The sequence below is a fragment of the Oryza brachyantha genome, chromosome 3 (assembly GCF_000231095.2).
Source record: "Oryza brachyantha chromosome 3, ObraRS2, whole genome shotgun sequence".
Classification (NCBI taxonomy): domain Eukaryota; kingdom Viridiplantae; phylum Streptophyta; class Magnoliopsida; order Poales; family Poaceae; genus Oryza; species Oryza brachyantha.
The window spans coordinates 24,670,523-24,789,689 of NC_023165.2; the positions used below are offsets into that span (position 1 = coordinate 24,670,523).

Here is a 119,167-nt window from a genome sequence, read left to right on the forward strand (position 1 = left end):
TGTTTAAATCCTTCTAGAATATTTATTTTGTATGGAAGTATTGTGTTTGACAAGGACCAATATCTATATCAGTTTTTTTTCTCGAATGCGCAAAAGATTTGCACGCCAATATCTATATCCGTCAATTGCATTTTAATATTATTTTTTATTCTCTTGAAAATTTTCTATTGTAGAATGTTTGTGATATGTATTATAATTAATGATATTAACTTGTTTTCGTTTTTTTTTGGTATCCGGAAAACTAGAATGCAATAATTGTTAGGCCAAATTTTTACTTTTTCTTGTCACATACACGCATGCATAGGCCCCATTCCACATGTGCACCACACGTGAGTACATTTTCTTATCACACACTCAAATAGATAAAGTTCAGTGGTAAATCCTCGATCTTACTAAAAACATCATTTAAGATACACCTACGTATATATATATAATTGTGGGCTTTACGAATCAACCCTGGTCAGTTGCACCACTTGTTGGATAACTGGCTTGCGAGGGAGTCAGCATGGGGAGTGATCAAGAAAGAAACATATAAATTAGGTAGAGCATTAATAATTAAATATGTATATATATAACAAGAAATAAACATATAATTAGATATCATTAATAATTATAAGTGTATATATATATATATATATAATATAGATGGTTGATAGTACTATATTGCATTAATGTAGCAATTGTCGTTTTGTCTCAGAAGAAGTTGGGTTGTCGTATAATTTGTGGCCCAGCTGGAACATCCGTACACATCAATAATGAATTATCCACACAGCTTAATTGATTCCTCCAAGAGAAAGGTTAATTAATTAATCGTAATTAGCTCCTCAAGGACAAAGGATTATTTAACCAGCTCTAACCCGCACATGTTTGTATACAAGCACTAATTAAAATTAATCTGAGTGGCACCCAGTCACCCACACATGCTAGCTTGCAGGAGTGTACCAAAAGTGCTTCTGATCATTTGTGATAGAACAGCGCGCGCCCGATTTTTAAAGAAAAATGGACGTCTGGTTGCCGGTTTGTAGGTGATTTGTTCCGAACTTTATCTTTTTGTTTCCGTTTATATTTATAAGCTAAAATTTGAATTTTGAACCTTAAAGTTAATTACAATTAATTTTGTAACTTTTTTCATCATAGTTTTTTTTTCAAACTTTTGCTATTCTATCGGCAATGAAGAACATATATAAAAGTTTCACTAATAAATTACTCCCTCCATCCCTAAATATTTGACACCGTTGACTTTTTTATACATGTTTGACCGTTCGTCTTATTTAAAAAATTACATAATTATTAATTATCTTTATATCATTTCGTGTATTGTTAAATATATTTTTATGCATATATATGGTTTGACATATTTGACAATTTTTTTAATAAGACGAATAGTCAAACACGTATAAAAAAGTCAACGACGTTAAACATTTAGAGACAGAGATAGTACCTTTTACTTATAAATACGTCGTTTCGCTCATGGAGATTTCTCCAAACCGCCAAGAGATGGCCGGGGTGCGCGCAAGCGTGGTCGTCGAGGCGGGTGATCGAGCCGTATCAATGCGGTGCTCGAAATTGTGGTTGGTGGATCGATCCATCGATCGGCGTACGGCTGGGCGCCGCGGCCGCCGGGACAGTGGCGCATGTAGATTCTGATGGCCGGCGGCCGGCGCGGACGACGATCGAATCAATGCGCGCAAACGCAGCAGCAGGCAAGTGCCAACCACGCAACGAACGCCCCCCTTTTCCTTCTCTGTCCAGAGTCTCTCTCTCGATCGATCGTCGACCTTGCGATTGGGGCTAGCTAGCCAGCCATGGATGGACCACCACGCACGTACGTACCTTGTTGCCTGCCTGCCCTTCTACTTCGGCCTGGACCGACGGACCGACAGCACTAGCTCTATACTGCTAGCAGATAACTCAATGATGGCATTGGGCATTTGGCCGCCTAGCCGGCTGGCTGATCGATCATCATGGGGAAAGCGCTAGGTAGATCTATATGATCTCAGGTGATCAGTGGATGCCTAGTCGTTGTTGGTTACTCGCTCCGTTGTAAAATAAGTTTATTTTCTATCTCTCGGGTACCGATAAAAAATATTTAAAAAATGTTCTACGTTTATTATAAAACCTTAGCACATACATATCTGCCATCGCCTCTCTTAGTAGACCACTGGGCTACCATTCGTAAGGGGCCCTTGGTAGACGATTTGCAATGCCACACCATCTCTGGCCACATCCTGAGGTCCGCGCCTATAATTTTTATGTTTTATAAATTCTGGATTTACCTTCTGAATTGTGGTGTTTGAATTTGTGAATTTAAATATGGTTGAATTCTATTTCTACTCCTTCAATTGCAAAATATAGCAGCATAGTACTACGATTATACATGACCTAGTGCTATAAATCTGGACGGGTATGGTGAAAATATATCCAGATTCATAGCACTATGTGTTGTTTAATTATAGTACTAGGTATGGACATATTAGTAGTACTAGGTGATGTCTAATTATATTACTAAGTTGTTATATTTTGAGACCAAGATAGTATGCATTTGAAATATTCATATTTTGATTATTGTAGGGTTAAACTAGGTATTAACATGCAGTGTGTGTGTTAAAAATAGAAGAGAAAAAATAAATGGAAGTTGTTGCTGGAGTTGAAGGTATTTTTGAAGGTCCTCGGTAGCCAGGTAGCGCTCTAAAATTGAGACTGTTGCACGAGATGCCCTTAGTCTTTAGAGCAAGTATAATAGCAGGCTGTAAGCCGGCTAAATGCTAAGATGGAATAAAGATAAGAGGAGGGAGGGGAGAAGCGGGTCGTAAGTTTACAACCGGCTCAGGTACAAAAACTAATATATTCTGTGAGAGAGACAAGTGTGTTTCGCTGTATGAGTGATCTAAGAGAATGCTACAAAGAATATTAAAACCAGCTTGTTAGCTATATTATTGGCCTCGCTCCTAAAGGGTGTGTTCAGTGTGAGTGCTTGCGGAGAGAATCTACAGAGGACGTACCGTGCATACAAAGACAGCACAAGTCGATTTATTAATTCTCTGGAGCCAAACTGACGGATGACGATCAGATCAACTAAATATAAGCACAGTGCCATGCAAGCAGCAGGCCGTAGTAGAAAGTAAAAATGCTCCTGTTGAGACCTTCCATTTCAGATTCCTTGGCACCACCTGCACACAGTCATCAACCGGTCAAGTCTCCGGCCTGGCGAGCTCTGAATGGGTGAATAACCGGGCACAATTTCCTCAGATTTGCTGTTCCAACCGCTCAACACTGTGCCGTGATCAACAGCAAGGCTATCTAATGGGGTCTCGTCCTTCACCGATCACATCACCCGTCCTAGCATGCAAACCCTTTTCCGGGTCACCAACATGGCATGATGATTGCAATCCTAACTACACCACCAACCAAGTGAAAAATGGACACACTGGCTTATGCTACCCGTGATACACACTGTCAGAAATAACTCTCTTTTGGAGCACAGAAATTAATTTGAAGTTTCCTGCTGATTTGTTCAAAAAAGGATTTAATTACCACAAGAATCACACTAACCCCGGCCCGTTGTTCCAAAAAGACAGACATATTTCAGGACGGTTCTTGCAGAGAGGTTGTAGTACGTGGTGGTATGAAATTCAGGTTGGTTTTCAGGAATAGTTAGCTCAGGTAACGGCAGGTGGTACTGCTGCATGCGGCAACCAATTTGCTGGACATCATGCATGGGACATTGTGTTTTTTTCTTCAGCCTGCAACAGAACCTTCGGGTACAGTTGCAGCTCACTTCTCCACCAATCAATGGACCATCCATTTGCCTTTATCATCATCGATCGATTGCACAGATGACAGATGAGACGTCGACCCACCATCTGGGGCTTCGGCCAGTACGTACTAGACGCACACACTGATCACTGCACCAAACGCCCCAGCAGGCAACAACTCGCATTGCAGTGCAGTATCCTACCTCTTTAGAGTTTAGAAAGAACAAAGTGTGTGACAGTACGACACACCGATCATCTCCTATATATGTTGTGAACCAAACACAGTAGCTAGCAGGCCAGCTCTTTCTAGTGGTGGACTCTCATTCTCGCACGAATTTTATAGGGTTCATACAAGACTTGTTAGTTAGAGCTTCTTCAGAACAGTAAGAATTTTACAAAATCTCATATGATTTAGTTTAGTTCCCTCACAATTAATCCCTCTAATTTTTATTCAATCTGAAGAAGCCATTAACACATGGATTTTATAGGATTTTCACACGAATTAATTCAAACCAAACAGACAATTTCCTGAAATATTAAACAAACCAGAAGATTTCATTTCTCATTATATTTGGACCCCCATATTCTGACTCCAATTCTCCCTCCGATTCTAAAAACATCCCGTCACCCACTCACCCCTCGAATCCTTAGAAATATTACTTTAAATTAAACACACTCAAGAATAGCAGCAGCAAGCAAGAAAGTTAAACATGGGATCTAGGGTTATGAGTGGCCTACTTGGATGTACCGGAGGCGACAGAGATCGACGTCCCGTCCTCCTCCTCGATCCGTCAATCCAATGCCTCGTCTCACGCGTCGTGGTGCGGAAGAAGGGCTCCGGTCTTCCGCATCGACGCCGGTGGCGAAGACGACGGCGCCGCCGCCACCGCCGCGACGACGAACGTGGGAGCCACCTTTTCAGAATTCAGGAATAGTTTTGTCCTCCATATGTAACTGGGCTGTGCGAATTTGTGGAGCCTGACCGGGCTAAAAGGATGGGCTTCAGCCTAATCAGCACGGGCCTCAAGGACGTCACGAGCCCCTTTCCGGCCCATGTAAAACGGGCCGAACGGACGTTGTAATCCGGTTCCGGCCCTTATACTGTGGGCCTCACGATCCCGTTCTGGCCCAGATATAGTACGGCCCCACACGAGCTCCGAGTTGCTCAGTGGCAGCGTGGCTATGGCTTCTTGATGATTCCTGGCGATGCGATTGCAGACGTGTTCCTTCACACACTGCACTGCACCAAAGCAATTAAGCAAAGTTGGAATATTTCAAGACCATTAGGTCCATTTCCCCTTTTTTTTAACTCACCTCAATAAGTTACCAGTTTGATTTTGATTGAGATTTGGAGCTAGGTTGGCAACTCTCTAGTCTCTACAGCCTAAACGGCTAGCATTTTGTCCTCAGATTTGCTGTCAAACAAGAAAAAAAGGGCTATCCTGCTGCCCTCATACAGCTATGAACTGCGGTTGAATCAAACGAGCTGACTGTTTCAAGGTGAGGAGAAAGCTCATCGTATCATACACAAGAAATGGGGTACACAATATGCATCCTTAATGCAGCATGCTGCAAACCATTTTCATTTCACTTCACTGTCCATAATCCGCACTGGAATTTTATTTCACTTCAGACCCTTTTGCGTCAGTTGAAACTGACGAATTGGTGGGTTGTCTGTTTTTTGTGATAGCTATTAGCTATAAACAAATAAATTAACTCCTACAAAGTTGAACAGTTAAAGAAAAGTATTACAACAAAATTTTTGTATGAAGCACATTGATTAAGAGCTTGGGAAACATTCAAATGAAAATCCAAGATCCAGAATCAGGGCCAAACACTGGTTATACTTATACGTCAAAATGATTTTTTGTTTCTCCAAAGAGATGTTTCAGCGGATGACACTGGAACTTCATTTCACTTAAGGTGCTTACTACGGTTGATGAAAACAGAAGTTGTAATATGTAAAGTATGCAACTCAAACTATGTCAAATCCACTCCTCTGAAGAAGGAAACAATCATGTCTGCTGCACTGGATAAAATATACAGCTGTCCACACATTAACTACCTCCCTTATATTTTGGGATGGCGGTAGTATTAGAGTGCACCTTATTTTACGAGCTTTAGATCTTAAGGTCCTCAAGAAGAAAAGAAACGCCAATTAGTTGCTACATTCATTTTCTACATCTACACATCGCCAAAACATTTCAGTGCCCATCTTCCTTTGGCTTCTCCTTTGGAATCTCCCCGTTCAGTTTCTTGGGAGGCGCGTCTTTTGCTGACCTGCAACAAAATCAATTTTCATAAGGATTTGCAGCATGCATAAAACATTCTGGTCAAACAAATCAATAGCATCAGGTGCTATGCATTTGAAGATTTCAACCATTATTCAGTAAAATCATATTGCCTTGACAGTCAGATGAAGATGTTTTCATTCAGAACCCAGAATATGCTAGATAAAAACCTAAGGAAGTTTTCGCTGCATCTTTCTACAAACCGAACAGTTTGTTTTGAGGAAATAAGAGCTCCTGCATCACGAGCTACATGACGATACACTCAGATAAACTTTTACAAACTGCGGAACAAACAATTAAAAATTGTAATTTTCTGTTCAGACTAATTTATATGAATTCTAGCCCATAAATTAAATATGCAGCTAGAGTGCACACAAATATAAACATAGCGTATTGTACAGTTGAAATTTGCACAGACGGTGCTTCAAAAAAAAAAAAGATGTGCATACATTTTTAGCGCAGAACAGCTGCACAATTAACTTTCTCTTGTTAAGAACTGTCATTCCCACCGTGGTATGACAATTCATCTCTTACAGACACATTGTCATATTCTGCTGCGTCTATTCTACTATTCCGCTCAAACCGTTAACTACACAACTCTGACCATGCTGCGCTGATTCAGTGGGAAATCTTCAAATAGCATACTCCGTAGTAATCTGCTATAGAACGTACACGCGCCACCCAATGAAAAAGGGCTGCAATAGACACCTCAAGGGCAAACTATTATAGGCAGAATCCTAACCCTATGTTTTTCTGAATCAGAATCCTAACCCTAAACTACTATAACCATGAATCCATGATCAAATTATGAGTCCATGACTCTGTATCCAAGCAAACATCGATACTTCGAAGGGATCAACTGAAATCAAACTTAATTCGCCTTGGGCCCTAGCCCCATCACAGTTCAAATTCACCAACCAAATACTCCTCCTATGAACCAGCGATTGCCTCAGGAAATAATTAAAAAAAGTCACCGCGAGGCATCGAGATCGTCTGCCACCCCCCAGCAAGTCACCCCTCATTTCATCCCATCAGCGCCTACGGCAAACAGGCGGATTTACCTGGAGGCGGCGGAGGCGGATTCCTCCTCGAGCCAGGCCCGAATCTGGCGGGCGTTGCGGCGGAACGTGGCGCCGGACTTGCGGATGTCGGTGGTGAAGAGGAGCGCCGCCGCCCCCAGCGCCGCCACCGTCAGCACGAAGTTGGTCAGCGCCATCTCTCTCTCTCTCTCTCTCTCTCTCTCTCTCGCCCCTCGCTTGCCGGCGGCGTGCGGCGGCTGGACTGGACCGCCGAATATTACCCCCCTCGATTCCGGATTCGCCATGTCTCTGGGCCGGGATATGGGCCCATATTCTGCAGGCCCAATTTACGGGGCCCGCTATTTGCTAGGCTCTGAGGTCAAATCTGGCAAGATAAAACTGTACTTTTGCTTCCTGGTTATTGCCAAAGTTTGATCTTGATCGCTCAACCATAAAATCGGATACGAAAGCTCATCAACTACTAAAATTGATTTATTTAATACTTTTCTCTAAATGGTTTTATCCTATGCAGTATCTGTGTGACACATTAATATTCATTTTATATTATAAAACTTTTTAAATTTGTCTAGATTTATTTATATGTTAATGTATATGTCTTCTTAGGATGAGGAATTTTAGAGGACTTTCACGGTAACCAACCGGTGTTACGTGTGGCACTGATTTTCTTTCACTAACGCGTGGCTCCACCGGGAGTGTTCTCTAGTTCATCTGGTATGGTACTCCTACTTAGCTGACACAGCTCGACATGCCAACTTTATTTAATCATACATCATGTCGCATTCAACTTTCAAGTGCATAACGGAATGCACGTATTTGCACTCAACAAGACGGACATGAGCTGCTGTTGAGCTCGTGTAATGCATCGTTACCGATTGCTTCTATGGAGTAGAGGTTAAAGAAAGCCACACGACTCAGGGGCGGAGCTGCTTGTATCGACGAGATTCCTAGAAAAAACTTTAGCTAGAGTTTATCAATTTTCACTATATATGTATTTATTTTATTTAAATTCAGACACTCTACCAATTTAAATCTAGTTTAAAGCACTGAAAAAATAAATAAAGGGTGCATCTATATTTTTCTCTAGATTCGTCCCTAGCCACCCGTAGACAGACAGCTTGATGATCGGATGGCGTGTAAGGTACACACACCTGTTAAAGCGTTGCAACTGCACGCCTGCCTCACTGGATTATTCCTGTAATCTAATCCTACTGGTACGGCTAAATTTTTAGTAGAGAATAAAAATGTATATAATGTATCAACCTAGCATCTTATCGATCGACCGGTGTCCTTTTTATTGTTGGGATTCTGATGAGCCCATCTGCCCATGATTGATCATTCTTAAACATAGGGCATCAATAGAGTTGATCAAAGGCTGTCCTTTTTGTCTCTTGCCAAACAAGCCTCAGTAGCATCAATGGAGTTGATCAAAGGCTGCAAATCGACATTTAAGTTTCAATTTTTGGCTGATTTTGATGTCTGCACTTAGTGTACCTGCAGGCTCTTGATTACACTGCATGTTTGCCAAACTTTTACGTCCACATTGCCGGCACTGTTCCACATTAACTGTCGCCCCTGATTAACTTTGTCTTACACTCAAGATCCTGTGACATCATAAATACTTCTAGTGTGACCATCCTAAATATGAGTAGGGGTTCATCAGTGATGGCCGTAGGCTATAGGAACAAGGCATGTTAGTTCCAAATGACACTGTAGAAGAATCTGAAACAGGCAGCTGTACCTTGTGTGGATATGGTTCAGAATTTTCAGACACAGTGTGCTCAATGCTAGGCTAGGTATGGGGTTTGAGATCACAAGATCTTTGGCACCAATAGGACAGCGACTAAACATGGCAATTTCTGTGTAGACATTTCCACAGCTTGCTATAATACCATTACAGTATTTGAGAAAACCAAAGTGTACCTTGATCAAACCAAACCAGCCAATTGGCAGTTAGAAAATGCAGCATACTTTAAGCTATCTCCAGCTCTGAATATTGATACTTTTCAAGGTACAGGTCATCAGCAACCTTGTAGTCTTGTATGCATAGTCCTTCTGTCGCCTAACAGCTGAGCTTACCTGACAAACCACAACTTCACACGCAAAAGCAGCAAGTAATCAGTCACCTAAAACACACCCATTTTCATTTAGCTGCAGGCCGGCCTAGACCAAATCAAACATGGCAAGGTTTACATCGCCAAATCGTCGGCGACAACAATGTCAACTCGCCGTGCCGGCCAAGGTGAGAGAGTTCAGAGTTTCAGACTGAAAACCACCGTGGAATTAAGCAGAGGCAGTTCAGCTGAAAACATGGCTCCTGCTGCAGCTGCTGCTGGTCAGACAGATGACAAACGTGCAAACGCATGTATGATCAGTCGATCGAGCTGTTCGTCAGGCAGGCAGAGTGGTGGCTGCTAGGTCATCAACAACTACCAGAGGAAAGACGCATCGGCAAGCCATTGGCCCCATGCCTAACTTCTCCTCTTCCTCCTCACCTCATCTCATCTCCCGTTACGTATACCCTCTTGCAATTTGCATTTATAATTTTTCTTTTTCCTTTGGCCGTGTGATGCATGCTTTGCCTTTTTCTCCCTGCGAGAGAGCAAGGCAAGGCAAGGCGAGACATGGACGTCTCAACCATTTCTACCTATCATTTTCTTCTTCTTCTTCTCCTCCTCGGTTTGCTTGCGCCTCGCCGTGTCCTCGTCGCTGCTCAGGCTATTAATTCAGCTCGATGTCTGCATGTTTCCCTGTACATTTTTCAGCCATCTCTTGATGAGTTTGCGTTTGAGGGGTTCTTCTAGCAGCTGGCTACATATATGAGAGGATGGTTAATTTGCATTTGGGAAGCTATGCATGGATTTTTCTTTCGGCTGGGAGAGTGCGATGTTGGCATGGTTCAATCAAACCGAGCAAACTTATGCAGTAGCTAGTGCAGGGATGTTCAGTATGGTTTGTTTGGTCTGATTGAGCCGTGCCAATATCACAAGCTTGCCTAGCTTAATTACGTGAAGTAGTGTGAGGATATGTTATGTGATAATGGGATGATGCTCCCACAAGGTATGTGTGTCGTGTATTTGTGCCCATTATTTCGCTTCCTGCTTTTTATAGTTGAGTTTCTTTTATGTTATTTACACATAACTTTCAGAATTACGGTATTTCAAGATTTCAGATTTAAGTTTCACTTCTATTTTCAAAGAGGGAGTTCATGTATGGGGAGGTTTTAGCCAGTGATAGAGTGCCTCTCGTCGACTGGCTCGAAGCAAATTAACTAAATTAATTAGTGCAAGGTGGTCAACTGGAACTAAAATGTTTAGAGCCATGTGAAAAATCATGGCTTAAAATACATTAGTATCTGAGAAAGAAAACTTCATTTCTATTAAAAAAACTTAGATATTAGAAAAGGACCTAGTATCAATTAAATAGGTAAAATGAGACTTCGAATCCAGACCGGTTAGCCCACCATCTCGTGAAGCTAGCCGAAAGACCCTGGGGCGGCCCTAGCATTGAGAGGTATTCTATGTTGTTGGGTTTGTGCATCATCATTCTCTTTTTCACGCCCTTTTTTTTTCAGTTGAGCAGTTAGTATCTTTTTGTGCATGCTTTGCTGTGTATTGAGAGGTCCAACTTGATGTGTTGGTCCGGAAAAGACTAGCTAAGGTTTGATGCCTTCGATCAAATGACCCAGCATCTGTACCTAACCTACTAGATGATATGACCTAAAACCTGCAGAGAGTTGTCTGAATGTCTGATCAAGAAGCACACCGAAGCCTTCTGTTTTCAGATACTATAATGCCATTGACCTGACGCTTCATCTGTCAACAGCATCATCGGACTCTTCAGGCTGTGCTAAAAGGCATCCTCTCCTCTCAATGCCCATTAGGGAGGCCCAGTTAACACCAGCTTATAATGGGCCATTAATAGACTCAATGCAGATGATAAACAGTGATGATTACTGATGGTAAGAGTAGTCCTGCAGCAGAATTCTACAGAACAATAAAATCAAGCGCCTTTGCTGGTTGTTACTGTATCTTAACTAGTTGAGCTAGTTAGGCAATTTTACAGTACTTGACTAAATACGGGGAGATATCAAAATTACGGTACTTGAGTAAATACGGAGTGATATCAAAATTTTAGTGTAAAATTTGGTACCAACTCAAATACTGTAAAATTGATTTGCATAGTTACATTTGCTACGGCAACGTGCATTAGAGAATAGACAATGGTATCTCTAATACTTCTATTCTAGATCTTTATTCATTCACCTCCAGAATAGGCAATATAGGTAGAACTGTTCGAGTGTGAACATTTCAGTTTTATGTTTCGTACGAAAAGAAGCAGGAGAAGGAAAATCCACACAGATGTAACAGGAAAAAGAAAAACAGAGAGACAGCAGCTTGAGCATCCATACGCCATTGTTCTGTTCGCCCTCCTCCATCTTGGAGCTCCGTTCTGCCACCGCTGAGGCAAGCAACCAGCAAGCCGCGTGCCGAGCAAGGAGGGCGACGGTGGGTTAGTCCGTTGGCGCAGTAATAGCAGTTGTATGGTTGCTACGTGCATCGAGCCATCGATAAGGCAATGGCGACGGCGATGGCTGCCCATCATTCTCAGGCTGCGTTCGGTAAGTTCACTTACCGACCTCGTTTCCGCGCGCACGTTTTTTAAACTTTTAAAATAATGATATATTTTTTATAAAAATTTTTTATAGAAAATTTGTTTTTAAAAAACCATATTAATTTATTTTATATTTTTAATAATTAATTAATTATATACTAATCTATTATTGTGCATTTCGTATCAGTGCCTGAGTTAATTTATACCCACCACCAGCCGAACGCAGCCTCGGTGAGGCGACGAGGAGTCCGCTCAAGCCTCGCGGAATTAGGTCTGTGGCCACAAGGGCTAAAGGGCCGATCTATAATGCTATATAGGGCATGGGTTTCCAGTAACCCGATTTAGAAAATTTTTTAGTCACAGTTTATCTATTTTTATGTATAGGAATCACTCTTAAGTTTCAATCCAAACTAAAACAACTATAGCAACTTGAACTCAATTTTTACTAAAACTAGCTATATGCACGTGCGTTGTAACGGAACTATATTTGATAAAAAAAAATAGTTAGCGGTTGGTGCAGCTTACTAGGCTGAGGTAGCCGTCTGATATAGTTGACATGTCAAATATCTTCCTAAAATCAATGAGACTTTCTTCTTAAAAATGTAGCAATAACAATGTTATAAGAAAAATATTTTAGGGTATCTAGTGGTAGTATTATACTACCAGTATAATATATTTGGATCATTGATCTATAGGAGGATATAAGTGCTTTACTAACTCATCAATTACGGGTAGTTTTGGTATTTAGGATTCTATCCATTCTTTACATCATATAGCTTTCTGTCATATTCTACCTCCGTCCCGAAATAAGATCATTTTCGTTATTTGTTTTGACTATTCGTCTTTTTTGACTTTTTTGCGATTAATATTTTTATTCTTACTAGATAATTTACTAGATAATAAAACATGAATAATACTTTATGTGTGACTATTTTTTAAATATTTATACAAATTTTTCAAATAAGACAAATGGTCAAACGTTGGCATGAAAAAATAAAAAATAAAGTTATTATTGGACGGAGGTAGTACTTAACAACAAATCCATTTATGGGAAGAAATATACGATTTTACCCCTATGTCTTATTTTTTAGACCATTATGTCCCTTTATGTTTCTACTGCAAAGCGATGTGGCAGTAGAAATAGATATGAACTTTTTGATAAAAATAGATCAATAGTTCAAATTTATTTTTAGTACCCTACCATTAAGATGTCACCTTTGAAGGTGTTGATGCCATGTCCTATGGACATGGTGAGGTTCTCGTCGGATCATGCTTGATGGCAAGCTCGTGAATGGTTGATCTACACCTTAGTTACTTTTCGATATTATCTTTTGCTTTGTTTTAACTGCAGCCAGTGGTGATACAAGCAAAATCTAATTGATATACTACGAATCAGACATTGATGTCAGGACAAGGACTAGGTACACCATGTAAGCTGTTAGGACTTAGGACAAACATGGTTATTGTCAATCATAGATAAAAATCTGTAATTCATAGTCATCGTTCCGTAACCTTTGTAATGATTGGTTATGGTTCTTTTACAACAAAAGTATAAAATAAATTTCATTATCTAAATGTGTCCACGACAATCATGTATACGACATCTCGTAATCATATAGTCCTTCGATTTTATAATATTTGAAATTTTAACTCATATTTAGTCATCCGTTTTATTTCATGAATCTTTATATACAAATATTAAAAATGGTAAGTCATGATTAAATTGACTTTCTCGAAGACAGTACTTTACATTGCACACTGGATCGGCAAAGAACAGAAACAGAACAGATTATGGTTCCGAACTCTGAAGACTGAAGCATTCTTCATCAACGGCAAATTCAGCTAATAAGCTGTCCATGGAGGTCATGGAGTCCCAAATACTGTGTCGTTAGAAAGGTGAAAACGAAGGCGTCCGGGAATCGCGATGGTAATATGGAGCTAAAACGTAAAAGATAAAAGTTACTGATAGCAATGGCGCCTTCCCTGTTTGTGTACTGTAGATGACCCTGCATGAACATTTATACGCAGTTTGAAATATCACCGCATGGACATTTGAGTGGTCGAACTTTGAGGTAGTGCATTTTCTTTAATGAAACAATGAAAAACCCTCCATTTTTTTGTTTATGTTTACGAGCCAAAATTTAAATTTTCAAGTTTAAATTTCGAGTTGATTTTGATGTTTTCATTAAAGTTTTTTTCCTAGTATTTTTGATCGTTAAGGATACGTATATAAAATTTTTATATTCAAATTATTTTTTATTATAAATATATTATTTGGCACTCTAGCAATCGCCCAGAAACATTCGCATCGAACTGCATTGCATCACTGTCAAATCACATAGAGGTACAGTAACAAGTGGATTTTAAGTTGTTTGATCTTTCCAACCCTAGCTATGTCCGACCGTGATATGCATAGCACGCTAGATCTTGTTGCTGTATTTGACATGACAATTCGATGAGATTTCAAGACTCAGGTCACATCTCACATTATTGTCTGTAATCCCGTTCACTGTGTAGTCTTCAGCTAATCCATGCATATGCTGCTAACAAAATAATCTTGTCCAAGGTCGTGTTATTGGATACACGTACACTCTCGTTGGTGAGACTTTGTTGAGACCGTTCGTTTCAAAGGATTTTTCCAGAAAAACTGAAGGAATTGAACTGTTTTTTTAAAATTTCTGTAAAATTCCTGTGAAACGAAGAGACCCTGAGTATAATTCACTTTCAGAAGAATATAAACATTTCTACTTTCGTGTAAAGTGAATTCAAATTTCTGAAAGTGAATTCAAATTTCTACTTTCAGCAAATCTCTTGTAATTTTTATGTCTCACAAAGGCTTTATCTTTGTAGCAATTAATACATTAAAATTTGATGAGTTAGGGCCAGCTGTATTGGAGCTTGCTAATATAAAAAAATGCATTGGGATTTGCGGAATAAGAGGACACCTGGCGCTTGTTAAAATAAAGAACATTATGGTATTTTAATTTATATTGATATGTGTCAGATATGGAATTATGAAGTCTTTTTAAATGGTAGAAGCGATTGTTTAGTAGAGATTAAGATTGAAGAGAAAAAACTTTGTTGTCCCATTAATAAATGATAAATTAATAAGCATGGGGGAACAAGTGAGGGTAAGAGGTAAATTTTGAATAAGAAATGATCGGTGGAACAACATGTTGAACAATACTATAAATAGTGCTAAAAATACTTAATTGTAAAATATTTAAGACCAGTATTGTGAACAGTGTTAGAAATATTTTATATCATAAACAAAGCTTTAATCCTATATACTTTGAATGGAGTCACTACCATTTATCTCTAAAATAGATCCGGTCTCTTCTATATCCAAAATTTTAATTTGATCACTTCCATACTCTAGAATTAGGTTTCCTTTCACTATTAAGTTTGGTTGTAAATGTCAATAAAGCCCTTGAGGATGGTGTGTCTCCAGTCAACTTGAAGAAGATCGAAAAGTTTGGACTTTGTCTTTTCGCTTTTGCTTGTGCTTATAAGCTAAAATTTAAATTTTAAACTTTAAACTTAGAGTTGATTTTAGAGTTTTTTCATCGTAGTTTATTTTTCAGCCTCACATATCTGATGGAGATGTAGTGCTACGGACATGGACGTGATCAAATTAAAATTTTAAGGGTTGCAGAAGGAATCAGATAAGATTTACATGTATAAAATGGATAAGTTCTCATGGATACAAAGGAAATTTTCTTTTAAATAGACATGCATTGCGATTAGGAATTTTGAAGTAATATAGCCAATATTGGGTGCATGAATTATTTACAAATACTCTCTCTATTTCAAAATATAAGGTACTCATCTATTTCATTTTATAAGTCACATTAGCTTTGTCCAAAGTTAAACCTTCTAAAGTTTGGCTAAATTTATAAAAGTATATTAACATTTGTAACACAAAATAAATATAATAGAAAATATATTTCGTGTTACAGATGTTAGTAAACTCAATATGAAATAGATGGACTATTTTAGTTTTCTCCTAAATCATTTGTTAAGTATAACTTAATGTGTGGAAAAATAGCACATTTCGAACATCAAACAAGTATATATATAGTATAATAATATATCAACGTGGATTTAGTAAAATTAATTCGGTAGCATAGACGTTGCTATGTTAGTTTTATAGGAGAAACCAATATAGATTTTGGAAGAGAGTAATGGAGCAAATCGATAATCTCTCGATCGATAGATCAGATACAACTAAAAACTTAAACAAGAAACGAACTGATCATATCCTATGGAAGAAGATGCTGAGGCCGTCATTGCCGTTGAATCCCAGCCATCCGATGGGGTCAACGAGGTGAAACGACTCCGCATCCGACGACGCAACGGTTCTCTCGAACCTCCCGCGAAGGTACTCCACCCCGGCGCCGCCGGGAAGCCGCCCGGCTCCGGCGGTGACGGCCCACAGCTTCTCGAGGACCCACCCCTCCGCATCCGACGGCGCCTCCCGCCTCGCCGCGAACCCCACGCGCCGGCCGTTGCAGTACACCAGCCACTTCGGCGAGTCGAGGAGGGAGCCGGCTCCGCCGCCGCGGCAGTCGTCGACGGCGCCGCTCCATTGCCTCTGGCACTCGAGCACGATCCTCCCCGCCGCGGCAATGTCCGCGCCGGCGAGACCGGCGGGGAGGTCAAGGACGAGGATCGTCTGCGCGGGGCGCTCCGGCGAGGGCGAGGGCGCCGCCGAGTGCTCGTGCAGGAAGAGGCGGACGCGGCGGTCGCCGGCGGAGGGGAGGAAGAACGTGCCGCGGACGACGGCGGCGGGCGCACCACCGGCCGGCCGGGAGAGGCTGCCGAGCGCGGCGTGGCACTGGCACCGCAGCAGGAGCGTGGAGGCGACGAGGCACCGGACCTGTCGCTCCCACCACGCCAGCCACGCGACGTGGCAGCTCCGCCCCGCCGCCCTCTCCTCCGCTCCGCCTCCACCTCCTCCGTCGCCGCCGCCGCCGTGTTCGACGGGCACGACAGCCGGCGCCATGGCCGGCCGGGCCCTATATATATACGTGCACTTACGCGCGCGTGTACAAGAGTCAGGGTAGGAAAGATTTAGGGTTTGATCGAGTACGCTGCGTGCGTTCTCTTGGAGACGATGCGTTCGTTCCGCATGCACCGATGCGCGCGCAAATGGAAATGCATGCATGCAGTGATGCAGGCGCAACGAGTTATCTGAACGAACGTGTGCGCGCGACGCACTGGAGTGGGCCGTGGATGGATGGATGGGCCGCGTCATCGCGAGCTGCTCATATGGGCCATAGTGGGCCGGTCCAGTAGAGAACAGTTGGACATCACTTGACGATCCCGGTCAGCCTGATTTGGCCTATAGAATAGTGGAGTATGATTGTTTAAAAAGTACTACTAATAGCATCTCCAAGAGAATGATTATCTCACTTGCCATATTTAAATTTAGCAATTTTACATAAGAAATGTTCTTCAAGAGAATGACTATTTGACTTGTTATGCCATTTGAATGGCTAAACTTGAGCCCTCAATGGCTAACTCTAGCAACGCATTCTCCTACTAGCACAATTGCTATCTATGTGTCTCACGTTGATAGAACTCTCTTGTTATTCTCCCCTTGGCAGAATTTGAAAAGTGGGGATGGATAGTCTCTTGGAAATGCTCTATAAATTTGAGTTGCCAAAACTAAAATAAATGACTAAATTTTAATTTAGAGAGTTAAAATTTAACCATTCTCTTGGAGATGCTCTAAATACGTAATAAAGAGACCGTAGATATAGTAGGATTGATGGGAAGTAGCTTTGGCCTTTGGATTGCTCTCATAACATTACCTAACACAGAGCTAGGGGCATTTACATGTGCTAACTGACCAGGCAATCAACCGGGATTATTGAATGTTTAGAGCGAGCATAATAATTCACCTTTTGGCTTTTGCTTTTGCTTTTGCTTTTGCTTATAAGTAAAAAATTTGAATTTTAAATCTTAAATTTAGATTTTTTGAATTTTTAGACGTAGTTTATTTTTTAGCATTGAGTAATAAATCACTATGAACGCGTGCGTAAAAGATTTATTCCTATATTATTTTCTATTTGCAAATATGTCGTTTGGCATTTTCATTCGAAAAGCGAAAAGACGACCCAATATAGTTTGTTCGGGAAGTTTAACATTATGTGATACTGCTGGTTTTTTAGTTTCTGGCTTATTGTTCATTTTCTAGATACCATAACTCTAGATTTTTCATAAGTTGAGCGTTGTTTGGAAGACCTCGTGACTTTTGGAGATTCTTTAAGAAGTTGCTTCTGTCAAAAACTACCCAAAACAAAGCCTACGTAGTATAAGTAGACTATAAAAATTACCACATCAAATTTATGCTTACATGAAGAAGAGAAAATGAGATAAAAAGAAAAGCGGCTACGACCAATTTATAAAACAATGTGTATGAGAGGTGATCATATATTAATATAATATAGTATATGTTTATGATTACTATTATACAAGTTGATTTTATATTAACTCTTTATGACATGAAAAGATTTTGGAGCTGGTCACTGGCTCTTCTTCTTAAGTTGCAGCTAACTCTGGTAGGAAACTGAGAATTCTAAAAGTAAATAAAAATGATTTGTGAGTAAAACGTTTGTCACCGTGCTTTGATCGATGTAAAAGCAATAGCTATAAAATAAAACATGATAAAAAAAATCTTAAAATCTACTTCAAAATTAAGTTTTAAATTTATACCTTTGCTTATAAACCTAAGCGAAACGATGGCTCAACAAACCTGATGAGACAGCTCATAAAGTCTGCTGCACTCGTTTATCCATATCCTCATTCGTGCCATCCTAAAATGTTGCATAAGACAAACTGCATTGCCATCATAAGGTAGAAATACCCTTCAGCGGTTGTTGTAAAGTTCGGAAATTTGTTTCCATTCTATCAATGTCAATAAGACAAAATCCAAAACAACCATGCTTATTTTGTTCATGACTCATGAGTGGCTTACAAGTTCAACCTATTCTGTTGAACATTTAAAGCGGCAACTACCCTAGCTTGTGATCCGGTACAATTTCCTATTTGAAACCAGTGGTGACCAATAAGTATGAATGTTATTTGCATTTTAAATAATGACAATGACTAATACACATTCGCAGTTGTTTTAACTTGCGTGTTTTTCAGAAATTTGTTGTTTTGCTATTATCATTCTGAGAATGAAAAGAAAAGAAAAATCAAACAAAAGTTTAAAAGAGGAATATTTTTTGGGAAACTCTTTTAAACTCTTAAGTGAATATTCTTATTATTTGTATGTTATCTAAATAACTTAGAAATTAATAAGATAGCTATCCGTATGTGATATGTCACTGTGTAAATACGTGGGATCAAATTTAACTTACACAAGCCCCGCGAAAAAAATTTAACTTATACAGGTAAAAAAAAACTAATATGATTGTAAATATGTGTATACTTCTCATAGTTTAGTTCATTCTTCGTAGTACATTTTATATATTCAAGTGTAATAATACATCACATGCTAATCTAACTTATGATTTTTTTAAAAAAAATATTTTTTTAACCATTTAAGTGCTATGAAAAATGGCATTTCCTGGGATTAAAATCAATTATGGTTTTCTGTGTGTAACACGCAAACCAAAAGTGGCCGATCAAGAATCCCAAGAGTACTGTTGATCAAGAATCCCAAGACTGTTGATCAAGATGTATGTCGGCGCCGGAAGCTCGAGATTGACTAAGCAATTGTACCATCTTTAAAAATATTAAATAACACTATATTTTTTAATATAAATTCAGTATATTCAATTACTTTATATCTCAATATAACGGGGAGGTAAGATAAGGTAAAATTGTGTTTTCTTCATTGTTGCTGCTTGTGACTTTGTACTATACTACGAGCTCTCCTCCGCAACAGCAATTTTGACATTTTGTTCCTTTTAAAAATTTATTTTATAAATAGAAAAAAATTATTGCATGAACAAACAATTTTACCGAGCATTAGCAAAAACAAAAACAAGGTGATAGAACGTGACTATCCTCCAGATTACTTTGCACCCTAGATTATCATTCCCTTGTAGTTCTCATTACTTATTTTAGCAGGTTGCATGTTGTTTCTTGTGTTTTGTTTGTCATCCGGGGTGGGTTATTTCATATGACTTCTGACTTCTCCCTTTCAAAAAAAATCATATGACTTACTCATTACTTATTTTAAAAGTTGCACGCTGTTTCCTGCGTTTTGTTCGTCTTCCAGGCTGACTCTTGCCGCGTTCGTTGTCCCCTATAAGTTAACCAACTCTCTTGCGTTTCACGCGTACGTTTTCCGAACTGATAAATGACGTATCTTAAAAAAAATTCTATAGCAAAATTGTCTAAAAAATTATATTAATCTATTTTATATTTTTTAATAATTAACAAGTAATTTATCATGTCCTAACCTATTAATACGTTTTTCGTACCGAGTAAGTTAACTTACCCTCTCTCGGACGAACACGGCCTCTGTGTAGTGTCTATTGGTGTCTGTTTCTGTATCTTGCAAACAAAATTACAAAAGCTGTCATTGGGATCATTGCTGATCGATCAACCAAACATAATTAAACCCATTAATCCGTACACACTTGATACTTGTGTTTCTCTGTGTCCCTGTCCAAACCCTGCACTGCAGTGCATCTCACTTGGCAACCAGCAAGCTCACATGGACACCATACACAACCCCAAAAAACACGAAAAGAAAACATCAAGTTGATCTGGATCCTGAGGGAGAGACAAGCAAATCGCATCAGCGATATCTGCAGCAACCCGCGGTCACTGACACGGTGACCCCCAGTCGTTGCCGGCTCGCTCGCAGTACGTGCAAACTGGGGGTTGCTTGTATGTCATTTGGATAATCATCATAAAATATAAAAAGAATAATAAGATGGATAAATATGAACTATATCACTTCACAAACATATAAGTTTAAATTTAAATTTTACAAGTTATAATAAAAATAACAAAAATAATTATGAATATGCGTATACTTGTCTCAATTTTGTTTATTTTTTAAACTTGCATGATTATGGGTGATATAACTTATATTTATCCATCTTATCAATTTTTTTTAAAAAAATTTATATACAAGTACACGGGTGATGTCCACCCATGTGTTAAAAACTGTTTCCGCAGGCTTCTTTTAACTCACAAGAGACAATCGCGCGCTCACAGTTTCTCAGTTCAGGGCGGCCATTACTCAGCTCACCCACTCCAGATCTCATCGCGCTCGTGTCCATGTCCATGGCGTCGGCGTCGGCGTCTCAGCGGCAGCACCGCATGGCCACGGCGTGCTTCCTCGCCGTCGCCGTGCTCGCGCTGTGGGCGGCGCCGACTGCGCGCGGCGCGCGGCCGCCTCCTCGTGCCGGGGCGGCGGCGCGGGCGCAGGCGCAGCAGCAGGCGAACGCGTCGGCGTCGGCGGCGGACGAGTTCCTGGCGCCGCACAACCAGGCGCGGGCCGCGGTCGGGGTGGCGCCGCTGCGGTGGAGCGGCGACCTGGCGGCGGCGGCGGCGAGGACGGCGTCGCAGCAGCAGCAGCGGCAGGCGCGGTGCGGGTTCGCCGACATGGCCGGGAGCCCCTACGGCGCGAACCAGGGGTGGGCGAGCTACCCGGCGCGGCCGGCGGAGGTGGTGGCGTCGTGGGTGGCGGAGGGGAGGTTCTACACCCACGCCAACAACTCCTGCGCCGCGGGGCAGCAGTGCGGCACCTACACGCAGGTGGTGTGGCGGCGCACGGCGGAGCTCGGCTGCGCGCAGGCCAGCTGCACCGCCGGCACCACGCTCACCATCTGCCTCTACAACCCGCACGGCAACGTGCAGGGCCAGAGCCCCTACTGAGACAACCCAGCCGGCCGCCCGGCTACGTACGTCGCCGCCCCCTCGCCGTCGCCGCCATCGCCGGAGCATGGTTTACAGCACGACGACGACGACGACGCTTGTCTCACTTAATTAAGCTTAATTAATTAGTAGCACGTACGTGTGTCTTGTGAACTTGTGATGTTGTTATCTGTACTTTGTTTGTTCTACGTGGTGTTTAGCTAGAGCTGCGTGCGTGTGCTTAGTTAGGCTTTGGCCACAAATCAATGCCACGACGTGTGACTTGGTAGCACGTGCTTTGCTTGGACTGTAGCTTTGTGATCGCTCTTAGTTCCAATGCTAGCTTAGATCCACCCATAAATTACGGGGTTTAGCTGCGCCTGCGCTAAGCTATGCAAAAAAAATTGTCATGAGAGCAATGCGAAGCTAACTTTGATCAATCCGATCGATACCTGCAGCCTCTTTATTTCTTTATTTTTATCCCTATCTTTACCTTCCTTTTTAAAAAAGTATGAACTATTTCGAAACTTTTGGTCATAGGTTTTTTTATCATCTTTGAAAAGTATTTCAAGATACCACATATTTTATTTGTTAACTTGAGGTAATTTTTCAATGTGATAAAAAGCTCTTCGGTCATTCGTCCGTCGTCCTCACGTGGACTAGCCGCGGACTGCAGAGGGTGGAATTTTCTTTGAACAGGACGGCGTCAATATCATTGACTCTATCCTCCGATCGTTTGAGCATAATTAAATAGCGTGTATAGTGTTGGGAGGACGGCTCTAAAATATTAAAATTGGCGAAAAACATATATATATAAAATATATATTCACAAATTAGTTTTCATTTGCAAATATATCTTTTTTTTTTTTTGCTAAAACGATCACCCCCTATATTCTCGATCGACGACTACTCACACAGCCAAAACCACGAGCAAATTAAACACGACCTAAATGCAAACATTTGACTAAAACCAATAACTTAGGCGGCCGTCTTCACCTATTTCTATGCTTGGAACTTCAGGGACATCCGGTGACTACCGTAGCCAGTCCTTCGCACAGAAAAGAGCCTCCACAGTTTCAGGACGCAGGGAGCTTCGGTAGTCATCGAGCATCCGGCTTCCGGTTGCCGCCGCCGAAAAGATGGAGCTGCCGCCACCGCTCGCCATGGACACCGGGATGGCCAGTACATCACGAGCCATCTTGGAGAGCGTCGGAAACTTGAGCGTGTTGAGCCTCCACCACTCCAGGACGTCGAGCTCTTGGACGCGAGGCAGCAGGGCTTCTTCCAGGTACTGATCTAGCTCAGACTTCGACGGCCTGCTCACCGAAATCTCCGAGAGATACACGTCGAAGTCCAAGAGTTCGTCGCCGTTGGGTGGGGTTGACACAGCAGCAGTGTTCCTGCAGCTTACATGGGTGTCTCGATCGGCTTCTTCCCCTTGCACGGCGTACTCGCTGTAGACATCGTGGACGGCATCATCCACCGCCTTGACATGCTTTGCGGCCTCAACGCCATGGATTTTCGAGTAGCTGAACTCGACGAGCTTCATCTTGAATCGCGGGTCCATGACAACGGCGATGGCCAGCACGAGGTTGCAGTCCTTCCAGTACTTGTCGTGCCTCTCGTGCATGATTTTGGCAATGCTCCTGAGGGTTGGATCTTCGTGGGCGATGGCGTTACAGAGCTCTGACTGAAGCTTCCATGCCTCATGGAAAAATATATTTGAAGTTGGATTTGGTGCAGCCATGATGTTGTGTGCAGAATCATAGAGCAGATTCAGATAGCCGCATGCTGCCTCGACCTTCTTCCAGTCCTCTGCAGACGGTGCTTCATTGTAGTTAACATCACAAGTCTCTAATGCTTTGAATACCTGCTGATAATCCAATGCAGCCAGAAGCATAAGATAAGTTGTATTCCACTGGGTTGTCACATCCAGACAAAGGGTCTTTGCACTGGGGATCTCCAACAGCAGAGCAATCTCTGCAAACTTCTCCTCGTGGACAGAATCAGATTTTATGAACTTTATGCTTTCGCGGATATGATAAATCACACCCTGAATAGAAGCAACAACATCTTGAGCAACTGCATTCAGTGTATGTGCATAGCACCTGACAACAAACAACTGGCCCTTGATGATGAGGTTGCCCTTCTTGGATAGAGAGTCTACCAAGTTTGCACTGTAGATATCATGTGACGAATGATCATTATCCAATGTGATGGTGAATAGCCTGTCCTTCATGTTCCAGTCTGAGAGGCTTGTACTGATAGCTTCACTAAGTGCATTCTCTGAATGCGGCGAAGACACCATCGTGAAGTTAACCATTGTTCGACGCACTCTCCACTCGGTGTCAATAAACTGCGCTGCAAGTGAAACATAGCCAAGGGTCTGGGTGGTTGTCCACAGTCCTACAGTGAGGCTGACCCTTCCAGGCATAGTGCTGAACACCTGCATCAAGTTCTTCTTCTCTTTCTGATAAACAGCATGCACCTGTCCCTCAATTGTATCAACACCTACCACCCTGAAACGAGGCTGCAGGCTCCCAATCAACGCAGTGAAGCCTCGCTGCTCAGCAATGTGTAGTGGGTAGCCATGCAAGATCACCATCTTCGCCAGGTTCGAGCAAGTGCGATCCTGATCAAATGTGCCGGTGGTAGATCTGTAACGCCTCTTAGCAGGACGTTCTGCTGCAGCAGCACCCTCACCATCATTGTCAGTTACTGTCGCTAAGGGCAGTGCCAGTTTCCTGTCTTCATACTTCAACACCGGACATGAAGCCAGGGAGATGTGCCTCTTGAGATGGCTGGTCCCAGAAATTTTTGAGCCAGAGCTGTATGCAAAGGATTGCTTGCATAGATTGCAGGAAGCCCGTGAATCCCCCCCGGGCATTTCTTCAATCGTGAAGTGCTCCCAGACCACCGACTTCTTCCTCCGGCGTCTTGATGCGGTTGGCGGAATCGCCGCCTCCACGACGACCAATTCATTGCCATGGGCCATCTTATCACCATTGATCGCCTCGTTAACTGGTTGATTAACTCGAATGATTTCATTGCCATGGATCATGTTACTCCTTTGAACCATCTCAGCACTTCCATGGAACCCATTCTCCTGAGCCATCTCGTTACCATGGATCATCACACTGTCATGAACTACCATCTCGTTGCCATGGATCATCTCGTTACCAACTATCTCACTGCCATGCACCATTGCACTGTCATTGCCACTTGGTTCACACATTCTGAAAAAGACCAGCTGGTAAAACCCGAAATAACCTGTTAATGTTAGAACAAATAAAATCAATTCATGTCTAAATAGCTGAAATTCTTAAATCAATACTCACAAATATTAGTAAAGAGATTTGCTCCGGTCCAACAAAAATACCTCGAGGTACCGGTACTACACGGCACTAAATTGTTTCCTACCATTAGATAGCATGATAGATATTGTTAGATCCAACGATCATAAACGATTTGGTACCATGAAATACTGGTACCTTGAGATACTTTTTGTTGGACTGGAACAAATCTCATTAGTAAAACTAAGAACAAAAACTGTGCACAGTTATAACAGGGAGAGTGGGAGACATCATAGATCTTTACATGATCTTACACAATAAGATACAGTTTATTCACCAGACAACTGAAAAGAAAAAAACGACAATTTTCTGATTTCCAGCTGAGATTCAAAGCTTGAGACAGCATAAGTAAAGGTACACACCATAAATCTTCACATGTTCCCAGCAATTACCATGATAAGAAGACACGCATGCAGTTGTCCCAGCAAACAACTGAACGAAACAAAACGATAAATTTTGCAGACGGGATTCAGAAAACACTGCTTGAAATCTAACATCAACAGTCTAGCAGCAGAGCTTTCTGAAAGATAGATAACCGATTTTTCAACACAGTAATCGCACTGTCAAAAGGAGCTGGGAAGCTTACGCGGAGGTGGGAGCTCCAAACGATGGGCGCGGCCGCGGTGCAGGACCAAGGGCTCGCCCGGCCCAAGAAGGACGAAGGCCGACCAAACCCTAGATCTGCTTGCGCGAGGGTGACGAAGCCGGAGTTGGAATTGGGGGAGAGCAAAAACGATCCGCGATTTCGGTGGCTGCGCGCAACGGAAAGACAAGCCGGCGTGGGACTTAAATGGGCTCGCGGCCCACCTTGATTGGCCTGGACCCGTCATGCAATCTGGGCCCCGTTTTTTTTATTGTTTTATTCCTTCTGAACTCCAAGGCACAAACGCAGCAGTAAAATCGACACCATGCATTGACAGAGAATCAAAGGAACATCACAAGGTCACATAACAATCACACTCTACAATTGATAGTGAAAGGAAAGTACAGACATAAGGCAACAGCTGATACACATTGTGCAGCTAGCGCACACACTACATGCAACGTCAGATACTCCGATAGCATAGCATAGCATGCTACTGTATGATGGTACAGACAACAGGGTACATAACAACAACATGAACGAGTTAACAGAGTTCGATACAACATATTATACTCTAGGAGATAAAAATAAACTCAGATCACAATCAGTTCATAGTAATCCCTGCCTAAAATACGCCTACCAGTTAACTTCACACGTAGGTACCATTGATACGAGGCTCTCTTCACAAAAGGGGAAACCGCTGCGAGCCTATGGTGCTGCGTCCATCTTGACCAGTGCGGTACTTGGCGTCTCCGGTGTAGCTGGTGTGTACTGAAGCCAGTCTTTGGCACAGACAAGCGCCTCCACGATTTCTGGACGCAGTGAGCTCCTGTAGTCATCAAGCATGCGGCTTCCTGTCCCAGCAGAGAAGATAGAGCTGCCACTGCTCACCATCGACATAGGAATGGCCAATATATCCCGGGCCATCTTTGAGAGAGTTGGGAACTTCAGAGTGTTGAGCTTCCACCAGTTCAGAATGTCGAATTCCTGGATGCGTGGAGTGAGGGACTCATCCAGGTACTGTTCCAGCTCAGATTTTGTTGGCTGGCTTGTAGCTATCTCAGAAAGGTACATATCAAAGTCCACAAGCCCATCGCCTGTTGAAGGAGCAGCTGCTTGATTACTATCCTCATTAGCAGCTGCATTATTACCTTCCCCTTGCTCAACATAGGCCGGTGTCAAGGGGAGAGGCTGTGCAACATACTCCTTGTAAAGCTCATGGACAGCATCATCCACCACCTTAACATACTTCGCAGCTTCAACACCATAAATTTTCGAGTAACTGAACTCAACAAGCTTCATCTTGAAGCGTGGATCCATCACAACAGCAATAGCTAACACAAGGTTGCAGTCTTTCCAGTACTTGTCGAACCTCTCGTGCATATCCTTGGCGATACTGCTGAAAACAGGGTCTTCATGCCCGGTGGCATTTGCCAGCTCGAGCTGAAGTTTCCATGCCTCATGGAAAAAGATATTTGAAGTTGGATTTGCTGCAGCCATGATGCTATGTGCTGAGTCATACAATAACTTCAGGTAGTTGCAGGCAGCCTCAACCTTTTTCCAGTCCTCCGGGGATGGTGCCTCATTGTAGTTATCATCACTTGTCTCTAGAGTAGAAAAGGCCTGCTTATAATCCAATGCAGCCAGCAGCATGAGATAGGTAGTGTTCCACTGTGTCGTAACATCCAGACAAAGGGTCTTGGTACTTGGGATCTCTAGCTGCAAAGCAATCTCTGCAAACTTCTCCTCACGGCTAGGAGAAGCTTTTATGAACTTAATGCTTTCACGGATATTATAGATGACACCATGAATTGAAGCAATAATATCCTGAGCAACTGCATTCAGGATATGGGCATAACACCTAACAACAAACAGTTGGCCCTTAAGCATGAGATTGTTCTTGTTGGAGAGATGATCCCTCAGATTCGCACTGTATATATCATGTGAGGAGCAATCGTTGTCCAGTGTGATAGTGAATAACTTGTCCTTCATATTCCAGTCTGAAAGGCTTGTACTAATAGCTTCACTAAGTGCATTTTCTGAATGAGGAGAAGACACCATCATGAAGTTTAGCATCCTTCGATGTATCTTCCACTCAGAGTCAATAAACTGCCCAGCAAGTGAAACATAACCAAGAGTTTGGCTAGTTGTCCACAATCCAATAGTGAGGCTGATCCTTCCAGGCATAGTATTGAATGCTTGCATGAGATTTTCCATTTCTTTCTGGTAAACAGCATACACCTCCCCCTCCATTGTCTCAACATCTACAACTCTGAAACGAGGCTGCAGACTGTCAATAAAGGTAGTGAAGGCTTGCTGTTGAACAATGTGAAGCGGGTAGTCATGCAAAATGATCATCTTCGCCAGATATGAGCAACTGCGGTCTTGATCAAAAGCAGCATTTGCATAGCCAGTATATCTGTAACGCCTCTTAGATGGGCGCTCTGCAGTACCCTCACCATCATTGTCAGTCCCTCCTGCTGGAGTCAATGCTAGCTTGTGCTCTTGGTTTTTGATTTTAGGACATGAACCCAAGGTAATGTGCCTCTTGAGATGACTAGTCCCTGCAATCTTAGAACCAGAGCTGTAAGCAAAAGTTTGCTTGCACAGTTTGCAGCACGCCCGTGTAGCTCCTCCAGCGACATCTTCAATAGTGAAGTGCTCCCACACTAGAGACTTCTTCCTGCGGCGTCTCGTTCCTGTTGGAGGGGTACTCATCTCAGCACTGACCAATTGATTTCCTTGGACCTCGTCACCTTGAGTTAACTCCTCTGCAGGTACCAATTCATCACCGTGAACTTCGTCAGCTTGAGCTTCTTCATTGCTTGGAACAATCTCGTTGCCTTGAACTACCTGGTTGTCATTGCCAGTTTCCTCAGCCATGCTGCTTGTCTAATAGGCAGAACTCACAAAACCTGTCAAATATTAACATGGTAACAACAAATGTCAGTAAAATTGACTTACACACGGTTGTTTCAATGATAAAACAGTATAACTACAGTGGCCTGTTTAACAAAACTGGAAGATAAAAGAAACACGTGGTTTTTTTTATAACAAATTAGTAACTGGAGCACAGATGAAACAACAAAAATTTGCATGTTCTCCAGGAATATATGGAAATTTAGATAAAACAACATAACGTATTCAATGTAAATATGGAAATTCAGCAACTAGAAACAGAAAAAACATTTATATCACCTTATAGTGGGAAACATGTCGTCTCACTCCTCAGTGCAAATGCTTAAAGTGCAGAAATTAAATAAAAATTTATTTGCCCAGGAGAAAGTGCAAAATTCATGAGCAGAACCATCCACTCGTTGTTTCACTGACAAATTTGAGGGGAGAAAAATATTGGACCAGAATGCTCATGCAACTTAGTTGGCAGCTTTATTCCCTACAACTGATTGCAGCAACTCCAGAGAGGTTTAGCAGTACACAACTCAGATCTTGCTAATTAGTACTCATGCAAGTCAATCCTTCTTGTTCCTCGTAGACAAGATCTCAAATTCATAGGTGCAAAATTTTGTTTCTTGCTTGAGTTAGCGGGAATAAATCACACATGGCTTGAAATCACGCTTAGCTAGTTAGCTGCAGCAGCGAGAATCTTTAGGATGCTAAACGGCTAGTAAAAACTAATTACGTTTCTTTGGGCAACGAAAGATGAATTTCTGTCCATGAATTCGCATGCACAAAGCATTTCAACTATCTAAGCGCAGCAAGTCCAACATCACATGTCTCCCCAAACCGAACGAACCAAGCCGCTCTCTCCGGATCTCCCTGTCCACACAGCGAAAAATTCCTACCCAAAAAACTCGAGATCTCTGCGTGCTTGGAAGATTTCCAGCAGGCCGCGCTTTCTCCCCAATAAAGAAATCCCTAACCAAACCAAACGCAGCAGCAGCAAATCAGCTGTCGATTCGAGTGAGAGGATTCCCAACTCGGTAACAATATTGGGCCATGAATGAATGAATCGTTGATAATACAACCACCCCACGGGAAGGAAGGAGAGGAGAGGAGAGGAGAGGAGAGGAAAATCCCCTCGAAAATTCCGAAACAAATTCCCCGCAGGGCCCACCTTTGGCCCAATCCAAACGCGCAAACCCCCTCCCACTCCCAGATCCCGGTCAAAAAAACCCGCGCGAAAAGCCCAGAAATCCAAATCCCCGACCGCGACGACCCTCGCGAGGGAGGAAGAGAGATGGTGAGGAGAAGAGAGGAAGAGCTTACAGCAGGAGGAGGAAGAGGAAGGGGGAGGTGGAGGTGGTGGTAGATCCGGTGGTCCGGACTTGCTAGGGCTCGGCCCAAGAGGCTCCAAGGCCGGGCGGGCGGGCGGCGAGCAGATCTGGTTTTTTTGGGTGTGGCTGGCTGGAGAGGACGAGGTGGAAGGGAAGAAATGGTTGGAGGCTTGGAGCGGATATGGGTGATTCGATTTGATTTAGCCGGTGTATGTTGGTTTGGTGAGAGGGGGGGAACGATTCATTCCGCTCGGCTCGGCTCGGTTTTTGGTGGGGAGGCTGCTTTGCTCTTGCGCTTCCTCCTCGCGGGGTGGTGAATGGGTGGGTGACGCGATCGCGAGCCCACGGTCGCGGCCCAGCGTCGCGTCGCCGTCGTCGTGGTTGTGGTGGCCCCCCCGCTTGCCAGTTTCGGCCGTGCCGGGTGGCCCGGGCCGTTCGCGAGAGAAATTCCACTGCGTGGGTCGCGGTTTTCGGCTCGTTTTTGGTGCGGGTTTCGGTTTCCCGGCCGGGTGGGGGATCTCGATCGGCTGCGGCGATGGCGCGGGGGGCGGGGCGGCGAGCGTTTGGGCCGATCCGGTGGCGTGTAGGAGGAGAGGAGGAAGCGATAGGCGCGGGCGTGGGCGGTGGGCCAGAGATGATGCCCTAGCTGTGTCTGTGTGGTTGCTGGTGATGGCCATTCCTACCGGGGCCAGCTAGCTCGTTTACCCCTTTTTTTTCCCTCTTTTTATAGAGAGTTGACGGTTCGAGGATGATGGGAACGGTGCGCGGGCGGCCCAACCGAGGATGGACTGGACCTTGCCGGCTAGCGGCGGCGCGCCGTTTGTTCTCGTCGTTCGCGGTCGCGGCTGCGAATCGGATCGGCGCGTGCGGGTGCTTTCTTCTTTCTCCTGTTATCACAAAGAAAACCCCCGAAGGAGGATTGGGCTTTTTATTTGGGAGAACAGCGCAGGACCATGTGGTACATGTCGAGTTTTTATTATTATTTTCTAAACATTTTTATTTTTTAATTTTAAAATTAAAACTCCAGATATGAATATTTTCTCCATGTCGTCCCACCAAATAACATTGCCATTGCATCCACAGTTGGCGTGGAAATATTCTTCAACCACGCTAATGAGATTGCTGTGGGAGAAGAACGTTATCACACCGTCTAAACTAGCGTGACAATGTTATCTAATTATATTAGTAGGGATATGGTAGAAAAAGTGTTATATTTAAAAAATAACTTTAAACATAAAAAACACATGTCACAACCTTTTTTACGCACAACTAGACTACTAATCACACGCGCACACACATCTCTTCACTTGTACTTATACTTATATGCCAAAATTTTAAACTTTTAACCTAAATTTGGAGTTGATTTTTTATTTTTTCACCGAAGTTTATTTTCTAAGAATGGCTTTTAGATTGCTAAAATACATATATAAAAATTTTATTCACAAATTATTCTTCGTCTGTAAATATGCCGTTTGTTTTTCCATAAAAAAGTAAAACAATCACCCCCACAATGTTTTACCAGATACGGAAAATTGTTTATCATTTAATCAAATATTTTGGCTTGCTTGATGAAGTCTTCAAACAGACGCAACATTCAAGATATAATTGACTTCGACATCAACTATCTCTCCATAAAAAATTAAATACTAACGACTAAAACATAAAAATATTCACAAGCCAATACTTAAAAAAATGCAACAAGTAAAATCCATCCATCCGTCCGTCTATTATATTATAAATTATATTATAAAGACAACTTTAATAGCTCTACTCTAAAGCCTAAAAATTATCATATTGATCAAAGAAAAATGTCAGTTACAGTGTGGTTAGACTTTACCGTTGTGGATTGATATGGAGACAAAAGAGTCAGAATACAAAACTTCTATATATTGTTATCAATCTATTCTTTCCTAAAGGGCAAGTGCAAAGGCCTCTATTTGCGGGCTAGCATGGGTGCCAACATGGCAAAATCGATTATGTGGAAGAGAAAGATGAGAGGAAAGATCAGAAATGCCATTGTTCTATATGACATCAACTTGTCAGCGAGTCCTAGCGATTAAAACACGATTATTATTTTTAATCTAAATTTAGGATTTTTGGAAAATGTACGTGTACATAAACTTTGTTTCATGCTACTCCAGCTCCCAGTATATTGTTTTGAAAGCTTAGAGATTTCTGAGAGAAACTGCAGCTATCAAAAGCTAGCCAAACAGACCGGCCTAAAGCTCCCCTGTGATGTGAATTGTGACCACAGGATGACAAAGATGAAGACCATCGCGGAGCGTACTGCATCGGAGAGTCAAAGAACACCATCGTAGTAGCTTGCAGCCAGCAGGTGCAGGTCTCCTCAGCTTGGAACAGGAGATCAAAAATCAAATACTACTACGCAGTTGTAGCAGCAACACAGCGAGAATACGCAGATCGACCAACCATTGCAGCAACATCCCTTACTAATTAACACAACTTAATTAGGCGAACCTGCCATCCATTTCCAAAACAAGTGGCCACCTTGCATGACGCAGAGAAAGGCCACCACCACCCTCAGGTTCGATGGAGCTAGCTACCAAACCTAACCTTAGCCGCCGCCGCCGCCGTCGCCGTGGTGGCCGGCGCCGCCTAGCTACTACTGCTGCTACTACTACGGTGCTACCCTCCTCATGGGCTTAGCTAGCTATAGCTAGTTATACCCGCTAGCTGCTGCTGCTGCTGCTGCTGCTGCTGCTCAGTGCTGTCCTACCTAGCTGCCTTCCTCCTCGGTGCCCTTGAGGTACTCCCCGTCGCCGCTCTGGGCGCCGGAGTTGGCGCCCCGGACGTCGACGGACAGCGAGGTGGACCCCTCCTTGCCGCCGCTGCCACCCCCGCCGCCGCGTCCGAAGTCGGAGAAGACGCCGGCGTTCATCATGTTGTTCCCGGCGCCGCCGCTGCCCGGCCCGCCGCCGCCGCCCATGCTGGCCTCGCCGTGGAGGATGCTGAACCCGCTGGTGGTGCCCCCGGATCCCATGCCCAGCTGCCCGTGCGCCGCCGCCGCCTGCTGCTGCTGCTGGAGCGGCGACAGCGCCGGCTGCGCGTACATCATCGACGACCGCGCCGCCATCAGCGACTGCGGCGCCATCATCTGCGCCGACTGCTGCGGCATGTACCGCGGCCCGGACTGCATCATCAGGCTCGACGGATACTGCATCCACAACCAAATTTAGCCTCCAACTCCAAGCATCAAGAAACGCAACGCCCAAAATGTCGCGCTCACCCACCCACCGATCATCACGTACCTGCGACATGGCGGCCGTCTGCGGCGGCTGGCTGTCGGCGATGGCGGCGAGATACATGAGGTTGTGCTGGAGCTTAGCTTGGTTCCTGCATCGCAAACAGCCGCTTCACATCAGACACACGAGGATGGGTCAGCTTGTGGCCTTGTAGGGCAAAGCGGCAGCAACCGAAAACGTGGGGAGGATCGCTCAGTTGCTGGCTGGCTTTGCTGCAAACCTACAAACTATTGTGTTCTCCAGCACAAACCAAGATAGCAGCAATGAACACTGAACAGGAGGGCATATGCACATGATCATGCATGCTGTTACTACGTGACATGATGATTGAATAATGAAGCTTGGATCGAGCTGCAGCGGTGGAAAAAGTGCTGTAGAGGATGGCAGGGGACTGTTCCTGTGACATTGACACTACACGCAACAGAAATAGTGCACTGAACAAGGAACAGTATTTTTCTAGTACAGACCACTCACTAATAAACTATTTTTCAGGAGGGTGCTTGGATAGTCCTATTTTAAACAGGGCCATGAGTTAGCACTAATTCAACCATCATTTGCAGAATAACTTGTAACTCCAAACTGAACATTTCACCCAAAAACATTTTACTACCTGATTTATCCAGAAGAGATAGATTTATTTTAGCGGTGCCTGACTATACAAATTGAATATTTAACCAAAAAAACATGTGTGCTACTACTTGATTTATCCACCAAAGATAGTGTCTTGACTCTTTGAGGGCTGAGTGCCTGACTAAACAAAAGCTAGACATTCTTCTTGTTAACAATGCCTAGTATGTGAGTTCCTGGGTCAGGCATTTTGATAGAGCAAAACTGCAAAAGCTACAGAAAGTTGAGCAACTTCAGTGTTCTCACATCATTACTACATAATAGAGGGATAGCAAATATCAGACTCACCGTGCACAATCCTCCACCTTCCCATTGTTTTGGTTGTCAAGGATAGCCAGGATCAGCTGCTTATTCTCGTCCAGATACTGCACATTTCAAGGTTGAATCTTTGCATGTCAATACGTGTCGGTCTGTATCATTACAACTAACAAAACCTAGTAGTACGGCATGCATATCTTGAATATACTCCAGTTCAGTGCATCTTTATAGTACAGCTAGCAAGCCAATCAAACTCAAGATTTGATTGGGAGTATCAGTTTATCACCAATGACATGTGCGTGAATATACTGCAGTGCACCAATGACGTTCTCTCTACCAGACGGGAGATTGGTGTCCTGATTCTAAAGCACAACAACACACAAGATCTGATTGCCAGCCTATCATCTCAAACTCTCAGGACCAACCATGAACTGACGCGATAGCATGCAAGCAGGTTATCAAAGACTAGGCCAGGCAGACCTGGGCCCTGGTTGTTATATCGGCCTTTTAACCATAAAGTTCAAATCTTTGAGGGGTCTAACAGTCAAACTGGAACATGTGACCTCTAGTACAGCACAGGCCAACCTACATTCCCAGTTTCTCACCAACATGAACAAGGACCAGATCCTGTATGTCCTTCTGAAGGCAAAAAGAAATATTTGAATCAAAGATTGCACATTGCGGTGTTAAATGGAATGGAGAGATTTATGCAAATCTCACAGCATTTCTTGCTTCCTTTGTTGGAATATTGAACATGATACATTTTCATAGAAAGGGGGCCAAAATTTATTGGCGGCCTGCAATGGCAGATGCTGCGAACAGGTCTGCCATGTTTACTTAGTTGCCAAATACGAGATGTGGGGGAGACACGACCATGGGCACAAGTCACCAACCAAAACAAGCTAAAAATAGGATTTGGATGGAGAGGGGGATAAATGACATGTAAAATCACCTCATCATGTGACTATGTGAGCAGCTAAAGAGCAAAAGGAAAAAAAAAGGACCAAATGGACAGCAACAGTTTGAACTGCAGAGGAATCAGATGTGAGGGACCATGAGTGATTCAGTGCGAAGACATGAGAATACAGGGAGAAGACTAGAGGACGAGAAGATAAATCAACATCAAGAATATAAGATCATGCTCTTTCTATTTGACCAACATTTTTTTTTTTAAAAAAAACTGCCCTAGAACTATTTCGAATATCTTATACTGGAATAAGGAGATATAAAAATGTAGTTCGAAAAAAGAAACATGTTTAGAATGAACGGAGGAAGAGAAATACTAGATCAGATGAACAAGGCGTCAGGATTACGAACCAGGTTAAAAAAAGAGGACAAACTCTTCCCGGTTTCAGATTTTTCAGACGAGTTTCTTGCGAAACCATTCAATGGAGAGAAAGGAGGATCAACTACCAAGAAAAAACAAGAACAGACAGCATGAAGATAAATGCATAATGAAACAGAAAAAGGATACAAGGAAAATAAAACACAAAACCGCCCCCCGCCCCCCCCCCCCCCAAAAAAAAAAGATCAAACAGCTATCAGAAACACCCCAAACCAACGGACGGATCAAGAACAAAGAAAAAAAACGAGTATCTAAACGATTCAAGGGTAAAAGAAAAGGAGAGGAAACGCGAGAACAACAAGAAAGAAGCGAGATCACGCAACCAAAACCGAAAGGCAAAGCAAAGACAAACACAAAGACAAACAGATGAGAGAAAAAAAAAAGGAGACATTTTTTTTGGTGGGGGGAAAGATCATGACCTGCTGAATGAGATCAGTGGTGACAGTGGTAGGGGAAGCATAGCCCCCCATCATGCCCTGGTTCATCTGCATCAGGTGTTGCTGCTGCATTCCAATGAGAAAAGCTTGTGCCCTCTCCCCCTCCCTCCTCCCACTCTACTCACTCACAGCTGCTGCTGCTGCTGCAAATCCTCCTCTTTTTTCCCCTCTGCTTCTTCCTCTCTCCAGTCTCCCCTTCCCCCCTCTCTGATCTTTGCTTTGGAGCAGGTAAAGGGAGAGGAGCAGAAGAGGAGGTTTTCTTGGGGGTTTTGGCGGATAGGAGGAGGGTTTTGGTTGGTCGTCCTCGTCCCCTCTCCTTCGCTTTGCTCGTTGGTTTTGGAGTGGAGTTCTTTAAAAAGAGGGGAGAAGTAGAACCAGTTGCAGGGATTTTTTTTTTCCTCTCTTCAGATTTTATTTTTTTTCAATGCTTTTAAAGGTGATCGTTTTTTTACCGTGCAGCTTTTTACCACACCTACCATAAAGTGGAGTAACTTTCTACACTTGGATACCTGCACATTAAAGAATTGGGGGATTGAATCTTTAACCATGGCCACCACACAAGGGGGCAAAAATATTAAGGCCCCGTTTTAGTTCCAAAAATTCACCCAAAAACATCACATCAAATCTTTAGACATTTAAATAAAGTATTAAATATAGATAAATCAAAAAACTAATTACATAGTTTTGTGAGAAATCGTGAGACGAATCTTTTGAGCCTAATTAGTATATGATTAGTCATAAGTGTTACAGTAACCCACATGCGCAAATGGCGGATTAATTAGGCTCAAAAGATTTGTCTCGTGGTTTCTATGCCAGCCGTGAAATTCGTTTTTTCATTCTTATCCGAAAACATCTTCCAACATTCGGTCAAATGTCTGATGTGACACGCAAAAATTTTCATTTCACCAACTAAACACCCCCTAAGACAAGTTCAATAATATAGTCAACTACTGACTCTAATTTATCTAGTCAATTTAATAGTCAACTTATCATATAATACTTACCTATAAACATCAATATATGGTCTCACATGTCATACATATTTTATCTTAAAGTTCGTATATAGCTGGCTACAAATTAATAGTACAGCTCTCTTCTCTCCTCTCTCTTATATCTTTAAAATATATCAGCTATCGTACCTGCTCTAACGCCGTGTTGGAAAAACCACGGCACATATCTGTTCCTGTAGTACTGTTTATGCATTTGTTTCACAGCATTCAATGAAAAAATTTCCATAAACAGTCTATGCCAATCCTCCAAAAGATATTAATTTCACAATAAAAACATCAAGTTACATTTCTATGATATTATTATATTTTTTTATTATTGTGGTTTGAAAATCTTATCAACCGAAAGGCTCTAAATCTTGATTCGCCCAAATTTTTTTAATGGCTGCACGCTCGAAGAAGTTCTTTATGTCGCGGTTAGGGATTTAACAATGGTTGTCAACACGGTGATTTTAAAGTCCAGGGTCTGCATGATCTGATGAACTTGTGGGCAGCTAGATTTTTGGAGTACTAAAACAAGTGCAGATTCTGTGTCGAAGAACTCGTCGGTCACGAGTACATGCAGGAAAGAATTTCGCAGGGGACAGCGTGGCTTGTTTATCTTGCTATGCTATATGCACCACATAATTCATGAAGAACACAAAGGTCCCATAAAACATCGTATCGAATCTTTATACACCTAAATAAAACATTAAATATAATGAATATTAAAACTAATTACACAGTTATGTGGAAAATCGTGAGATGAATCTTTTAAGCCTAATTAGGATGTGATGAGCCATAAGTACTATAGTAACCAATATGTACTAATGACAGATTAATTAGACTCAAAAAATTCATCTCAAGGTTTCTAAACGGAATCTAAAATTTGTTTTGTAATTAGAGTACGTTTAATACTTTAAATGAGTGTCAAAAACTTGATTTGATATTTTTGCAAAAGCTTTTTGCAACCTAAACGGGGCCAAAATCCACCGGAGGAAACATTTATGATCAGAAATTGGTGTTGGCAGTGAACATCCATCAAGGCTACTGTAAACATTCATTGGCATCGTCTACTCCACGTCTCCAACCCTCCTCCGTACCAACCCTAGGACGCCCTTATCCTTATCCCGTTAGTTTTTGGGAAATTAGGCACACCATCTTCCAAAATATAAATATTTTTTGGTTTTTTTTGTCGATTAAGAGTAAGAAGAAATGGTAATACTCAATAAATATAATAAATGAGAGATAATAGGAAAGTAGGTGAGAATAAAATGAGAACATTCTTTTATGGAAATTGATTGATGTGAGAAATAACACTATAAATAGTCCTACAAATCCTTAAATTTTGACGCAAGATTCAAATCTCGGATGATGTTCATATGCTGACCTATAACATATATCCCATCATCTCAATTTAATTACAGAGATAAAATATATGTTAGTTGGTTATTGACACAATAAACAATAGGATTTTTTATTAATATATTTTCAAGCTTACTTTTGTCTTAATGTATACTAGCTAAATCCAGATTTTTAATAAAAGAATTTATTGGGCGTATATGAATTTGTTGAGTTAAAACTTGCGCAAAAAGTGACTTAAATTTTTTGATAATATAATTATGCATATGTGATTATAGTTATCACGTCCTTATAATCCTATACCCAAAGCATCATCGTGAAAGTAAAACGAAAGAGCGAATCACTGGTTGGCTAGTTATAGGTTCAAACCAATCTTTCGTTGAACATATCGCTAAGAAAAAAAGAAAAAGAGAAAGAATTATGCTGCCGGATTTTAATAACATATTAATGATATTTTTAAAATATAAAATGCGAGGAGGTTTGTTAGACTTTTAGATGTTGACCCAAAGAGCAAAAGCCTAATCAAATATCTAAACTAACCCCACCTCACCTGCCCTCTCTCCCTCACTCTCTACCCCACTCTCTCCCCCTCACACGCGGCGGAGGCGACCCGACAGCTAGGGCAGCGTGCTGTGGGGCTACAGGGCAGCAGCTGGGCGCGACGGCAGCGCGCCGCGAGCTCTGTTGCTGCAGTGGGGAGACGGGGAGGGGGCAGCAGCCGGGCGCAGCGGGGGTGCGCCATGGGGCTGCAGGGCAGAAGCCAGTAGCGACGGCGGGGTAGGTGCTGAGCGTGACGGTGGGGAGGTGCGAGCTGCGGCAGACGGCCATGACCTGCCCCGTTGCCAACCCTATCCTCGAGATTCGGGGTAACGCGGGTCGGGGTGGCAGATCGACGCGGTGGTCAGCGATGCGCCTCCCTCCATCGGCCCATCCTCCCTCTTTGCAACATTTTTGGGGCCCACATGTCATTGACTCTACTGGCAGTGGAGTTCATTGCCACCAGCACTATAGTCTTAGCATGGTATAGATTAATTTAATTTATGCAATAAGAATGGGTATCCTTTCTTGAAGTTTCGGTGCATGTAGCACACTCTTTCACCCTCTCTTCTTAATTATCTTCTCCACCTACGTATACAATTCTACGTGAAATGCTTATAAGTAGAATCCTCACCCTTAATTAGGCCATGCTCAATATACGGTGGTCTCATATCGCGGTTTTAGAAAAAAAAAGTGCCACCTAAAAGAAAATCGCTAGTTGGATTTTATCTCTACAACGTGGAGTGGCTTGATAGAGATCCATCAGCCCACATTTTCTTTGGTTTTAGTCCCTAAGTTAAAAAAAATATTTATAATAAACTAATATACAATACAACCCCTAAAATCATTTAAATAATTAAACCCCCAACCCTTTCGCACCTATCAACTACCAATATTGGAGTGTATATTCTCTCTTACTTTTCCAAATCCATCCACTATCTCACAACGACAACAAGCAAATCCAAATCAACGACACCCTCGCCCAACGCTCCGCCTCCGTCACCCAACTGTGCACGAAGGAGCCCGACGACCTCGCGGACGTACACGGCGAGCTAAACATCGGCGGCAGATTGAGGTGGCTCCTCTTATCACCCCTCACCGATCGACAAGCACAAAATTGAGTGATGACTTCAATGGCTAGTCGGCGATGTCATGGATGAGTTATGACCTTGACGACTATCGTTTTTCTCCCTAAAACTACTAATCTTGGGTTTAAATTTTATGTGATGTTGCTAATTGATATGTGAGCCCACCTGCAGACCTGCAATTGAATCAACGTGTTAGTAATGCGCTAAAAGTACCGCACAGAATCTGATTCACGCATTTTTCACTTCTCTTAATAGAGGAGAGAGACAAGGGACACAGAAGAGACGCGTAACCACCAAGGTGGAGTACCGAGACAATACAGATAGGGACATAGTCATCGATGTGGAGTACCGAGATGACATATAAGGGGACGCAGTTACCGAGGTGGAGGACTATCTATCAGAGATGAAGTTGATGATGAAGAAACGAAAAAAGAGAAGACGGTGAAACATAAGATTTCAAATCCAATCGAAACATTCACTTCACTCTCATTACAAATTAGAAAAAATGTTAGAGATATAGATATTTACGATTAGAGATAACAAAGTCCAATAGAAATTTTAAAGACAAAGATAAAAATCCTACAAAGATACTATAGAATATTTATTTTATAATATAAGTTTCTTATCTCCTACATACGTTACAAATACACCTACGATAATTAATACAATATACAACGGATCATAGGATTTACGATTTCTCCCTATTCAATTTTTTTCACACTCTTCTCCACGACAACTCACCAACTTGGATGGATGGAGCCACGCTATAGGGTGGAGCGTTGGGCACGACCCGGCCTATTGGGCATGTTCGCGGCTGCTTGTGACAACAAGTCTAATCGACGAATGTAAAACGAACAAATCCATTACCAATGTGATTAATTGAGTATTAACTTTTACAAACTTGAAAAATAGATTTAATCTGATCGGTTGAACAACTTATATATATATATATATATATTTTTTTTTTGTTTAACAGTTCGAGAAGCTCACACATGGAAAATAGCGAAAAGTTTGGCTCATGTTTCACTTGAGAACACGCCCATTATGCATGCTCTTAGGCCCTATTTTGTTTCAAAAATGTTTTGTGTTCACTCGTCACATTAAATCTTTGGATAAATGCATAGTCTTAAATATAACTAAAAAAATAACTAATTACACAGTTTGTAAGGAATCTGTGAGACGAATCTTTTGAACCCAATTAGTTCATGATTAGTCATAACTACTACAGTAACTCGCGTGTGTTAATAATGACAAATTATAAAATATTCGTCAAGTGGTTTCCTGACACCCTATATAATTATTTTTTTAGTTAGTAAACGAAATAGTCTCCCCACAGCTGATTAAACCTCCCATGTGTCACTTAACCCAAAATACTTTCACAACTAAGGGCTTCTTTGTTTCTTCAAGACTTTTTTTTAAAGACAATTTCGTTCATGCCCTCATTTTCAAGTCTAATATTGATTTTATCCATCCTTTTTAGGTTTCTTTGTTTTTCCCCTCTTTTTTGAACCGAAAAAACCGTTTGCCCCTATTTTGGATTAAAGTTATGTTGGCTGTTAATTGACCAATATATTTAGTTTAAAAAATAAAAGATTTAATTACTGAAATAATTAATGACGAAATTACCCCTGTTTAAAAAATTATAAGTTTTTAAACATGTCATTTGAATTAATAATATATTGCTTTTGTATATTTCCATGAAACTTATAATTTTTTTAAAAAATTGACATAGTTTTGAAACTCCGTCAAATACTTTGAAAAATCTACAAGTTTTTAAACATGTCATTTGAATTAATAATATATTGTTTTCGTATATTTCTATGATTTAGAACGGAGCGTAACAACACAAATGACTTAAAAAAAGATCAAAATGATATTCTTGTGCAGGGGTAAAATAGTCCTTTAACATGTCATTTACCACTGTTAGTTCTTCTATTCAAAAGAGGGGCAACTGGTTCGTTCAATTAAAAGTAAGGTCAAAAACGAAAACCCTAAAAAGAAGGGGCAAAATCAGTATTAGAACCTAAAACAGAGGCAAAAACGAAATAGCCCCATTTTTTAAGTCCCAGTCACATTGAAAGTTTGAAAACTAATTAGAAATATTAAATATAGACTATTAATAAAACCCACTACATATCTGGACTATTTCGCGAGACGAATCTATTGAGCCCAATTAGTCCATAATTATCGAATGTGATGCTACAGTAAACATTTGCTAATCGTGGCTTAATTAGACTTAAAAATTTTTACTAATGAAATAACTTTTATTTATGTAATTAGTTTTGTTATCCATTATATTTAATACTCCTAATTAACGTCCAAACATTCGATATAACAAGGAATGAATAAAGTTTCTGAATCCAAACAACCCACTAAAACATACCCTTAAAGCTACTTTGAGTATTAAACGTAGTCTAATTACAAAACAAATTTCAGATTCCGTTTCGAAACGCGAGATGAATCTTTTGAGTCTAATTAATCCGTCATTAGCACATGTTAGTTACTGTAGCACTTATGGCTAATCGTATCCTAATTAGGCTTAAAAGATTCGTCTTACGATTTTCCCCATAACGATTTTCTCAATGACTATGTAATTAGTTTTAACGTTTATGTATATTTAATATTTTATTTAGGTGTTTAGTGATTTAAAAATTTAGTAACTAAACAGAGTCTTATGAGACGATGACAACTCCGACGTTTACGACTTTGATTGGCTGAGCACGCTGCACGCAGTCACTGCAGACACATGCTGTTGCTGTTGACGTTGCCATCTCTCTCGCTCTCGCATGCAGCATGCCCTACCTACTAGTGTAGCTACTAGCTAGCCACTAGACTGACGACCTGCACGCAGAGTCCAATGGCCGGTGTTGCGTCATCTGACTCGGCGCCATCGCGTGGCCGCCCACACCACCCCCAGCCCTACAGTTACCACTTTACTGCGAGCTCTGGGTGTTATGTTTGGTGGTAAAAAAGTTTGAATGGGGGTCTTTGCCCCCCCCCCCCCCCCCCTGAAATGCCTGGTTTTGGTTGCATGTACTCAAATGTTGTGTTTTTGTTAAAGTAGTTTTTGTCCTTAATAAAAGTCTCATGAAAGTATATGAGTCCTATGATGATGCACTTGCTCTCTGGAGTATAATTGATCGGAAACAGATATGTTATTTATGTATAGGTCTGGTCGTAGCGTCGTAGTGATAGTTATATTTCTAGAATAGTAGCTTGATATTGATATTCGAAAAATGTGGTTCAAAAATAAGGCTATATTGACCTAATCGAGTAGTAACATCATAGGGGATTAATTCCGGCAAGATCGGATTGTGGTGGAATAGCCCATGGATTGATCTTCAAAACTCCTTCGTGGTTGAAAGGCTAATGCGACAAACTTTATATCACCGCAGGAGTATATGGCAAGGATTAAAGGATCCGTAGAAATAATGTCGAAAAGCTTTGTGGTAGTCATGGTCGATTCATGACCATGGATTGATCTTCAAACTCCTTTGTGGTTGAAAGGCTAATGCGACAAACTTTATATCACCGCAGGAGTATATGGCAAGGATTAAAGGATCCGTAGAAATAATATTGAAAAGCTTTGTGGTAGTCATGGTCGATTCACAACCATGTCAAAGCAGGCCTTGTATTCCACAATTGGTCGACTGAACTTCTATCCCTTGGCACGAGATTATCTTTTATGAGAATATAGGATTTTAGGTGTTGGGGTTTCCTGATATCATTACCTCCATGTCATCGTCCACCTCCAACCATCCCATTTTTTTCACCTCCTAAGCCTTTTCCAATCCATCTTCCAATCAAATGAACCCTCGTTCGTCATTCGAAAAGATCATCTTGCCATGTTTGCTCGCTAAGAATACAGCACATGGACTCAGCTCGTTGCCATGTTTGCCAGGAGTGGTGGCAGGCCGGAAGAGTCACGATATATATGGGTGTCTGGCGATTAATTTTCTGCCCTAGACATATGAGGCATGCGAGACATTCTTTTAATTTGACTGCCTTACTTCAACTATTGCAGCACCGGTGAAATCTCTAGGCTTTAAGCAAAGCTACATGGTATAATCTATTGTTCTTTCTTGAATTTCATTATTCATCTACTCTTACCGGAAGAAGCTGCACAATCCACTGATTACAACTATTGTCATTTTTTTTATCTTGAACCATACCGCGTCGTTTCAGGTTATTAGACTTTTTGGTTTTGGATAAATTCATCCATATATCTATGTATATGTTTTGTATATGTGTTTAGATTCATAAGCACATAAATAAATCTAGGCAAGATCAGAAAGTCTTATAATATGAAATAGAGGGAATAACTTTCTCTACAAACTAGTCTTTTATACTTGCATTAACCACGGATGCATTGGAAAAAAATGACATTCCTGGAAGGATCAATGAGTGTCATTTAGTATCAGTTCTTGCTCCACATATGCACTACTTCCCTAGTTAAAAACAAATATATTTTCAGCATACATCACATATACTCTCCTTCAGTCTGATAATTTCTACTCTCTTTTGTTCCATATTATAATATTTTCTACGTTTACCTAGATTCATCAATGTCAATATATATGTTTTGTATATGTGGCTAGATTCATTAGCACCAGAAAGTCTTATAATGTGGAAGGAATGGAATACCATTTTAGACCAGGTTGCAGTTAAAAATTTAAAACTTTTAACTATCATTAATTTAAAAAAATATCTAGTCACACTATAAGAATATGTGTAGATAAAGCATCAAAAGTAGTTAATGAAATAAAAAATGTATTATTTATTTTATATATCGTAACAAAAAAATTATGATCGAATATATCTTTTTAGAGATCATATCGTTGTCCAAACGATACTAAATATCAAATTTGAGGAAGTAGCTATGCAAAGCTAAAAAAATACGATGACATAACTTTTTCAAACTCCAATGTATTAGTTCCCATCTTTTTAAAATTTTTAATATATTTATCTAAACTTCAATACAATAATCGCTCAAAGATTAAATCTTTATGGATAGTAATAAATAACAAGAGATAAAAACCACAAACTCAACAGGAAACCACGATGAGCTGGGCGAGTTGACGGCAACTCCAAAATAAACAGCAGAGTCCCACTCCCAGCAGTCACGGGGTAAACATCTCGGACAACATAGCACAGCAGCAGCACACACTCAGCCTTTTTTTTTTCTTTTCCTCCTCCTACACGTTCAAATGGGCATTCATCAAATCACACCCACACAACATAAACCCCACGCGAGCCTTGGAGTCTGCTTAGTTCTAAAAATTTTTGGTAAAAAGGTCACGTTGAACATGTTGAAAGGGTTTTTAAGATAAGAATGAAAAAAATAAATTTTAGATTCCGCCTAAAAACTGCGAGACGAATATTTTTAGTCTAATTAATCCGTCATTAGCACATATTGGTTATTGTAGCACTTATGGTTGTTCTAATTAGGTTCAAAAGATTCGTCTCACGATTTTACTCGTAACTGTGTAATTAGTTTTAATGTTTATGTATATTTAATGATTCATTTAGGTATCTAGAAATTCAATATGATATTTTTTGAAAAGTCTTCGCGCGGCCAGGAATTTGGTACAACCAGGGGTTGTCAGATGAGGTGACGATCATCGAGTGAGAGGAGCCAGGCCCCGCCGGCTGGGCAGTCAGAAAATTTTCATTTCAATAGTCTCACGAATATTACAGATCAAATCTTTTAAGTATAGTAAATTATAAATACGAGTATAATTCTAATTTAAAAAGAATATAAATATATAAATAATACGTATGGTGTGTCCAAGTGAATCAAAACAGAGCAACACTATTAATTAATTATTAAGTATAAAAATTGCCATGAAAAACATAACAATATATTAACATGATTAATTAATTATTAGTTTTAAAAAAATTTTAAAATAGATTGATAAGATTTTTGAAATCAATTTTTCTATATAAAATTTTTATAAAATATACAGTAGTATTATTTAGTAGTCATTTCGATGGAAGAACACGCCATAGTCACCCGATCAACCGAACCAACCCGTATACCTATAGCACTGGGCACAAAACCCGAACCCGAAAAAACCGACCCTAAACCCGAAAGAATCGAAAACCCGATGCCCCAACTGTATTTGCGGGTTTTAATTTTGAAACCCGAATTATTTTGAGTAAATCGGGTTGATGTCTCCACTACTCGAAATACCCGAATACTCGAAATAATAGCAACAATTCTTTGCTCCGGTACTTCAACCTCCACACAAAAGACACATGTGATGCAAGCACAAAGCAACTTCAACTCTACTACCAACATGGCAACGTGTGAGCTGGTGACTTGAGATTAAGTATGTTTTTTCGGTGGTTTTATGTTCTGATTTGAGAATTGAGATAAATGTGTTTCATGGCTATGAACTTTAATGATTTAATGTGTGATTTGAGATAATATGTGCGGCTTTAGAACTAAAATGTTGCTGAAACAATATTGGTGTATTTTGTTATGAAAATGACACAGAATCACTATATTTTTTTTTGCAAAAAGATCTACCGAATATCTATTTTCAGTATGTTGAGTATTGTTCGGGTTATAACGGTAACCCGAGCCTGATTTTACGGGTACCCGAAATATCGGGTGTTAGAATGTTTTCACTAATTTTGGGTATTGATTTTGAAAACTTAAAATTTAAAAAACCTCAAAAATCCGATCCGAAATTTTTAGGTAAGCCGAACGCCCAGTGCTATATTCCTATTCCCCTACTGGCTGGCTAAAGGTAGGGTTTGAAAGCTGACATGAATTTGAAGCTCGGATGGACCCCTTGCCGGACTGGGGAGCACCGTGGCCCGTTTGACCGTCTGATCGACACCCAACAGGATTCATGAGTTGTTAACCGGTTCAATCGCTCATCGATCACCTTTTACACCCTAGCCTAGAGGCCACCGACACCCCGAAGGCTAAACCCACAAGGGTCTATAAAACCTTTCGATCACCAATTTTATGAACTTTTGCTGAAAATTGGAGTGTTGTGTTTTTATATAATGACGCCGATTTATCTAACAGTTTCTTGTTTGTCTCGACGAGATATATAAGCAAATGATTTATATTCGTATCTTTTTTGACCTTGATTGGTATTTCTATCGATTCCATTATCGTAATTCAGATACAACTCTCATGAAGGCTTCACAAACTGAACCAACTAATTTCACATGATTCATATTGACATCCTATTCTCTCTATATGTTTTAGACTATTTTTGCTAGCATATCTATCAATCAAATAAACAGTAGTATCCTCATATTTTCGTTTACAAATATATCATTTGACTTTCACACTAAGTTTGGTGTCATATTTTTCTAAACATAAGGGACTGTTTGGATCTAGAGATTTTTTTAAAATTCTTGTCATATTGGATGTTTGGATATTAATTAAGAGTATTAAATATAGACTGATAATAAAACTAATTGTATAAATAAAGACTAATTTATTGGACAAAATTTTTAAGTCCAATCAATCCACAATTAGCAAATGTTTACTGTAGCACCACATTCGTTAATCCTGAACTAATTAAGCTCAATAGATTTGTCTCACGAAATAGTGCAGAGTATGGGATGAGTTTTATTAATAATCTATATTTAATACTTCTAACTAGAGCATAAACTTTCGATGTGATATGGACTTAAAAAAAATCCCGGAAAACATACAGGTATAAATTCATAATTTGTCTATAATCTTAAATTGCTATAAAAATATCTAGAGTATTTATGACTTTCAAAGGGGGCCTACTAGGTCATAGGCAAGTCAAACACAAGGAGCACGGAGCATTAACTCGGGGGTGGCAGGGCAGGGCAGGGCACACACAAGTCCAGGATGCAGCCAAAGAGGAAATCAGGCCACCTTAAATAGTATACTATCTCTTAATCATTTTAAAAGACAACATCTCTAATGATCTAGCTCTTAGCAAATAACTCATAATATAAATGACCCCATCATTCATCCTCACTTGACATTAAAATATGTGCAAAAGACTATCTTTTAACTAAGAGATAGCTCTTATCTCTTATATTAAAAAATTATATAATATATCTTATAGATAACTTATAGATATCTATTAGAGTAGGCTTCACATAGGAGGGTGTGGTGGTGCTGGAAAGTTGCACGAGAGGAGATTGACAGATAGAGATAGAGAGGACATGAGCTGATGGGGCCATGCAGCCTCTGCACTGCAGGCGTCGCCAGCCGCAGCGCAGCGCAGGTGCCGAAGGCCCCCACCCCCACCCCCCGCCATCGCCTTCCTCGGGTCGGGTCCCTCCTCCACCACCACCATGAAAAATGGATTATAATCCCTAGAAACAATGTTCTTATCGTCTAAATAAGACTCTGTTTGATCCCCTAAACTTTTTTTTTAAGTCTATGTCACATCAAATGTTTAAATACTAATTAGAATTATTAAATATAGACTATTAATAAAACTCACTTCATACTCTGTACTATTTTGCGAGACGAATCTATTGAGCCTAATTAATCCATGATTAGCAAATGTGATGCTACAGTAAACATTTGCTAATCGTGGATTAATTAGGCTTAAAAAATTTGTCTAGTGAAATAGCCTTTATTTATACAATTAGTTTGGTTATTAGTCTATATTTAATACTCATAATTAACATCTAAACATTCGATGTAACAAGGGACTAAAAAAAGTCCCTAGATCCAAACAGCCCTAAATCATTTACTTATTTGGTTTTTTTAAAAATAGTATCCCGTTCCGAAATAAGATCAAATTTTTAGTTTTTTTATACAATATTTTGAATCTTCGTCTTATTTGAAATTTTTTTGCGATTAATATTTTTATTCTTGCTAGATGATAAAACATAAATAATACTTTATGCGTGACTAATTTTTTAAAAGTTTTTTATAAATTTTTTAAATAAGACGAATGGTCAAACATTGGACATGAAAAAACGAAAAATAAAGTTACTATATACGACAGACCTTTCCTAAGACCTTTCCTAAGGACATCCAAAGTATGTTATAAAAGTGGTCATTATACGATAAATACTCTTATATGGGTTGTATTTTATGTATTATGTGTGTATCTTTATAGTATAAATGGTCAAAATAGTCAATAGCCATATGAACTGTCCATTAAAATAAATGTTCTTACATTCTTTTTATATTTGGGATCCGCCTTATTTTCTACTCTCCATACATAATTATCGTTGAGTTTGACACGTCTAATGACACATGTAGTGGGTTTCGTTCATATAGACTACACAATCTTATACATTGTTTATGCCCTAATACAATAAATCTGAACAACCAATTATCCAAATTTATTCACCTAGGAGGGAGGGGTCCATTCCTTTTTTTATTGAGTTTTTATTAGACGGGGGAGTAACTAAATAAGATATTGATTAATGTTACGTAATATGTCAGCCCACTGACACAAATTAAACTCCTATTAACTTTTTTAGAAATATATGATCATATATTAATCTATCTTATTAATTTTTAATCCGTGTATTACAAATGGCATGCAAGGAAAAAAAAAGAAAGTGAGTTTGCTCGAAAGGTTTCGGAGTGTAGTATTCCCCAACCACAGCAGCGAGAAAACGAGACCGAATCTTTGACCGCGCGCGGCCATCTCCCTACCACCCACCGAGAGTAGGAGGAGCAGTAGCCGTACGTGGTGGCCGGCTTTGGCGTGGAGTGCAGTGCAGTGGAGTAGGAGTAGGCCCTGCCCCTGCACCTGCACCTGCGCCGCAGGCTTAGATAGTACTAAACTTTTTAGCCCCATGTCATATCGGATATATTTGGATACTAATTTGAAGTATTAAACATAGACTAATAAAAAAACTAATTTTATAAATGAGTAGTAATCCAAGAGACGATTTTTTTAAGCCTAATTAATCCATAATTAGAACATATTTACTGTAGCATCATATAGGCTAATCATGGATTAATTAGGTTCAATGGATTCGTCTCGCGAATTAGCCTAAGATTATGGATGAGTTTTATTAATAATCTACGTTTACTATTTATAATAAGTGCCCAAACATTTGATGGGACAGGGGGCTAAAATTTAGCCCTTGTCCCAAACACCCCCTATAACGGAAAATGGGCGTGCCGCGTAACGGCGGCGCGACGCCTGTCTCGCTCATATGTCAAAATCACCGCTTGCTGCTACTCTACAATCTACTAGGAGGTCTACGTGGCTGTTTGTATTAGGAGTGCTTTAACAAATAGGATAATAATTAGAAGTATTAAATATAAACAGATAATAAAATCAATTGCATAAATAAATGCTATTTTATTAGATAATTTTTTTAAGCCTAACTAATTTATGATTAGCAAATATTTACTGTAGCATCATATTCGCAAACATGGACTAATTAGACTCAATAAATTCGTCTCGCGAAATAGTCAAGAGTATGAGGTGGGTTTTATTAATAGTCTATATTTAATACTTCTAATTAATATCCAAACATTCGATGTGACAGTGACTAAAAAAGTTCCGGGGAACCAATGGTTGGACTAAATGTCACACAGGATGTTTGACAGAACGTAGAAAGACTATTTCAATGACTAATTAAAATTTTATAACTAATTACATATGGTGTCACGGAATTATGGGACAAAATTTTTTAAGCCCAATTAATCCGACATTAGCACATATGGGTTACTGTAGCAGTTATGACTACTTATGAACTAATTAGGCTCAAAAGATTCGTCTCGTAAATTCCTTTTAAACTTTATAATTAGTTATGTTTTAAACTATATTTAATGGTCTATACATATGTTTGAAGATTTGTTGTGACGGGTCAAAGCGAAAATTTTTAAAAACTAAATAGGTCCTAAGCTGTGGTCGAGCGTATAAAAGTATGTTTAAATTTTAGCTCCCTAATTCATAGTTTAGTCATTCATATCAAAAAATTTTATCTTCAAATTAACATGCATTTTAGCATACTATCATTCCTCACTTTCCAAATTCTAACGGCTAGTTGCCATCATCTAAAATTTGAAAACTCTAACAATTCCAACAAACTCTCGATATCCACTCTCTCCAAACTCTCGATATCCACTCTCTACGTTAGTCTATAAAGTTTAGGCCATACCTGTGAGATCTATGGATAATCATTCAATTTATTGTGCAGGATACTTGTTAGGTTTGGCCACTGCGAGAAAAAGTTATGACATGACAAGTCATATGACTAGTTTCTTTGAAGTTATTTTTATAATATAATTGGTAGAATTTAGTATAGAGAGTCATCTATCTCCACATCATAATTTTCATCTCTATAAGTTATTTAGCATATTATAAGATTTAAGAAAAAAACTATAATACCTCTGATTAAATATTATATAGTCAGGACCGAGTGGTTAGTTAGTAGTAATAATGAGAAATTTAAATGAGAGCTAATTGATGTGACAAGTATTTGAAACTTAAATTTAGAGTTAATTTTAGGTTTATTTTATCATAGTTTTTCTCTTTGCTTTTAAATCAATAAGAATACACATATAAATGTTTTGTTCATAAATTATTTTTTGTTATAAAGATGTCGCTTTGTTTTTCCATTCAAAAAGCAAAACAATGACCACCCATGTATTTGGGGCTAGATGTAGTAAAGATAAAAGATTGTCTTATTTTCAATAGCTATTTTATGGTATATATGATGACGTTTAAAATCTACTCCACTTCTATTCTATAGAAACTTATTAAAATATACTTTTGGCAATCTTTTCACCATCTGCAAATCAACAAGCCTTTGCCGTCAACGACAAATACAGATTCTCCAAAGAAAGGAATGTTAACATGATCAACTTTTGTAGAAACTTTGTATCAATTATACCGTTTGATAGTTTAATAGTGCGTAAAAAAACGCTGAATAATTCGATAAAAAAGACCACAACCCTAGTGGTGATTATTTTTTTTAAACCCCCTTAGGGGTGTCATGTATTAAGAGGGGGGTGAAAAAAATAATTACAAAAGGTAGAGGTAAGGGGGAGGGGAGAAGCTGCCGTGGCGCCTTGAGGCACCCTAGTGGTGATTATAACAAGAGCATTTTTCCATTCTTAAGAAGGTACCATGAGGTATCATAGTCTTCTATGTGAATTTTGATATCTTTTGGAGTAGTATCTAAGGTACCAAGAGGTACCTATCTCATGATAACTTCTTGAAGATGAGAAAACTGCTTTTATAACAATGCAAGTCTTTGGTTGGCCTCTACTCGTGGAGCCATGTTCAGTTGAATGAGAAATTTAACTTTTTGCCACTCTTACGAGCGGTCAAAACAGATTTACCACTCGCTGTCTATGACATTACCACTCGCTGTCTATGACATGTGGGCCCTCATAAGTCTATGACAGATGACTCCAGCGACAAATCTGTTATGAAAATTCGTAAAAGTGACAAAAAAGTTAAAAGCCCCGGTTGATTCGGCCACCACCACCTCCAGGGGCCAGTGGGCACGAGAGTGCACGAACTGCCTGTCAAACTATCTAGTGTGTAACCCCACTTCTATCGCACATGAGTGAGCACTGTAAAGCTGGGTAATTATTAGGGATTGGTATTAGCCCTACCCCCTCCTACCTGACGATGAACTTTGATTTGTGAATCGTGCATGCTAGCTGGACTGGGAGTCAGTCACCAGTCTTTGTGAGGCAGTTCACCAGACCTGACAAATTTGAACCTAGATCAAAAGGACGGTGCATGTGTTTGATCAAATGGAAGTACGACTAGTTGCATGTTAATCGATCCTGCCGTCCCCTGCACATATTGTGTTTGGACGATGGGAGCCCCCCATATCAGAGCCACTTGACAGCTTCTCGGCGAATAATTTGCCGCTATTACTACCTCCGTCTTAAAATAAGATCATTTTTTAATTTTTAGATATAATGTTTTAACTCTTCGTCTTATTTAAAATTTTGTTGCGATTAATATTTTTATTGTTAATAGATGATAAAATATGAATAGTACTTTATGAATGACTAATTTTTTTTAGATTTTGTACAAATTTTTCAAATAAGACGAATGGTCAAAGCGTTATGCACAAAAATCGAAAAATGACGTTATTATGGAACGAAGGCAGTAGATAATACCATAATTATTCTATGAGTGCCCCCATACGTTATAGACACGCAGCGTAATAAATCATTGAGCTTGGCAAACAATCAAATGCCCAGTGATTGAACGGTCTGTTACTAGACCCGCCATCCTGATCAATGGCAATTCGGGTAAGAGTACCGGGTATCTATTGCTACCCGACCTGACAGGTGTACCTGTACCCAATCCAAATCGACACGGGTATGGATATGAGTATTTTTCTTCACTCGCAGGTAACCTGTCGGGTACCCGAACGTGCCCACATATTGAATTTTGGCTAAAAACTTGTTATGTTATTCATGTAATAATATTTATGATGTACTCCATTTTAGCTAAAAACTTTGATATGACCTATGTCTTGAACTTTTGATGCTTGATGCAATATTAAATGGTTGAATCTGAATATCAGATAATGTGTTATGTGCTGTTATAATTGCTATGATTAATTTCTTGTATTTGTTGGAATACTTTATTATGAGCAATATGTTATATTTGTTGAACTTTTCATGTGTGATACAATATTGTATTATAAGCAGTATATTTAGTTTGTATATGTTAGAATGATTATTTTGATGTGTTTTTGACATGTGAAATGACAGATCCGACGGGTATCCGATACTTACCCGGTCTCCGATGGGTATGGGTACGGGTATTAGATTTTACCCACGGACACAGGTACGGTAGGGAATTATACCCGTAACCTTTGAGTTGCCGGACGGGTAATTGCATTACGCGCACCAAACCCGACCCGTTGTCATCCTACCTTGTGAGGCACCATAGAGAATCACGATTCTTTTTTGATATATACCATTTTCTCTCTTACAATTTTTTGAATACATAATGTTTTCAAAACAATTTTACAAATATTATGTCACAGCTAATGACAACCTACTGAAAGGAACCCTGCCCGGCTTATCGTCACAGGGTATTATGGGTGTTGCCACAGAAGAGAATGACAAGGATGTCTCGTCAAAGAAAACAGTGGTATATGCATGAAAAATCATCAGAAAAAAGTATATTTTCAAATTTAATTCAGCAAGGTTTGTATTACTGTTTTATATTTACCACACTTATTTCTTGGGCGTATTTACCAAAATGTACTTGGTCATTCGGTTACAATTTACTTGATAAATTCTAACAATATTGAATTATATATATATATAACCTTCTCTGGTTATAATTACTTTGTACTTGGTCATGTCACCATGTCCTTACCAGTGTCAGGGTGCGATAACCATGAAACCATCCCGTAGGAGTAAGAGAAAGCTGCGGTCAGGTCCACTGCTTGAAGTACGAGGCATTTGGAAATGTCGATGAAATTTTGCACGGACTTACGCTGCAAACTCAGAGAAATTTTCACGAGACTCCCATGACACACATTGGATGTTTGTACACTAATTTAAAGTATTAAATATAGATTAATAAAAAAACTAATTTCATAAATGAGTGGTAATCCGCGAGACGAATTTTTTAAGCCTAATTAATTCATAATTAAAGCATGTTTACTGTAGCATTACAGGGGCTAATTATGGATTAATTAGGCTCAATAGATTCGTCTCGTGAATTAGTCTAAAATTATGGATGAGTTTTATTAATAGTCTACCTATAATAAGTGTGTAAACATTCGATGGAACAAGGAGCAAACTTTAGCCTCTTATTCCAAACAGCCCCTACGCGCCTTGGCCGTGAGATTTCACACCAAGATTGACCAAGTTTCACAGGCACAGCGTACGCTTCCGCAGATTAAACTAAACTAAACCCTTTTTTTACGTGATTGCGTCCTTCAATTCAAAGTCCAAACAGCAACAAAACAAAAAAGAAAAAAACATAAAAAAAATTGCTGCCGAGTCAGGAACATATATATCAAGATAATGGCTTTATTCACGCCATCTTTTTCTCATGGTTATACTTATAACTTAAAATACAATAGTTCAAACCTTAAAATTTAGAATTGATTTCGGAGTTTTTTCACTGAAGTTTATTTTTTAATCTTGACTTTTAAATCGCTAAGAATATATATATAATAGTTTTATTCATAAATTATGTTTCGTTCATAAATATACCGTTTGATTTTTTTAATAAAAATACCAGATAACCACTCTAGTAATTAGTAAACCGTGCAAAGGAGGCAACGCGACCACCCCCCACACGGTTCAGTGCAGCTCACGCAGAGGCCGCACTGCAGACTGATTCCCCGGCTTTGACATGTTCCAAACCGCATTCCAGGTTGACCTTAAGCAACATCCTGACACAGTTTCACAGCAATTAAGCAGCATGCAAAAACCTGCAAGCATACTAGTGTATTTATATACGCTCAAGGCGGCATGCAAAAACCTGCAACACCTAGCTCCAGTTCTTCAGAAAAACAGAACAGTGCAGCTATCTGCAATCAAGGCTAGCGTGCGACTGTGTTTCAGGCGAAAGAATCTGAATTCTGAAGCCTGAGGAATGGCCGGGGTTCTGAAGATGCTGCTCGTGCTGGCCCTCCTGGCCTCGGCGTCGGACGGCTCGGATGCGTCCAGGGCTCTGCGAGGAGAGGCGATCGGACGGTCGGGCGGCGAGGCGACGAGAGCTTTGGTGGTGGTGAGCAAGGCGAAGGCTGGGCACTCTGGCTGCACCAACGATCCCAACACCCATGGGCCGAGATGCCGACCGTGAGAAAGACGAGACGTTGCAGCTCAGATTAATCAAAGCATCCAGTGTTAACCTGTCTCGCAACTGTTGATTTCATTTGATTCTTTTCGGTGCTTGTCATTAACCGATGCAATAATAAACAGTAGTAGTGTATATGATACTGTGTAAATGTGTGCGCAGAAAACCAGAGTTTATATCAACTGTAGTCTGTACAGTATTGCCATGCTAATAACATACACCCAGATTAGTTTATTGGTTGCTGCTGCAGACCTCTTCTTGGTCTCTCTGTGTGTGTGCCAGGTTCAGATAGAATGTTGTTAAGCAACGATAACCACGTGCACTTGCTGAATCAGTGTATCTAACCAACCATACTGATCATGCGTACTCATGGAGAAAATATAATTAGTGCCCCCAAGAGATTCCTCCCAGAATTTCATGGTGTGAGTGTGACATCACATGAGGTAACTTGTCATTTACAGAGGTCAGATTACTGTTCATTAAAAAAAAACATGTGACCTAGAAATGCCACGAACAAATATCACGGCACTGTTCATGCCATTGCATGGGGAAAAACACCAGCAGGCTGATGAGTCAGTTTGGCCCTACGTATGCAGCTGAACTCCAGCTCCAAGAGGATCAGGACATGGATCACATTGCCCTACCAAATGCATGCTTTGTTTCCCCTGGGCTGCCATGCATTTTCTTATTCAAACAATGGTTTTTTTAGCACATGAACCATCACTATCATGGCTTGTCAATGTCACAAGCCCAACCAAACATACCCGTTCAGTGAGTAGTCCATCAGATCATTTACCCATGCATGATGCTGAGCCCTTGGGGTCCACTGTATCCTTACGGAGTATACTACTAGTAGTATTCGTCATTCACCAATAAATACCCTCTCTTATTATAATTTACTCATTTGTCGAAAATATAGGTGTAATTATTTCTACCATTTAAATTTTGTGCTACGATATAAGGGCTTATTCGGTTTGAAGAAATTTCAATCCAAAGAATAGAAAAAATGGAGAAATATGAGCGTATGACAACATCAATTTATAGGAATTTTTCTAAGAGGTTTTAGTAGATGGAAATTTTTCTATATTTTCTCTCTATATCTTATAGGAAGTGAAAATTTCCTTTGTTTTTATTATGGTTCATTTCTACAAATCAAATGACTTTCAAAAAAATTAAATCCTTAGAAATTGGATTCTTTGTTTTTCCTTCAAAACGAATAGGCCCTAAGCATTCATATATTAATTATCATAATTCTTACCACATTAAAGATTTCCTAACCAATTGAAAGTTTAGAAATATAATCTAAAGAATTCAAAATTTAGAGTCACAATCTTGTCTTCTGTTATGCTTATAAGCCAAAATTTGAATTTTTAATCTTAAACTTTAGAGTTAATTTCAGAGTTTTTTCATCATAGTTTATTTTTTTAAAATTTGGCGTTTAGATTGCTATCAACACGTATATAAAATTTTTATTTAGAAATTATTTTTCGTGTGTAAATATATCTTTTCACTTTTGTTAAAAGGCCAAACAATCAAACCCTTAAAAATTGATCGACGAAATAACTAAAATGGTTTGTTTTGATCGAACGTTAATGTTTGATAAACAATCTAAAAGGCAGAGTATTTTAGATCAGGGGAGTAGCTATTTTCAGAGTTCAGATTTATTTAGATATTTCTCAAACCAATCACAAGTGTTTACTCATCTCTTCCAAAATACACATATTTCTATATGATTTAGCGTAAATTAGTATTAAGATGGAAATATTTTGATGCCCCTCAACAAACAATAGTATGAAATAAGTAGTACTCGCATCGTAAATAGTTACACAAATGATTAAGTTTTGAAACAAGATTTGAACGTAGAATGCTTATATTTTGGGAGCAGTGAGTATCGGTTTTAATTGAGTTGTACCACAACTGTAACCAATGATATTTTTAATTTGACTACTTTTAGCTTCAAAGTTGTGTCATTACATTTGTAATCGAAGCTGCTTCACTTATATCTTACATTCAAATCTATGTCTTGGCATTCTTAAATTTTGACAGTCAAAGTTCATCAAACTCTAATCAAAACCGAGAATTAGTTGTGAGCAAAGATATCTTTGACAAAGAAGTACTAATGGGTACTAGTACCTTTCTGTAATCACGTATTTACGAATCCAATAGTGGCAAATCTATGTGGTCATCTCTTTGCTTGTTGCAGAAAAAAAGTTAAGCAGCATATTTGCAAAGGAAAAATAATTTATTAATAAAACTTTTATATACGTGTTCTTAGTGATATAAAAGATACGACTAAAAACAATTAAACCCAAAATTCAACTTTAAATTTAACGTTAAAAATTTAAATTTTAATTTATAACCATAAATAAAAGTGAAAAGATAGTATGCTCAGCAAAACAAGAGGCATTTGCAATCTGTATATGCTGATATCTGCAACTTCTCTCGCAGATCATCAGGCTGCACCAGGGCTGCCCCGGCCGGTGCAGCGCTGTAAGTAAAAACAAACCAAACTTGAGGCATGGCATCTGCGACCTGCGTTGCATCCTGGCGTTGCACGGTGATGGGGAGTATATATATCTGCAGCTTCTGTAGGTGCGACTGTTCTGCCATACCATACCATACCATGAGACGGTATGAGTCGACGAGATGGCCGGCATGGATGTGATCAAAGAGCTTCTTTCTCTTTCCCTCCAAAGAGATTTTTTTCTCCAGAGCAGCAGCTGCAGCGGCCTTTGGGTACTGAGACTTGACATGTAGGAGTTGCTGTGCAAAAGTAGCCTCATACAAGGAAGCCGTCTGCTCCATAACTGATCACTGGTTTTCACTGTGCATCACTCCAGCTGCTCCTCTCTGAGACACCACTGAACGTGTGTCCCGACGCAACCGCCATGCTCTCACGTCCGAATGTACAGTCAGGCTTAACCTCAGGAGGCAAGGTTTCTACCGGTTAACTTGTGCACCGTCCTGAACGACCTTGAATAATTTGTGCAAAATTATAGGGTAGGAGTGGAAGTGTCATACAGTGGCAGTACTCGCTCCGCCCTAGAAAAAACCAATTCAATTCAGAAAATGGAACTAGACACCCACCCGTGTATATTTATCCCTAGAAGTTCTTTTGGGGAGAATGGAGGTATATATCAGTAAAACAGTCCATAATCTCAGTTTTAGAGTGGTACTTTTGGCATGTCATAATTTGCATATACTCAAAACTCCTTTGGTAATAGCCAAACACTTGCTTCATGTAATCAGAACTTGTAGCTATCTTTCATAACTACTAGTATCCTCTTGGCAGTTGTTACAAGGTGTTCCTATGCTCTTGCTCACAATGCAGTCAGAATTATTTAAGTCAAAGGCAGACGACAACATTTGATTTGACTGGCATTAAGCTTTTGCGCGTTAGTAGTTATATGATCATAGTTAATACACGAAAAAGTCTTAATAGTATGTTAGGACATTATCTCCTTTTGATCATGCAACATTGCGAAAAGGATGGAGATCCTTACAAAAAGAGGTCCCTCTGCCAAATACAATCTACATGGAAAATTGCAATTGCTTGGCTCCCAAAGTTGTATATCTTCTGTCTAGGATTCTGCAAAAATTCTCTAGGAAGCTTCCCGCAGCATGTACATCATTGTTCTAATATGGATAAAAGTTGTAAATACATCTCAGTGTAATACCTGCAAGAATCATAGATCGATGAACTAAAGGTATGAGGCATGTCAGCAAAAAATAAAAATCTAACAGAGGAGAAAGAGAAACCTACAGTTTCAAAGAGTCAGCTAAGAAACACAGGTTTCACAGTAGGAGAGCTCTGTTGTTTAATGACTTCCTCAATTGATGGTCCTTTTTCATGTACAAAATTGACAGATTCTGACAGCCTGTTCAGAAGGTTAACCAGTGCAATGACCTCATTTCGCTGCAGCTGGAGCTGAATAATTACCCAGAAGACAAATTGTCAGACTCATCACCACTGCAAATATCTTACCATGTGAATTCAAAGGTAAATTCAAACAGTACTTTTTGCTCTCGTGCTAAATAGTAATATAGTACTAGCTAGGTGTTGGTAAATCGTTGAGACAATCCACAACTTAAAAGCAAATTTCGTGATCATCAATATCATGAGCTAAAGTATTAGGTCATGAGTGAATTCTTCCAGATAAGTTACTCAAACCAGACCAAGGTTCAATTGAGCACAAAGGATCTTAAACATATTACTTTATGTTGCATCATGATAAAGCCAAAGGTAGAAGATGAACAAGATACATACTGGTTGATTCAAATGGTTATCTCCATTAACAGAGAAAAGAATCTTCAATGCAGTACCGAGACCAAGAACTTGGAGCTTTCCCCATAATCGACACTTCTCACATCCAACACAATCCATAATTGCGCTGTGAAAATAACATTGAAAGGTAAGATTTTAAGTCACACAAGTACATATCATGAATTGAAAACACGTATAACATGACACATACCTGATATTTCTAAATTGCTTCTGAATCTCCAGCTTTAGCTCAGGGCCATTTTCACCTTGCCAAAGTTTTGCTTCATCAAATGGTAACGGGCATGCAGATCTTAATTTGGGATTGTAAAGCAACTGCTTCACTAAAGACTGTGTTTTCAAGTCCTCTTCAGGATTGCCAGTGTTGTACTCAGCCTGCTCAAGGTAATCTGCTGCCTGCAAAATCCAAATAGAACTATTATATGCAACAAGCTTTAGAACAGCAAGCTGGCAGCTTAACATTGTACTGCAGTACCATGAAAAACAAATAGTTTGATTTTGAAGCAAGGAAGAAGGGGGAACCTTTGTCACAGCCCGAAGAACAAACAGGTACGTGAAGTACAAATTTTGTACACGCTCAGGGTACTTCAGAACACGGTCATACAGCAATGGAAGATTATGCCCCCACTGTGGTAATTTGCACCAAAATTTATCAGACAATAATGAAAAATGGTATAACAAAAAACAACTCAGGGGGACAACAATGGCACATACCAAGTTGGCAGATTCATCTAGAAGATAATCATAAGCAATGTGTACTGAAATTGAAGAGTGCAACCCTGAAATTAGCTTGTACAGTGCCTTCTTCTCCTGGCACAATTCTTCAGAAGGATCTGAAAGAAACCAATACAATTTGAAAAACTTGTGTTCAGATAATTTTACTGATATAGGAAAGGAAGAAAATGCTATCATCATATACCATGTTGAGTTCCCCCAAGATCAACATATCAACAAAGGCAGGAGATCAGGCAATAGATAAAATACAAGTAACACAAGTATTTCCATGTTTCTGTGTAAATGAGAACAAAAAGTCAAGAGTGGGATGGCAACATATCTGGGAGCACACATGCTTACATTTTGGACAGTTTTCTTTGTAGACAGAGTCCCATATTCTTCGAGCAGAATCACCAGTATAGCCAGTGTAACGTTCAGGGTTTAGTTGAAGATTCACATAAGTCATCTCAGCTGAAATGAGGGTTTGTTTTCAGTAATTGTCACATATGGTAATAAAGAACACACAAAAGGGACACAATATGCTAAAAGGATGCAAAAACAACCTACCGTTGTCAGTTTCATCGTCATATGTCCATGGATTATCAGTTTCAACCCATCCTTTGAAAACCTTGGTGTCAAGCGTTCTATCAACAGTAGCCTGTGGTTTTCCTTCCTGACAGATCATATTATCTGGAGAAAGGCCATTGTAAGGCTTCTTGAATGGCTCAGGAAACTCACTCTCTGGGCACTCACAGACACTACAATCCCTAAGCCGGCACATTCCATCATCAGGCCAGAAAGGGCAGTCACACCACAATTTAACCTAAACAAGAAAACAAAAACAGGTGAATAGTTTTTTGAATGTTTAATTTTAATTTCAGATTTTGGCACATTCGTATACACAGTTAACAAATAAAATAGTCAGGCCAACATGATGATTTATGATGTGAAGATATACTGACTCCTCATGGTTTATACGTGAGTGTCTAAAGGACTGTTCTCTCAAAAAAATCCATAGGACTGTAAGATGGTACTTGGTTAAGTACTCTAAATAAGAAAACACTACACCAATCAATTCCATCTTTGCTAGAAACAGGCTAAGAGCAGAATTTCAGACATGCATCAATTAATCAATGTCATTTCCTTGACCAGAAATATCATGTTATATCACTCTCTAGATAGCCATTAAACTTAATTTTAGTTATTAATTTCCATTTTAAGGAAATGTAACACCGGATGAACCACAAAATAAAATCATATTGTACTTAAATCAAATATCCTACATATATAATCTGTTAAGTTCTGAAATTCCATTGCCAAACAAGGCCGTGCAAAGCTGGCACCACCTTACCCAAATGGAATCTAGAATAGACCCCTTCAAAACAAAGAAAATTGACAAACCACATAAACGTTAGTCTGCTATCCGAACCTTTAAAACGCAGGGATGAAACTGTACAGCAACAATAGAGTATCAAACGCATGAATTTGGTGTACATCCCACATAATATGCATTGGGAAACGATTTTATAGCTATGTACCACAACTAAATAGCCACATGCTTCAGTCCCACATAAATCAATTTAGATTTCAGCAGTTTGAGCTCTCTAAAACAGAACCAGGACATACATTTTCCGCAACACCTAATATTGCCACAAATCCTCACCTTGAAGTACCTGAAGAAGGGCAAAGTGACGAGCTCCTGCAGGATCGGGTGCAGCACCTCCTCGTTGATGGAGTCCACCGTCTCGTAGTCGCAGCAGCAGTCCTCCACCATCCCCGTGTACTTCCTCGTAGCCTACCAGTAGAAACGCCCAACACGGTCAATACCACGTCGCCAAACCAAAAAAAGGATCCACCGAGCGGGCACGAGACTAAGTTATCCCCGATCAAATCACGATCCCCCGCCCAACGGCGAGAAAACTTACGGGGCAGCCGCAGTCTCCGCCGCCCGAGGACGGGGAGACGGCCGGGGAGGAGCTGCGGGAGCTGAAGGCGACGGCGAGGAGCGCCACGAGGAGGGCCCCGGCCGCCACCGCCCACCGGCCCCGCGTCCGGCGCCTGCCTCCGGCCGCAGCCGCGGACGCGGGCGCGGCGGCGGCAGGTGCTACGCCGTTGGGCTCCTGAGGAGGCATCCCCGCCACTGGGTGGAAGCTTCTAGAAGCGAGCGAGATCTGGGCGGGCTTCGAAACGAGCGAGCCGGGGAGAGATCGTCTCCCCCGTGTGTTCCGAGTTGAGGGGGTAATGGCGGTCGCGGACGATTTCGTTGGAATTTATGAGCATCAAATTGGTGGTGGTTTGATTGCATTTACAAGGATGGATTTGCGTCACTGCGACGTGGGGCACGTGGATTTGCAACTGGTGTTAACGCTAAGCGCCTGCTGTTTTTACAGCCAATTGCTACGCACACCCGGCGCCCTTGCCACGCATTTTCGCTCATGCATATATGTTAAAATTTAAATTTTAAAACTTAAATTTGGAATTGATTTAGGGTTTTTCTAACGTTATTTATTTTTCACCTTTTGTTTTTAGATGACTAATAACACATATATAAAAATTTCTGATAAATTATTTTTTAATTGTTAATAAGCATTTTGCTTATGCTTAGTTTCAGCAAATAAGCTTGCTTGTTTACGTATGCTAACTTTATACTCAGTGCATCTTGGTAATATATTATACTCCCATCAGTTTTGTTATTTTGGATAAGGCTAAGATCAAACATTTAGAACTTTGAATAGGAATAGCTTTTAAATATTTACTTATAAGTATGGAGACTATATGTGTGGATTAAACTTTAAACTAACATCAATAAAACCATACATTTTAACTAAACCATAATGAAATCATAATACATGTGTCCCTTATTTTACCGAACTATCATATAATAATCGCTCAAAAAAAGTAAAGTATTGATAGGACAAACATGAAGAAGAGCTAAATTTGAAGTTTTCTAGTAGGACGGAGGGAGCACCAGAAAATTCTAAGTTAGAATTTTAGTAGTCGCTGTACGTACCACCCATGAACGAGTGCATCTCGTGTACAATTTCCTCCCCAGGCCCGTGTGCATCTAGCTATTCCGTCAGGGGGGTTCAAGCGTGGGAACACGCGCCACACAATGCCACGGAACGCGAAGGTGGATCCAACGGCCGACACGAGCCTGAAAATTGATCGGACAGCCAGGAATGCCCCGTTTGACGTGGCGGTGGACCTGTGGGCGCCGTCCCGTAGCTTTGACTGTCGGGCCACGCCACGTACAACCGGGTAATTCTTCGCGAGGGAGTTGACCTGTGCAAAGCGTCCCGAAGGAGCAACCGTATATTCATCCGTTCCATATTACTTCCTTTATTTTTTTAATTAAGGCCTTGTTTAGTTTTATATTTTTTCTAAAAACATCACATCAAATCTTTAGACACTTAAATAAAGCATTAAACATAGATGAAAATAAAAACTAGGGAAAATCGTGAGATGAATTTTTTGAGCCTAATTAATTCATGATTAGCTATTTAGCCATAAGTGATTAATTAGGCTCAAAAGATTCGTCTCGCGGTTTTCAAGTGAGCTGTGAAATTCGTTTTTTCATTCGTGTCTGCAAACCATTCCGATATCCGGTCAAACGTTTGACGTGACCCTTTTGCTAAAAAATTTTAACAACTAAACAAGGCCTAATACCATTAACTTTTATATATACGTTTGACACTTTGTCTTATTTAAAAATTTATATAATTATTGATTGTTTGTTATGATTTAATTTGATTCATTAATAAAGTAGATTTATGTATAATTTATAATTTTATGTATTTGGACAAAATTTTAAATAGGACGAAGAGTCAAACGTAAATCTAAAAATCAATAACATCAATTAAAAAAATTAGAGAGAGTATAAGACTTTCTGATTTTACTTATATTCAATCTGTATTTAGATTTATTAGCACACAATAAATATAGGTAAGGCTACAAAGTTTTATAACATTGAACTGAAAAAAAAATATAATGTATGTGCAAACCAAACCCATTTTCGACCGAGATTTTTTTTTTTTGCTGGAGCACTGAGTACAATAAACACAAGCTCTCACTTAGCGGCGGAGGCATGAATTGAAACCTCGTAAAATCAATTAATCTTGATTTATATTTAAGCATGTGTGCATCACCTATAACATCCCATACGAGAGGATGGAGTACTCAAATACAACAACGTGCAACAAAGATAAAGATAAGGTGGTGTTTAGATTGAGAAAAATTTTATGAGAATGTCATGTCAAATGTTTGATTAGATGTCGGAAGAGGTTTTCGGACACGAATGGAAAAATGAATTTCATGGCTAGCCTAGATACCGCGAGACGAATCTTTTGAGCCTAATTAATCAGTCATTAGCACATGCTAGTTACTGTAGCACTTATGGTTAATTATGGGCTAATTAGACTCAAAAGATTCGTCTCAAGATTTCTTTCATAACTGTGTTATTAGTTTTTTGATTTATCTATATTTAGTGCTTTATTTAGGTGTTCAAAAATTACGATGTTTTTGAAAAAATATTTTAGGAACTAAACGAGGGCTAAAGCAACGTACCGCCAACAAGCCTACCGTCACCGCTCTTCCTCTACTCCAGTGACTAGGCATCTTCTTCCTCTGCTCCAGGGACTTTTAGTTCCTAAATTTTTTTTTCAAAAAACATCACATCAAATCTTTGGACACCTAAATAAAGCATTAAATATAGATGAATCAAAAAACTAATTGCATAGTTACGAAATAAATCTTAAGACGAATCTTTTGGGCCTAATTAATCCATGATTAGCCATAAGTGCTACAATAACTAGCATGTGCTAATGATGGATTAATTAGGCTCAAAAGATTCGTCTCGCGGTTTCTAGGCTAGCCGTGAAATTCGTTTTTTTCATTCGTGTCCGAAAACCCCTTCTGACATCTGGTCAAACATTTGACGTGACACTTCTCCCAAAAATTTTCTCAATCTAAGGTGGTGTTTAGATTGAGAAAATTTTTAGGACAAGTGTCACGTTAAATGTTTGATCGGATGTCGGAAGGGGTTTTCGGACACGAATGAAAAAACGAATTTCACGGCTAGCCTAGAAACCACGAGACGAATCTTTTAAGCCTAATTAATTTGTCATTAGCATATGTTGGTTACTGTAGCACTTATGGCTAATCATGGGCTAATTAGGCTTAAAAGATTCGTCTCAAGATTTTTTCTATAAATGTACAATTAGTTTTTTGGATTATTTATATTTAATGTTTTATTTAGATGTTCAAAAATTCGATGTAAAGTTTTTGAAAAAAAATTTTGGAAAGGCCTGAACACCACCTGAATCTATGCAGTTTTGTACAGCCTCCTGAACATGGCATCTTGCCAACGGAACAATTATTGACAACACCGATGTGTCCTTGAGCCGGAGCCTGTCGAGCATGGCCTTCTTCTATATATCTTGAGTGTGGATTGCTTCAAGGAAGCCCTCATGGTTGACGGTGCCGTTGTGCTTGGAGGGGCTGACAGTGGTAATTACGCTTGGTAACATGGTAACGAGGGAGTAGAGGAGGTCAAGATACTCCTTTCCCAAACTTATCCTCACACAGCGATGAGACCAAGTGTTTGTGGTAGATTGATATGGGGGAGAAAGGAATTATTAATGGTCTAAGGCCGCGTCCGCGGAGGGTTGGTTATCCGCCGTAGAAAACGTAATAATATATGATTAATTAGTTATTAGTTTTAAAAAATTATAAAATAGATTAATATGATTTTTAAAGTAGCTTTTTTATAGATAATTTTCGTAAAAACACACTATTTAGCAGTTCGGGAAATGTACGCGTGAAAAATGAGAGAATTTGAGACAGTGACAGAGGGGAACGAATGGGGCGTTGAGTAGGTGGTGTATCCGATAAATCTATAGGTCTATATACACACCTATATTTTAGCTCTTGTTTATACTTATAAGTCAAAATTTAAATTTGATATTTAAATTTAGAGCTGATTTTGAGGTTTTTTCATTGTAGTTTATTTTTTAGTTTTGATTTTTAAATCGCTATAAACACGTATATAAAAGTTTTATTCATAAATTAGTTTCCGTTTGCAAATATGATGTTTGCCTTTTTCTTTCAAAAAACCAAGAGATGACAGTAAAACTCACAATGTATATATACTATATCACCATCCACTTGAAATTATTACTTCTCAAAACTCATATAAGCATGGCTATATCGTCTACAATTTGCTACATCCTAGAGATTGACATGCAAACATATCAAATCATTACAGATTAGGCCCAATTTCTGACTCCGTCTGGCCATGTATGTAAACCACCCATTGGCCCAAGGAATCAGTTTGCCTTTTGGCCCATTTTTATGGGCAGCAACAGGAACGGATCAGCTTTGTCTTCTCTGAAAAATGTTTCCAATAATCCAGCCAGCAGTTGCCTGCTTGATGCTGGAGGTGTCATGAGTTGCGGGGTTCAGAACTTCAGTTCACCTTGTGCGCTTCGATCAAATCAATCTGCATATGCAGTTCCCTCTCCATCCGATTAATCATCCATATTACAAAAAATCTTTTGACGGTCCTCTCCAAGTCTCCATCAGACAATCGTAATACGTGTAAAAGGGTCAATTTTATCATTCTTGAGAAAATATCTTTAGATACTAAAATTTATATTTAAAGTTTTGATACATTACCCGAAGAACAAATAGCATAAAATTTGGCGGACAAACGTAGGAAAAACTAGAACAATTGTAGTACGTTCTATTTTTTTCTTCTTATTTGAGAGGACCTTATCACCTTAACCATATAGTCTACTAAACAAAGAAGGAATTAATCGCGTTAATGGTACATGCTTGTTTAAGCTCATCGGCCAAATTAAACACATATCAAATTTCTGGCTCCGTCTGGCCCATGTACGTAAACCATCCTGACGCCCAAAAGAATCAAATTGATTTTCTTGGCTCATTTTCATGGACATCTTTCAGTTGAATATGAACGAATCAAATATCATTGGGATATATGAAATGAAATTCCCATTGAACTCTTTTTCTTTTCATCGACAAAATTCGTTTTGAGCTCTGATTCCGCACAAATGGTACCCAAGCCAACTCCTTGCTACCAGCACTTTATTGCCCATCACAAACTGAATCAACTAGGCAGTAGGCACATGCTGCGACCGTGCAAGAGCATTATACCGTTGACTTCACCTAAGTTGATCATAAGCATCCTCGTCTTTTTGGCTATACTTATGTTTATAAGCCAAAATTTAAATTTTCAACTTTAAGTTTAGGGTTGATTTTAAAGGTTTTTATCGTAGTTTATTTTTTATTGTTGACTTTTAAATCACTAAGAAAACATATATAAAAATTTTATTCATAAATTATTTTTTGTTTGTAACTTTATCTCTAAAAGAGCCAAACAACAACCCCAATGAATGCCTTCGATGTGCGTTAACAATGGCCAACAATGTGGCGTGCAGGATCACCTAGTGAAGGCTCAACCTTTCTCCATCCCTCTCTATATCAACCCAAACAAGCTTGAGATCCATCACAGGTTGTGCAAGCAACGACTGCAAAGAACTGCACATGCAGTAGGCATGGCCTCCATCAAGCTCTCCCTCACGCTCGCCCTCCTCATCTCCGGTAAACGCAACGAGCCATTTTCCAGTGCGAATTGCACGCTTTGAATCACTGACACACTCACGGCAGGACCGCAGGATGCAAAATCTTTGTGTTTTTCATGTCACCTCTCTTTCTGAACATTTTCAGGTCTCGTGATGCTGGGGACGGTCGAGCGCAGTGACGCAGCCTGCAACCTGCTCTGCGTCCGAGGAGCATACATCACATGCCGCAACCGCCCAGGCGAGCAGCTCTACGGCTGCGCCTGCAGGTGCTCGCCGCCGGGCGGCCGGCACTGCGTCGTCCACCTCGCCGATGGCTCGACGCACAGGTGCTGAGAAGCTACGCAGGGTTTTCTCTTCGCCTGTTTCAGTTCTTCTTGTCAGTGTTCAGTGTACTGTCCGTCCGCGTGAAACCTGTTGGGATGATCGTAATGTATCCGTCATGCTGTTGTAGCAGCGAACAAGATGAGCTCCTGCTGATCTTGCTAGCTAGCTTCCTGTCGGTGTGCTGTGAGATTTGTTAGTGGTAACTAGTAAGCTTTTCTATATGGCTCAGCTTAATTAATTTGTTCAATATGATCATAGTTTTGGCCTTTTGGGTTTAAAGATCACACAAGCTGTGATATTTAATTATTTCTCACTCTTAGTTTACCATTTAATCGATGTGTCTATAACATATGGATCTTGGACCCACATGCCATATACACATGGAGTGACAAATCCGTAAACATGATACTGTAGCAACGCCAAAGTATTGAATGCCCTGTTTTAAAGGCTAACTAACAAAATTTTCGTTTTGCTCATTGGATCTTCATTTTCAAAAAAATAACAGCCATCTGAATGCACTTGGTTATTTGACCATGCTTATATTATGTTAATTGAGGTAAGATTTTTTTATTTGTAACTATGTGGACAAAATTAAAATGTTTGAACTATATGTGATACATTATGGAGAAATTTGAGTTATTTAAAATATATTTGATACATTTGGCATACATTTGAATTATCAAAAATCTAATTCAAATTTGGTCAAAACATATAAAATATATCTCAAATATAATTAATTAAATTTCTCCATAACGTATCACATTTGTTTCAAACAATTCAATTTTATGCACACTTTTACAAATGAACAAATCACATCCGAATTCACATAATAAAGTATGGTCAAATAAGCAAGATCATTAATGACTTGTTTTGGCTATATTAACACCATAAGCAAGGATTAACAAAATAGGGTAAGACGGTTTGTTCATTCTTTTAAAAAAATGAGCATCAAATGAGCAAAGTGAAAAAAAGAGAGAGCAATTTTAACATCCTTGAGAAGGTACCCGGAGATACCACTGTTTTCTATGTAAATTTGGTATATTTTAGTATCTTAGGTACCAAATTTTACATAGAAAACAGTGGTACCGCAGGGTACCTCTCTAAGGATGGAAAAAATGCTCGAAAAAAATAGGATTATTTTGAGCTAACCACTATCAAGTTGAAAATCCCTTGGAGATATCCAAAATCATGAAAGGAACTGCATAAAAATCTTGCGACAGTTAGATAACACCACATTACTTTCTTGAGCTATAGGCACAGTTTGTAATTTATTCCTATTCGTAATTTTAGACTATGATCAACTCGTTCTTATTGCAGTGTAGGTATTGATATGTATCATTAGCCTATTCCGTTGTAGGCATTGGTCTTTATCATTGGCGTCCTTAAACTATCTGGTTGTAAGTCCTGCATCTTTAACCATTAACATCATATCCGACAAATCGATAGTTGTCAATTTCGCCGAAAGATCACTCTTGCTCATTTACTGAAACTTCATGTAAAGATCAAAACGCCTTCGGTGGTGGTGCTAATAATTCACCCAAAATCTATTGAAGCAAGTTGATAATACAACAAATGGAGTACCATCTAGTGAAGGTTAAACCTTCTCAGCCTCTATATCAACCCAGGCTAGCTTCATGTTTGGACAAAGAGCCATAGTAAACGTGCTACTACAACCAAGGCACGCCAAAGCAGTCAGTTGCTCTGCCCTGCACAGCAAACGATGGCCTCCATCAAACTTTCCCTCACGCTCGTCCTCTTGATATCAGGTAAATTTTCCAGCGCAGGTTTAATATTTTTCCCACGATCAGATAAATTAATCACTTACACATCTTTTTCATTTTGAAGATATGATTCAATACTGCAAGTTTCATCCTGATACAAATAGGACACAGTCCTCTTTTTTTTTTCTAACCTCTTTCTGAATATTCAGGGGTCGTGATGCTGGGGACGGACATCGAGGGCACTGAAGCAGTCTGCACCATGTTCTGCGTCCAGGGAACATACGTCACCTGCAGCAACCATCCGGGCGAGCAGCTCTACGGCTGCGCCTGCAGGTGCGCCCCGCCGGACGGCGTCGGCTGCGTCGTCCACCTCGCCGACGGCTCGACGCAGCAGTGCTAGCTCATCGGAAAACGCAGGAGGGAAAACATTTGCAGTGGCGCCGTTGCCGCTGCTCTCTGTGCCACTGTGTCGTCGTCTGCATGAAACACTCGTGGTATGTGCGAGTCGTGTGATCGATCGTGTCTGCCCCCTCTTGATTAACGATTCGGTGTTGAATGTGTCACTGGTTTGATAATTAAGCCTCTGTGTACTGTGTTTACTAGCTGCTACCTTTTGGATCAAGTGTTGTTGTATAAAAGATCAAGAGGAGCATCGATCAAGTGTTGTTGTGTCAAACCATGAATTAATTGTTCGAAAACAATCATCATTTGATGGGGGAAAGAAAAGGTGTTTTGCCGCTCTGAGAATTGCCGCTTCAGTTAAGGTGTGGTATAAATAGGTGATTAGAAAAGATTGATGGCTTAAATAGATCATCGATGTTTAAATATGTAAGATCGATATTGGAGCGGAGGGAGTAGATCGGGATCGCAGATAATCGAATTCTATTCTGTAGAGTAAAATAATGATTATGCATACATTTTCATTCCAACTATTGAATTCGTACTTTTTCAAGGTCATTTTGCATTGGATCCCTCGAATGACAAGCCATATATTGTGAGGCCGAAACAGATTCGTCATGTTCTCCTCCAGAAGTGTGTGTATAGTCAATTTATTTGTTATCAATCTCGAGTCCAATCTTGCCTAGAAGTCAATGATCTAGTATTTTCTATAAAACAGAAGTCAATATTGTGATCTGGATTTGACTATTCCAGCACCAAGGAATATGCTTGTTTGGGTATGGAACATGCATATGTCTAGGGAGATTAACTAAAATCATCACAGATTTGAAGGGATTGGATCTAATTCCCCACATATCTAAACAAGTCCTAAGGGCATATTCAACAGTAGAGTCCGTTGTGGGCTCTATCTCAAGCCACGTCAGCAACAAGAGTCTATTTTAAAATAATACGTATAAAGGTAGAGTCAGGTGTGATCTTCATTAATGCAATAACATATTCTTTATTAAGCTAGCTTCTTTTTTATACATTCCCATGCAAGAAAGTTTCCTTTAATAAATAACAAGAGTTGACTCTAAGCCGTTGTCATGCATGATAAAAGTTTTTCTCTCTCCTTCCATCTCTTTCCTCTACGTCACCAAATTCGCTTACGCAGTGATTGTGAGAGTCAGCTAATAGGCACCTTTGTACGTGCCCTAAGAGAATTACTAGATTAATAGTTATGTAACATATGTTCAATTGCAAAAAAATTAGTAGCAACCATATGCCACTATGCTTATAAGTTGGAAGAAACAAACAGTGATAATTAAACTGCACGGTGTATGCTCAGACTTCAGGCTACTGGTTGGTGGTATGAAACAAGTTTTTCTTTAATCTATTTTTCAATGAGAAATAAGTGGAGTCATCGTGAATACAATGGCATGATCGATTATATATGAATATATGATAAATCTCAATTTATGCTTTTTATAGGATAAATATAAAAAAAGTCAAATATTTACCGAGATCTAGTGTGAACCCTAGGATTGGGATCAGGTCCGAAACTTTGAATGCTCAAACGATTTGCATTGAAGCAATGTCAGGATAAGGTAGTTTAACTGTTCAAGGCAAAATATTTTCAACCCAGACATTTTAATATGTTGACGATTAAAGCAACAAACAAATGCTTGACTTTTTTCACCGACCTCCTTACATGATCTTGAAGCCCAAGACAAGAAATGATCAATGTGATGTGACAACTCTCCGGTGCATTTTCCTAGTAGTATTATGCTACCAGTAGAAAAATAATATTTTTTACTTTGTTAATTACTTGAATAGTAGTATTTTATAATTTTGTTTTTTTCAATAAAGATCTCAGCAAAAAGTACGTATTACCCCTTCAAATTTCTACAACGTCTAATATTATTAAATATTGTTGATAGTATAATTTAATTATAACCGTTCGATAAAAATAGATTAACGATATGGATTAAATTTCACTAACATGCACCGGAGTCAGCCCCATGGACGTTAGTAGCCGATTATGAATGGGGTCTGGATAACAGATGACGACACAGCAGGAGTGACGAGGATGCACCGTTTGCATCATCCAAAATCTTTTAAAGATAACGGCAGTCATTTCCAAAGTATGATTGGATCTTTCGTTCGAGTAGATAGGCACGTACAGTGCTGAATGCACGTGCATCGCGGGAGTTTTGCTTCTCAAAATGTTTAACTGAAAACTGGTCCGCATGCAGCACATTGCAGCTGCACATCATCACGCCTTGATTTCGTCAGAGAAAGAGGCAGAGATCAGTGCCGTGCAAGATTACTATTGCAACATGGAATTCCATGCATGATGCTCACCTATCTACTTCCCTATATATAAACCGATGCAACACAGAGCAGATCGACCAAAGAAGAGACAACAGAACAGAAGAAAGAATGGCCTCCATGAAGCTCCCCCTCGCCGCCGCCGCCGTCGTCTTCCTCCTCTCCGGCAAGTCACTGAACACGCACCAGTCACCACCCCGATTGACTGGATCGTTCTGAACTCTATCTTTTTCTGTGTGGTTTTGGTACGAGCAGGGCTGGTGGCGGCGAAGAGCGCGGAGGCGCAGGCGGCGGCGCCGTGCCCGGTGGTGTGCATCCAGGGAGGCTACATCACCTGCGACAACTACCCGTACCAGAAGCTGGACGGCTGCGACTGCGAGTGCGCGCCCAAGGACGGCGAGAACTAAGGGTGCAAGTGGACTGATTCGTCAACCCGTTTATAGATCAATTAAACAGGTAACCTGACAGACTATCCGTTTAATTAACCTCCGTTTAATTAATATATAAACGGGTTAGCGAGCTTGCCCACTTACACCCCTAGCGAGAACTGCGTCCTCCACCTCGAGAACGGCCCGCCCTCAAGCTGCCCGCCGCCCCAGCAGACCTAACCTAACCGGAGATGATCCATGCTTGCGTTCGTGACCATTTCTCTAGAATCAATTCAACTGTACAGTTGATGTGTTCGGATATATGATCGATCAGAATAATTAAAGTTGGTTTCTGAATAATGAAATGGATATATACGTGTACATACATACAGTGTGTGGCTGGCTGTGTGTCGATCGACTTTTGGGTGTGAACTCGGTACTACTCGACGTTTGAGTGGTCAAATCTATGGATTAATTGTTGCAATATCTAGTCCATGCGAATTAAAGGGTGAGCTAAACTTCCCTTTAGTGGATTGACCTTACTATTGCTAAAAAAAAGTCCACAAATTCTGCGGAATTTAGAGTAAGTATGATAGTAGGCTACAGTTTACATTAAGTATATGCGCGCGAGAGAGAATAAAAAATAAGAAGCGTTGGCTCTCATATAAAAAATTAGTTTTAAACATACTCCAAGATATATGCATTATAAATTCATAGATAGAGAAAAAGACACCAGAAAAATCATAAAGCAAACCTTATAACTAATTTATTATGCTTCATCTATTTTCTTAAATTATAAAACGGATGTAGTATATGTTAGCTCTAATATTATTAACTTTTGAATCTACGTTTAACCATTTGTTTTATTCAATTTTATTGTGCAAATACACAAATTTATAAGTCATATTTAAAGTATCTTTCGAAATAATTTAAACCACACCAAAACAATTAATAATTATATACAATTTTTTTAATAAGACAAATGATCAAATATAAATAAAAAAATTAACAACTTCAACTAAAAAAGTGGAGGAAGACAGATAGTATTAAGAGCTTTTTTTTCATCCTTGAGAAGGTACGCTGAGGTATCACTTTTTTCTATGTAAAATTTAGATACTAAAAAGTACATACCTTTTGGTACCTACTCAAAGATGATAAAATTGCTCAATTAAACTTGCTCGTACGTACGTACGTGTTCATCAGCCGCTCACAAGTCACAACACTACACGCCGATGCTGACCGCTCTCGCGGCAAAGAAGCTCATAGTAGACAAGTGCGTAGAACAGCATGTGGCACAGGGTCGATCATGTCGTGATTCGTGAATACGTGATCCTTCGTCCACTCCAGCGACACCAGCACCAACGCACCCAGAGTCGGATACAGTAGAGCGGACTCCTGAAGACGACAAGCAACTACTAGCTACTTTCCACTACACCCCGCCGCCGGCGGCTTCAATTCTCTGAACTCTGATAAGATCCTTCATATAAGTCAGGTGAAACTGGTCTGTGAAACTCGACCACGATTCACACAGACACACATGGCTTCCTCCTCCTCCTCCTCCTCCTCCAACAAGCTGTCGCTCACCTTCGTCGTCCTCCTCGCCGGTGAGTACGCTGCCGTGTGTGTGTCACCGACCCTGATCAAACGGCGCCGGGTTTCTTTGCATATATGTTTCTCTCAGCGCTGACGACGTCGGTTTTGCTTTGCTGCGTTCGTGTGCATGTTGTTCCGTCCGGCAGGGATGCTGGTGCTCGGCGAGATGATGGACGGCGCGGGGGCGGCGGACTGCTCGACGGTGAGGTGCATCCAGGGAGGCTACATCACCTGCAAGAACTACCCGGGGAAGAAGCTCGACGGGTGCGTCTGCCTGTGCGCCCCCGACGACGGCAACCGCTGCGTCCTCCACCTCCAGGACGGCTCCTCCTACAAGTGCCGCGCGCCCAACTAATAACATAACACTTTCCCCCAGCCTCGCCGCCGATCGCCGCCGGCCGGCGGCAGCTTCGCTTTCGTGCTGCGTGTTCTTGCCCTACCTTGTGTTCAGTGATGTAACCACGCTAAGTTTGTAGCTTCACGTCGATAATAATACAACCACATTTCATAGTTCCGAATAAATCTGTATTGCCAAAAGAAATTAACGGGGTGATTGTTTGGTTTTATTGGAGAAAAGACAAACAGTATATTTAGAAAATAAAAATATTTATAAATAAAAATTTTATATATGTTTTAATAATCTAAAAGAGAAGGCTGAAAAATAAACAATGATAAAAAAATTCTTAAAATCAATTTAAATTTTGGGTTATAAACATAAGCAAAAGCGAAAATTTAAGTTTGACCTCCCCGCAATGACTCTTACGGATCGGTCAAAACTAAAAACGTTCTAAGAAACCGTACTGCAACCATGAAATCAAGATGCTGACCTAACTTTGGATGCTAGATGTCATTGTGACTTTCTGGGATAGCCATGGTCGCACATGCATCTTAGCACGCAGCTAAGATCAAGTTCAATACTATAGCTCTATAGCTCCAATTCATTTATAGTTAATCTAATAGCCAATACATATTAGATACAAAACATTAATATATGGCCCTACATGTTATACACATATTTTGTTTTGGAGTCCGTGTGTAGCTGGCTACAAATTAGTAGCTCATCTCTCTTTTTTCTTCCTTCTTATCTCTTTAAAATATACTTATAGTTGGCTTATAGCCTGTTACTATACCTGCTCTAAGCAATGCGTTTGCTGGGATGAGCAACGGATCCTTGCTGCAGAGGTTGCTCGGTGCTTCTTTTGTCAAGAAGAAGCCTAAGGGGTTGTTTAGACCCACGTTACACGGGATATTTGGACATTAATTTAAAGTATTAAACATAGAGTAATAAAAAATTAATTTTATAAATGAGTGGTAATCCACGAGACGGATTTTTTAAGCCTAATTAATTCATAATTAGAGCATGTTTACTATAGCATCACATAGGCTAATCATGGATTAATTAAGCTCAATAGATTCGTCTCGTGAATTAGTCCAAGATTATGGATGGGTTTTATTAATAGTCTACGTTTACTATTTATAATAAACATCCAAACATTCGATGGGACAAGAGACTAAAAATAAGTCATTCGTTCCAAACACCACCTAAATACAGTTCATTGAAGAGTTATATCATCCACCTGTGTTGGAAATAAAAGACGATTTTTTTACTACGACCAGACGACCCAGATTACAAATTTGAACAGTGGATCAAAAAGTTTGAAGTCAAATGGAGAGAAGTGCAAGAATAGAATACAAGCAAGAGAAAAAGCTGACCCGAGATCTGAGCATTCATATCTCACCTCACCTCACAAAAATTGCCAAAAATCAGCTTTTTTTAATCCAAGTTTTACTATATAACAAACCCTTCCTGCAGATAGCCTACCGAACAGACTACAACACAGCTTCAATTCCCATATAAACTTCACTGCTGCAGACAGGGAGCCTCATACCGCTGAACAGACAGGCTGCCATGGCTTCCATCAAGCCTGCTCTTCCAATGGCTCTCCTGCTGTGTGGTAGCTGCATCTTCCTCTTCCTCGAGCTCATCTCCATCGCTCTCGGACTCAGTCGCAAGATGATGTTAATTCTTTTTTCTGAAATTTCTCCAGGGCTCGTGTTGATCGGATCCCTGCAGAGCACCGAGGCGCAGGGCGGAGGGAAGATCTGCCCGCAGTTCTGCTACGACGGCATCGAGTACATGACCTGCCCGTCGACGGGGAGCCAGCGCCTGAAGCCGGTGTGCAACTGCTGCCTCGCCGACGAGAATGGCTGCGCCATCTACCTGAACAATGGGCAGGTGGTCAACTGCCCCTGAGGCCAGCCGGGAGCTGTTTCTTCGGTTCCTGCGTGTTTGGAGGAGATTTTGTCTTGCTGCTGAATAAAATGTGTCACTGATTCACTGGAACTGTTTCTTCAGTTCCTTGCATGTTCAAAGAGGATTTGCCCTGATGAAGCAGAATAGATGTCTCCCTGGTGTGATGTGTAATATTAATATGATAGGAAAATAACGTTCTGTGGATGGTTTACGTTGTGAATTTCCCTTACTATTCTAGTTGAGTGTGAATTCGAGTATGAAATGTTCAAGTATCACTATATAGTCATCTTTCGTGTCATCTCCCTTTGTACAATAGAAGCCATGGACTTTTATAGAAGAAAGTCACAATACTACCCTTAAAGGGCTTCTTCGGATCACAAAAATTTTATAGGAATTTTAGATAAAACAGTTTAATTCTTTCATTTTTCCTTTGAAAATACTTCAAACTGACAAAAGGGCCTGTAGCCTAGTGGTTACAAAGGCCTCAGTAACACTTGAGGTCCTGGATTCGACTCCTAGTTGGAGTGAATTTTGCAGGATTCTAACGGCTTTTTGCTTTCAGTGGTCAGCGAGGCGCGGGAGTGAGTGTCTGCATTGTACTGTGCCTACAGGATGGGGGTCATATGAGCCTAATGATAATTAGGATAACATCTTAAACCACTTCATGAGCTGGCACTTGCACTCGAGTTCTAGTTCCTGAACATCTTAAGAGCATATTCCTCGGTAGCATAATTGATACGAATCGCTTAGTTCTTAGTTAAATCCAACACCTAAGGAGCTATTGACTCATTGCTAGTTTGACTTGTTACTACTTATTCCCTGCAACAACAGAGTTCATATAGTGCTCTACTAGCCTAGTGGTAATTTGCTCTCATGCTTGTCACATTTGTCTAATGGTAGCCAACTTCTCTACTTGCTCAAAGGTAATTTACATGTTATCTACATGCTCATGATTGAGTACTCCTGCTTGCCACATTGTCTCATGGCAACTAGCTTTTCTACTTGCTCGCAGGCAAGTTGCATGTTCGCTATATGCTCATAGCTAGATTTCGGCTGAATAGAGGGCAAGATGACCCTATACCGATGATTTATGACTACACATTTTCATCGGAAGATAAAAGATGCAGATGCGTTGTGACAGAGTTTAAGTTGGTAGGAAGCAGATAATGAATGGCAGAACCACACACCTGATTCTGCTAGAAACTAACGTCTCAATATAACTGAGTACTCCTGATCACCTTTCTACCGAGGTCCAAGCGTCCATCAGGGCAAAAGTATGCAAACATTACAAAAAAAAAAGGAACAGACAAAACACACAGCGCAGGTATAAACACAATATAATCTAGTAGAGCATTTCCAAAGATTATCCCTTGCCTCTTGCATAATCAAAACATATATCGTACATTTATACATATGTTGATCATCACAGCTATTAGTTTGTTTAACATCTAATTCTTCGGTCAAATTAAAATATCTAAATCATGTAACTGATACAGTACTGAAGAGTTGTTTCATTTCCCACCCACCTTGAATTTGCTAAACTTTCATTGGTTCAACTCAAAAGGTTGGTTTTCACTTGACAGTTAATTTTCACGCATAGTAAAATGCTCCCAAGCAAATATCCGCAAATGCATATGCATATCAAATCGGCATATCAAATTGTACAAGCTGGTAAAACAATCAGGATGGCTTAGAACAACACTTCCATCAGATCAAACACAAGAAGTCAGATTATGGCAGTTAACACAGATCAGATCAAGATTTGGTTATCTAACCTACATGGAAGATGCCCAAGTCCAATTGACTCAGAGATTAAGAATGATTAGTGGTGTTTTCAGAAATAAATTGTTGCGATTGCACATGTATACTGCATTCGTAGGCAGTCTAATGAAGCTTCTCCTCCTCTGTTGGTAGTGAGGCATCAAGGTTAACTGAAAGCAAAGAGTTTCCACTTCTTTGTCTGCAAACAAAGTGCATGATGCTTATCTGATCTGCGTACTCACACTTCAACATGCAAACTCAGGGATTTCACAAAATCAAGTGATCTGTAGCCATCTTGTGAACTGAAAAAATATGTAACTGCCTGTATGCAAAGATACAAGTAGACAGACCTCCATTCAAATAAACTATTTGAAGATGAAGGCTACAGAATTCCCCAACTCTTTGCACCATGTTCCCAGCTGATACATTTTTAAGTACCATAAACTATAGAATATAAGCAATGAAACAATTATCCCAACTAATAGCAAGCACTCTCTAGGTGAAGACCTAATTTCTTGTTCAAATAGTAACTAACGCTACGCGAAATGATAAAAGTTCTTCAAAATCACTACTTCCCCTGACTGCAAACTCCACACATCCTAATATGAAAGGCACTACCCAAACTCCATGCCTTTTTCAATGCAACTGCAGGAATTTACAACTGTGTTACGGACATCCTCTCTTCAAGAAACATTCTTCCCACTGGCCACTACTGACACAGATACTCCTAAGTCCTAACTGAAAGATAATTTACCAGTATGTTATCCTGAAATAACACAAACATCATTGCTACATTTGCTAAGATAGAGATACATTGCTAATCGACTAATTGCTCTGCTTTCAGTAAAAATATCTTTGCCATATTTGCCGTAAAACCAAACAAATATTGGAGACAGAGCTCAAAGCTCAGCTACTGAGCCTATGAACACATTTCCAAGGTTCAAAAGGGATTTTCACTACAAATGAGAAGATCCCCATAGCGAATTTCGTTAATTATTGATTCCTAAGTCTCAAAATTCTCTTCTTTTCTTCATACAAGAAACAGAAAACAAATCAAGAAAGAAGCCATACACAGCCCTCATTCGAGGAGAATCTTAGCGCCGACAGCCCGCATCTTCTCGGCGATGCTCTCTGCCTCCTCCTTGGGAACTCCCGCCTTCAGCACGGCCGGCGCCTTCTCCACGAGCTCCTTCGCCTCCTTGAGTCCCAAATTCGTGAACGCCCGCAGCTCCTTGATAATCTTAAGCTTCGCCGCGGCGTCGAAGCCTTCCAGCTTCACGTCGAACGCCGTCTTCTCCTCCTTCGCCTTGGCCTCCACGTCGGCCGCCCCGGGGGCAGCCGCGCCGCCAGTGAGCGGGGCAGCTCCGCCAGTGAGGATGGCCAGGGGAGGGAGCTGGTCGACCCCGAGGCGGCCGCGCAGGGCGTCGGTGAGGAAGGAGGCCTCGATGAGCGTGAGGTCGCAGATCTCGTCTACGAGCGCGGAGACGCGCGGGGTCGGGGCGACGGTTGAGAATGCGGCCGCGCAGCCCGCGGCCGACGGGTGGGCGGATGGGAGGAGGAGGCGGCGGAGGTGGAAGAGGCGGGAAGCCATTACTAGGGTTTTGGGATCAGAGAGCGGGTGATGCTGTTGATGCACACTGACCGTACTGGGGAAGAAGAGTGAAGAGAACGAGGAGAAGCAAAACAAATTACGCGTTTCAGTGTTGAAGACGTATTTTGACTGTCCGTAGACAAAATCAGAAGGCGCGTTTTGATCTTTTGGATGATTAGCCTCATTTGCAAGAGGAAATTTTTGTGATTCCAGTGCGAACTGGGGTTTTTTTTGGATAATGGGAATTGAAAAAAAATTTCACATCTTCTAAGGTTATCTTTCAATCCTAGTCAATTTATTCTTCATATCTCTTTTAATATCCACTCTTTGTTTATTTCATTTTCCATCTCAATCATACACATCCTAACCCGTTATCCACACAAGCCATGAGATGTTTTCACCTATATAGGTGTGAAATTTCTGCGTTTCAAAATTGCCCCAAAATTGCCCAACTCAAATAAAGAAACATGTGATTATTATTGTCCATTTGCTTAGAACATGTCCGATATAAAAAAATATCAACTTCAATAAGGGGTTTTTTTTTTGCAAAATGTCAAACAAAAAGGCAAGGGTGACGTGTCGGCACGCGCATGCGGTCACACCAACCCAAAACTCCCTGGTGCAAGCAATTCCTTGGGGGTTTGAAGACTTTAGATTTGCTTAGAGCATGTCCGATGATTACCCAAAAATCCATCCCGGAGTTATGTTTTTAGTTATTAGATCCTAATTTTCAATTGGAGATCCAAAATTTTAGAATTAATGTAACGAATATTGGTTATTTGTTGATCATGCTCTGAGATCTGAAGCTGAATATAATTTTAAATTTCTGAATTTGATTTAAGGTTAAATTTTGGGCGTTCTCTTCATTTCCATTGCCCAGCTCTTTCTTATAATTGTTTGCTAAGAGCCTAAGAGGAAAGGTAGAACTTCAAAGACAATTTCAAACTTGCTGATGTGGAACAGTTTTTGTATATACGTCAGAATTGGAGAAGTTTCAAGCAACGTTCTCTCAAATTCAAACAAAAGAATTGGATTGTTCTACACAATTAACTTTATCTCTGTGTCAAAATTTTGCTGCTGGAGAAAATCCTCCCCGAGCCATCGACGTCTTCCTTCCCTGCTCACACGGCCACTTCGTAGACGACGGCCTGCGCGGTGTCGAACTCGAAGTCAAACCCCGACGGCGCTGTGGCGCAGAAGCCGGGCTCCCCCGCCGCCGCCGCCGCCGCCGAGAACGGCCGCGCCGCCATCGCGGACACCGCCTCGAGTCCGAAGCCGGCCGCCGCCCTGCCGCCGTCCCCGCGGCGGCCATCCGACGTCGTCGTCGTCTGCGGCGGCTTGTAGTACATCCGCGCCGTCTGCGGGCAGTGGGAGTGGAACCTCGCGGCGATCCGCACCCCCATGTCCAGCATCTCCACGTACCGCGACATCTCGAACCGGCGCCCTAGAATCTCGCTGTCGATCTCCTTTCCTTTTTTTTCTCCGAGCTCCGAGGAAGGAAGGGAAGGAAGGAGGCGGCGCGGCGGCGGGAATCGGGATGGCAAGCAGCTTTCTCCTGAGGAAGAGGGAAGCGGGGGTGGAGGCGGGTTATATATGGTCGTGGTCGTGGTCGTGGAGGGAGGGAGGAAGAGCTGGCTGGGGTAGGCTTTGGCTGGCTGGTGTGGTGTTGTGTGTTTCGCGTGGGTTTCGTGGCGGTTGCTGCCTTTTTCGCGCTTTTTTTCCTTGGCGTGGGTGGGAAGAAGAAGAAGAAGGCGTCGCTGAGTATAAACGTGCGCCTCCTCTCCTCGGTCAGCGGTGGTTGGGCTTGCGCTTGTATACGCGCGTGGAAGAGGCAACGAGACTCTCGGTGGGGTTGACGTCGTCGACGAGTACACGTAGAAGACTAGAAAAAACGACGGGGGTGGAACGGAACGGAACGGAAGCACGCTGCACACGCGGTGGGTTGCTTTGAGTTTTCTCGTGGCAATTTTTTTCTCGGAACGAACCTGACGTGAGAGCGGGACGTATGTGTGGGTTAGGTTCTCGAGTTAAACTGAAGCTAACCTGAAGGGTCGTTTGGCTCCGTCAGTGGACTGAGGACTGGGCGGTGAGCCTCTCAATTCTCAACCTGTTGGAACGCTGTCGCGCTGCTCGGCGCTCATCCGTCGGTGCAAATTCGGCCCCCTGCCCTTCATGTTTAATGCATGAGTGGCGCCGACCAAGCTGCGTGCGTGATAGTGTTGTCTTGTCATGCTACAACACTGGCGTGACCAAAAGGTTTAGTTTTGAAAAAAAAATATCCAGTGGTTTAGTAATAAAATTATTTGCTAAAAAGATTTATCTAATAAAAAAATTTTAAAGGGTCACTTGGGCCTTTGGGAAGGACGAAAGGTTGTTATAAGGTATTCTTTTTATTTTGTATTTAACTAGTAATACATCTCTCATACAACTCATAGTAGGCTCTACAAAACGGTTTATTTTAAGGACTCATTGATTTTTTTCAGTCTTTCGGAGGAGTGATGTTTTTGCATGACAACGGTGAAAAGAGGACAGACTACATCGTTTGTTTTGTTTTCAAGCAGTAGAGATATCACTAGCTTTTAGATACGTTTGACTGTTCATATGACAAATGGCTTAAAATTTAACTATGTCAAATAAATAAAAGGCGAAGGAAGTAGATACCATGGAACGTGCCATTGTCTGAGGTAGGGCTTTTTGAGAGGAGCAGGAAGGCCCTCCCTATACAATTTTCTTCCGGCTGAGAAAGTGAATTTGTGCAACTGCTAAAACTCTGCTGTGCAGCCGTAGACATGAATGTACACAGGCACCAGGCCCCTCATTACAAGGATCCAAACAGTATGCAACTGGACTACACCATAAGAACTAATTCGAAATGAAACAGAAACTGATGTTCCTCTATGAAAAATTAAGTAGCTCAAAACAAAATCTATGACGACCATGTCAATCGCAGCTTCTCATATAACATTTCTCCAGTCTGCACATGTTAAATGGATGAGACGATAGCGTAGCAGTGAAAATCAATACTGCTTCGGACTCCAGACGACGGTGCTCATTTTGTTTTCTTGTCTCTCCTATGAACAGTTGCGACTATGTCTCCTCTTTCGCTGCTTTGAATAATTTGATGACATTTTCATACACCACAAATGTAAGAGAAGCTGCCGGAAGATTTTTCAGCAGATTAGATGTGATGCCCCTGTAAAATCCGCGGACACCTTCATGCCTGAAAAGGAATTTGATAATCCAAGGAGCAGCGTATTACTTGATTTGGAGCACATCAATATCCAAAGCACTGTTACGTGCAGACGCAGGACAGCAAAGAAATTCAGAAAGATAATCACATCTTAGACCACTTTTAAGTTTAAACTATAAAATAAGATATCCATGTTCCAAATTCAATATTTGGTGGATTAGTGAAACATAGAGGTGATAAGTAGCAAAACTAGGGGGAAGAAGTTAAAAGAACCCACAGCAAGCCCATCTACTGTATACAACTTCAACTCTTCAAGTTCCTACATGTTGCATACAGCACAAGAAAGAAAAATGTTTTGAACTGTGTTTAACACCAGGATCTACAGAGTAACGCTGTGTAAAACATTCTTTTCTTGAAGATTTAATGGTAAACTTAAAAACCTCACCGAGCAGTTTCTTTTACTACATGCCAGCCATCCGTGTACTTTGGAGTGCCATCACTACCAGGACGTTGCTGCAAATTGCATACAATTATTATATATGAAAACACAAGAGAGATGGAATGGGGGTAAAAAGCTTCAAATATGCAACCTGCAGGCGTGCTCGGATGACCTGAAAATACAATAACTTTCAGTTGATACATTCAGTAAGAAAGCAGGATATACTGCTGAATTTATGAGAATAAGAAGAGTAAACGAATTTGCCTGGTAAGGATAAGTTAGCAGAATGGCAGTTACTTTTGAACCAGCCCCAAGCGCCGCATAATCAATGGAATTCTGTTAGGAATGAAATCAAGGCATATCAGGTACAGTAGGAGCCTATCTGCCAGATGAGGATGTTTTTGCAACATATAACTGGAACCAAATGTGCTAAGCTTCAGAACAAAATTAAGGTGACAGAAATGCTGCATTATTGCACCAAATGTAAAAACAGAAGCAAGTTTTTGATTTGATCAGTTACCAAAGAATCCTCATAGGTTCTGTTCTCTGTTCTTGTCTGTCTACATTTTGCATATATCACAGCTTTGCGAAGTTCCTCATAGGCCGTGAACTGTATCGCACCATGACTAACCTTTCAAGCATGACACAATAGATAAACATCAAGGGATACATTAGATTTGTAAACCATGTCAAATTCAAGAAGTTAGCTAAAACGATCATAAGCACAACCCTAGTTTGGCAGATTAAAAATTTGTTATGACATAAATCCTATGAGTTCATAAAGAAATACAGGGGAATAAAACTTGTAAGAGAACTGGGGAATTGAGACATTGACTGGCACACAACATCAAAATGGTAGCAATGAGAGAACACGTAAGTATGTAACTAAACATGATACAATACTACAGTTATGAACAATACCATCCAGCAAAAGCATCACAAGATGATCTTACCTAGAGCACTGACAGATACATTAGATTGATCACACATCAGATAAAACACTGAGGCTGATATTTAGGTGCAACTTTGCACCGAAATAATCAAATCCATAACATATTGGATGTTAATAATAGCTTCAGTACTTTGTCTAGAAACATAGGCTCCCATCGATTCGCTTTTTGGAAGAAGTGAAACCGCGTTTTTGCAAACGAAAAATAATTTGTGGGTAAAAATTTTATGTGTTCATAGCGACTCAGAAGCAAAAGGTGAAAAATAAACTAAGATGAAAAGAAACAAAAAAAATCAAGTTTTAAAATTCAAATTTTGGCTTATAAGCAGTTGCAACTACGGAGCAATGGGAGAAATAGTTTCATAGTTGCACATCAAAGAAGCACTACACTCAATTAAATAAAGGGGTCATAAAAGTCACAGAAACTGCACAAAAACACTATGCTCAGCTGCCTTTCCATATTTAGAATTACACTGAGCCTCATGTGGTTATCAATCATATGAATATGTTTATAGGATTATAATATAGAGATGACTAAACTCAATTAGCAGTAGATAACAAAGAATACATACCAGCAAAAGCGCAGGTCCAAGCCCTCTGTAAAGCGCAAGCCATCCCTCCTCTTTCAGAATAGTTCTCAAAGCATCTGGCCTTACAGCGATCAAATAAGCAAATTCACAAAATTAAAATTAAATATTTAAATATATAGTGCAAAGGAAATCCAAACAACAATTAAGAACAGAAACAATTCACAGGAAGATGTATCAGTCATTGGTCAAAAGTATTTCACTGGTTTGGAATAATTGCTTCAAAATGGTGGTGTCAACTAGAGTTGAGAATGAGCATGCGGCACTAGCTGATGTAACATGATTCTGATTTAGACTTCATACGATTTGAAAATTACTCTGTTATACCTTAGGTATAATTGTGAGTACTTCTTTAGCAGAAAAGCAGTGAAGAAAGCAAACATTACCAGAAAATCCGGAATATCTTGAGGTGTGATGGCTAGGTGTTTGTAGTTGCAGTCTTGTTTTTACCAGCCATATGGGGTTTGTAAACAGGCAAACCTGAATAATGAACAAATAATTTCTTTTCGGAATAACGAAATACAACATATGTAAGTAATAACACTAAGAAAAAAATGTTGGTTATTTGAAAAAAATGCCAAGGTTATGCATACCATAACAGCAAAACCGATTACCTTTAAACTTTAAAGAACTTAATAACATCGATGCTAAGTTCTTATTCAAAGCTCAATAAAATTATCTTAGATCTGATCCAATGATATTTAACATTGTTTTCTTGAAAGTTCAAAAGTTTTTGTACGAACCAAAGCACCTGCTTCTGCAGCTGAGACCAGATGGTGGACTGGACGGAGCTGATCATCTTTCCCTTGTAAGTACCTTTGTTTAGCTCTGTTATAACTGTCATGATTGATCTTAAGTCAGCCAAAGTGCTGGTAATATAGTAAGGTGAAATCTAATGGGTAAATAGTGAGCATCCAAATTGGAGTCAGCACTCAGCACGATGAAGTTCTTTGATAGGAGAAAATGTGAATTTAAATCCAGAAATATGCAACTTACTTCAGCACACATCTTGCTACAATTATTTAAAAAAACGAATTGAGATAACTTACAAAAAGAAATATAGCCCCCAGGAAACAGTTGATCCAAGAACTGCTGGATAAAAGCCTGCATAAAGTCCTTTGAGGCCCTACAAACAGCCAACTCAATCAATGCAACTCAACTTTGCATACCAGGAACTTATTAGAAGCGAAAGAGCCACAGTCCAGTCAAAATTCTTACAACAAACAATTCAGTAATATCAAGTGTTATAGCCAGTAGAGATTTCCGTACAATTGCTAGTTAAAAATTTATAATAACAAGCAAGCATTCTTTACACGCATAGCATCCATACATATTAATCAAGGAGGATTTCCATTTGCATATAGCATATCCAAAGTTTCACAATTCACATTATTGTATACTCCATATCTGTATAGGCGTAACATCTGCTCTCTACAAACATACCCAAGCACAAGCTCAACAACTTAGAGCTTATTTTAAGAATGAAACTATACTTGTCAGTCTTGGAGAATTTTTTTCTACAAAAAAATTAAGCAACCCGGTTCATATATTGGGCAAGTCGTTTTCCAATTTTGAGGGAGCCTGTTAATTTCTACACTAAACGAACAATTAAAGCCAGAAAAACGATAAACCCAAAGATGGAACGCCACTTAATGCACCCACGAAACGAACAGAACAATTTGCTATAGGGATTCACACCTCAGATCGTGCGATGGTGTACACAGCGTGCGCCGTGTTCCTGTAGGGCGGCACGTCGGAGCATCCCCTCCCGCCGCTCACTGCACATACATCCACACGCACGGTTACCGACTGACCGGGTCTCCACCTCTCCTAGGATTCGAAGGCTTTGGGGGAGGGGAGGGGGTGGGTTTTACCTTGGAAGCGGGTGCGGACGACGTCGAGCGGGTGGAGGGTCGCGACGGTGGCGAAGCCCGCGGCGGCTCCTGCGGCGGCGTTCTCCCATGTCCAAGCCTCCGCGGACGCCGGTGAGACTCCCGGCGGCATCTCGGGCGTCGCCGGTGCCTTCCTCTGCTCCTCTTGCTCTGGAGCGGCGGCTCCCAGGAAGGCCAGAACTCGGTCGAATTAAGGGTGGGCCGAATGGTAATTTCCGGAGGCCGGCGCCCAACAACATGCTTCTACGTATTGGGCTGGCACGTTTGATCGCCCAACTCTGGTTTGCTTGGACCGTTCCAAAATAACTTATAATAATAGCATGTCAAATGTTTTTTTTATTTAACGTAGTTTACTTTTATATTAATTTTTTATTTAAAATTTTATATACTTAGTAATTATTTTGTTATGATTTAATTTGTTACTAAAGAAATTTTAAGAATGAGTTATAGTTTTGTATAATTGTACATAAATTTTAAATAAGGTAATCAGTCAAATAAGGTAAGAGGGAGTACAATCATGTACAGTAAATTTAGCGGTTATTCAGATGTATTTTTGCTTCTTCTGTTCTCTTCTCGAAAAACAGTGTTTTTTCCTTGTTATTGAATTTTGAATTCCACTCCGTGTCCCATAAAGTAGAAATTATTTTTAAAATTAATTTCAAATTCCTTTTAATCGCTTTCTAGTTTTCCTCCTTCGATCAGACTATAAAAACCCACTCAAAAAGGGCTTTGTTTCCACTTTCCAAGCAAAGTGATTTTGCATCGGTCACATACTCACAACTCTGTACCATGAACCGAGTGAAATCTACAACAGTACAACACTATTGCATATCACAACTACGAACTAGCCAGAATGAAACTTTGTTCTACGTCAGAAATTACTAGCTGACATCCGCGATCAAAACAGAACTGTATTACTCAGCTGTGCTCAAATCGTACAGAATGAGTGAGTAGGGTACAACAACAACAACACACGGATGGGATAAATATGGCGCGCCGCTGCGTGCATCTTTCGCAGCGGGAGCTTTGATCTTGTTAGTTCTGTTGCCTTATGTACCATCCTAAAGTCAGGGGTTTCTGAAAAATAACCTACGTATCAATTTTTATACACACGCATCTGAACATTTGTCACGAAGTAGCCATGCTATCTTCTTCTTTGGTTGGTGGTGGCAACACGTCTGCCTTCTGCTCCTGCTCTGCCACCCTGATGAAGAAACTAGATGGTCAAGAAATTGTGTTTTGAGGAACTTACCCATACGTCAGAGAAGTTCTATAGGCAGCATATGCATCAATAAGGCTGCAACTGCAAGCCTGTTGAAAATTTCCACTAAAACCCGACCATGGTAATTTTAAGTCCCAGGATTAGAGGCTCGTGTTTAGGGTGCCTTTGTAAATTATTACATGATTGTATTTGATCAACAACTTTAGGGTGCCTTTGTAAATTATTACATGATTGTATTTGATCGACAACTCAAGCCTATGGCATTTAGCTTTTAGGAAGTGATTTTTTTCGAGGGAAGAACTCCTGGAAGTGATTTAAGATGTAGTAAATATGGAGTGCTTACATCTCAGAGTCAATTTTGGTGGTCGTTTGGTTACGCTCAGCATGAAGATTTGTTTTGCTGTCATCTGTATCACCCTGTGAAATGAGAAACGCTAATAAATCACAAGTGAAATGTTCAGGTAAGCCAAGTTTATAAATTGCAGACATAACACACCGTTTTACTCAGATCGGCAGGATGCTGCACAATCATTTTGGGGGCATTCAAAGGACTTCTTAGGGTGCCCTGAGTGTTTTTTTTTAGAATTAGCAGTAGCAATGAGGTTAGAAGGGATGATAAACACCAATAGTTATTTAGGCAACTTGTAAATGAGTCGAACATATTCAGTAAAAAAAGAGCAAACAAAACAGGTAGCAGTGTTCATAAAGAAAGGAAATTACCTTGTTTGCCCACATTAGGCCACAGGCATTACACAGGGACCTTGGACCAGCTGGCCCGCGGCGCATTGCTGGAGTAAGCCTTGAGCTGATGCCACAATTTTGGCAACTAGGAGGGCAAACCAACATCAGTACACAATATATACAGGCAGATCCTTCAAGCATCTGGAATTGATGTAACATGACTTGCACATACACACAGTTGACAACTAACTCACTGCGTTTCTCGGATATGATCATCCTCGCCATTGGCTGTGGAGCCACATGGTGCAGAGGAACACGAACCATCACCGAAGTCTGCCCTTCCAGCAAACTGGCCTTTACGTCGTTTCATCCTGACAACAATAATGTGTATATTACAACATCTGAAACAAAATAAATTGTTATAGAAGAATAGCTCAACAGCAATCCTGTGTTGACTGCCTCAACCAAGAGAATAAATTATTATAGAGTTGCATAGGTCCAAGTTGATTGCTTTATCCAGAGCAACCCAATCTTAAATGGGGAAAAAGCATCAAGAACAAGTTTTTCATAACCAGTTGGAATAAAGTTATGTAAGCATTCATTTTGCATATGACAACCATGAATCTTAGCAATTTCACATTGCAAATCAAATTAAAATGTAACGAACCTATATTGCACCGGTATTCTGTAAGACACAATTGTTCCATGATCCATGGTTTTATACTGTTATTTGTTGCTATTCAAAATAATTCTGAGTCATTACTATTCCCTCTATAACTATTCAAGAACGATTGACATCATAACAGATATGCTAGATGGGAAATAAAAGCAAGTACTAGTCACCGGAGATATATCCCCATCTTGGTTTATTATCTTGCAAGATAAGGTTTATGCAACAAGAATCAGGTAAAACTCCGGTTTATTAGTATATAAAAGCTGCCGTTCATCACCATTTCAATGGGCTAAAAGTATAACAAAGCAATGAAAACATGCCTTCTTCCAAAGTGTAATACGTATATGAATCCAAGAAGATGGTAATTATCCTACCCTGTAGACTTAATAATGAGAACATTGCAACATTTGAATTTGGTGTGGCAGACATTGCGACATTAAATTAGCAAGTCAGGAATGCCATTTAAAAGTTCATATGCTTTCACCCTGCAAATTATGATGGTTCAAATATGTTCAGCACATGTATATTTTAGACAACAGGGAAGAGCATGGACATGAGTTGAGTCCATACTTTTGAGCAACCTCCTTACGCACACTGTATCTTATTTTCTTATCAAAACATCTTTCCTTCCTCTTCTCACGAAACCTCATCAAGGAAGCAACCCTTCTGGCAGCCACGGTTGTACTCTGCACACATGATACAGGAAAAGCTTTAGAAGAAACTAAAAATAGTCAAACAATCTTCATGTAGAGATTCTACAGTACATGGATACCTTTTCATCGAATGTAGTAGGTACAGCCATGCTTACTAAACCAGGAGGAATGTCGGACCCTCCCAGTACCAAAAGAACAGCCTGAACCTGTATAACACTAACATAACAGTTAATCAAGTATAGCAACTACAGTTGACATGGACATATGAAAGCCAAAGAATATCAGCTCATCAATAGTAACAATATAACATAAGCACATGTCCACCCTTGAAATTTTACTACGGTCGCATCACAACTGATTCATGGCACAGGAAAAGCTGAAAAAAGAGAGGGAATACAGATCAGATATGGTGCATCACCTTGACCAAGGTCATGCAGTGCATACATCAGCTGGGAAGAAGTGACCATTTTAACCGTGTGATGCTTATTTGCCAGGGGAGTGTGTCCATACAATGTTAACTATGTGCACAAACATAACATCCTTATTCTCATTACCGGAATCAGCCAGCAATTTATACATGGCTCATTTGGTTTACATTTATTTCAAGCCAATTTTACTAGCTTATACTTCATTCGAAATAGCCAGTAAATTATCTCAACATAATAGATGAAATTCTTACTAACAGAACTGTGTTTCTAGATATGTTATATCTTCTTGTTTCATGGTCATGGATGCACCAAGCCACCAATGAAGTTTTTCACTATAAATGATTCTAGAAGGCTTCTCATCATTGCAAGGTCAAAGATACTCTCTTGAATAAAAAAAATAAAAACTGCATTTGAGATAACGAACTAGAGCCAAGCAAATGATAAATAAGGTCAATTTTCCCTCAAGCCATTTGTATTATAAGGTATGCAAAACCACCTTGTAACTTTGTAAGTATTGGACCAAATGAAAGCAATTCTTTTAGAAAAAAAATATATCACAGCCATGAGGTTGACAGAACCACAGATTACTCCAGATGGCATCTCCTTAAGAATTAGATGACTCCAACTTCCCGATTAAGAAAAGTCAGAGTTCAAGAATTCTTCCTCAAATCCCCAGAACCACCAGAAGTAATCACAAGAAGTATACTGTACATTCCCTCAAAAAAAGAAGTAACAAGCTATTCCCCCTTAACCGAGAACCACATCAAACATGCTTTGCACACTATTCAGGTCTTTTTAGTGCTGATTTCATTTCAATTACTTCTAGCATATTCAAGTATTCATTACTTCAATCCCAAACACTGATAACTAAAGGAACACAACATTTTTAATGTGCAAAGAATATATTCTTCCAGTACCATTTGATTCATGAAAGGTAATTTTCTAAGCTTGTGAATTAAAAATAAAAATAAAAAACACATCAGTGCAGATCAAGTGGAACAGAGTAGATGGGCCCCTTCTTTGAATAACTGAATGTAACCAACATATGAGTCTGAGCAATACAATTGGGACAGATACCTGCTACTCCTAGCAATGTCAATGGGGACAAAGTAGTGACAATTATAGCCCAAAACATGCCCTACATAGGCTATTATCCTATAAAAGCTAAAAAAATTATGTTGGCTGCTCAGCTGTGGTCTGTGACACTACACATTTGCAAATGAAACATAGGAAAGAAAAGGAACAAACAGAACAACTGAACAAGTGATCGGTGATGGTACTATTGGTTCATTAGACAGTCAAGTTATTATCTCCATTCAACATGCTGGGAATGCATTCAAATAAATAAAACAGATGATACAGCATTTAAACTAGTGCCCTGTCCTCAAGTTCACCAAAAGTATATAGTCACTAAAAAGACATGAAAGAAGGCAACAAAGGTCAAATCTATCTAAGAAAACCTTCACTTTCTGTAGAAAGTCAAATAGAAAATGATCAGAAAGTCAGTAGAAAATGATGAGATATAGCAAATCAAGCAGACAAGCACACAGAACTAAATTCCACACACCAAAAAAAAAACAGCGTACAATCAACTGACATACGTATAAAAATAAGTAAAACAATAAATTTATCTAGAATAATAGACTGTTTCCTAGACGATCAACCAAACAATTACTTCGCAACGTCGCAGAGGACACATTCTCTGGTGGAATTCAACGAGGACGCGATCAAACCTTCGCTGAACCTAAACGAAACAAAAATGGGCAACTTATCCATCAAATCGACCAATAACACCAAAAAGGGCCGCTTGCTTGGTGCAATCGGAGGAAACATGCATGCTAATCTCCATGGCCCCCCATTCGACCGCAACAGCACATTCAGAATCGAGGGAGACAACCAAATCCATCGCGAGGACTCCGCCTCCTCGAAAAACTAGGCAGTATCAGCAACGAAACGCAAATTCCCGGGTGCAATTCGGCGCCCCGCAGCCACCCTCGCCAATCTCCCACGCCCAACGCGCGCAAAGTCAACCCCTCGTCGGAGCTAAGAACCCAAACGGACGCGATGGAGAACAAATTTTTTTTGGAAGGGTGCAAAAGGGCGCGACCTTTTGGGGCGGGACGGGGTCGAAGACGTAGACCTCCCCCTGGTACACGAGCGTCAGCTGCTCCGACGCCGCGCTCAGGAGCGCCTCCGCCGCGGACGACTCCGCCGCGCCGCCGTCGCCGGCGGAGGCGGCGCCGTCGTCTTCCGCCGGGGGATCGCGGCCGTCCGCCGGGGGCTCCGCCGCCATCGGCTGGGGATCGGACGGTGGGGATGAGGCGGGCGCGCGGACCAGCGAAGGGTGGGGCGGAGAGAAACGGGCTCCGTTCGCGCGCACGTGTGGCGGATGGGGTGGGAGGCGCACACGTGTGACGGATATATACGCACCGTTTTTGTACGTCGTGTCTGTCTGTCTGTCTCGAGGATGGATGTACGCAGTTTACGTATTCCAGGCTTACGCCTTCGAACCTTAAATACGTATTTGGAGCCAAACTCTCTTTTCTAGTCTTTGCCGCATTGCGCCTGTAGATTCATTCATTCATCTATTCATGTTTGCTTTGTTTTGCTTGCAGATTATTTGGAATACCAGATCATGAAATCTTGGTGATGAATCGAGCTTCATGGGGCATGTTTCGTTGTGAAAAAAGTGAAAGCAACACGGTAGATTCGACGAGACAGAATGATGTTGTACAGACAAGCAGAAGCTCTTGGATTCTATCCAACTTATTGTGACAGTACAAAGAACTCTGGCGGTTTATTCTATTCCTGATGGAAATGGTCATGATCGGGCTTCTTTTTTTTTTCTGGTTTGATTAGTGGAATTGGGAGGGCTTCATTCCACCTCATATGACTAATCCATCTGCGATTATCGAATTCTTTAGTACGATCGTGATGCCTGATCGGATGTAGAAGCCTTCCGATGTCCTGTCTGCTTCCTGTACACCCTGCAATGATCCAACACACAACCACAGATTTATCAAATTTTCATTTTCTTTTATGGCATCAACTCTTGATAGTAATATATTAGACGAAATAATTCCAAAGCTGGCAAACACTATCATTGCCATTAGCAAAAAAAAAAACAATATAACACATAAAATGGCAGAGGTCCAGATTTTTCTCAGGTTGCAGCTACTCGGTGATTTTAGTTGGTGCCAATCTGATAATTATAGCACTGTTCAAAGAAAACAGAAACATGCTAGAAGGGACAACAGAGATTATGCATACCTCAGAGTTGGTAATTGCCACATTCTTCCCTATCCTCGCGTTCTTGTCTATTATGCAGTTGCTTCAGAGAAGAATAAAGAGAGACGTTACGAGTCGAATAGTTTTTCAGGGATATTAGGTGTCAGAAAATAATGAAAAGGTAAGGTCTAAATTGATGTGCCAATAAGCTAAGATGTAGTAAATATGTATTCATACTGAATCTTCGTATTCTCCCCGATCCCAATTGGAACCTTTCCTTCAGCTAGCAGTTCTCCTCTTTCCAGATCAGTTTCATAGAAATCAGCACCGAGCATTACTGTATCCTGTAGGTGCAGGACAATGATACAGAACATTTGATGTAACTGTGGAAGGCTTATTTGCCTCTAGCAGTGAAAAATGAAACTATCTGACCTTGAGGTGCACATTGGAACCTATCCTAGAACGGATTCCAACAACACTGTGCTCTATCCTGCAGTTATCCAAGAAACATCCATGGGAAATGATTGAATCAGTGATCTGCAATGGTTTAGACAGTATTAGATGGCATGCCAGCAGAATTGATTTTAAAAGAATGGTTAATGAACCTCTAAATACAATATTAAACAACTTCCTTAGAGTAAATATTAAGCAAGCAAGCAAAGGCACGGAACCAGGACACAATGCATTGCTACATTTTTAGATAATAATGGATTGTTAATTGGATACATGCGTCAAAAGTGATATAAGGAATATTTGGGAACCAAAATAGCACAGAAAGGGATACAGGCTAGTTCGGATAGGGTATCACATACCTTACTATTATTGATCATAGATGGTGGTAAGTTTCTCCGTGATGTGTACATGGGTTTATTAGCATCATAAAAGCTGAACCTTGGAGGCTGCATAAATGGTTTTAAAAAATGATAATAAGTTTTTAGCCGGGATGATCATAAGTTACAGAGAACTCAAGTTTTTATTTGATCTTTTTTTAAGAAAAAATATTCTCATACCTAGTTAGTATTAACACTTATCATAAAATTATACATAAAAACTAATAACATAAAGAAACACGGTGGGGAAAAGTAAGTCGATTTTTGCTAGGATGGTGAACAATTTGCAGTGTCTACAATTACATGTTTATTAGAGGAATATAGACTGCAGGAATAAAGATAAAACGGCAGTTTTGTATTAGTAAAGCTTACCTGTTCAGCAAGGGCAAGATTCGCTTCAAAGAAAGATTTAATAGTGCCTATGTCTTCCCAGTAATCATTGAAAAGATATGCCTGCAATGACATCAAGATTACAACTGTGCCTGAAATGTTCAAGACTAATTTTTGACATGATCCAGAAGTTTATTTTAAGAAAAACAAGAACTTATCATAGATATGCAGTATTACAATTGAATGAAATTGCTTTAGTTGAATGCCGCTAGTGTAGTGATAGAGAACAGTACTAAATGGAACTTATAATGTTAAATCCTTACCTTTACGTTGATTTCTTTTGCTGAAGCAGGAATGATTTCAGATCCAAAGTCATTTGCAGTGGGAAAACGCCATCTGACCTAACAACAATTGCGGTAAAGAGTAAGACCTAATAGCAGTCAATACCACATAAGCAGAAGACAAAAAATGCTTTTTTTTTTCGGAATACACAAAATGCGTGTGTATCTTTGTATTGATCTGGTTTGTTTACTACTAGTGGCATCACTGAGCTTGAGATTTCAATGAAATGGCAGTAGAATGGATGTTCGCTTTATAGTCGGATGATCAAGTGGCGTATTTTACTGAATTTTCGGTGAGCTCCATTGAGTTGAATGGGCATACCTCAAAAGATTTAGAAGTATCTCTTTCTTAAATATATAGACCCCCATTGACGCTATGTATGGCTTCTTTTCTGCTTCATCTTGTGGCAAGCCTAGCACCGTGGTGTCAACTTGCTGCACAAAAAAAAAAAAGTATGACGAAATTATCAATTATTTTCTTTGTCTGCAGCACTAACTGATGCATTGGGCCATTTAGAATATGATTCCAATATGTATAGAAGACTGGAGGGTGGTATGAAGAAAAATATATGATTTACCATTGCCTTCAAATCATCTCCTTTCGGTTTTTCACTGAATGCAATAACTCTTCCTGTGTCATCTATCTTCATTAAACCAAAATCAGATGCCCGGCTGACAAGGATTAAATAGGCACGTGAAAGAGAGTTAGGATATTATCAAATTCAAACTTTTCTCTTACCAAAGAAAACAGTTCAATTTATCTGAAACCTTGTATCAGACTATAAGAGGTCTGTCTCTTCATTGTTCATGTACGAAGTTATAAAATGTAAAGAGAATCACCTGTCGTCAATAGGCAAGCAACAGATGCTGATGTCCGCACCTCTTTGCCGATGACTCTATAAATTGAATCCCCAAAACCAATTGAAATATATAACTTTTAACAGACAGCTGCGATAATTGATGTATGTACAGATAATTTACCTGAACAAAGTCCATGTAGTCCATACGGTAGAGATGATCACCAGAAAGAATCAGGACATCATCGATGTCTTTAGCCTTGGCATCCTACAAAATGACAGCATGATGCATTAATTATACGTAAGAACATGATGTGGTTCTTCAGTAGAATGTCAGGATGAGATAACAAGGAATAATCGAGAAGTTCATTTGATTGTCCTCAAATTGAACACCTATAAAAAGACAAAAAATGGTTCTGAACACGCAAAATATGCAACAGACTAGGTGCAGTGCAGAGTTAAAGATGTCTTTCGGTCACTGCATTGAATCAAAAGCTCCAAAAAGACGGCAAAATTAAGCACTGCATATCCCACATATATCTGATAAAAAAAGACGTACGTCAAACAGCCAATCAAATTGCCGAACAGCGTCAGCTGTACCCTGAAACCACCTCTTGCCCTCCGAACCAGGCGTCTGAGTTGCTGCTAGAACCTGAATTAAACACCAAGTTCCATTTTGTTATCCCTTTTCATCAGATAACTGAAGTAACACTAAGCATAATCCCCCTAAAGAAGACATTTGCTGAATTTGGGCACCTCGACGAACCCATCTCCAAACGCGACGCCATTGCTGAAATTATACGCCCGGGAGAGGTGCCGGTTGAGCGACGCCGAGTTGAACTGGGTGAGGATGTACACCTTGTTGATGCCGCTGTTTATGCAGTTGCTCATCGGCACGTCGATCAGCCTATACGCTCCACCGATGGGCACCTGCAAAATACAAAATATTTAAGAGATCTCAATATTTAACACTTTGCACAGCTGACAGTTTACTCGCATTCGCTGGGTGTTCGGCAGGGGAAGAAACCGTGACTAAGGTGTTTGTGCTTTTGCGCTCACCGCGGGTTTGGCCCTGCGCTTGGTAAGCGGGAACAGCCTCGTCCCCGCGCCGCCGCCGAGGATGACCGCCACCACCGTCTTCGCGTCGCGGGCCTCCAACGCCGCGTCCTCCGACTGCAACACCCACACACACCGCCGGCGTTAGTCACAGAGACGAAATCAAGCAAGCGGAGAGCGATCGAGACTGCGAGGAGCAGGTGCACTGACGGCGCCCACGGCTACGGCGGCGGAGGCGGCCTCGGTGGTCGCGACGGACATCCGCACGGATAACCGCGACCTCCGTCCTCCTCCTCCTCCTCCTCCCAGCGCCCGGACCGGGCACGGCCTCGCCAGTCTCGCGCCGCACCGCGCCGCCGCGCCCACGGAGGCAGGGGCGGCCACGCGCAGGTCCATCACCGCCGACGGCGCTAGCTACCTCCCTCTCCGCCGCCTCGCAATGCCGGAGAGAGAGAGAGAGAGAGAGAGAGAGACGGGTGGTGATCCTTCCCAATCCAAAGCTCGCCTTCGCCGCCTGCCCCCCGTGAGCTCGTACGACTTTCCAGCAGGACACGGCCGCGGCCGCGGCCGGAGGCGAGGCCGACGCTTTAAGCCGCGCGCTTCCCCACGTGACGTGCATGACACACCCCACCCTATCACTGCCGCGTGGGCCCCACGCGAAGGTGGGGACGGACCGTCAGTGGGTGGTAGGGCGGCGTGACGAGTGGGGTTTTTCCCGCTCGGCTGCGCCACGCTATCCGGCGCGAGGGCGGACGTCCACACACACACGTTCGCCTCCGCGCGCCGTTGAGACTTCGCTCGCTGTCGCTGCTGTTCCTTTCCGGGGTTTTGGAGTTTACCCGGGGGGCCCGGGCCCACTCGTCGGGCAGTGGCAAACTGGCAACCACGGAATGCCTCGAGGGCGCTCTCCTGCCGGACAGCCGGACTGCCGGAGTGGCATATTCCAGATCTTTGCTGCGTTGGAGTGTAGCTCAGCTTTAGCTTTACATCTTCGACAGCTATTCTATCTTATCTTTTTTAAGACAGAGGATAAAGAATAAAAGTAAAACTTCAACAGAATATTTATCGTATCCTTTATTTTTAGATATTATCTATATTTAGATGTTCTCTCTCTATTCTCCAAAGAGATATGGAGGATGTCATATATAGATGATCTGCTAGAGTACAAAGAGATATAAATAATAAAACTGTTTTAGATGATCATCCAAATAAATATATGGATGACTAAATTTAAATGAGTTGCTGAGGATGCTCTTAGCCTACCTTACAAAACTTGGCACTTGTCCTAAGGGTGTGGTGGCCATCTATCTCATGTTTATTCAGTATAAAGCGGAGGATAAATGATAAAATCGTGTTTCAGCAGTCCATACAAAACATCTTTATTTTTATTCATTATCTACGTGGAGAGAAAAATCTAGATTTAAAGTTGTTCGGCATAACCGAGACACAGGTTTAACGTGAAAACTCTTACGGGAAAAAACCACGGGTGACAACCGGTAATAACCACTCTAAAGTGATGATTACCACGCTGGGAAATACAAGGGGTCATCACACCTTTTTCATATAGCTTACAAGAGATATATATATAATGGGAAAATATAATAGTCCTAATAGAAAAAGAATATAGGTTTTATTATTAAACTCTATGAATCCTAAAAGACAAAATATTAGTACGCCTGAAAATTTTAGTAATGAAGTTAAAAAAGATTCCCACCAGTAAATTTTAGTACTCCTGAACGGTAATCGTGGCTACTAGGGAAAACGGAGCCCAGCACCGGCCCAACCTGATGCAGCCGACAAAAAAATCGAGCCCACAGGCCGAGTCCCCTGGCTCGACTCGAGCAGGCCGATCGGTAGCCTCATACCACGTGGCCCGCACGCAGCAAACCCGCCCTACCCTACTTGGCCAGCCTCCTCGCCCTCAAAACCCTAACGAGCGGCGAGCCGCCTCCCTCGACCACCTGCCTCCTCCCCTCCCCTCCCCTCGCCTCGCCGCCTCTGCGCCCCCCAACTTCCGCGCGCCATCGTGGCGCCGCCCCGAGGGGAGGACGACCCCCCGCCTTCCCTCCCAGAACCTTCTAGAACGCCTGGATCGCCGCATCGGGCCCCTGCCGCCGCCGGTGTCGATGGAGAAGCTCCGCGTCCACCGCTGCGGCGGGGGCGCGGTCGCCTGGTCGCCCTCCCCCATCGTCGCGCTCGCCGCCTCCCCCTGCAAGTCCCAGGTGGCCGCCGCGCGCGCCGACGGCTCCCTCGAGCTCTGGCTCGTCTCCCCCGGCTCCGTCGGGTGGCACCACCAGCTCGTACGGCTCCCGCCCCCACCCCCAACTCCCACCCCCGTGGCTCCGCGGTTTATGCGAGCAAACCTTGACCTGATTTGGAGGTTTTCTGGGTGCAGACCATTCAGGGGGATGCCGAGTCGAGGGTCACGTCGCTGGTCTGGGCGCGGAGCGGTGCGAATGGGCGGCTGCTCTCTTCCAGCGTCGACGGATCAGTGGCCGAGTGGGATCTATTCCACCTACGGCAAAAGGTGACTAGCCTTGTGTGCTTATGCTGGATTTCCGTGTCAATTCATATGTAAAGTTTGGATTTGGGGACGAGTAAATTGCATTCGTGGTATATCAACTTGGCAGATGTGTGCAATGTAGTACAAAGACTTGGGAAATGGGAAGTGAACGTGCTAGCGCAATACTTGACATGTGGGTGCAATTTATTTTCTCAATATGCTTGCATACCTTTTGCATTAGCATACTTATTCTTTTTATCATTGTAGTAATTGTAAGTCAATTAAATTTTATATGTAGAAAAGAAATAATTTCAGTTGACATTTTTGAGAAGGTTGAGGAAAGAAACAATACTAGTGGTAAAAATTTAACTGGCAACATTATTCTTATAGTTTAAACACAAGATTGTAAGGTAACGTCCATGCAATTGCTACATGACTGCATATTAACATCTTAAAAATAATAATCCAACACTCGTAGACCAAAACAACACATAATTAGTCAAGATGTTGCACCAAAAAAAAAAGTCTAGTATGCTTATAACTTCTGTTCCTTTGCTAGCTTATAGTCATATTAAGCTAATAATACTGACGCTCATGGGTTTTTACTATTTTATTTTGTAGACTGTACTAGATTCTGTGGGGATACCAATATGGCAAATGGCCATAGAACCTTCAGTTGATCTTATGGATTCTGAAAATAAAGACTCAGATTTTACTGCTAATGGCAATGCAAATGGTCACTCTGATTCTGACTCAAGTTCTATCGATGATGGCAAAAACACTGATGATGAAGGCGATTCTGCCAATACAAGATTGCCATATCGTGTGAACGAATTCCAGCGTCTGGCCCTGGCCTGTGATGATGGTTCTATACGCTTCTATAATGTACCTGAATCTGGCACATTGACTTACTATAGATCTCTCCCGAGAGTAAGCGGTATGTCTTAATGATTTTCCTGAACCCAAAGAGATTATAAAGAAATTCAACTCTGGTAATTCTTTTAGCACCTCCTCGCAGGGCGGATGTTGAGCGTGGCATGGAGTATTGATTCCAAATTCATATTCTCTGGAAGCAGTGATGGGTACTTTATGCATTCCTAATGGATTTCTGTTAAATTGTGACGAGGGTGTCTTCTTGGCTTCAATTTTTTTGATATTCTTTATTGCTTCTTTCAGTTTAATTAGATGCTGGGATTCCACTTCTTTCTATGAGAAATACCGTATTACTGCTGGATTGGGAGGCGCTGGTAGTGGACATGAACTTTGCATATGGTCGTTATTGTTTCTTAGGTGAGACAACTTTTTTCTCAAATATTTCGTCTTCTCCTTTTATCCTGCTTTTGATTATTGTTGCCGTTGTGTAGGTGTGGAACACTTGTTAGTGGAGATAGTTCTGGGAGTGTCCAGTTTTGGGACAGCCGACATGGAACTCTTTTGCAAGCTCATACTTACCATAAAGGCGATGTGAATGCACTAGCAACTGTGCCTGGTCAGAACAGGGTATTTTCTGCTGGGTCTGATGGGCAGGTTGGTAGTATTACTGAAACGATTATTAGGTGGATTCTCTTGTGGAAAAACTTTATGTCCTTATGTTCCCATGCTTATATTGATTTTCTTGAAATCTGTTAGTTCCTTGTGTATAAAACACAGAAAGGGAACTGTTGAATTTGTAGTTATTTTTACAAGTATTGCCATGTGATGAATCTAAAACCTTCTAATTTTCATTGATTTCTAGGTAATTTTGTACAAAGTATCAAAAGATGAGCTCAGTGCTGATAAAAATGAGGCCAAAGAGCAAGTGCACAAGTGGGTCTATGTGGGATATGTAAGATCCCATACTCATGATGTAAGGGCGTTGACCATGGCTGTACCAATTTGTAGAGAAGGTTTGTGTTTACTCAGTGGTTCGCCATTTACTAAACTTGCTTCCTTTTGATCCTACATTGAATAATTTGTGTTCTCTTGTTCCTAGATGCTTTACCAGAGGAAAAGACAAAGAAGATTCGTCGGCGGGTAAAGCCGGTTGAGTTCAGCTACCACAAGTGGGCACATCTGGGTGTTCCAATGCTTATTTCTGGTGGCGATGACACTAAGCTATTTGCTTATTCTGCAAGGGAGTTTACTCAGTTTGCACCTCATAACTTTTGCCCTGCACCTCAACGCCCTTTGATTAACCTGGCAAGAGAGAGCATAGTTAATGGAGATTCTGTTATGCTTGTTCAGTCTGCCAACTGGCTGGATGTCTTACTTGTGGTAGTTCAGAACAAGTTGACTCCAAGCACCTCTTCCAGAGGAGATGCAACAGTAAGACACCTTGCACGTCTGAAAAGCAAGGGATCCCGAAAAATCATTTCCAGTGCTGCCTCAACCAATGGAACTTTGTTGGCCTATTCAGATTCCGTGAAACCCTGTCTTTTTGCACTAAGACATAAGGGTGGAAAAAAATTTACTCTAGACAAGCTAGAGCTGCCAAAGGGATTGCCGTATTCTCAGTGTATGCTGTTCTCCATTGACTCGTCCAATTTGATATTAGCTGGCCGTGATGGAAAGATTTATGTAAGTGCTGATAAAATGTTATCTGTGAAACACTCCTAGTATTCAGTGGAAAATGATGCACTCTTTAGACAATTAAATACAAGCATTACCTGCTGCACATTTAAATGGCATGCACTAATCAGTCTTTTTGAACATTACCCATTGTTGTTCAGGTTTTTTTTATGTGTGTGTGCATATTATGGTATAACACAAAATTGGCTGGAGATCAATGATCTTTATAATTCAAGTGTTATTGATCATCAAATAAGCCAGTGATAGGATAAACTGTGTACAAAGATTCTCTATATTCTCTGCTATTTTTAAAAGCTAATGTTTTCCGTTCACCAAGCAGGTTGTAGACATTGCCACCAGGGAAATTTCAAATGTCTTCCAGCCTATGAGGAAAATGGATGGAACTTCTTCCAAAGAGCCACCTGTTACAAAAATGTTCCTGAGTGCAGATGGACAGTGGCTGGCTGCAGTTAACTGTTCTGGGGATATTTACATATTTAATCTTGAGGTGGAAAGGTATTCTTCCTAATGATTTGATTCCTTGTGGGTGTCTTGAATTTGTATTTTAACATTGGGTCAATAGGTTTGTCTTGTGCCAATTTCATTACCTGTGAGTAATCCTGATGGGCATTAGGTCTGTAGTAATAGCATACTCCCCCTGTCTCAAAAGAAGAGAAATCCTATAATCCCAGCCGCATTAAGGAGTTCAGCAGAAGTCAATAATACCCCTCATTAATAGAAAAATAATAGTATTGTTGGGTGGGTAGGTAAGGGGTATTGATGAGATAAAATTTCTTGATTTGTGGTCCGAGGTAAGAAGGTAAAAAGTCGATTTATTTTGGGACACTTTGAACTCTAGAAATTGATTTATTTTGGGATGGGGAGGGGGTATTGGTTTTAATCTTGCAAAATCCTCTTTTTTTATAAAAAAATTTCCAGTCCCTTTTTCCTGTTAGTTTGCATAATTAGGTATGTGAAACCATGTTTTTGACAGAACTAAACATTTCCTTCTATTGCAGGCAACACTGGTTCATACCTAGAATGAACGATGGGTCTGTTACATCTGGTGGCTTTTGTCCTAAGAACAATGCCCTCATCATTACAACATCAAAGAATGAGGTGTATGTGTTTGATGTAGAGGCGAAACAGTTAGGTGACTGGTCCAAGCGGCACACCCATCACTTGCCCAGAAGATTCCAAGAATTTCCTGGAGAGGTCATTGGCCTGTCATTTCCTCCACTAAGTTCATCTTCAGTTGTCCTTTACAGTGCAAGGTAACCTTCAATTGTTGCATTTCAATTGTCTTCTCATACCTCCGTTATTTTAATGTCCTAGACTAACTAGTCCATGGATTTTTTTACCTGATAGACTGTTTTTAGTACCTAGTGATTCCTTCAGAATTTTAATCTGATAGGAATTTGGCATATACATGCGATCATTTTTCAACTTATTTGTTTTATTGCCAGATAATTGAAATGATACTAAGAATACATTGTTTTTTTCCTTTTCCTTGCAGAGCAATGTGTTTTATTGATTTTGGATTACCAGTTGTTCAGGATGGTCAATTGCCAAATGGTGCACTTGTACCAGCTGAAAAGACAGACTCTCAAAAGAGTTCAAATAAAAAGCTTAAGCGGAAGGGACGAGAAGAAGAACCGAGGCAAGAGATAAGGAATAACTTTGATTTCTTTGCGTTTAAAGATCCAGTGCTATTCGTTGGCCACCTATTAGACAACTCTGTTCTAATGGTAGAGAAGAGATGGATGGATGTAGTCGAAGGGTTTGGCGCACCAGTTCATAGACATATATACGGTACATGATCCATGCCTTCGTGGCACATCTCAACTTTTGGTACTCGTTGACAGGCAACCCATTCTTCTGTCTTCACCCAAGCTGTGAAATGTCATACATCATCTCAAGTTTGGTAAGTGGTTTCAACATCTAGCAGCACACAATGTCTGCTGAAGTTATAGGAACTAATGTGGGTTAATGTTGTCAAATCGTTATTGTTCCTTGGTTAGCCTCGCTGTATTCTTTTTTAGCGTACGAAATTTAGTGGACTCATCATTGCGCCAGTTTTGTCATACCTTGTCGCTGAGCAAATTTTCCATATGTAAACTATGTATCATCGGTTATGCTAAGAGTATTTGTTGTTTGCGTAGTGCAAAATGTTCTCTTGTGTATATTAGAGCGAGCAAGCGACTGGATTTTGACCCAGATGATGAGTGTCCACCTTCTGTCTAGAAGTGTTCGATAGGATGCGTTCTTTGCATTCTGGATCAAAATGGATGGATTAGATGTTCTTAGAGCAAGTTCAATAGAATAGCCAACTACTAGCTCTAAGCTCTAATTTATCTATAGTCAATCTAATAATCAATTCATACCATAGTTATTTATAAAATACTAATATATGATCTCATATGTTATACATACATTGTGTCTTGGAGTTTGTGCTACTATACCTGTGTTTTGCTGTTATACACATTATGAGTTCGTGTTAGCTCTGAGCTGTGTGCATTGTGAAGGGCCGTTCGATGTTGCAGCCTGCGAGCCTAGCTCAATCCAGCACATAAAGTTAATTAAAAATACAACTCTAATTTCTCACTCTTTTCGTCTCTAAATATTTGATACTGTATAATGTTAAACACCGTTGATTTTTTTATAAACATTTGGCTATTTGTTTTATTTAAAAAATTACATAATTATTAATTATTTTTATATCGTTTTATTAATTGTTACATATACTTTTATGCATATTTTACATAAAATAATAATAAAACGAGCTATTAAACATGTGTCAAAAGTCATTATGCCAAATAATTAAGGACGGAAGGAGTATTCATTTATCTCGGAATTTTGTAGTAACTTCGAAACTAAGGCACATAAACAAAATTTTTTGCGTTCAGAAAACAACAAATGTTCATTCTTGCAACAAAAATTATGTTATTTTCTTCGAATTCTTCTCGATCGGAATGTGTTCGTAATAACCACTCAGCTGCTAAACGATTGCATCCCTCCATAAATACCAGCTGCAATCTGAGCTTGCATTAATCAACCTCAACCTGGAGGCAAATCAGTTCTTAAAAAAAATAGTCGAGTCAAATCAATTTGGTTCCCTGCATTTCTCCATTCTATTCCTGTCAGGACAGCATTGCCAAGTTCTCTTCGTCCGGCTCCCGTCCCATCTGGTCGGAGAGCAACCCGAGCACCCCCCATATCTCCACGCGCTGTGGGTGCGCCTGGTCGTCGGCGACGAAGGAGCTCACCTCGCCGTCGACCTCTACCGCGCTGTACGCGGGGACCTTCCTGATGCCTCGGCTGCCGATCAGCTTCCGGACTCTCCGCGCGTCGTCCTTCCGGTTCGCGTCGAGGTAGATGTTGGAGAGCTGCACGTAGACGCCCTCGTCGGCGCCAGCGCCGAGCTTGGCGAGCTCGCCGGCCGCCACCTCCGCCAGCTCCACGTTGGCATATATACGGCAGCCTGTCAGGACCGAGCCCCAGACGGAGGTGAGCGGGGCCATCGGCATTGTCTTGATAAGCGCCACCGCGTCCTCCAGCCGGCCGACCCGGCAGAGCATGTCGACCGTGCAGCTGTAGTGCTCGTGTCCCGGCGCGACGCCGTACCGGCGGCGCATTTCCTTGAGCAGCCTGAGCCCGTCCTCCACCTTGCCGGCGTGCGCGCACGCGGACAGCGCTCCGAGCACCGCCACGCCGTCCGGCCGCACGCCGTCCTCTCTCGCCATCCTGTCCAGGCACGCCACGGCCTCCTCTGCCATGCCGTGCACCGCGAACGCGCCGACCATGGTGCCCCAGACGTAGTCGTTCCGCTCCGGCATGCCGTCGAACACCCGCACCGCCTGCTCCAGGCAGCCGCACTTGGCGTACATGCTCACCAGCGCCGACCCGACGAACGCGTCCCCGAGCAGCCCCGGCGCGGTCCTCTCCACGTACCGGTGCATCCACTCCCCGCACTCCAGCGCGCCAGCCTGCGCGCACGCCGCGATGGCCGTCGTCAGCACGACGGCGTCCGGCAACACCCCGTCCGCGAACATGGCCCTGAACACCCCGAGCCCCTCCGCCGCCATCCCCGCGCGCGCGTACGCGCCGATCACAAGATCATAATGTATAGCCTCCCGACGGGGCAATTCATCAAACACCCTTCGCGCGTCGTCCGGGCGGGGCGCGTGGAGCTGCAGCAGCGCGGTGGTGACGTAGTGGTCGGACGGGAAGAGCCCGTTCCTGACGACGAGCGCGTGGAGCTGGTCCCCGAGGGGCGGGGCGGCGGCCGCCGCAGCGGAGAGCGCGAAAGGGAACGAGAGGTGGTCAGGCGACGGGAGGGGAGAACCGGGGGAGAGCATGCGCACGAGGAGGCGGAGCGCGAGCATCGGGTGGGCCGGGGAGGCGGCGCGTCGGGAGAGCACGCGGAGGAGCGAGTTGAGCGCGACGAGGGACAGATCGGGGTGCCGCGGCAGGAGGCCGGCTGTGGTGAGGAGCGCCTGCACGGGCAAGTGCGGCGCCGGCGCGGCGCCGGCGGCGGCGGGGGATGGGAGGAGGAGGAGGAGGCGCGAGGAGAGGAGGGAGTGGCAGAATGCGAAGGTTTGCTTGGGGATGTACGGCCGCATGCTCCCGCCCGGCGCGCGCGGCTGTTCGCTTCCCGCCTCGCCTCCAAATCTCCAAGGCGTTTTCACAGCTCGTGGTCTCGTGGAGTATTCTACGCAGTGCGTGTTTGCACTTGTTGCTTAATCTCTTGATCTTTGATGAAAAGTGTAGATTATCTTTTAAATGAAAAATATTAGTTTAGTTAGATGTGTACATACCAGTGTCAGATAATTGCTTGATCAGAAGGTTAGTTTAATACTGTCCTCATCCCAAAAACAAAACCATATTTGCCGCACCATATTTTTAAATAAGTTGAAGTGTCATTGTATAAAGGGGTGATTGTTACGGAAAAACCAAACCATCTATTTACAAATAAAAAATAAATTATGAGTAAAAATTTTATATAAATATTAAAGTTAAACAATTTAAATTTTGACATAAGCATAGCAGAAGTGAAAAGATGGGAATGACGGAGTTTGCAAAATTAGAAAACAAGCACATTATAACTAGATAAAAATGATGGATTAGATATAACTTGATAAAATAGATGATGGACTAGCAGTGTTTTTTTATTGATACACGCGGAGTAAATAAAAATATGATTATTTTAGAATGGAAGAAGTACCATCTTCATTTAAAATTATATAGGACTTTTTGATTTATTATTTTATATTTAAATGTAGGACTGAGATTTTTATATGAAGTTTAACCATTGGTCTTATTTACGTGTACGAACAAACATGATCATCTATTACTTATTTGCTAATATTAATTCTTGCTAAGAAACACAGAATGAACAATCCATTCAGCTTGTGGATAAACATGTCTAGTGAACTTTTTTATTTATGTTTAACCCTTTGTCTTATTTAAAAATTTTGTTAAAATATAAAAAATTATAAATCACACTTAAAAGTTATTTTAGTAATAAATCAAATTATAATAAAATAGTCAATAAATATATAAATTTTTTAAATAAGATAAAAGTCAAACTTAGATTAAAAAAATCAACGACGTCAAATAAAAAAACGTCAAATAAAAAAAATCAAAGGGAGGATGTGAGTAGCCACAATAGAAGGTAATTTCAAACCAAAATAAATTAGAAGGCATTTACAAACAAATCGACTTATAGGAAAAGGAAGGAGTGGTTTAAAACTTTCCCTTTTAAATATTTATACTAGTTTTTATCTAGAATTCACGTCAACATGAAAACAATACGAGTAAAAAGGTAGATATCTGTTTCCATGTATTCTCAGGTGATCCATTCAACAAATTTTGAGATTAATCAGGTAGGTGTTGCATTGTGAACAGCATTCTCTATTTAGCAGGTTATCAAAGGGCTAATTGCTACATGTCTGATGTTCAGTTGAACGCACGTTTTAAACACGGAGGCGAAGTGATATCATTGATGAAGTTAGATCATTTGTATAAGAAAAAGGAGCAAGGCATTATTAAAGCAAAACTGCACAAATAGAATGAACAATTTAATAAGAGAGTTTCATGAGGCAAATACGACGGGCATGAACATAGAGGCATGCTCAGCATTCATTGACCATTGGGAAAACAAGCAAAACTCGCCAGCTGCTGATAACCAACACTGAAAGCTGATGACTACAGGATGATACCTGAACATTGAAAGACTAAAGGATACCTTGGAAAAGGCATTATGCTCACAACCAAACCTCGCGCTCAGGGAAAACAACAAACCAAGTATGAGGGCTCCCAACACATAATAGATAACTTCTTCCCCTGATATTAATAAAGCATGCACTTAATATCACCAGTAGCCCCTGGATTCTCCCACCACCTGCTCATTGCGCCTCAGTTTCCTCGTCCACCACGGCCGCCCATTCTTCCCCGTCCACGACCACCATATCCCCTTCCACCAGGGAAACCGCCACCTCTGCCACGCTCATACCCTGTGTTTTGCAGACAATGAAATTCACATCAGTTATATGGATATACTCAGGCATCATGTAAGTACTTCCCTAATAAATTGTCAAGATGTGCACGATTTTTTAAACACAGGCAATATTTTAACATGAAACAGTCAATAATCAGCATGGAAAGACAACAGGAATGATAAAAAGGTAACAGAAAAGTTGTTTGTGTGTCGAGAGAATGATCTTATACTTGGACACAAAAAAAGTCAGTTCTTTGGTTACACTACCCTTAGAATAAATAAAAACAAACAAATTGTATAAAATTTCATAGGCCCACCTTAGAACTACCAATATATATTTACTGTATGCTTTCAGGAGAAATTAAGTAGAACCCAATCATTGTTAGGAATTGCTGAGTGTGCTCGTGAGGGTTGTCAGAGTTAGGATTTGTTTATATGTTATAAATCTACAATGGCTTTTAACCAGATTAAGTTAAGGTGGTGTCTTGGTGCGTAAGGCTCATGCTACACAGATTGTAAAGCATGAATACGTGATATTAAGTAAAACATTTGAAGTATTCAGAAAACACAAGACATACCACCACGGTAATTCCAATTGCCCCTCCCACGCATGCCACCCCGTCCTCGGTTATATCCACCATTTTCTGTTTGAACAAATTAAGATAAGTGGGTATTCAAGATTTCTTAAACAAAGAGGATTAAAATTTCAACTGCAGAATATGCCGTTCAATACCTTGATAGTTTCCATATCTGCCTTGGTTGTAGCCATATCCACCGCCACCACCACCACCACCACCACCATACCCCCCTTGATTATCATAGCCACCATACCCTCCCTGGTTATCATAGCCACCATATCCTCCCTGGTTATCGTAGTACCCACCACCTTGGTTGTACCCACCTTGATTGTTAGCATATCCGCCATAACCACCATAGCCTCCTCTACCCCAACCCCTTCCACGTCCACGACCCCTTCCTCTGCCACGACCCCGGACGTAGGAGTCTAACAAAGCAGAAATTATCAGAAGTTTGAACAGAAGTACCAAAATTTGTGCCAATCACTCCTACCATACCTTCATAATCAGGTGGTGGTTGGCGAACTTGGCGCTGCGGTGGTGGTGCCTGCTGGAGGCGTTGCTGTTGCCTGGGCTGTTCAACATAAACTGGGGTTTGATACCTATAAAAATAGCATGTTAATATTCCAAACATGTATTTTCTATGTACCGAATGGCAATTTATGTTCATAACCTAGAAAATTAAGAAGTTAATGAATATATGCTTCTTAATTACCCAGGAGAGTTCTTGTCCAGGTCTCTGGGAGATAATGTAATTGAAATCATCGAAACATGACGAGTCATCTCTAGTCTGCAAAATTGGTACACATCAAATTAAGAGTTAGCAATCCAACAGAATAATGTAGAGTATGCAGTAGGAAAATGGTACAGTGGATAGAATAATCTTACGGAACAAGGCCTTCTTCGATAGGTTCCCAGACATCAGTAATGCTGACAGAACTGATGTTGGTATCTTGATAAAGCCCAGGGACTCTTTTCTGTTTTCATGAGAGCAATCAGATAATGTCACATAAGATATAATGACCCATGAGAAAAAAAATGAAGAATCACCTTAATAATCTCTGCAACAGCAACAGACTTGCTGATTGCCTGTCCCATGGCCTTCAGAACAATCTCTTTAATCCTCCGATCCTGATTAAAAATAAAAACAAGATTTGATGAAGCAACAGAAGATGAATCCCAGAACACGATATTAGCACAATATGAAACTAGTAAACAAGAGCTCAACAAAGCTTAACTATATACTAACGATTAAACAAACTAAGACATTTTAACAAATTAGCTTTGAGTTCTAATGGGTATGAGCAAGACACAACAACAAAAATGTTCAGCTCTCCAACGAAAGTACAGATATTAAATAATACAGGTAAATGTATAACCTAGCATTTAAGTGACGTGTATTTTATCAAATGGCCAGCAGCTGAAGTCAAATCATGTACTTCTTACTTCCCCCCATATTGATTAACAACAACAAACAAGAAAAATCCCCCCCCCCCCCAAACACAACACAGATGCATGGTTTTAAGTTGGAACTAATTTAGCATTGCAATCAACTTAGGAACCAGGGAATACATTTTCACACCTATACGGCGATTAGAAACTATAACCACAAAACTCTTCAGATATGCATGGATAGCTGCATTGATATCCTTGATACTATACCAAGATATCTTCACGTTTCTCTGTGGTGTACTCAGACCATACAACCTCAATATTAGGAATATAAATGTCATCATATTACCATTATACAAGCTAGCCCTACTAACTGCATTTACATTCTCGATACTTGCACTATCACATCATCAAGCTCGCATATTGAGCTTCATTCAAGATTTACCCACTGGAAAAGAATGGCAAAATCTCAACATCGGATTGGGCAAAATCGGTTTTCCAGTGAATTAACAGCTAAACCACACCTGTTCAACATTTCTTTCCATATGCATCACAACACCATAAAAGACAGTAAATAAGTAACCTATCAGTCACCTTCAAGAGGGCAAATTTAACCCATCAACACCTCACATCTGAAACCACATGGGATGAAGTCGCAACATCGCCATCAACCCACACAAAACTAGCCGTTCGAATGGCCTGATCTCTCCGCACAAAACTAGCACCGGGTCCACCACTACATCCCTCACACCCAACTCCCCCCTCTCACTCTTACACCAACGCGGCTGATTCGAATCCACGCCCACACGCACGCTCGGAGCCACAGACAAAGGGGGGAGACGGGGGCGGCGCGCGGGACGCACCTGGAGGAGGGACGTGGCGTAGGAGACATAGTTGCGGATGAGCCCCTGCGCGGTGATGCGGATCTCGTTCTCCTCGATGGCCGACTCGGGCCGGGGCCGCTCCACCCTCTGGTACCGGTCCATCCCCGCCCGCGCCGCCGCTCGTTCGCCCCCCCGGCCGGGCTGGTGGTGGAAGGGGATTAGGGCGGCGAGCGATGCGTGAGGGAGGAGGAGGAGGAGGCGGAGGGGTGCGGCGGGAGGGGAGGGGAGGGGAGGGTGCGGGCTAAAACCCTAGGAGAGGCGGAGGCAACGATACGGGCGGACGGCACGCGCTCGTGGAGGGCTCGGCTTACACGAAAGAGGCCCTTTTTAGTAATATTTTCTGTAGGGACGACGAAAAACGGTGGATGGAGGAGAAGATCGCTTGGAAAATCTTCTGGGCCGTTGGATGTATGGCTCACTCTCTTGTTTAGGGCCTTCCGTGGTGTGGCCGTAGGTTCTAGAATCCTTGGAATGGAGCTTCGGTCAAGGGCCGTGCGGTTCTTTCATTGGCTGGTTATTCGTTTTTCGAAGAAAAATAAGACATATTATTTCTGTTGCATGGCGTACTAGTCTGGTTTAAATTCATTAATTAATAAATGTATATAATTTATATATATGTCTAAATTTATTAGTATGAATTTAGGTAAGGCTAGAAAGTTTTACGTTGTGAAATAGAGGGAGTAGTTTAATTCACGAAATTTTTTGGGTTAAATATTATATTGGACGTTTGACCGAATATCGAAAGGCTATTTTAGTAATTAACAAATTAATTATATAGGGTGACGGGAAACCACAAGATAAATTTTTTAACCATGAATAATCTGTCATTAGCACATATAAGTTACTCTAACAGTTATGTAGCAGTTATGGTTAATCATAGGATAATTAGGCTCAAAAGGTTTGTCTCGAAAATATCATCCAAACTATGCAATTAGTTATTTTTTAACTATATTAATGTTTTGTACATGTGTCCAAAAATTCGATGCGACTCGTAAACGCGAAAATTTTTTGGAACTAAACCGGGCATGAATCATATTTTATCAGCTGCCAGCTATAACATTGATATCAACCTAATATTCTCTCCGTATATCAATATATAATATTGTTGATTTTTTACTACACGTTTATTATTCATCTTATTTTAGAAAATATATAATTATTATTCATTCTGTTATGATTGAATTTATTGCAAATATTTTTTAATTATAACTTATTTTTTTTACATATTTACATTATTTTTTATATATGTTAAACCATCAATATTTGGACACTGTCACGCCCAGAAATTTCTCACACGAATTATTTCTGAACTTAATTGTGTATTGAAATCCCTGTCCAGGACCAGCCAGGATACAAAAAAGACAATGTTGATTACATAACCATCATTCTTAGAAACAACTGAAAATAACACTTATTCTAACGAAAATGCAGCAGAAAGAAAGGTAGACTAGCTCCAGCGGGTACGGCTCCAGTCCACAGGCAAAGCTTCGACGGTAGGCCAGCTCACTCCAGAGAGTTTTCTCCATCGGACTCAACTTCTAACTCTGAAGGGGGAAATTGGACAAGGCTGAGTACAAACCACCGTACTCAATAAATAGCCCGGAAAAGAGGGTAATAAATGATGCATAAGGATCATCAAGGACATGCTTTGGGTTAGTTGCAATAAAGCAGCACTTAAAAAAACAGAGAATAAACCGAATAAAGGTAATTAAATACATTAAAGGATAAGTAAATAACGGTTGTAAAAATACCACAACACTGTCCAACGTTATACCACGTTGCGACGGGCCCAACCACTACTCAACGTTACACCACGTTGCAGTAGTCCCAAGTGAAAACCAGTTTACCCAGGTCATTAAAGGTTCACTAATCACAGTGAAGCTGTGAGTTTGCCCGTAACCGTGGACACGGCTATTCGAATAGGTTATACTCTTATCAGAGGTGTACTACTACATCCACAAGACACGACTCCACTACACCTGAACATGCGCCGACATACCACCATGGCATACCGGAAAGGAGACCGTGATAGGACCCGTCACATAACCCTCCCTATTTAATCGTACCACACTTCAGGTTTCACCCCCTCCTTTACACCAAGTCGGGCAGTCCCCTCTTGTGCCTTGGTAGATCCGGAAGCAGTAGAGGCTTTCGTTACACCACGATTGCCCGTCCATACTCCATCACGCCTACCCTTGCCTTGGTATGTCAAATAGTTCGAAGCCATGCTCTAGATCCCACCTTACCCATTCGGCATGTGGTTAGCACTTAATTACTTCTAGGGTTTCCCGTGAACCGGTCCTTAATTGCCATGGGTGCGACTCTCAAAACCATGCACCCACAGCTCACCATTATCAATATTTTAGTTGCCATTAACCCGAACCGGGTGATGAATCATTATTACAGCTATTCTGAGCTAAACATGATTATTAAATGATCCCATGAGCTACTTGATCTAAGCACGGCTAAGAATTAACCTAGGCCTAACTCTAGTCAAGTTATCCCTGGTCTTACATGAATAAAGTTGGATAATCAACGGCATAATAATAAGGATTACCCGAGAAATAAATACAGTAAATACTTCAATTAAAACAATGGATATTTGAATAAATAAAACGGGGAATTTACAATAATAGGTTCAATATGATCAAAAATGAGTGCCACTTGCCTTGCTCTAGCCCCTCGGGTACTTCGGTGACGATCTCGAAGTAAACTGGTTCTTCGGTGGGGTCCGAATCTAAGCAACAAAGCACAAAAATAAATAAAACAGGCACAAACTCTATTGAAACAGTAAAAGAAAGTATTTTAATGGATTCTTGACAATTTTATGAATTTAATGAAATTTGAATGGACCTAAACGGAGACTAGATGAATTACTTATGAATTTTAGAAGTTTTCTGGTTTTTTAACTAAACAGAAAAGTCCTAAAACAATTATTGCGCAATTAATAGGGTTGCTGACGTCAGCGAGGGAGGGAGGCGGCGCTGACAGGTGGGGTCCACCTGTCGGTGAGGGAGAGAGGGGAGGAGGGGCTGACCATCGGGCCCGAGGGGAGGAGAGAGGAGAGGGGGGGTCGGTCGGGCTGACGGCTAGGGCCCGCCTGTCAGCGGCCTTGGAACAGAGAGGAGGGGGAGGTGAGCGCGGCCGGGGAGAAGGGGGGTGGCGACCGGTCCGGCGAGCGGCGGAAAACGACGTCCGGTCGGCGGTGGCGCACGGCGACGACAGCGCGAGCGACGGGGAGGGGCGACGGCGGCAGACAGCCAGCGTCAAGGCGCGACAACGGCACGACGACGGTCGGCCGCATGGCGGCGACGGCGCCGCGGCGGATGGCGGTCGCGCTCCGACGGCGAACGGCGATGACGGCGAGGCGACGAGGATGGCGGGTGATGGCGCGGCGGCGACGACCGGCGACTCGCGGCGCCCGGCAACGACGTCGCGGCGAGGGCACGGCGGCGACGGTGGAGGGAACAGGAGAGGGAGGAGGGGAAGTGCTCACCGGCGGCGATGGAGACGGCGGTGCGTCGGCGAGGGCGAGGCGGAGGTGGTGACGCGGTCGAGCGGCGGCTTGCGGCGTTCAGCAGTGAGATCGGCCGACGACGGTGAGACGACGGGGCGCGGCGGCGGCTCGGGACGTGTTGAAAGGGGTGACGGCGGCGCACGAACGAGGGGGTTTTATGGAGAAGGCGCCGGCTAGGGCGGGCGGCCGTTGGGGAGGAGACCGAGTTGGCGGTGAGCCGGATTCGGCGGCGGCAGTTGCGGCGGAGGAGTTGGAGTCGGCGGCGGAGTGGCGTGGCTCGGTCCAGCCGGCCAAGGGAGGGGAGGCAGACTTGCGCGGGTGGGCGCGGTGCGCGGGCAAATGGGCCGGTGGCCCAGACGGATGGAGGAGGGGGAGCGCGCGCGGAGGGGAGGAGAGGGGATGGGCCGGCTCGGCTAGCTAGCTGGGTGGGCTGGGCCGGCCGAGGAGGAGGAGGGAAAAAATGAAAAAGAAAAAGAAGAAAAAGAGAGAGGGAGAAAAAGGAAAAGGAAAAAGAAGAAAAGAGGAAAATTGACTTCAGCCCAATTTGAGAAGGAAGGGAAAAAGAAAGGAAAAAAGAGGGAAATAGGAAAGCCCCACTTTTGCCGAATTTTAAATTAATTTGTTTGGCCAAATTTTATACTTTTGCAATTTGAGTTTAAATCCTGTTAATCGATTTGCGAACCTCGATTTAATTAAATTAATTTCTTTAGAGGGATTTTTCATGAGTTAATTAAGCCAATTATTATTTACGAATTTCTTTTACGAATTTAGGCTTGGGATAAAACTCCGGGTGTGACAATCCTACCCCTTAAACGGAATCTCGACCCCGAGATTCGGAGGTGCTGGCGAAGAGGTGCAGATGGGCGGCCTTGAGCTCATCTCTTCTTTCCCATGTCGCTTCTTCTCCTGAGTGGTGACTCCACTGAACTCTGCAGAATCTGATGACACGGTTCCGAGTCTTCCTTTCACTGGTTTCCAGAACCCGTGCTGGTTTCTCCACATAAGTCAGATCTTCCTGTAAATCGATGTGCTCGGAGTTGGTCTGTTCTTCAGGCACACGGAGGCACTTCTTGAGCTGCGACACATGGAACACGTCATGGATTCCGGCCATGTTAGCAGGGAGTTCTAACTGATACGCAACTTCTCCCCTGCGTTCCACTATTCGGTATGGTCCCACGAACCGTGGTGCCAACTTTCCCTTTGTCTGAAACCGGTGTACTCCTCGCAAAGGTGTAACGCGGAGGTACACATAGTCTCCTGCTTCGAAGGCTAGGTCCCTTCGACGATTATCCACATAACTCTTCTGTCTGGTTTGAGCTGTCTTCAACCTTTCACGGGTTATTCTGACTTTTTCTTCCGCCTGACTTAAAACTTCAGTCCCAAAAACTTGACGTTCTCCGGTTTGATCCCAGAAGAGGGGTGTACGACACTTCTGACCATACAAAGCTTCAAAAGGTGCCATCTGTAAACTGGCTTGATAACTGTTGTTGTATGAGAACTCTGCATACGGCAAATTCTTATCCCAAGTTCCACCAAAGTCGAGAGCGCACGCTCTGAGCATGTCTTCAAGAATTTGATTTACTCTTTCCATCTGACCATCTGTCTGCGGATGATAAGCTGTACTGAAATTCAGTCGGGTTCCCAATTCTTCCTGCAGGTTCTGCCAAAATTTCGAAGTAAACTGACTTCCTCGGTCAGGAACAATCTTTTTAGTTACTCCATGTAGACACATAATCCTAGCCAAGTAAATCTCAGCTAATCTCTTCCCTAAGTAGGTGGTGTGAACTGGTATGAAATGGACGACCTTCGTCAATCGATCAACGATTACCCAAATCGAGTCATGACCAGCAGCGGTCCTCGGTAAACCAGTGATGAATTCCATCCCGATTTGTTCCCATTTCCATTCTAAAATCTGAAGAGGCTGTAACAGTCCTGCTGGCCTTTGGTGTTCTGCTTTGACTCATTGACAGACATATTCTGCAACTTCTCTCTTCATACTAACCCACCAAAACTTTTCCTTAAGATCCTGATACATTTTGGTACTCCCGGGGTGAATAGAGTACTGGGTTTGATGAGCCTCTTGAAGTATCAACTCTTTTAGCTCCTTGTTATCCGGTACACACAACCTGTTTCCCATCCAGATTGTTCCATGTTCATATTCTGAAAAATCTCGAGCTTTACTAACTCGCATATTTTTCTTTAGTTCAGCTATCTCCGGGTCAATTGCTTGGGCCCGACGAACCTGATCCACCAAAGTTGGTTGCGCCTCTAGGGCTGCCACAAAACCTTCTTCGACTATACCCAAATTTAGTCGTTTAAATTCCTGCTGTAACTGCTCACAAACTTCCGTGGCCACAGCGGCATTGCAGTAATTCTTCCGGCTTAAAGCATCTGCAACTACATTTGCTTTGCCCGGGTGATAAGGGATACTTAAGTCATAATCCTTGATCAATTCCAACCATCTTCGCTAGCGGAGATTCAGATCCAGTTGTGTAAAGATATACTTTAAGCTCTTATGGTCCGTATACACTTCACACCTGTTGCCAATTAAGTAGTGTCACCAGATTTTTAGGGCATGCACTATGGCTGCTAGTTCTAAATCATGGGTCGGGTAGTTACCCTCATGTGGTCTCAACTGACGAGAGGCATAAGCAACCACCTTTCCTTCTTGCATCAGTACACATCCAAGTCCTGATCTGGAGGCATCACAGTAAACCTGAAAGTCTTTCGTTTGATCTGGCAAAATCAACACAGGTGCTGATACCAATCTTTGCTTAAGCTCTTCAAAACTCTTGTCACACTCGATAGACCATCTGAACTTCTCTTCCTTTTTCAACAACTGAGTCATTGGCTTGGCTATCTTCGAGAAATTCTCAATGAACCAGCGGTAATAGCGCACAAGTCCTAAGAAACTCCTGATTTGGGAAACCGTCTTAGACGGGGTCCACTTTGTTACTGACTCCACATTGCTGGGGTCTACTGCTACACCTTGAGCATTGATCACATGGCCAAGGAACTTCACTTCAGGCAGCCAGAAATCACACTTGCTAAACTTGGCATACAACTGATGCTCTCTTAGCGTCTTTAACACTATCCGCAGATGTTGCTCGTGCTCTTCTTCTGACTTGGAGTAGATAAGAATGTCATCAACGAAGACAACCACAAACTTATCCAGATATTCCATGAACACCTTATTCATGAGATTCATGAAGAATGCCGGGGCATTAGTGAGTCCAATCGACATTACTGTACATTCATACAATCACTTGCTGCCGTTACTCAACAGTTTTCTGTTGAGGTCTATCCCGTAGAGGTAGTCAAATTGGATCAGTGATCAATTTCTAGGTTTCGTCGTAAACCTAATTGGTTACTTCCAATTACGTAAATCAATAGTTCAAACCGCACTCAAAGGTAGGGCATTTCCCATTGATATAGGAACTTTTGTACCAGAAACAATAGTATCTTCAATTATAGCCCCTCTGGGATGTAAAATATATCCCTTCTCACCATCCCCATAGTGTATGAGACAAATGTACGCATTTCGATTAGGGTCGTATTCTATGGTTACGATTCTACCAGATATGTCTTTTTGATTCCGTCGAAAAACGATTTTACGGTATAGGCGCTTATGACCTCCCCCTCTATGCCTTGCGGTAATGATTCCTCTGGAATTACGACCTTTACCACAACGGTGCCGTCCATG

General features: G+C 41.2%; 19 protein-coding genes across 22 annotated transcripts; 6 read left to right on the top strand and 13 right to left on the bottom strand.

The window, feature by feature from the left end:
- Window positions 1-5,755: 5,755 nt before the first annotated feature.
- On the bottom strand, window positions 5,756-7,327 carry LOC102704785. The gene is made up of 2 exons (XM_006650479.3): window positions 7,108-7,327; window positions 5,756-6,035 (listed from the first exon to the last, which is right to left on the bottom strand). The coding sequence occupies exons 1-2, from the start codon at window positions 7,260-7,262 to the stop codon at window positions 5,960-5,962; spliced, it is 231 nt and encodes a 76-aa protein (XP_006650542.1). The 5' UTR covers window positions 7,263-7,327; the 3' UTR covers window positions 5,756-5,959.
- An 8,473-nt stretch (window positions 7,328-15,800) lies between these two features.
- Window positions 15,801-16,842, bottom strand: LOC121053980 (protein MIZU-KUSSEI 1-like). Its single transcript, XM_040522728.1, has one exon. It carries the CDS (start codon window positions 16,700-16,702, stop codon window positions 15,953-15,955), a length of 750 nt encoding a protein of 249 aa, XP_040378662.1. The 5' UTR covers window positions 16,703-16,842; the 3' UTR covers window positions 15,801-15,952.
- A 4,018-nt stretch (window positions 16,843-20,860) lies between these two features.
- On the top strand, window positions 20,861-21,817 carry LOC121053920 (STS14 protein-like). The gene has a single exon (XM_040522463.1). The coding sequence runs from the start codon at window positions 20,947-20,949 to the stop codon at window positions 21,544-21,546; it is 600 nt and encodes a 199-aa protein (XP_040378397.1). The 5' UTR covers window positions 20,861-20,946; the 3' UTR covers window positions 21,547-21,817.
- Window positions 21,818-22,558: 741 nt separating this feature from the next.
- On the bottom strand, window positions 22,559-24,730 carry LOC121053839 (zinc finger BED domain-containing protein RICESLEEPER 3-like). Its single transcript, XM_040521808.1, has one exon. It carries the CDS (start codon window positions 24,728-24,730, stop codon window positions 22,559-22,561), a length of 2,172 nt encoding a protein of 723 aa, XP_040377742.1.
- Window positions 24,731-25,826: 1,096 nt separating this feature from the next.
- LOC107303947 (zinc finger BED domain-containing protein RICESLEEPER 2) lies at window positions 25,827-29,905 on the bottom strand. 3 transcript variants are annotated; one of them, XM_015835500.2, is made up of 2 exons: window positions 29,689-29,905; window positions 25,827-28,376 (listed from the first exon to the last, which is right to left on the bottom strand). In XM_015835500.2, the coding sequence occupies exon 2, from the start codon at window positions 28,342-28,344 to the stop codon at window positions 26,170-26,172; it is 2,175 nt and encodes a 724-aa protein (XP_015690986.1). In that variant the 5' UTR covers window positions 28,345-28,376; window positions 29,689-29,905; the 3' UTR covers window positions 25,827-26,169. The 3 variants fall into 3 exon arrangements, with proteins under 3 accessions (XP_015690986.1, XP_015690988.1, XP_015690987.1); XM_015835502.2 differs by lacking the exon at window positions 29,689-29,905 and adding an exon at window positions 29,265-29,556; XM_015835501.2 differs by lacking the exon at window positions 29,689-29,905 and adding an exon at window positions 28,660-29,556.
- Window positions 29,906-32,038: 2,133 nt separating this feature from the next.
- Window positions 32,039-35,942, bottom strand: LOC102705989 (GRF-interacting factor 1). Its single transcript, XM_015835138.2, has 4 exons — window positions 35,609-35,942; window positions 33,875-33,951; window positions 32,966-33,050; window positions 32,039-32,871 (listed from the first exon to the last, which is right to left on the bottom strand). Exons 1-4 carry the CDS (start codon window positions 35,696-35,698, stop codon window positions 32,434-32,436), a joined length of 690 nt encoding a protein of 229 aa, XP_015690624.2. The 5' UTR covers window positions 35,699-35,942; the 3' UTR covers window positions 32,039-32,433.
- Window positions 35,943-58,548: 22,606 nt separating this feature from the next.
- On the bottom strand, window positions 58,549-62,599 carry LOC102703298 (endoplasmic reticulum oxidoreductin-1). The gene is made up of 10 exons (XM_015834571.2): window positions 62,255-62,599; window positions 61,993-62,124; window positions 60,897-61,152; window positions 60,690-60,800; window positions 60,330-60,448; window positions 60,138-60,242; window positions 59,809-60,011; window positions 59,601-59,724; window positions 59,097-59,261; window positions 58,549-59,010 (listed from the first exon to the last, which is right to left on the bottom strand). The coding sequence occupies exons 1-9, from the start codon at window positions 62,459-62,461 to the stop codon at window positions 59,109-59,111; spliced, it is 1,410 nt and encodes a 469-aa protein (XP_015690057.2). The 5' UTR covers window positions 62,462-62,599; the 3' UTR covers window positions 58,549-59,010; window positions 59,097-59,108.
- A 5,273-nt stretch (window positions 62,600-67,872) lies between these two features.
- Window positions 67,873-68,644, top strand: LOC102706267. Its single transcript, XM_006650480.2, has 2 exons — window positions 67,873-67,949; window positions 68,076-68,644. Exons 1-2 carry the CDS (start codon window positions 67,904-67,906, stop codon window positions 68,261-68,263), a joined length of 234 nt encoding a protein of 77 aa, XP_006650543.1. The 5' UTR covers window positions 67,873-67,903; the 3' UTR covers window positions 68,264-68,644.
- A 1,270-nt stretch (window positions 68,645-69,914) lies between these two features.
- Window positions 69,915-70,696, top strand: LOC102706547. Its single transcript, XM_006650481.2, has 2 exons — window positions 69,915-70,020; window positions 70,185-70,696. Exons 1-2 carry the CDS (start codon window positions 69,975-69,977, stop codon window positions 70,373-70,375), a joined length of 237 nt encoding a protein of 78 aa, XP_006650544.1. The 5' UTR covers window positions 69,915-69,974; the 3' UTR covers window positions 70,376-70,696.
- Window positions 70,697-72,944: 2,248 nt separating this feature from the next.
- LOC102706826 lies at window positions 72,945-75,174 on the top strand. Of its 2 annotated transcripts, XM_015834988.2 has the most exons (3): window positions 72,945-73,140; window positions 74,545-74,656; window positions 74,792-75,174. In XM_015834988.2, exons 2-3 carry the CDS (start codon window positions 74,590-74,592, stop codon window positions 74,998-75,000), a joined length of 276 nt encoding a protein of 91 aa, XP_015690474.1. In that variant the 5' UTR covers window positions 72,945-73,140; window positions 74,545-74,589; the 3' UTR covers window positions 75,001-75,174. The 2 variants fall into 2 exon arrangements, with proteins under 2 accessions (XP_015690474.1, XP_040378299.1); XM_040522365.1 differs by lacking the exon at window positions 72,945-73,140 and having other exon boundaries at window positions 74,057-74,656.
- Window positions 75,175-76,442: 1,268 nt separating this feature from the next.
- LOC102707103 (proteinase inhibitor PSI-1.2) lies at window positions 76,443-77,266 on the top strand. Its single transcript, XM_006650483.3, has 2 exons — window positions 76,443-76,600; window positions 76,694-77,266. Exons 1-2 carry the CDS (start codon window positions 76,555-76,557, stop codon window positions 76,897-76,899), a joined length of 252 nt encoding a protein of 83 aa, XP_006650546.1. The 5' UTR covers window positions 76,443-76,554; the 3' UTR covers window positions 76,900-77,266.
- A 1,226-nt stretch (window positions 77,267-78,492) lies between these two features.
- On the bottom strand, window positions 78,493-80,311 carry LOC102707383 (50S ribosomal protein L7/L12-like). Its single transcript, XM_006650484.3, has 2 exons — window positions 79,732-80,311; window positions 78,493-78,859 (listed from the first exon to the last, which is right to left on the bottom strand). Exon 1 carries the CDS (start codon window positions 80,249-80,251, stop codon window positions 79,739-79,741), a length of 513 nt encoding a protein of 170 aa, XP_006650547.1. The 5' UTR covers window positions 80,252-80,311; the 3' UTR covers window positions 78,493-78,859; window positions 79,732-79,738.
- Window positions 80,312-81,108: 797 nt separating this feature from the next.
- On the bottom strand, window positions 81,109-81,959 carry LOC102703857. The gene has a single exon (XM_040522188.1). The coding sequence runs from the start codon at window positions 81,679-81,681 to the stop codon at window positions 81,373-81,375; it is 309 nt and encodes a 102-aa protein (XP_040378122.1). The 5' UTR covers window positions 81,682-81,959; the 3' UTR covers window positions 81,109-81,372.
- A 943-nt stretch (window positions 81,960-82,902) lies between these two features.
- Window positions 82,903-87,487, bottom strand: LOC102707659 (folate transporter 1, chloroplastic). The gene is made up of 11 exons (XM_006650485.3): window positions 87,291-87,487; window positions 87,115-87,194; window positions 86,466-86,542; window positions 86,160-86,253; window positions 85,803-85,896; window positions 85,402-85,475; window positions 84,401-84,511; window positions 84,145-84,216; window positions 84,032-84,052; window positions 83,887-83,954; window positions 82,903-83,471 (listed from the first exon to the last, which is right to left on the bottom strand). Exons 1-11 carry the CDS (start codon window positions 87,418-87,420, stop codon window positions 83,339-83,341), a joined length of 954 nt encoding a protein of 317 aa, XP_006650548.1. The 5' UTR covers window positions 87,421-87,487; the 3' UTR covers window positions 82,903-83,338.
- A 576-nt stretch (window positions 87,488-88,063) lies between these two features.
- Window positions 88,064-93,342, bottom strand: LOC102704137 (GATA transcription factor 19). The gene is made up of 8 exons (XM_006651724.3): window positions 93,073-93,342; window positions 90,657-90,743; window positions 90,455-90,570; window positions 89,466-89,582; window positions 89,251-89,356; window positions 89,027-89,095; window positions 88,874-88,947; window positions 88,064-88,512 (listed from the first exon to the last, which is right to left on the bottom strand). Exons 1-8 carry the CDS (start codon window positions 93,256-93,258, stop codon window positions 88,437-88,439), a joined length of 831 nt encoding a protein of 276 aa, XP_006651787.3. The 5' UTR covers window positions 93,259-93,342; the 3' UTR covers window positions 88,064-88,436.
- A 275-nt stretch (window positions 93,343-93,617) lies between these two features.
- Window positions 93,618-98,108, bottom strand: LOC102704411 (glucose-1-phosphate adenylyltransferase large subunit 1, chloroplastic/amyloplastic). Its single transcript, XM_006651725.3, has 15 exons — window positions 97,758-98,108; window positions 97,551-97,664; window positions 97,248-97,421; window positions 97,051-97,143; window positions 96,676-96,759; window positions 96,535-96,590; window positions 96,273-96,366; window positions 96,017-96,129; window positions 95,677-95,749; window positions 95,396-95,476; window positions 95,006-95,092; window positions 94,626-94,730; window positions 94,431-94,537; window positions 94,236-94,296; window positions 93,618-93,952 (listed from the first exon to the last, which is right to left on the bottom strand). Exons 1-15 carry the CDS (start codon window positions 97,941-97,943, stop codon window positions 93,851-93,853), a joined length of 1,530 nt encoding a protein of 509 aa, XP_006651788.2. The 5' UTR covers window positions 97,944-98,108; the 3' UTR covers window positions 93,618-93,850.
- Window positions 98,109-99,499: 1,391 nt separating this feature from the next.
- LOC102707944 (WD repeat-containing protein PCN) lies at window positions 99,500-104,762 on the top strand. Its single transcript, XM_040521983.1, has 11 exons — window positions 99,500-99,847; window positions 99,943-100,074; window positions 100,672-100,987; window positions 101,069-101,132; window positions 101,227-101,340; window positions 101,415-101,577; window positions 101,786-101,936; window positions 102,023-102,606; window positions 102,938-103,113; window positions 103,617-103,871; window positions 104,114-104,762. Exons 1-11 carry the CDS (start codon window positions 99,674-99,676, stop codon window positions 104,415-104,417), a joined length of 2,433 nt encoding a protein of 810 aa, XP_040377917.1. The 5' UTR covers window positions 99,500-99,673; the 3' UTR covers window positions 104,418-104,762.
- A 655-nt stretch (window positions 104,763-105,417) lies between these two features.
- LOC102708226 (pentatricopeptide repeat-containing protein At3g28660-like) lies at window positions 105,418-107,275 on the bottom strand. The gene has a single exon (XM_040522461.1). It carries the CDS (start codon window positions 107,217-107,219, stop codon window positions 105,738-105,740), a length of 1,482 nt encoding a protein of 493 aa, XP_040378395.1. The 5' UTR covers window positions 107,220-107,275; the 3' UTR covers window positions 105,418-105,737.
- Window positions 107,276-108,651: 1,376 nt separating this feature from the next.
- Window positions 108,652-112,237, bottom strand: LOC102708506 (ATP-dependent RNA helicase A-like). Its single transcript, XM_006650488.3, has 8 exons — window positions 111,927-112,237; window positions 110,722-110,802; window positions 110,560-110,648; window positions 110,387-110,461; window positions 110,170-110,273; window positions 109,830-110,099; window positions 109,675-109,740; window positions 108,652-109,112 (listed from the first exon to the last, which is right to left on the bottom strand). The coding sequence occupies exons 1-8, from the start codon at window positions 112,047-112,049 to the stop codon at window positions 109,015-109,017; spliced, it is 906 nt and encodes a 301-aa protein (XP_006650551.1). The 5' UTR covers window positions 112,050-112,237; the 3' UTR covers window positions 108,652-109,014.
- Window positions 112,238-119,167: the final 6,930 nt, after the last annotated feature.

Coding starts and splice junctions, on each gene's coding strand:
- LOC102706547 (XM_006650481.2), top strand. CDS start 69,975: ATGGCCTCCATCAAACTTTCCCTCACGCTCGTCCTCTTGATATCAG. Junction 70,021..70,184: donor GCTCGTCCTCTTGATATCAG/GTAAATTTTCCA, acceptor CTGAATATTCAG/GGGTCGTGATGCTGGGGACG.
- LOC102704411 (XM_006651725.3), bottom strand. CDS start 97,943: ATGGACCTGCGCGTGGCCGCCCCTGCCTCCGTGGGCGCGGCGGCGCGG. Junction 95,477..95,676: donor CAAAAGAAATCAACGTAAAG/GTAAGGATTTAA, acceptor ATGTCATTGCAG/GCATATCTTTTCAATGATTA. Junction 94,731..95,005: donor CTATGATCAATAATAGTAAG/GTATGTGATACC, acceptor AAACCATTGCAG/ATCACTGATTCAATCATTTC.
- LOC102704137 (XM_006651724.3), bottom strand. CDS start 93,258: ATGGCGGCGGAGCCCCCGGCGGACGGCCGCGATCCCCCGGCGGAAGAC. Junction 90,744..93,072: donor ACCCCGTCCCGCCCCAAAAG/GTCGCGCCCTTT, acceptor AGTGTTATACAG/GTTCAGGCTGTTCTTTTGGT. Junction 90,571..90,656: donor CTACTACATTCGATGAAAAG/GTATCCATGTAC, acceptor TCATGTGTGCAG/AGTACAACCGTGGCTGCCAG.
- LOC121053980 (XM_040522728.1), bottom strand. CDS start 16,702: ATGGCGCCGGCTGTCGTGCCCGTCGAACACGGCGGCGGCGGCGACGGA.
- LOC102707944 (XM_040521983.1), top strand. CDS start 99,674: ATGGAGAAGCTCCGCGTCCACCGCTGCGGCGGGGGCGCGGTCGCCTGG. Junction 100,075..100,671: donor TATTCCACCTACGGCAAAAG/GTGACTAGCCTT, acceptor TTTATTTTGTAG/ACTGTACTAGATTCTGTGGG. Junction 101,578..101,785: donor CTGCTGGGTCTGATGGGCAG/GTTGGTAGTATT, acceptor ATTGATTTCTAG/GTAATTTTGTACAAAGTATC.
- LOC102704785 (XM_006650479.3), bottom strand. CDS start 7,262: ATGGCGCTGACCAACTTCGTGCTGACGGTGGCGGCGCTGGGGGCGGCG. Junction 6,036..7,107: donor TCCGCCTCCGCCGCCTCCAG/GTAAATCCGCCT, acceptor ATTTTGTTGCAG/GTCAGCAAAAGACGCGCCTC.
- LOC102707103 (XM_006650483.3), top strand. CDS start 76,555: ATGGCTTCCATCAAGCCTGCTCTTCCAATGGCTCTCCTGCTGTGTG. Junction 76,601..76,693: donor AATGGCTCTCCTGCTGTGTG/GTAGCTGCATCT, acceptor AAATTTCTCCAG/GGCTCGTGTTGATCGGATCC.
- LOC107303947 (XM_015835500.2), bottom strand. CDS start 28,344: ATGGCTGAGGAAACTGGCAATGACAACCAGGTAGTTCAAGGCAACGAG.
- LOC102708226 (XM_040522461.1), bottom strand. CDS start 107,219: ATGCGGCCGTACATCCCCAAGCAAACCTTCGCATTCTGCCACTCCCTC.
- LOC102707659 (XM_006650485.3), bottom strand. CDS start 87,420: ATGCCGCCGGGAGTCTCACCGGCGTCCGCGGAGGCTTGGACATGGGAG. Junction 84,512..85,401: donor TTGGACCTGCGCTTTTGCTG/GTATGTATTCTT, acceptor CATGCTTGAAAG/GTTAGTCATGGTGCGATACA. Junction 83,955..84,031: donor TCATCCGAGCACGCCTGCAG/GTTGCATATTTG, acceptor TGCAATTTGCAG/CAACGTCCTGGTAGTGATGG.
- LOC102707383 (XM_006650484.3), bottom strand. CDS start 80,251: ATGGCTTCCCGCCTCTTCCACCTCCGCCGCCTCCTCCTCCCATCCGCC.
- LOC102703857 (XM_040522188.1), bottom strand. CDS start 81,681: ATGTCGCGGTACGTGGAGATGCTGGACATGGGGGTGCGGATCGCCGCG.
- LOC102706267 (XM_006650480.2), top strand. CDS start 67,904: ATGGCCTCCATCAAGCTCTCCCTCACGCTCGCCCTCCTCATCTCCG. Junction 67,950..68,075: donor GCTCGCCCTCCTCATCTCCG/GTAAACGCAACG, acceptor GAACATTTTCAG/GTCTCGTGATGCTGGGGACG.
- LOC102706826 (XM_015834988.2), top strand. CDS start 74,590: ATGGCTTCCTCCTCCTCCTCCTCCTCCTCCAACAAGCTGTCGCTCACC. Junction 74,657..74,791: donor CTTCGTCGTCCTCCTCGCCG/GTGAGTACGCTG, acceptor TCCGTCCGGCAG/GGATGCTGGTGCTCGGCGAG.
- LOC102708506 (XM_006650488.3), bottom strand. CDS start 112,049: ATGGACCGGTACCAGAGGGTGGAGCGGCCCCGGCCCGAGTCGGCCATC. Junction 110,649..110,721: donor CTGTTGCAGAGATTATTAAG/GTGATTCTTCAT, acceptor TCATGAAAACAG/AAAAGAGTCCCTGGGCTTTA. Junction 110,100..110,169: donor ACCACCACCTGATTATGAAG/GTATGGTAGGAG, acceptor CTGCTTTGTTAG/ACTCCTACGTCCGGGGTCGT.
- LOC121053839 (XM_040521808.1), bottom strand. CDS start 24,730: ATGGTGCATGGCAGTGAGATAGTTGGTAACGAGATGATCCATGGCAAC.
- LOC102705989 (XM_015835138.2), bottom strand. CDS start 35,698: ATGCAGCAGCAACACCTGATGCAGATGAACCAGGGCATGATGGGGGGC. Junction 33,952..35,608: donor CCACTGATCTCATTCAGCAG/GTCATGATCTTT, acceptor TGAAATGTGCAG/TATCTGGACGAGAATAAGCA. Junction 32,872..32,965: donor AGACGGCCGCCATGTCGCAG/GTACGTGATGAT, acceptor TTGTGGATGCAG/TATCCGTCGAGCCTGATGAT.
- LOC121053920 (XM_040522463.1), top strand. CDS start 20,947: ATGTCCATGGCGTCGGCGTCGGCGTCTCAGCGGCAGCACCGCATGGCC.
- LOC102703298 (XM_015834571.2), bottom strand. CDS start 62,461: ATGCCTCCTCAGGAGCCCAACGGCGTAGCACCTGCCGCCGCCGCGCCC. Junction 61,153..61,992: donor CCTTCTTCAGGTACTTCAAG/GTGAGGATTTGT, acceptor TTTCTTGTTTAG/GTTAAATTGTGGTGTGACTG. Junction 60,449..60,689: donor CAAAGAAAACTGTCCAAAAT/GTAAGCATGTGT, acceptor GGTTTCTTTCAG/ATCCTTCTGAAGAATTGTGC.